The sequence below is a fragment of the Nansenia antarctica genome, assembly GCF_963989245.1.
Source record: "Nansenia antarctica genome assembly, chromosome: 8".
NCBI lineage: Eukaryota > Metazoa > Chordata > Actinopteri > Argentiniformes > Microstomatidae > Nansenia > Nansenia antarctica.
Window position 1 is genome coordinate 48,084,713 of NC_137678.1, and position 139,920 is coordinate 48,224,632.

General features: G+C 43.9%; 3 protein-coding genes and 2 pseudogenes across 5 annotated transcripts in view; 3 read left to right on the plus strand and 2 right to left on the minus strand.

Moving 5' to 3' along the window:
• Positions 1 to 2,948: 2,948 nt before the first annotated feature.
• On the minus strand, positions 2,949 to 11,822 carry LOC308164322 (tudor domain-containing protein 5-like; the record flags this gene model as incomplete). Its single annotated transcript, XM_080538442.1, has 10 exons — positions 2,949 to 3,131; positions 4,995 to 5,084; positions 5,471 to 5,575; positions 5,751 to 5,855; positions 5,989 to 6,189; positions 6,429 to 6,495; positions 7,006 to 7,215; positions 7,633 to 7,826; positions 11,052 to 11,473; positions 11,594 to 11,822. The coding sequence occupies 10 exons, from the start codon at positions 11,820 to 11,822 to the stop codon at positions 2,949 to 2,951; spliced, it is 1,806 nt and encodes a 601-aa protein (XP_080394568.1).
• Positions 11,823 to 38,808: 26,986 nt separating this feature from the next.
• On the plus strand, positions 38,809 to 78,592 carry LOC308164323 (putative ATP-dependent RNA helicase TDRD12; the record flags this gene model as incomplete). Its single annotated transcript, XM_080538443.1, has 24 exons — positions 38,809 to 38,898; positions 39,758 to 39,920; positions 40,313 to 40,500; positions 40,818 to 41,035; positions 49,826 to 49,920; positions 51,381 to 51,390; positions 51,723 to 51,797; positions 52,163 to 52,265; positions 61,618 to 61,803; positions 62,105 to 62,258; positions 62,741 to 62,868; positions 63,596 to 63,787; positions 65,785 to 65,913; positions 66,528 to 66,645; positions 66,746 to 66,885; positions 68,222 to 68,436; positions 68,621 to 68,705; positions 68,890 to 69,068; positions 69,248 to 69,478; positions 69,887 to 69,962; positions 70,076 to 70,248; positions 70,449 to 70,641; positions 70,822 to 70,988; positions 78,484 to 78,592. 24 exons carry the CDS (start codon positions 38,809 to 38,811, stop codon positions 78,590 to 78,592), a joined length of 3,417 nt encoding a protein of 1,138 aa, XP_080394569.1.
• A 633-nt stretch (positions 78,593 to 79,225) lies between these two features.
• LOC308164324 (F-box only protein 47-like) lies at positions 79,226 to 83,442 on the minus strand (the record flags this gene model as incomplete). The annotated part of the gene is made up of 10 exons (XM_080538444.1): positions 79,226 to 79,323; positions 79,502 to 79,661; positions 79,815 to 79,957; positions 81,554 to 81,694; positions 81,892 to 82,065; positions 82,218 to 82,326; positions 82,412 to 82,489; positions 82,655 to 82,731; positions 82,987 to 83,139; positions 83,343 to 83,442. The coding sequence occupies 10 exons, from the start codon at positions 83,440 to 83,442 to the stop codon at positions 79,226 to 79,228; spliced, it is 1,233 nt and encodes a 410-aa protein (XP_080394570.1).
• On the plus strand, positions 83,441 to 106,940 carry LOC308164325 (exportin-1-like; annotated as a pseudogene). Its single transcript has 25 exons — positions 83,441 to 83,472; positions 84,022 to 84,097; positions 84,281 to 84,360; positions 86,263 to 86,314; positions 86,592 to 86,636; positions 87,366 to 87,547; positions 87,940 to 87,988; positions 88,085 to 88,204; positions 88,615 to 88,743; positions 89,197 to 89,355; positions 89,577 to 89,774; positions 91,254 to 91,392; positions 91,616 to 91,705; positions 99,388 to 99,491; positions 100,578 to 100,734; positions 100,857 to 101,020; positions 101,284 to 101,418; positions 101,704 to 101,887; positions 102,871 to 102,977; positions 104,164 to 104,358; positions 104,718 to 104,886; positions 105,363 to 105,497; positions 105,970 to 106,129; positions 106,260 to 106,356; positions 106,794 to 106,940. The product of its transcript is annotated as an exportin-1-like (transcript).
• Positions 106,941 to 130,463: 23,523 nt separating this feature from the next.
• LOC308164326 (structural maintenance of chromosomes protein 1B-like) overlaps positions 130,464 to 139,920 on the plus strand; it is a 37,744-nt pseudogene continuing 28,287 nt past the window's right edge. Inside the window, exons 1-7 of the transcript in view lie at positions 130,464 to 130,596; positions 131,159 to 131,347; positions 134,770 to 134,882; positions 135,752 to 135,955; positions 137,407 to 137,645; positions 138,275 to 138,479; positions 139,200 to 139,340. The product of the transcript in view is annotated as a structural maintenance of chromosomes protein 1B-like (transcript). The remainder of the gene's footprint in view (positions 130,597 to 131,158; positions 131,348 to 134,769; positions 134,883 to 135,751; positions 135,956 to 137,406; positions 137,646 to 138,274; positions 138,480 to 139,199; positions 139,341 to 139,920) is intronic.

The window sequence follows — 139,920 nt, forward strand, 5'->3', positions numbered from 1 at the left end:
TAACTTATCTTATTTCCTTATTGGTATACCGTGGCCTGTTTGGGCCAATAATGTATTGATAAGAACTGTTTAGACCAATGTCTATGTGACTCTTAATGACTACAGACTGGAAGAGGAGGGATTTTTGTGAAAAACACTTCCTTGTTTTTTCAGAGCCACACCTGCCAGACCTGTGTTTACCGTACAGTACAAGGAAGTGATGGTACATGCCTTTGAGAGGGCTGCATTCAAGGACCTCTCTCACGTTACTTCTGTTTCTAGCCCACAGATAAACAGTGCAAGCCTGTTGAACTTTTGAATACATGAAAGTGAAATATGAAATATCACGGTATGATCAAATATACATTCACTTTATTAGGAACACTATACTAACTATACACTATACTGGGTAGGGCCTCCCTTTGCTTTCAAAACAGCCCCAATTATTTGTTCCATTGATTCCACAAGCTGTTGGATACATTCCTTTGAGACTGGTCCATGTTGACATTCATGCAATTCTTACAGTCTTTTTCAGGTGCATATTCAAGCTGTGAATCTCCTGTTCTACCACATCCCAAAGGTGTTCTATTGGATTGAGATCTGGTGACTGGGAAGGCCACTGAAGAACACTGAACTCATTGTCATGTTGAAACCAGTTTGAGACAACTTTTGCAGTGTGAAATGGTGCATTATCATGCTGGAGGTATCCATTAGAAGATGTTACATTGTGGCTATGAAGGGATGCACAAGGTCAGCAACAATACTTAAATAGGGTGTGGCATTCAAGCGATGAATGATGGGCCCAAAGTGTGCCATGAAAACATTCACCACACTATTACACCACCTCCACCAGCTTGGACTGTTGACAGGTATAATAGATGTGTTCCTAATAAAGTGTTCAGTGGGTGTATGTTATAGCAAATGTTATGAATTTAAAAGATGGCTTCATGCAGTATTTTCATTAGAAACAACTGATATTCCAAAGTATTTTGTCAAATTGAATTGTACCCAGATAAATTCCACATATTTCATGGATCTTTCTGCTTTAAGGCATAATATTATGATGATAATGTGATATGATAGTTCAATATATTCTTTTATTTGTTATATATTTTATTATGTCACAATGTGAGACTGAGCAGTGAATCTATTTCACAACGTAAAACAGGTACCTCACACAGGCGCTAAAGATAATAATCATACGAATGGGAAGAGAAAGTAAACAGAAATAATTTATGGAAATAAATAGATACTACATAATAGTGATCATAATGTCTACATATATAAACAGAGAAACATGTAGCCTCCTTTGCAAAAATGAATAAGAATAAAGGAAATAATACACAAATACTACTACTACAAAAAAACGTTAATAGTTCTAAGTAAGATGTTATCTCTAAATCAAAGCTGTTGTTGTGAATAACAAGTGGATGTAGTGGATCGTGTGTCACATGTGGAGTTAACACTTTGAACCAAACCACTGATCACGTTTTATGGCGATGCCAGCCCCTTAGTCTGAGGAGTAACTTCTCTATAAAAAGAAATGGAGGAGAGAAGAGAGCATCAGTTTTGTGACTCGACCTTGAAGGCGAGGCTATACAACATACATCTATAGATATTGAGTTTAAGTTGTTAGACTTATCATTAAGATTGAGTGTTTCATTTCTTACATTTAGCAAGAAAAGGGGAAACATCGGTGAGTTACTTATACTGTACTGTATGTGTTTGCAATAAGAGAACAGTGATCAACATGTTTGATTGATAACTGATATGGTATCATGACAAGGTGCATATGTGGCTGTACAATGAGTATACTGCACTCTCTACTGAGACTTGTTTCAAGGGCCACATTAGTTGCTGTTTTTTCACTCCAGCAATGTCCACATCCCCATTTTACACCCAAAATAATATCTTCATTTAATCCTAACTTTTCATATACACAGTGTGTGAGGCATTCATGAGAAACGTCTCCTTATTATGCTCTGTAAGTCACGCCCACAGCATCTGGAATGAATGGGAAATAAGGGGAACATGCTCACATTTGTCTCTAGCGATCCTTTATTACTCCAGAACAACTGGTTCCATATGGTTCCTTCCTCTCATTCTAGCCTCAGTCCCCCACCCTCCCATTCTGGGAATGCTGTAGCTGCAGGCTGTAGGGTGATCCTATAACCAAACATGGATCAGCCAGAAAAGCCAGTAGATCAGGGGTGTTCAAACTACGACCCACGGGCCAACTGTGGCCCCTTGCCTGTTTTCTGAGGCCTGAATTTAAAAAAATAAAATGGATATGGCCGTTAGAAAATAGTCTTGCGGAAAACAAAATAAAAAAACCTTGATCAAAAAGAAAATAGTCTGAAAATGAGAATGAGAAACCTGGTATTCAAGACCAAATGTGGCCCCTGAGCCAAACGGTTTGCCCACGCCTTCTGTAGGGTGATCCTATAAGCAAACACGTATCAGCCAGCAAAGCCGTACAGTAGATCATCTGGCTCAGTGGTTTAATATGTAGTATCAATTATTTCAAATTAGGAGCAGTTTGGAGATGCAATACATTTGATCATATGTATCTTCTCTAATAACATGCAGAGAATAAATCACATGAACACAATCTCTTTGTCGTGGTTAGACCTGCAGCATGACATTGATACAACATTACCACCCAAACAGTCTCTATGCGTAATAGAAATCATGAACATTACAAACTCTTACCTGATTTTTATTACATTTTTATTAACATTATAATAAATTTAACAGAACTGGTTCCATGTGGTTCCTTCCTCTCATTCTAGCCTCAGAGTCGTCTACCTCACCCAGCTCTGTCTCTAATCTTCACTAGATGGGCCAGGCAGTCAGATGTGAGGCTAGATGGGACAGGCAGTCAGAAGATGTGAGGCTGGTCTAGATGGGCCAGGCAGTCAGATGCAGTGGATGCAGATGCAGTGGAGCGCTGCGTGTGCGGGGGGGGTTCAGTCCATTTTGTGGGGGGACCAGTGGAGGAGGTGGGCCCCGGCCGCCAGGCGGGCAGATGGGCCCAGGCTGAAATGCCAGGGGTGACGGACATGGAGCACTTCCCCCGACCCGAAGAGAGGGAAGATGAAGCTGGATGAAGCTGGAGGCTGCCCAGAAGGCTGGGGCGGACACGCACACACCTGGACAGGACATAAAAACCCCTTAGAGAGGACAGATCTCTTCAGTGTTAACATCAGTGGTAACCATCTACCACTGGGTTTGCAGGGTTGAAATGTACATGCCCTTCATGAGGCTAACTTCAATGGGGTTTTCTAGCATCATTATGAATGAATGAATGGTCTTTATTGTCATTGCTATAGTACAGGTACCAAACAACGAAATTTGGGAGGGGTGGCTCCCCCGGTGCTAGGAAAGAAAAAAACAACAACTAAAAAGACAAGAAGGGAAAGGAGCACAGCAACAGTTGGCTATGCCAGCCTTTATTCAAGCAACAAAAACAGTACTCTGCAGTACTCAGTGACCAACTGGTTAAAACAATTTAGACAGCAGCATTCAGCATTGTAGAAAAAAAGAGTTACTGTCTGATTTCTAGTTTTAGTGCCTTCAGGTTTTTATTCTATTTATCTTCCCTTACAAATGGCAAATCAATTATAGGACCCTTTTTAAAAGTGTAGCCTAGTGACGCTGCTGGTGAGACCAGAAATCGAAGGGGTGTCAACAATATCTGTTTTTCTTTTTTTTCAACTCAAGTACCCAGTCCATATAATAAAAAACAGTTATAATCTGTGGATTGGATTAACTATTCTCGTTTTTCGGAGGCTACCAGTAAGTGATAATGACTTGTAAACATACTCTCGTTTTAGGACGTGTTCAAAAGCAAGGACTGTGTGTTCATCTAGTTATGTGTAGTTATGTGTTTTTAGCATGTCCATGTTCTCTCAGTATGTTGTGTGATGATATAAAAACGCAGTTAGACGTTTGTAGCGATGTACCACTGTTAGCCGCTAGCAGCGTTTGTTGTTGTGGTTTGATCAGTCACTTTTCTCCTGTCGCATTCCCATTCGGTGCACCAACATTCAAATACTCATGTCACCTTGAATTTTTTTCCGATTTCAATGTATGACGCATCATTTGAAAGCTTACCATCTGTAGTTTCAGACTATGTAAATAACCGAAAAATTACTTAAGCAAATGGTTTATGATTTCACCAGCTAGCATCATGACATTGTCAGACTCATTACAAACAGGTAGCTACTAGCCAACTCTCCTGCATGTGACCACTGACTACTACTGTTGTCATCACGTGAGTGACACGCCAGATCGGCCATGCAGATCGAAGCCTATTTTTTTTCTGGTGCGATCTGCAATCCAGCATTCAGGACCAATATCGCAGCGATATGCCATATCGATATCGGATCGGGACATCCCTAGTTTTCAGCTGTGCTAACGTAATTGCCCAAGGGTTTTCAAGGTTTTTCTAATCTATTAGCTTTTTAACGCGATTAGCAAACACAATGTACCATTAGAACACTGGAGTGACGGTTGCTGGAAATGGGCCTCTGTAGATATTCCATTACAAAACAGATGTTTGCAGCTAGAATAATCATTTTCCACATTAACAATGTATAGAGTGTATTTCTGATTAATTTAATGTTATCTTCATTGAAAAAAACAGTGCTTTAAAAAAAAAAAAAAAAAGGACATTTCTAAGTGACCCCAAACGTTTGAACGGTAGTGTACATGCATAGACTGGGACAACTAAATGAGCTTTCTCATAACGACTGTTTGGAACTGGCTGGATTTAGTCTTGTTCAAAGAAAACCGAGAGAAATAGTGAAACCAGTCCATACACAAACCCTCAAATAAAAGCTGAGAATCTCTACTGTAACTTCATGGTTATTGTTTTTGATTTCCAATCCAAACTTTTGGAGTGTAGAGTCAAGAGACTAAAAAACACTTGACTGTCCCATTACTTAGGCAGGGAACGGTGTGTTTCATTTTAGGATATCACCGACTAAACACAGTCAAGCCTGTGTCCTTACCTCAGTTGTGTCTCCATGGTAACCCAGGTCTTGGGCTGCCTTGGGCTGTACCACCTCTGGGGTGGGGGGGTCCGGGGTCCACCCCTGGTCCTATTAACAAAATTAAAACATTACACACAATAGAACAGTTAAGGCATTGGATATGACGTCTGATAAGCCATCAGATACGCTACTGAGAAACAAGAGTAAAGGTATAATGCTATAATGGTAACTATAAAAAAAACGTTGTTCTAATTCACGTGAGCCAGTGTTTCCACGGCAATGCCAAGTATAAAACAGGGCAAACAATACCGAAAAAGTACTGTTGGGATTACTTTTTGTGCATTAAACAATACAACACCCTTTTAGAAGGTCGGAGTAATATTATAAAACTATAATAATCAAATTGATTTACTTTTAATAGACATGCATTATCTATTGTACACATTCACACTCTTGTTCAATCTGAGGGCGTGATACAGGGTCAGTGGTCCTACTTGGGCCTTGACGTTGACCTGTGTCACCTCGATGTACTCCAGCTCTGGGAGGTCAAGTAGCTCCTCCACTTCATCTTTGATCCCGACAGCAGGGCGGGTTGCAGCCTAAAACACACGTATCGCTCACCACATGCACCCTCACAGAAATAGCACATCTAACAATGATATGTTATATGAAGAAAGCTTGTATCTATTGTACGTGTGTGTGTGTGTGTGTGTGTGTGTGTGTGTGTGTGTGTGGTGTGAGTATTGTTAGAATGGGGAAAGGGGAGCTCTTCACCTGGGGTGTGTCAGGGGTTTGGTCCATGTCCATGTCTACTTCCATTCCTTCATCAAACACACCTTCTCCCAGATAGAGGGTCACAGGGTTGAACTGGTCACACAGCTGAAAGGAGAGATAAGAATATATCAGAATAAATGGATGAATGCAATGGATCATTGTTGTTGAATGGATATATACAGTATGTGTATGCAAGTGTGTGTGTGTGTGTGTATATGTGTGTGTGTGCCTTACTGACCTCTGAGTTGACTGCAGGGGGACAGGAGATCCCGTGGCCCTGGCTCTGCAGGACACTGTGAATGTACACGTCCTCCTCTGTGTTTGTGTCACACAGGAAGACCTGCAGAAAGTCTGTGTGATAGCTGTCCAGGGCTCCCACCAGGGGGCGCTCACAGCACAGCTTCTGGAAGGAGCTGGTGGCGTTCAAACTCCAACTGCCCTGGAACACCAAAACACTGGCTTTTAATATTGTTAAGTAAGTAAAGTAAAGTAAAACTTTATTAATATGGCGCCTTTCGTACATGAATGCAACTCAAAGCGCTTTGAATGGGAGAGTGCTATCCTGAATGTAAATGTGGGTTATGGAAGTCAATGGGACTCTATGGGAACAGTACAGTGTTAAAAGCTTGGGGAGATTGGTGGTCAATAAGAGTGATATGAGATTGTGTGGAGCCTTACACCCATTGGCTTGATTCCAGTGAGCGATGAGGGGACTGCTTGTGCCGGGAGCTCAGAGTAACAAGACCTTGGGGTGAGAAACCAGAGAGATGGAGGGAGACGACAGCAACACAGACAAGGAGGTCTAAACACTTGTCATCAAAATGACCGTCACATTTACGCAACATTGACTTTACACTACAGTATGTGGCAAGAAGCAGTCTCCCACACTATGGTGTCGACCCAAACCATACGGACACAGTACGAAATCGTTACGGGCCAGACTGCTTTCTTGTCACATACAGCTTCTCAACATCAGCTTTATTTTAGAGAGCCAAGCTACAATGAAACACAGAGTGAACACCTACACACAGAGCTGCCAAGTCTCACGCTTTGGTCGTGAGACACACGCATTCAGGACTGAAGCCGTAAGCCTTGTCTGTGAAACCGGCCCATTGACTTTCATTGATGCATACTGTCTGAACTGGACCAGAAGAACCCTACTTGTCTACATTGCTGTCTGTCTGTCTGAACTGGACCAGAACAAGCCTACTTGTCTACATTGCTGTCTGTCTGAACTGGACCAGAAGAAGCCTACTTGAGGAACTTGAGACTGGTCCTGTCCACAGTGGTGAGGTCCCCATAGTCCACGTAGTAGACCTCCACCTGGGTCTGGCTGAGGATGCGGTGGACGACGACGCGGTAGAACCACATGTCTCCGGGATCCACGCAGCACACCTGGCCCTGACGCACGAAGCCTGAGGGAAGGGCGTAGCGCTCCGCCACCTCAGGACAGGTGTAGCAGCTCCTAGGAGGAAGACATGGTCCCACAAACTCTGACAGCATTGGGCTACTTTACACCTCTATCCAAAGTGACTTCAAACAAATACATTTAAGTAAGTGAATAATCTATCCATCAGTCATTGTAAGAAAAAATCATCTATGCTAAGATCTATGCTAGGCCATTGGCAGTCGCAATGCTAGAAGAAGGAAGAATTATTATAATTAATTTTTTTATTCTATTCATGGTTCTATTTGACCAGTGAAGATGCAGTACTCTGATCTAACCATAGGGTTACGTTCCAGCTACTATGTCATTCATGTGGTTACCTGAGATATTAGACCTGATAAGAGATCTGATCATCTGCAGCATGACTACAACCAAGGCAACCATTAATTTCCTGTTCATGTTTCCTTCCCGGTCTGAGTGGCACCGTCTCCTCACCTCATCTTCATCATCATGTCCACCAGGGCGCGGGCCTCCTGGGTCTCGTTGAAGCGGATGTAGAAGTTGCTGGGTGACTCCACATGCTCCACCAGCACAGATATCAGCTCCCGGGGGCCCCTGCGCGTGGGAGCCCTCAAGCGCTGACCCCGCATGGCGTCCAGAGGAACCACCTTCCCAGGACTGGACCGGACCTGGACACACACACACACACACACACTTGTGTTTTTACTTGTGTCACCACAAAGAGGCTTTGAGGACTGAATGAAGGTTCTCTAAGATTTACAATCTCTAAAGAAGATGTACAGGTGATCAGACATACAGGTGATCAGACAGACAGGTGATCAGACATACAGGTGATCACAGACATACAGGTGATCAGACAGACAGGTGATCAGACAGACAGGTGATCAGACATACAGGTGATCAGACATACAGGTGATCAGACAGACAGGTGATCAGAGAGACAGGTGATCAGACATACAGGTGATCACAGACAGACAGGTGATCAGACAGACAGGTGATCAGACATACAGGTGATCAGACAGACAGGTGATCACATCTATTCTTGTGAATGCATTTTGGTTTCAGCCTCAATTGTCTATGAATTTGTCCAGCTTTCATTGCAGAAGCTATGGATTACACCTTGAACAAAAGGGCAAGTAGGACATACCAGCTGCCCATGTCTTCTTAGACCTGAGTCAGACATACCAGCTGCCCATGTCTTCTTAGACCAGAAGAAGTCCATCTTAGAGTCAGATGGGTTTCTTCTCTCACCTGTTGGAAGGTCTTGGTGGTGAAGCGGAGGTCTGTCTCTGACTTCAAGTCTGTGTCATTGGAGGCAGAGTCCACCTCCTCCTCGCCCTCCTCCTCCTCCTCGCCGCCCTCCTCCTCCTCCTCCTCTCTCCGGCCCTCCCAGGGCAACGCCCCACAGCTGAGATGGCAGCCTTGGCTGGAGGGGTTCAGACCTTCACCCTGCTCAGCATCTGTGGGGCTGTCGGCCTCTACAGCCCCTGGCCAAAAACAGGGTGCTGCGTTTCTACAAGACCATGAGCTAGAAGATACAGTACTCAGTTCTGCTATAAGATACAGTACTCAGTTCTGCTATAAGATACAGTCCTCAGTTCAGCTATAAGATACAGTCCTCAGTTCAGCTATAAGATACAGTACTCAGTTCTGCTATAAGATACAGTACTCAGTTCTGCTATAAGATACAGAAGATACAGAACTCAGTTCTGCTATAAGATACAGTCCTCAGTTCAGCTATAAGATACAGTACTCAGTTCTGCTATAAGATACAGTACTCAGTTCTGCTATAAGATACAGTCCTCAGTTCAGCTATAAGATACAGTACTCAGTTCTGCTATAAGATACAGTACTCAGTTCTGCTATAAGATACAGTACTCAGTTCTGCCCCTATCTTCACATGACCCTTCCCCCCGATGGGACACATGGCTCTCAAGAATGTGAGAATGCAGTGGGATTAGCTGAACAGAATCGATAGGATGCATTTTACTTTTTAACTATTTAGCAGACGCTTTTATCCAAAGCGACTTACAATTACAGATTATAGAGACACAGTAAATTAGGGCTAAGTGCCTTACTCAAGGGCCTACTAGTGGTGGTGTTCCCAGGTCTTACTCAAGGGCCTACTAGTGGTGGTGTTCCCAGGTGGGATTTGAACTCATGACCTTCTGATCACCAATCCAACTCACCATCCACTAAAACACCACACCCTCATGGCCATGTATAGTTAACGGTAGAAAACAGGGACACTGAATGAGCAGTATGGACACAAGTGCTAAACAATTGCAATATTGATAATTAGTGTTGTTCCGATACCGATACTAGTATCGGCATGGCCACCGATACGCACAAAAATGCTGGTATCGGTATCGGCGAGTACTAACAAATAATAACACCCGATACCAAACTTGTGATGCGCGTTTTGCACAGGCTGCATTCGTAATTCGCTCTTAGAACGCTGGAGCGCACAGTGGTATCAACGTCATAAAGGGACCAAGCAATTTGATTGGACAAGAGGCATTCCTTGAGTGGTGATCAGATTTCCAGAGCGAATTTACGAACGCACCCACAGCGTCCCGCAACTCGGTGAATGAATTGTCTCCGGTGACGGTGTGAAGACACGAGAAACATTCCATTTTTAAAGTTGAGCAAAGTAAATAGGATTTTACAAGTCCCGTTAACAAGTATATCATCACCTGTGATCGGCAAGCATGGCCCCTAAGGATTATGTGGCAGAGAAAGGTACGTTTTGTTTTACCGGCGTTACTCATACAGACAGTGTGTGGTTGAGTTGCTGCTACTGTTCAATGAACAGAACATGCAAAGCGACAGGCACTGCTGGGGATGAAGAGCTATGTAATGTTATACGCGTAACTAATAACTAGCTATCGTTCTTGACTTTTGATTTCAACAATGGTGCCACGTTTGCCCACTTTTCACCAGGGTAACTAATTCTGTTGGCCAATGCATGGTAGCTAAAAAACCAACCCCGTTTCATGAAGCACACACCGGACTGTCAAAGTTATAAAAACCAGTGTCTAGAACTTTTAAGTCTACTTGCGTTTAGCTAGAAACTTTGCTAGGAGTCTCCGACTAGAATGTTTAAACCCTAGCAGCATTCTTTGCTTGTCAGGCTTCAAAACTACCCGGATGGAATAACTCGGAAGAAGTCCGGGCCAGTCTCCGTGTCAAACCTAGTCGAATATGGAAGTGATTTCACAAATTCATTGAACTGCACTTTGACAATCGTGTGCCTTCACATATATTAGTACCTGGCCACATTCTTCTTTTGATAAGCGACACCGCCTTCACTCCCCAGTCCCACAGGCCGGCCCTGCTGTTATGATTAGTTACAGAACCAAATGGTACCTTGATTGAGTTGGTTAATTGATTTTTGTTGATACTTTTCACGATACCAAACACCCGATGCCAGACTAAGTGTTAGCAATAATTTTACATCGAGGTGAGTATGCGGCTCAAAAAACATGTTTTTTTGTTTTGTTTTTTCAAACGCCGTGGTATCGGATCGGTACTCGGTATCGGCAAGTACTGCACGGTCAGGTATCGGGATCAAAAAATGGTATCGGAACAACACTATTGATAATGTATTCCTGCTTTCACATCAGGTGCTTGAAACGGATACATTGAGAGATGTTTTAAGAAATGTGAAGAAAAACCAATGTTGAACAGAAAACATACCATCTTATCTGTCTACACAGATATATCTGCACTATACTATACTACACTACACTATATATATACTATACTACACTATACTATATCCACTGCAGCATCAACCCACCTGTGTCTCCTACCGGCCTCCCTGGTGTGTCTGTTGAGGGGTTCTGCTGTGGTGGAGGTGGCTTTATCTGTCCCGTTCTCCCTGGTGTCACCCGTGGCGCCATCGACACCCCGACCTGCCCCGCCAGCGGCCCCTTGGCAGGCGCCACCTTTAGGGTCAGCAGGAAGCCCGTCCGGTTCTGCTTGATCGCCACCAGGTCAGCCGCCGCCGCCAGCATCTCCGTGACGGAGTAGAAGCCGTAGTCGGTGACGCGCAGCGGGCGGCCGAAGCGTCGGCCGAAGCCAGCCTCCAGCTCTGACAGGCCAACGGGCCCCTGGGTGAGCAGCTGGCCGAGCTGGGCCCGGAGCTGAGCAGGCAGGGCCGGGGGCGCGGGGGCCCGCCGGGGCGGCGCCATGGAGGACGGCTTTCTGTAGCGCGGGGAGAAGAAGCCGCCCCTGCAGGGTTTCTTCATCTTGAGGTTGCGCTGCCTGGCCACCAGCTCCCCCATGCCTCTGGTGCTGTCGTCCACAACCGCTGCAGAGGGACCACGGGATGGGAGGAAAAAGAGAAGCAAAGGGATTGGATGGAATGAAGTCATTGTTTTTCATTTCATCCATGTGCTCTGTGCAGGTCAAAGTATAAGACTGGGCTTACCTTTCAACACCAAGCTGCCGTCTCTCAAATACCTCATGTTCACCACGTCAGGCATCGCCATCACCATGTCCAGCACATTGCTGAAGCCCAGGGCCTTCAGAGGCAGAGGGTGGCCCATCATGTTGATGTAGTCCTGTTTCAGTTGGTCCAGGGACCGGCCTAGCTTGCTTGATATGAGCAGGGAGCGCACATCCTTCTTCAGCCTCGAGACCTTCTGGTCTTGGGTCATCCTGCCTGTCAACTGTCAGACCAAGGAGAGATGAGGAGAACAGATACTTTAGTACAAACCTAACAACATTTCAAAATGTTATAGTGACAATCAAATTAAACCCATGTTTCTTAGGCTGCTAGTTACTCACGACCTGTTCTTTTCTTTTTTAAGGTATTCTTTTTTAAGTCCAACCAAGTCAACTCGAATCTGCAAAGCAATTTAGAGAAGAAAGTTATCTATCCATTTTGTTGGCCAATAGTGTCTTCTATGGATGCAAAGCAACTTACTCACTACTTGAATAACAGTTCAGCCAAGTCGATTCACGAGAGAAAAGTCAAATAAAGACACGTATTGGCAGTGTTTTTTAAGTCGCTGTTCTCACACTTCAGCGAGTAACCTTATAACCGTAACCCTAACTAACCTAGGTTAACTAACCCTAACCAACCTAACCTAGGTTAACTAACCATAACCAACCTAACCTAGGTTAACTAACCCTAACCAACCTAACCTAGGTTAACTAACCCTAACCAACCTAACCTAGGTTAACTAACCCTAACCCAGCATTGACAATTTTGACATTGACTTCATAGCTAGCTAGCTAGTTAGCGACCATGGTACATCTGTCTTATCAACATTGTTGCACGACAGTTGCAGCTTGCAGAATATAATATAATAATATAATCTTTACCAGCCTCTATTCACACGGTTGTCCATGAGGGTTTGTGCACGTTCAAATAAGATTATTATTATTATTCATGAAACAGTACGTTCAAATAAGATTTTTGAAATGTTATGAAACAGTCCTCAGTCTTGAATCAGCAACGTGCAGGTGTTAATGAGACAGACAGCTGGCGTCATTATCACACTGACTTCAGTCATGAGTCATGACAGAATAACTATACTTATTATAACTATATATATATATTAACTACTATAACTTTGAGAATCACCTAAAAGGTTGCATCTGAAGGATATTAGATATTACTTACTAAAGGAAGGTCCTGAAGAAACTTTGTGGGCAAGCCTTATTTTGGTAGTTAGAGGGGAGATGGATAGATTCATAGATAGAGTGCTTAATGTTTAAAGAGCCTCAATAGTATCAAAAATATGTTTAGAAGTGGGGTCAGTCAGTACACATTTTAAAGTTGGATTGAGATTTCACCCTCAATGCATTGACCGATGAATGATCAGCACTAGCAGTAGCACCCTCTGGTGGTATTCAGCTGTAAATGTAGGAGTATGTTCTATTCAAGTGGTGTCAATGAAGCACACTGGTAATGTCCATGATTAAATCCAACTGGGAAATAAGAAAAGGAGGTCTTGAAGGGGTTACACAGCCCTGACAGCTGACACCCTCCAACTGAAGAGGGCTGCTAAAGACACACAGAGAGAAAGAGAGAGATTAAGAGATTAACTATATATAAACCCCTCAAAAAAAAAAAGTTCGGAAATGCTTTTTTGGTTGATTATTCCTCCCCTTTAATAATACCAATTGGTATTGTATTTTATATCGTTGGAAAGCCTGATTGGTCACCTTTACAATGAGGTACAACTTGTAAGGATCATACATTCATGGAATGAGTAACACAGCTAAACGTGTGGGTAGCGGCCCCAAAAAATGTGCCAACCGATCAACAACCATGACGTGCGCCGACACCCACCATCGTTTGTTCGGGAGGGGGGAAAGCTGAGGACTAGAATTTCAAGTCCTGATCTGGGCCCACTGAATGTGTGACCGATGACAGGACGCTGATGTGTACTTTAGGCACTTTTAATCTGTACAATGCACACAAAAATAATGCTGTAATGAAACGTCAATGTAGGTGTCTTCTCAGCACGAGTCAACCTAGCACAAAAAAGGACAACTGAAGCATTTCAGCTAACTGACGCGGAGAACAGTGATAAGCGCTAGCATACAGAAAAATGAACCACGAGGTTAGCTAAATTAAAGTCTCTAAAACGCTCATAACACCTATGTTTTCGATACAACATGACAGAATGTATGTGCACTCATTCTTAAATGCATGTACAACTTCTCATGTGCACTCAAATTAAAGTTATGACAAGTATATTACAAGTTTACATTGCACTGCTGTAGACACGTACCTCTCTCCGTCTCATAGAATGCAGAATGAGAGAGAAACGCGGAAATTAGGCAGAGGGTTGATTGGGAGTGGAGACAGGTGTGCTGGTTTGGCTGATAATCCAATTAGCGGGGACAAGCCTCACCTGCGGCGGAGAGCACGCTGTGCTCGAGCTGTGGGGGCGGGGGAGGGTGTGTGTGGAGGCCCAGCCGTAACACTCTGTCTCTCTGTCTCTCTCTCTCTCTTTCTGGTCCAGTGGTGGGCATGTTGCTGTATTCTGTGGTCCTGTTTTGGTCTTGTCTGACATGGTGGCGTCTAGGCTACTCTGATACAACTGTTGGCTCTATCATGTGGTTGCTGTGTCATTAGGAGCACTGCAGCTTGATTTGCATTGAGTGTGCCTCACAGGTGCACACACACACACACACACACACACACACACACACACACACACACACACACACACACACACACACAACGGATGTTATCAAAATGATGTAATGTCCTGCTAATTTGTACAGTATTGTACACAGCAAATATTCAAGTTTTGTCTATCTGTCAGTGTCAAATGTAGCTGTCTGTCTTGCTACTGACATAGACAAGCTACTGTGTTGCTAACATAGACAAGCTACTGTGTTATTAACATAGACAAGCTGCTGTTACTAACATAGACAAGCTACTGTGTTACTAACATAAACAAGCACCTGTGTTGACATAGACAAGCTACTGTGTTACTAACATAAACAAGCACCTGTGTTAACATAGACAAGCTACTGTGTTACTAATATAGACAAGCTACTGTGTTACTAAAATAAACAAGCACCTGTGTTAACATAGACAAGCTACTGTGTTATTAACATAAACAAGCACCTGTGTTAACATAGACAAGCTACTGTGTTACTAACATAAACAAGCACCTGTGTTAACATAGACAAGCTACTGTGTTATTAACATAAACAAGCACCTTTATTAACGTAGCCAAATTACTGTGTTTTTAACAAAAACAAGCACCTGTGTTAATATAGACTAGCTACTGTGTTATCAAGTTATTAACATAAACAGCACCTGTATTAACATAGACAAGCTACTGTGTTATTAACATAAACAAGCACCTGTGTTGACATAGACAAGCTACTGTGTTACTAACATAAACAAGCACCTGTGTTAACATGGACAAGCTACTGTGTTACTACAGTTTTTTACGGTCGCTAAGTCACCATGTTCAATACTGAAACCACAGTTTCACAACTCTTCATACAGTCAGCAGAGCAGACACCCATGTGAACAAAACTGTGACTCTTTCTCTGTGATTTGTGCATTGCTTTCATACAGAATGCATTCAATGACTACGTTCTGCAAATGCCATAACACTTCTCTCATTCAAACTCCCCCACTTGCAAAATACTATGTATTTGCAACACATTTTTTCATTGCTAACATACTGTGTTCAAAACTCTGAAGAACACATTCAAAACTGAATTATTTGGTGCAATTTTGCAGTAATCATATTCCTATCATATATGACAGAAAGCTCGCAATAAACAGTTTTTTTGCACAGTGTTTGAGTGTGCAGATGCTGTTATTTTGCACTCTATTGGCTTTATTTTCCTCCCTAGTTAGAATATGATAGCATCTTTTTGTGAATGCAGTGTGATTTTCCGACTTTCAAGGTGAACACTTGTCACATCCCTGAGACTTTGTTATTGCCGTTGTTTAGACAAGAACTCCTCGTTGGAGATCAAGTACCGTCCAAAGAAGAGCCGTGAGAAGGAAGCTGAGCCTGAGAGAGTAGAGAAACAGTGCAGCACCCCCGATTACAAGACCGAAAGGCGCCGTGGATCTAAGTTTTTTTTAATCATCTTAACATTCTAAAATCTTAACATTCTAAAATCTTAACATTCTAAAATCTAAAATCTTGACAGTTATGAGGTCTTGTGTATCTTCTGTGATCTCTCCCTCCAAAATTGTTTCTCTTTTGGACTACAACTGCATTGGCGTTGAGATATCTGTCTGTTTTTTTCCTTTGATTCAGGTCAAGCGCTCTATTCGCAATTTTCGCATGTGTGGGGAGTGTGAGCCATGCAGGAGGACCGTGGACTGTACCCAATGTGACTTTTGCAAGGATATGAAAAAATTCGGGGGTCCCAATAAGATAAGACAGAAGTGCAGATTTAGGCAGTGTGAGGTCCAAGCCAGGGTGAGTTTGCTCATGAAACTTGCTTCTTTGCTCTTAATTTCCCCCCCTTTCATATCTCACTTGACTGAAGAAATTCAGAGGTATTTTGACTATTCCATGTTCTCAAGTGTGTTGCAAGAACTTGTGTATACTTCCTGCAAAATACAACATTTTGTCCCCTTTTTCCTTTTGTTCAGAAAACGCTACGTGTGAAAGATGAGGAGAATTCCTTGCGTGAAAGGCGGGAGAATTCGCACCACAGGCGAAGGCGATATTCAGACGACTACGACAGCGAGGCGGAACTCTACCAGCAGTACAAGGCGGCCGGATATGATGACAACAACATGGTACAGTGTTTCCTCTATATGCGGGCCGCCACGAATGAATTTCCTCCGCCACTAATTGATTCAGACAGTCCACTTTGATTCAGGCTGCGCAGAAAGGCAGCGAGTTATTATGACCGGAGAACAGAAAAAAAGCAGATTGAAGCTAGATTTAGGCCGCTTCCAGACCAACATTTCGTTACGATTTAGGGCGTAGTTATTTACAATATGTTACAATGTTGCAATTAACCTCGTCGTTTGTGTTCGCACTGCAATCGAGACTGAATCGCTCTCAACAGGCGCGCTTTCAAAACAGTTTTGTGATTGGTCCGAATTTAGCGGGACATTTGGATTTCTCTTTTAGCCCGTCGCCGGTCCCTTTAATCCCGTATCCTAATCGAAAATGCAACATCATCAGCGACGACTGTGGGTTATTGCATTTACTGCTGTTATCTGGTTCATGCTCTTATACCAGTGCTCAGTATAGAGTATTTTAAATGAACATTCGTAATGTATGTCTCTGATGTTCATGGTCAATTAAATCAGCCTATTTTGTTGATATCAATAAATACAAGGCACTCATTAGTTGTTGTTTTTAAAAATCATTTTAGAATTTCCTTGCATGCATTCATATTGATATGTTCACGGTATCTTTGAATTCATGAAATGCCCCACATGTGTAATAATTACATGAACAGCCTCCTAACAGAAGTTTCCAACGGCGCTCTTATGTGTATGTATGTGTTTGACAGAGACACTTGTTGCCCTTTCAGTTGAGTCAGACTGATGAGTTTGGGACGCAAGAGGGGGGGGTGCAGGATGGCAGGCAAAAACCTCAGTATACATACGGTCGCAAGACAACCTCAAGGAAAAGCAGTAAAGCAGTGCCGATTGACTTGGAGTACACTGATGAGGAGGAGGAGGAGGAAGAGGATGAGCGTTCCATGGGAACAGTGAGTTGCCCAATATGACAGGGAATTGCAGAGCAGGGAAAGTGATATGCTCACAAGTTTGAGCTAGCATTATGGTCCCATCTCAATGATAGGTGATTTTGGATTCCCCTCTCCCTTTCTGATGTTTGTTATTGTTGTAGGGACGTTGAGCAGACCAGCAGTAGTAAACGGCGCTTTCACGAGAGGCACTTTGGAAATCACCAACCGAGAGTCCAGGTTAGATTCAAATTATTATTTCAAAAAAGATATGCTATAGATATGCTATTTTTTTTCCCTTTTTTAATCTATCAGTCTCAGTGGGATCCACTATTCCTACCTAAACCACTTGCCCCGCCCCCCTCTCCCCCTGCTCATTTTGCAGGCGACAAGAGAAAGTGTGGAACCATTCCAGAGGAATGGGCTTCCTGAGAGCGTCCCCAATATCAGAAACCATTCAACTTCTCCAGCAGTGAGTCACCCCTCTCTTCTTTCACAGTATGCCTCAAGATCCCTCAACCATGTCGTGTTTCATTGTAGAATAAAAAGCACAATGTAGGTCGGTGCTAGTAATTGTTTGACATGTTGCCTGTGTACTACTCTTGCTGTGTTTACCGTTTGAACGTTTGGAGTAATGGTGTATTTTCCTTTCTCTTTGCTCAACAGACAGACACTGTGTTTAGAAAGGCTGATGCCCAGGGCAGACTGAATGGAGGGGACGGAGGGAGACTAGTCGTGGACCAGGAAGTAGACGCGCACTCTAGAAAGCCGGACGTGGAGGATGAGGGCACACCTATGGTAAATGAATAGCTCGTACCCTGTTGCATAGCTGGGCCTTTGAACCATTATTATTCATAATATTAATTGCCTAAAACTGCCTAAAACCAGTGTTCAATTTGCCAATACTTTTGGAGCCCTGAAATATGGGGAGTATGTTTTTAAAAAAACAACAACTATACTTTCTAAATTGTGCACCCAATCTGAACCCCCCCCCCCCCCTCCATTAAATTAAAGTTGAGAATCCCTACATAAACCCCATATTAATTGTTAATTGTTTCAAATCCGTATTGAGCTAAAAGAAAACCCAAATGCTTCCTCTTTCCAATACTTATGGAGTGCACTGTATTGTAAACACAATATTGCACATTGCATAGCTCACTTCAATACATTACCAGATATAAGATATAAGTCTAGATATAAGATAATTTGTGCCTTTTTAAGCCGTCATTGTAAATCTTCAGACAATCACATTTGATAGACCTTTTGCACAATGCACGGCATAGGCCTACCTATCTCGGTCACGCCATAGCCATGCAGCCATTCAGAGAGGACGGCTTGGGTGGGGAACTTACATCGTCTCCTGTCCTTGATAGTAGCCTATTTTCCTATCCAGTCCTCAGTCTTGCTATGATGTAAAATCCTGACTCCTGTCTCAATGAAAATCCCTGTATATACTGTAATCTGTAGGGTGTGTTTTTATAACACTTCTTGCGCTCTTATTGAAGAGCTCTGCTGCTGTCGTGTAGTAGAAGCAAAAATGGGTATTGAAAGTTCACACTTCAGAATCAGAATTACTTTATTCACCAAGTAGGTTTTCACATAAAAGGAATTTGCTGTGGTAGATTGGTGCAAACAGGCAACATAATAATAATAATAATTTAAAAAACAAGTCGTGCAAAAAAACAAGTAGTGCAAAAAATTAAAAAGTAGTGCAAAAAATAAAAAAGTAGTGCAAAAAAACAAGTAGTGCAAAAACAATCAAGTAAGATATAAATATGAATCGGCACTTGTGTGCCGATAAGGAATGGGCTCTCGATTACACGACCGTAGTTCAAATGGACTTGAGACCAAACAACACATTTTTTACCTTGATGCGATACTGTTTAGATCACTCCGATCTTCAGTCTGGCTGACAGCACGGCGAGCGCCACCAGGACGGACCAGTACCAAGGCCTGCTGCAGCTGTTAGAGAACCTGAGGACTTCAGCTCTGCCCATCCTCTGGTTCGCCATCATGGTGGAGGGCCCGCGGCTACAGCTGCTCCAGTGCTCCAAGCTGTCTGCCATGATGGACACGATCCTGCACATCGACCCAGGCTTTTACTATCAGGTCACTGTGCAGGGACAGCCTCTGCTCCTCACTCACCCGCTATATGAACTCCACCCACCCCGACTGAACTGTGTGACCCACGTGGTGACCCTACTCCTGGATCTGGAGAGGTACAGGGTATGCCAGGGGGTCCCCATCGAGGAGTCACCACCACTCATCCAGGCTCCAGTAATCTGTGAGAGGGCGTCCACCTGTGACTTCCTGGTACAGAAACAGGTAGAGTGCTGTAACAAGTGCAAAGACTTGCTCGGCCATTTTGTTTTTTATGTTGTCCCTAAATGGTCCAGTGGAGTAATGTACTTGTGGTTTGTGTGTCCTCAGTCAACCTGTTCCTCATGTATTCTGTGGTCAAACGGCTGGGAGGCTATGAGAGGGTGAGTAGACAAGGCCTTCGGTTACCGTATTTTCCGCACTATAAGGCGCACCGGATTATAAGGCGCACCTTCAATGAATGGCCTATTTTAGAATTGTTTTCATATACAAGGCGCACCGGATTATAAGGCGCACCGGATTATAAGGCGCACTGTCGTTTTTTTTTTTTGACTGGGGTTGCGTTATGCATCCACTAGATGGAGCTGTGCTAAAGGGAATGTCAACACAACAGTCAAATAAAGTCAAACTTTATTAAGCGTTCTTAAATGTTGTTCAACGTTCAAACGTTGTTCAAACGTTAATGTGCATATTAACAATATTAACAATATTAACAATAACATATTAACAATATCTCCCAAACAATATAACAAGTTCACTCTTCTCCCAAACGTGGAGGGGAACGTTTCTTTGTCTTTGTAGACCTCAAGCTTCACATTCCAAAGGCATGGGTGTTCTACAATGACATGGAGACATAACAATATTAACAATAACATATTAACAATATTAACAATATCTCCCAGCCTTGTTCACTCTTCTCCCAAACGTGGAGGGGAACTTTTCTTTGTCTTTGTAGACCTCAAGCTTCACATTCCAAAGGCATGGGTGTTCTACAATGACATGGAGACAGAGGGATGAGATGTTCATTAATTCAATTCAGTCAAACATTCAAACTTTATTTCAGTAAACACGTAGTAAAAGAAACAGTCTGATACCACTAAATCAAACGTTAGTGCATAACTCAACATTGTTCAGTTATGTATAACACGTAAAGCTCACTTTTTCAGTTCATTCCTCTTCCACGAATCCCTTGAATTCTTCTTCTTCAGTGTCCGAATTGAACAGTTGGGCGAGTACGGGATCCAATATGCCCTGCTCCCTCTCGTCATTATCCGAGTCAGTGTCGCTGCTGTTGAATGAATGAATGAATGAATGAATGGTCTTTATTGTCATTGCTATAGTACAGGTACCAAACAACGAAATTTGGGAGGCGGGGCTCCCCTGGTGCTAGGAAAGAAAAAAAAACAAGAAGGGAAAGGAGCTGGTTTACATAAATAAAGGCTATGTACACTATCCACTATACTATACTATACCTGTTGCCTGGCAGTTCAGTGATTATTCCTGCCTTCGTGAAAGCTCGGACCACAGTTGAGACTGATATATCAGCCCAGGCATCCACGATCCATTGGCAGATAGTGGCATAAGTCGCCCGGCGCTGTCTCCCCGTCTTGGTGAACGTGTGTTCGCCTTTTTTGATTGATTGAAAACTTTATTAGAAGATTTGCAGAAGTAGGTACATGAAAATACATATTACATACAAGGTCAACTAACAGGATAAAAACCCAAGAAAGCCACTGGCTTATTTAAATTGGGGTCCTTGATTCTCAATTCATCGTTACCTTCTGTCATCCACTGCTCCCACGCAGCTCGCAGTCTAGCTTTGAACGCCCTGTTTACACCAATATCTAGCGGCTGGAGTTCTTTAGTTAATCCACCCGGAATGACGGCAAGCTCCGAATTAGTTTGCTTCACTTGTTTTTTTATAGCATCGGTGATATGGGCGCGCATGGAGTCGTAGATCAATAGAGACGGAGCTGTGTGGAAAAAGCCACCCGGTCTCTTGACGTAAATTTCTCTCAGCCACTCACTCATCTTTTCCTCATCCATCCATCCCTTCGGGTTAACTTTGATGACGACGCCGGCTGTAAAGTTTTCTTTTGGCAAGGTCTTCCTCTTGAAAATAACCATCGGTGGAAGTTTCTGGCCATTAGCCTGGCAGGCGAGAACTACAGTGAAGGATGACTTCTCATTCCCTGTGGTGCGTATAGACACCGTACTGGTTCCCGTTTTCTCCACAGTGCGGTTCACAGGAATATCAAAGGTGAGTGGAACCTGATGAGAGATGAGATGAGATGAGATAACGTTTATTGCCATTTATGCATACACATTAAGCATACACATATAGGAATTTGATTTGGCGTTACAGTAATAGCATTTCTAAATGCAATGCAAACAAAACAACACAGGTCCATATCAACCTCGTCCATGTTGGTGATGTGCTCTGGCAGGATCTTCTTTTCAGTGATCTTCTTTTCGCAGTATGCGCGGAAAGTGACCAGCTTTTCTTTATAATCGTTTGGCAGTTGCTGCGAGACGGTAGTTCTTGCGCGGATGGAGAGTTTACGTCTTTTCATAAATCGAAAGCACCAAGAAGGACCCCCTCGAAAATCCTCGATGTTCATGTCCCGTGCTAGCGCTGTTGCCTTCATTCGAACTGTGACTGTAGAGACGCTTCTACTTGCTGCTCTCTGTTCAATAACCCACTGTTCGAGTTGGTCCTCTAACTGTGGCCATCTCGCTTTGTTCCCTCGGAAACTTTGCTTAGTCTTCTTTACTTGGCGCAGGTCATCTTCTTGCTTCCTCCACTTCCGTACCATTGATTCATTAATGTTGAATTCCCTCGCTGCTGCTCTATTCCCATTTTCTACTGCGTGACTGACAGCCTTGAGCTTGAACTCTGCGTCGTAAGCGTGTCTCTTGACAGGAGCCATTTTGTGGTCTTCTTTATTGGTGTGGGACTGTGAGTAAGCACCGGTGTTTACTGATTACCGTAATGCTGCAAGCGGTGCGGCTTTGCAGTTTACCAGTCGTACTGAAACATTTTATTATTATTAAATTGTTTTTATTGGTCATGTAATTTTTACATTTTGATCCATATATAAGGCGCACCGGATTATAAGGCGCACTGTCGTTTTTTTGGGGGGGACTTTTAAGTGCGCCTTATAGTGCGGAAAATACGGAAAGTTGTGGAGCGAAAGTACATACACACTATCGCTCCACAATCCCTGCACATTTTTAAGGCCATTAAAATGTATATAATATGCTGTATTACAGTGACAATGTCATGTGCAGCTCCGACAACATTCTAATTTTTTAAATGTACACCCTCCAAACCTACATTAAAAACAGAAAATCCTTTTGTATGCCTTCATTTCCTATGTTGTCTTGATGACGTCCCAGAGTTACGAGCTGCAAGGACAAATGGGGTTGTTGTGTCTTGTCTGTCTATCATTGACTAATTTGACCTCATGGATATTGAAAGGAGAAAAAGTTATATCTGTGATTAGCAGGCAGTGCCTGATAAGCCTACCCTTGATTGGATTTATATGTTTAATTTACCAATTGCTATACTGTCGATCATAATGAAGGAGAAGGCCTACCACAGCCAAATTGCTTTCTTAAATTACACAGTCTAAGTGTGTTGTATTTCTCACCCATGAAACTACTTCTGTGACCCATTCTTTTTTGTTTTGTTCCCCCTCTATTCCCCCCCCCCCCCTTGTGGTGTGCAGTCCTGACACATGCAGTCATCTGAGACTATGATGAACACCAAGCAGTAGCACTGTATTTCCTTTTCACTGTACAGCTGTTTTTCGTGTACTTTTTTTTGTATGATAGCACTTAATTGTGTTGAGATCAAATAGTATTATGTGTCTGTCTACTTATTGACATGGCCTTACATGAAGCTTGGTTTCTTCAAACTTTATAATATTTTTTAAAACTCACTGCCATTGCTGTTGTATCTGAACATGAGACAATATTTTGTTATATAACTCTGACATGAAGCCTATGCAGATTGAACTTGTGGTATTTATTATAAATGTCAAGATGCATTCTGTAAGCAAAGACGACATATCTGCTACCTGTCTAAATTACTATAGTGATGTTGCAGGTGTTTAGAAAATTGATGAAGATCACCCACCTTATATTCCTTTTGTAATTCAATATGTTTTCTCAAGAATTGTGTATATTGTGAAGAAACATGTATTTGTAAATATAATATGATTTAGTAAATCTATTCTTCTAAACACAGAGTGATTTTGTGATGGAAATTGAATGGTAACCATTTTGCCTTTCAACTTTAAACGACTAGCCTAAGTTTTAAGATAATTTAAGCCAGTAGAGAGCCAGATCAGGAGACGGAAGTGGGGATGGATTGGTCACACCCTGCGCAAACCAGCAGCTACCATCACACGACAGGCCCTGACATGGAACCCACAGGGAAAGCGGAAAAGAGGAAGGCCCAGAAACAGCTGGAGGCGGGACTCTGAGGCGGAGTTGAAGAGGCAGGGTACCAGCTGGGGAGAGGTGGAAAAGAAAGCCCAGAGCCGTGATGGATGGAGAAGAGTCGTTGATGGCCTTTGCTCTGCAAGAGATTCAACGGCATAAGTCAAGTAAGTCATGTGTGTGTATGTGTGTGTGTGTGTGTGTGTGTGTGTGCGCGTGTGCGCGTGTGTGCGAGAAAGGGAGAGAATGTTTGTTAGAGAGAGGTGAGTGTACTTGACCAGGAGAGTATCCTTTCATCTGTGAGAGGACAAACTCGTCGCTCTTGAGGGTGAAGTTCTCTCCGGCCTGGACCTCACACCACCAACTCTCCTCATACTGACTTCCGGTTATGGCGTGGTACTAGGAGGTCACGGCTTTTGAGCTCTGCTGCTAGCATGTAATTAATCCTACAATACTAATCATAATATTATTTAAAGTCAAGCAACACATTTGTAAGAGTACTGGGAATCAAAATGTCACGAAAAAGTGCCAAAAAAGATAAAAAGGAACCACGACTTGACGACAAACATTCGGAGAGTGAAGGAACGAGCACTGTCATGGACCGGCCTCAGCCGCAGGGTCATCCAGGTGTGGTTCCAGAACTGTCGGGCTCGCCACAAGAAGCACGTCAGCCCCTCCCACCTGGCCCAGAGCGCCATGACATCACAGACCATGACATCACTGCAGCAGAGCCAGCTGACTCCGCCCCTCCTCCTGGACGACCTCCAGTACACCGCCTACGTGCCTCTGGACACGCCCACCATCGCCACCCTGCACACCTACATGGACGCCTCTGCTCTCCCATTCGATGTCCCAGCTGCCAATCAGCCTCATCTGATCTACACGTCCTGCCCCCTGGAGACCGGACCTTCCCATTGGCTCTGAGCCTGGAGGGAGGGGCCTATGAGGGAGGGGCCTATGAGGGAGGGGCCAATGCCTTGATCAACATGAAAATTGTTTGAAATCTGACACTCAAATGTTTATGTAAAATAACCAGGTCAATGTTTAAACATTTTGTTAATATATCTTGTATTATATTATCTATTATCTGAGTCGGTTATGTTGGTTTAATTTATTTGATGTGTTTGTGACGGAGCACTTTGTTATAAAGTAACTGAGGTGGTGGAGTCCTCAATTGGAGGTGGAAAGCTGATCTCTGACCAGTTTCTGTTGAATAACGCCATGTGACCTGCTGACGGCTGCCTGTGTGTTCTGTTACCACGGTTACATTACTGAAACACTACTAAACACTGTTACCACGGTTACTAAACACTGCTCTGTTACCAAGGTTACTAAACAAACAACGTTACTGAACACTGTTACCACGGTTACTAAACACTGCTCTGTTACCAACGTTACTAAACAAACAATGTTACTGAACACTGTTACCACGGTTACGTTACTGAACACTGTTACCACAGTTACGCTACTGAACACTGTTACCACGGTTACGCTACTGAACACTGTTACCACGGTTACGCTACTGAACACTGTTACCATGGTAAAAAATATATACTTTCTTTCTTCTTCTATCAGGACGACTGCCAATGGCCCCGGGCCTGAGCTAGATTCCTCTTCCTGCTACGACTGGTGGATTGATGATTTACTTGCTTAGTCAAATGTATCGATTGTAAGTCGCTTTGGAATAAGGCGTCTGCTAAATGCCAAACATGTCATGGCTGACATGGAGGATGACCCCGATGAGGGAGATGGCGAGGTATTGGACCCAGACAGGAGTAGCAATCAAGATATCATGAAAGCCATACTGTCCTTGAAAAGCGGTCTTTATAAGAAAATTTATGTTGTGCAAGCAACCATTGCGGATGTAAGGAAACAGGTAGAAGATTGCACAGGGCGCGTAGCACATGCGGAACAACGGATTTCCGATGCAGAAGACAGCGTCAACGGGCTAATATCCAAAGTCAGCGCATTGGAAAGCACCGTCAAAAGCCTTACCAACAAAGTGGACGACTTGGAATGCAGAAGCCGTCGAAACAACGTGAGAGTGGTGGGTTTACCGGAGAAGGCAGAGGGCCAGGATGCAGTCGCATTTTTGGAAAAATGGTTACCGGAGGCTCTGGGGTTGGACCCACGAGCTGCCTTGGTAATTGAACGGGCTCATAGAATCGGCGCTCCACCAAACAACGACTCGAACACGACACGTCCAAGGACATTTATTATGAGGTTCTTGAACTTTAAGGACAAGGAACGAGCATTGAAGGCAGCCAGAACCAAAGGAAAGGTCCTTTACAACAAGGAGCAAGTGCGTTTTTATCAGGACCTCTCCGTTCGGAGACCTTTGATACACATATTCTGCCTCCCCTGCAAAATTCATATATGTATCAGGAGTCCAAGCAGTCTTTCAGATACAACTCTGCATTGTTGATAAAGAATGCCAACCTGCAGGAACAGTATGAGACTTTCCGTACAAAGAGAAGAGATATGGGATACTCACAGGAGGAAATGGAGGAATCGTATGGCTTTTTGCTATTCGAGGATAAAGACAAGGCAAATCAACTTGGAGAGACGGGCATAGTCACTGGGCACAGCACATGCTCAACACTTGGAGATCCTTCAAAGGGTGTGTACGTATCCAAGTTCTCGGACTGCCTCGACCTCAACCGCTGGTACCATGGGAAAACTGGTCACATCGCCATCATCAGGCTGACCAAGGGCAGAGTCAAAGAGGTGACGGAGAACTACACCAATAACTTCACCTAAAGTTTTTGACATTCCGTTCTGTTTTGAGAGATGGAAACCTTTGTATTTTATGAATGACTCACTAACTCAAAAAATGTCATTAAACATTTTAAAAAGAACACCACACAGGCGTTAAGTACGATCAGCGGAAAATTGGCAAAGCCTTCCAAAAAGCAGTTTTGCCTTTATTGCCATACACCACATAGCAAAATTGCAAGACATTTATTAAGGATGCATCCAAACGAAGATGACGTTGCACATGCTTGTAGTTTTCCGAAAGGTTCCAAAATCAGATTCAGTTTGTTGGATCAACTCCGCAACAAAGGGAACTATCAACACAATTTTGCAGTTCTGCAAACTGGAAACGGGGAAATTGTGCCCAAGAGGCAAACTAATACAGCTCTGTCAGTGCGTGACTATCTGCCGTGCCAATATTGTTTCGCTTTTTACGTCAAAACTGATTTGTGGAAGCACGAGCGCAAATGTAAAGTCAAAGCGGAGCAACTTGACAGTGATGTGCAACCGCATTTATTACACGAAATGACGCCTCCTTCAAATCCAGAGAATGAAGTTGCAGTCCGAAGCTCGGCACAACAGAGGAACAAACCAAAAACCCCAAAAGTGCCCCCTACTAAGGGTGTCAAAAGAGAGAGGACACCACCTTTGGAAGAGGAATCCAGACCTAGGAAAGTAAATGTGAAGGATGAAGATACACATACAAGTGGTATGTCTGCATATGAACTTGAACGTTTGGAAAACGTTAAACAAAACCAGGATTTCCTGTCCTCCATTAAACTGCTACAGGCCAGTGAAGCTTTAAAAAAGAGAGTTCTTCAGAGCAAGTCAAAGAGCACAGTGACTGAAGTTCTGCCTCCTCGCAAGTCCATGCGCCTACAGTACAAAGATTCTGAGTCAGTCGCCGTCCCGCTGGAATCCGGCTCGGATGCACCCCTTCAACCGGCCGAGATACCGGAGGGACCCGTCAGTATGGAAGCAGTGAACATGGACGAGGGCAGTCAGCTACCTCCAGAGTTCCTCAGGCTGTGGGCCGAGAACTCCATAAAAGAAGAAAAGCCAGAGTTGAACCCGGACCTGAAAGAGTATCAGACCGCCCTGAGGAGCCTGCATCTGACCTTCAAAACTGAGTATGAAAATCCCATCACCCGTGCAAGGGAGAAGGATGCCACCCCTGGTGAGAAGGCACTGGGACTCAGGATGTCAGAGAACCTCATGGCCATCATAAGTCCATACTTCCTGAGGAGGACAAAGGCAGAAGTGCAGAGCAAAAAGCAACACTGTACAAAAGCCAGTGAAAAAGACTTGGAGTCAGAAGAGAAAGGGAATGTGTATCTTCTGGTGGTAGAGGAGGAAGAGAAGGTAGATGTGATGGTGAAAGAGGAGGAGGAGGAAGGAGGAGAGGATGAAGAGAAACGTCAGAAGTGTGTCTATGCACACTGTTGGAGGACATGGTACTGGAACCCTCTCTTCTCCTTCGTGGAGCCTCACCAGAGACTGTTCTGTGATTTTCTCTTTGTGTGCAATGGTCAATAGTCAGATTATCTGATATGTTCGTAACACATATGTCCAGCCTGGAGCGGCCTTCCCACCAGCAATGTGGAATGTGTTCGAAAGAAACATGGAGCAAAGGACCAATAACCATGTTGAATGTAAGTGTAACAATGACAGATCTGAACAAAACAAATATAATTTCATCTAATAACTAAATCTGAAGTATTAAGTTAATTATTTTATATTGTTAATATAATATTGTCTGCTAATTATGGGTTAATTCATTCTTATCCTATCACCTCTGGGCCTGTGCGTATATCGAGTATAGGTTTAACTATGAGCCGAAACAAAAATTAACGAAACATCAAACACAGCAGAGGACAGGAGGGCTCTTTAAACAGGAGGGCTCTTTAAACAGGTGGACGAGTTGCCAATTGGTCCGGTACAGGCGCGCGCTAATGATGATGGACGTAACATCAGTCCAATCATGGGCGGGCACCGTGATTGAGAAAGGATTAAGAAAGGATTTAAAATTGTGAAAGGAGGAGACACAGAGGGGAAAATGTTCAATGTCAAAATGTTCATGCCAAACTAATAACATTTAGGGCCTGATTTACTAAGATCCCAAATAACGAATACTAATTGAAGTTCACACACAGGGGAAGTTGTGAGATATACTTGTTATAGGCTATACTTCAAATAAGGCCCGCTATCTTCTACATTGGAAAGATCAACAAGATCAGCTTGCAGATGTAGAACCAGTTTGCAGTTTGCACATTAATAGGCCATTAATAGGCTAATAAGTTATAATTCTGCTAGCTTATCATCGTACTCTAAATGATGCTGTCCAAGTGCGCCATCCTTCACTTTGGTTATTCCTTCGTCACCTGAAGGATCAGCAAATGCTTTCAGAGGATAAGCTGGGGATGGCAGACAGAGGCCACGCTCCCCCAACAAGGAGACGGAAGTGGAGGGAGTTGGAGGCCCGTCTACTGAGGCTGAAAGAACAGTATATTCAGGGCCTCAGACATCTGGCTTCGTACTGGAGGGCTGTCAGCCGTAGTGTCGTTATGGGCTAGATCTTTTTGATTTTTGCATTTTTGCACATTTATTTGAATAGCACTTTGGCCTATGTTGTTGTTATTATTATTATTATTGGCCTAATTTAATTATTATTGTTATTGTTATTATTGTATTGTATTACAATACTGAGGTGGTACCTCCACCGGAGGCCCTGGCTCCCTCAGACAGCCCTGTAAATACTCGGGATGAAGCCACTCCTGTGAAACATCGTCATGGGGACACCAAGATGGAGGTGGGAGGAGCTACTGAGGAGCCTCCTGTGGACTGGTTTGAACCTGTAGAAGATGATGATGATGATGGCGATGATGATGAAGAAAATGACGCACAGAGCTTGGACTACTCTGTTGGGGAGAGACGCATTTAAAAAAAAATAATGACTGGAGACCGAGGAGGTAAAATATTAGTTCTTGATAATTTTAGGTACCACAAACACCGCACAAACAAACAGAATATTCGGTGGCGGTGTTGGAGAGAAGACTGCCGGACAGTACTGGTGACCAACATCTTTGATGTAGAGGTAGACAATCCCAACATCGAAGTTCGGGAGGTCTACGAACATGTACATGCCCCCGATACACAAAGGGTGAACAATGCACAATTTCGCCAAGTGGTTACTGGAGAGATGGTGAGGGAACCCACAGTACCCATCAAACGCATTTACAACGCTGAGCGCGTACGGGGCCGAGGTCGGGGGCGACCTCAAAGATTTCTGTCAGTTAGGTCTGTTATGGCCAGAGCCAGAGCTGCTGTAATCCCTCCCATCCCAGCTACCGTTGATGATGTAAGGATCGACGGTCCATGGGCTGAGACATGGGGCAGAGACCACTTCCTCCTGCACCAAGACAGTGAGTGGGGCATAGCAGTGTTTTCCACAGAGGACAACCTGAGACAGCTGCAACACTGCAGGACATTGTACATGGATGCTACATTCAAGTCGTGCCCACGCCCATACAACCAAGTCTTTACTATACTCGGGGACATTCATGGCTTCGTTGTCCCCCTTGTACATGTCCTCATGGAGCAACGTACAATTGGACACTGACGACAAGTGTTCCAGTGTGTCAAAACGTCAGTCAGGAGAATCACCCAGCACCGTTGGCGTCCGCGTAAAGTCATCTGTGACTTTGAGCAAGCGCTGAAAATCGGAGGATGCTACTTCCATTTCAACCAAGCCTTGTGGAAGAGGGTACAGGGACTTGGATTGGCTGGTCCATTCCAAAATGACCATCGACTGGCAGCAGTCATCCGCAAGGTGATGGCCTTAGGTCACCTGCCTCTGCCTCTGGTCCAGATCAATTTTTAATATTTTTTTTTAATTCATTCTTATCCTATCACCTCTGGGCCTGTGCGTATATCGAGTATAGGTTTAACTATGAGCCGAAACAAAAACAAAAAAAACATCAAACACAGCAGAGGACAGGAGGGCTCTTTAAACAGGAGGGCTCTTTAAACAGGTGGACGAGTTGCCAATTGGTCCGGTAATGATGATGATCGTAAGATTTGTTATTCCTTGAAAAGAGCCGCTGAGATAGCGTTCGGAGAGAGTCGTATGACTGAGGACAGTGAGACAGAGGGTCAAATCAAAAGGTTCCTTCAGCTTCTTGATACTAAGTGGAATCACTGTTTCTCTCGCCACGCCCTCCGCTCATATCGTAGGTCGGAAGCCATCGAGGTCGATGCGTCCTCACTGACCGAGGACTTGATCAAACTTCACAACGTTCTCAAGACCGCAGAGGACGAGGCAAAGAAAGACTTGCTCAAAACCCCTAACATGTCTGCATGGAGAAAGCTGAATGAATCTGTTCTTGCACAAATGGTTATTTTCAACAGAAGCAGATTGGGAGATTGTGGTAAGCTGCTAATGGAGAGCTACACAAGGAGAAAGATCAGGACAGGCCCAGTGACTGCAGATGTGTACAAGACCCTCACAAAGCTGGAGAAGGAGCTTGCTGACAAACTTATCAGGCTGGAGATAACGGGCAGTAGTGGCAGGAAAATGCCTCTCCTACTAACAGATAGGATGTTAATGTCTCTCCATGTCCTCAGTGAACACAGAGAGAAAGCTGGCGTGCTGAAGGACAACCCTTATGTCTTCGCACGGACGGAAAGCCCGTCCAATATCAGAGGTTCCGATTGCCTGCGAAAGTTTGCAAATGAGTGTGAAGCCAAAAACCCTGACAGTCTTATCTCATCAAGACTGAGGAAACAGGTGGCAGTCCATTGCCAACTGATGAACTTGAATGACCGTGAGTTAGACCAATTGCCAAAGTTCTTGGGGCACCACTACTGGGTTCGCAGTGAGCTCTACAGACTCTCGGAGAACCCAATGCAGCTGGTAGAGTTCTGTAAACTACTGCTTGAAAAGGAACATGAACAGGAGGAGTCTGAAGCAGTTACGAATGGTGAGTATCCGTTTATATTTAATGAAATTCTGTGATTCAGCAAGTGAATTGCCATGTATATGTTAATTAAAAGGACATTACACTGATTTTTATCTAATACATAAAAGAGGCAAGTGACAGGGGACAACTTAAGGCCTGCTGGAAAAATCTGAAGGCAAAAGCAAAGAAAGCCGCAGCAGAAGACAGGAGGGGGAAGTTTCTAACTGGAGGAGGACCAGCAAAGGAAGCAAAGGACCTGCTGTCCCAAAACAATCAACAAATGATCCCCCAACAAATTTCCCCTCTTGAAAACCCATACGACGACGACGGCAAAATTGATGAAAGTTTACCGTTAGTTACGGTACTAACACAAGCAATAATACAGCATTGCTATATTTTATAATTGAATCATTACAGTTGTTTCCTAATGGGAATGTCTAATCGGTTTGTCTATGTTTTTGGTTTGTAGAGACTGTCATTCTGCTGGAGCCAGAGGAGCAGCAGTGGGACTGCCTACCAAGTGCACTAGGCTTGTAAATCACAACACAATCATGGAACTAGAAAAAGAGAGATGTTTCATGGATATTGCAAATGCGAAGTTACAGAAGGAGGTCCTATTATTAAAAAGAGGTCCTGTTATTTAAATAAATAAAATAAATAAAGTCTAAAGTCGGAGACCTTTGATACACATATTCTGGCCGTATCTACATGCAAAACAACATCAAACCGCATCGTTGCAGGGATTTCATCAGGCTCACGAAGGACCAGCAGGATGAAGACACTACAAACAAGAAAAATATCACGAGACTGTTAAAGGAGAGTGATTCTCAGAAGAGCACAAGCAGCATGCTGAGTTCCACTTGCAGGTCAACCATACTTGAGGGTTCCTTGAATGACAGTGATGGACAGGGGGGGGCAGATAGTTTCATTTTTCGGAGAGAGAAATCATAACAAAGGAAACAGCCAATCCCATCAGAGAAGAGGAGTTCTACCACAGCCTTATCCAGCATGTTCATCCAACCCATCTAAGGTCAGTTCAAAAGGTGCGTGCCCTGTGGCTTATATACCTCCATAATCAAGAAGCAAGAGCAAAGCTTATGATGAGAGGAGTATCACTCAGAGGAAAGCATGTTGCCTTTAAAGAAAACAACCCCTTCAGCCTGAAGTCTCGCATGGCTGATCAGAACACTCTTCAAATCACAATAAAAGAGCTACCTGAATCTGTGGATTATCTGTGGATGGAAATTGAGAATGGTGGCGCGAGAGCAGGTGTTTTGGTACCTGTGCCAGTAAGTTCGGAGACCTTTGATACACATATTCTGCCTCCCCTGCAAAAATCATATATGTATGAGGAGTCCAAGCAGTCTTTCAGATACAACTCTGCATTGTTGATAAAGAATGCCAGCCTGCAGGAACAGTATGAGACTTTCCGTACAAAGAGAAGAGATATGGGATACTCACAGGAGGAAATGGAGGAATCGTATGGCTTTTTGCTATTCGAGGATAAAGACAAGGCAAATCAACTTGGAGAGACGGGCATAGTCACTGGGCACAGCACATGCTCAACACTTGGAGATCCTTCAAAGGGTGTGTACGTATCCAAGTTCTCGGACTGCCTCGACCTCAACCGCTGGTACCATGGGAAAACTGGTCACATCGCCATCATCAGGCTGACCAAGGGCAGAGTCAAAGAGGTGACGGAGAACTACACCAATAACTTCACCTAAAGTTTTTGACATTCCGTTCTGTTTTGAGAGATGGAAACCTTTGTACTTTATGAATGACTCACTAACTCAAAAAATGTCATTAAACATTTTAAAAGACCATGAGGTGATCATAAGCTGATCCTCTGAATGACTTTCTGCAAGTGGGATATGTATAAAAACAAAGTGCACTACTCCGCAAAGATGAGATATCCTGGGTGTAATTGTTATCTAAGATGGGAAAACAAATATGTTATACTACTTCGATTATCATTGTTCACATTGTACTAGGTTTGTATTGTGTTCTGCAACTCCTGTGTCGGGAAAATGGTTTTTCCCCCATAAGGAGTTGGGCTGCTGGAAGTTGTCAGGAAAGCCATCTGAAGAATATATTTTCTGACAGAGTTGTGATTTGTCAATACGAAAGGGTTTCATCATTTAGCTGTTTAGAATGGTGTAAGTTATTGTTTTTGCTTCTTGTTCTTTTTTTTGATTGAATCAATATTTTTGAAAGTTCTTTCGTTTTTTAACTGTTTCAAATAAATAAATGTGCCACATTTGTGTTTTTTTCTCAGTTTCAAAAACAAATGGTATTTTACACAAGTTCTGTGACAGAAATAACTGTTTACTGGTTTTTCCCCCATAAGGAGTTGGGCTGCTGGAAGTTGTCAGGAAAGCCATCTGAAGAATATATTTTCTGACAGAGTTGTGATTTTTCAATACGAAAGGGTTTCATCATGTAGCTGTTTAGAATGGTGTAAGTTGTTTTTTTTGCTTCTTGTTCTTTTTTTTGATTGAATCAATATTTTTGAAAGTTCTTTCGTTTTTTAACTGTTTCAAATAAATAAATGTGCCACAAAACAAAACAAAACAAACAAACAAAAAACTGTTGAAAAGCAGTTGAGTGAAACTGATTATGTGGTCAAAACTCCCGATCCCGAGGGAGAGGAACTCGCGTCTGTCGTCTCTCTCTTCCTCTCTCAGTGGCCTCGTGTCTCTGTCTCTGCCTCTGCCTCGTGTCTCTGCCTCCTCCTACTACCGGGGGAAGTGGAGAAGCGAGAAGAGGTTTTTGAATGACGACAGACGCCGTGTGTAAGCCTTATATAGGCGGACAATTGAGGAGAAAGGCAGTGTAAAGGTCTCTAGGCACAGAGGAACGGTGTACTCAATGAGTTTGTATTGTCCTGACAGATTCAGCCCCGCCACTGACGGGCTGAAGAGGTTCCTAAACAGTTATTCTATCTCTCTCTCTTCCTCTCTCAGTGTCCGCGTGTCTCTGCCTCCTCCTACTACCGGGGGAAGTGGAGAAGCGAGAAGAGGTTTTTGAATGACGACAGACGCCGTGTGTAAGCCTTATATAGGCGGACAATTGAGGAGAAAGGCAGTGTAAAGGTCTCTAGGCACAGAGGAACGGTGTACTCAATGAGTTTGTATTGTCCTGACAGATTCAGCCCCGCCACTGACGGGCTGAAGAGGTTCCTAAATAATAACAGTTATTCTATCTCTCTCTCTTCCTCTCTCAGTGTCCGCGTGTCTCTGCCTCCTCCTACTACCGGACGCTTTATATAGGCGGAGGTCCCGTCCCTCGTGACACAAGCGTCGCCTGGGCCAGCCAATGGGCTGGCGCAGTGTAATTCAGCTTCTGATGAGGTCACGCAGGGGGCGTTGCAAGGACAGATGGGGTTGTTGTGTCTTGTCTGTCTATCATTGACTAATTTGACCTCATCGATATTGAAAGGAGAAAAAGTTATATCTGTGATTAGCAGGCAGTGCCTGATAAGCCTACCCTTGATTGGATTTATATGTTTAATTTATTCTATAGAATGATAAGGTTCTATCTCCGTTTAGAATGATAAGGTTCTATCTCCGTTTAGAATGATAAGGTTCTATCTCCGTTTAGAATGATACGGTTCTATCTCCGTTTAGAATGATAACGTTCTATCTCCGTTTAGAATGATAAGGTTCTATCTCCGTTTAGAATGATAAGGTTCTATCTCTGTTTAGAATGATAAGGTTCTATCTCCGTTTAGAATGATACGGTTCTATCTCCGTTTAGAATGATAAGGTTATATCTCTGTTAAGAATGATAAGGTTCTATCTCCGTTTAGAATGATAAGGTTCTATCTCCGTTTAGAATGATAAGGTTCTATCTCCGTTTAGAATGATAAGGTTCTATCTCCGTTTAGGGTAGTTCAGAGATCTTGAGCGTCAAAGTTGTTACATTCCATTATGTTTTGTGAGATGGAACCTTTGTATTTTATTAATTACTAACTCAAAAATGTCAACATTTTAAAAAATAACACCACACAGGCATTAATAAACACCTAATGGATCAGATTATGTAAAAAACTCAATTTTGACAAAAATGGAGATAGAACCTTATAATTCGAACGTCACGATTTTCGAAATGTTGTTAGGTTTGTACTTACATCTGTTATCCTCTACTCTGCTCATCTCACGGGTCTGCCAGTTGACGGCAGGATGACCCAAGACCAGCTACTCTGGGGCCTGAAGAAGGATGTTAGCTCCCTGCTCAATTCCTCCAAGCTGGGCCTGTCCCCGGACCACCTGAGACGGGACTACCTCTGCATCGTGGGCCATCCGTGGTGTTGAAAGGTAAAGCCCAGTCTAGTAGTGGGGCGGCTGTGGCGCAGGAGGTAGAGCCGCCGTCTAATGATCGCAAGGTTGGCAGATCGGCGGTTCGAGCCCCTCGACACATGTCGAAGTGTCCTTGGGCAAGACACTGAACCCCAAAATTGCTCCCAGTGAGCGGGCCGGCGCCTTGCATGGCAGCTTGCCGCCATTGGTGTGTGAATGTGTGTGTGAATGAGAGGCCGTTGTAAAGCGCTTTGGAGCAGCAAAAAAGTCGCTATAAGTGCAGTCCATTTACCATTACCATTTTAGTACTATGACCTGCACAGAGTAAAATTACACACGTATGCACGAAAAAACGACTTTATTCCAACCCAACTCTTTGCCTCGCTTTTTCTTTCCCTCCCCCCCCTCCCTCCCTCCCCTCCCTCCCCCCCCTCCCTTCCTCCCCCCCCTCCCTTCCTCCCCTCCCTCCCTTCCTCCCCTCCCTCCCTCCCCTCCCATCCCTTGGTCCCTCTGCAGCGGTTATGGACGAAAGCACCCAACGCATAGGGGAGATGGTGGCCCGGCAGCGCGACCCTAAGACCAACAAACCACACAGGGGCGGTGGCGGTATGGGCTTCTTCTCCCCGCACTACAGGAAACAACAGTTCCCCGCCGGCCCCCTCCCTCGGCGGGGCCACGCCCCCCCGGCTCTGCCCGCTCAGCTGTGCTCACAGCTGCGGCAGCTGCTCGCCCAGGGGCCCGTGGGCCTGTCGGAGCTGGAGGCCGGCTTCGCCCGCCGCTTCGGCCACCCGCTGCGCGTCGCCAACCTCGGCTTCTACTCCGTCGCGGAGATGCTGGCGGCCGCGGCGGACCTGGTGGCGGTCAAGCAGAGCCGGACGGGCTCCCTGCTGACCCTGAAGGTGGCGCCACCTGTGATGGGGCTGACGGCGTCGCAGGGTGGGGCGCTGATGGCATCGCGTGGGGGGACGGCGGTGAGGACGGGGCAGATCAAGCCACCTCGACCACAGCAGGGGTCAACGGACACGTCTGCAAGGCCATTAGTGGACACAGGTGGGTTGATACTACAGTGTAGACAGATAACATGCTTGTATTTCGTGAGCTTAGAATTATAAGGTTCTATCTCGTTTCGGGTAGTTCAGAGCTATTGAGCGTCAAAGTTTTTACATTCCATTATGTTTTGTGAGATGGAACCTTTGTATTTTATTAATTACTAACTAAACAATGTCAACATTTTAAAAATAACACCACACAGGCATTAATAAACACCTAATGGATCAGATTATGTAAAAAACTCAAATTTGACCAAAAATTGAGATAGAACCTTATAATTCTAACGTCACGATTTAGATTTTCTTTACATGTATGCGTTTGAGGCACCTGATGTGAAGGCTTTTCTGAGCAGGACTACATTTAGCACTTGTGTCCATGGCATGCTATCATTCACTATCCCTGTTTTATACCTTTAACTATACATGGCTATAAGTTGGACTGGTGATCAGAAGGTCATGAGTTCAAATCTCACCTGGGAACACCACCACTAGTGTGCGGTACTTAGCCCTAACTTACTCCAGGGAGACCCCTGTCCCTGTAAACTCTAATTAAGTGGTAAATGCTAACTACTAAATGGTTCAGGCGGCATAGAGCAGATTACCATTCAGACAGGAGGTTATGCCAGAGAGCTTTTTTGGATCCACACCCTAGAAAGTTTACAACGCCTAGGCTTGAATGAGGATTGTGTGATTGTGAGTGTTGTGCTATGAATAAATTACTTTAGACACTATGTTCTATGCTATATGATGGCTACTGCCTGATGTCTGCATGTTTGTAGCATTTCTCTATTGTTTTTTCTTCTGTTAAGTAGATATTGTAAATATTTCATGTACTTTGGTGTTTCCTGTCTGAAACATGAACACATGTTTTTTGTAGTCCACTAAATCTAGGACTACAATTCCCTTGACGCCTAGCCACTAGGTGAAATAGTGTGACACAGATGTTGTGCATTGGCTAATTAAGTGATGTTGTTTGAAGCCTTTATACCACTGCATTCACTTGTCTGCTTTATCCCTGAAGAAGGTTTATGACTGAAAGCTTGTGCAATAAACTACGTTTTTTTGCACAGATTTGAGTGTGCGGACAGATGCTGTTTTTTTGCACTTTATTGATACTCTTCAATTCCAGCACCTCAGCTCAAGTCTGATCACGGATGAGCGGTGGTATTTTCATTATTTTAACAGCTAAATGGTTAAAATGTAAATGGGTGTAACATGTAAACAGTAGTGATCTGGTATTGGTTGTGACTAATGTAAGATTTTGCCTGACTTCAGCTCCTGTGGAAAAGCCCTCTGGTACTCCAGTACAGAATCACATGGCCTCTGGTCCTGAGGACCCCGTCCCTGACAGCTCAGGGGGACACCAGGATCAAGGATGTCTGCACATGGAACTCACACAACCTGAGCCACAGCTCATCCAACAAGGGCAGCTATTTGAAAAATGTGTCATAAAAGTGAGTCTGTTTCTCTTTTTACCTCATAAATATTCTGTATGTGATTCAATTCAATTCAATTCAACTTTATTTGCCATGTGCAGTGCACTAGGAACATGATTTAGTATTCTCCATGCTAAACAAGCTACAGTACATACAACAACAAGACGACAACACGACAATACTCAAGACAAAATATACAGTACCAATATGAGTGGATATTATGAATAAATATACTGTACAACTAAGTGCAAGAACATGTAAAGTGCAAGGTGAAACTGTAACATTACTTTAAATGCTTGTAGTAGTTCCCTCCTACTAGAAGTCATGTTTTTTTGTGAAGAACATTTAATGAGATATTTAATGATATTGGTCTCATTGCACTTCACATTATATGAATGGGAACTCACCCAATCACCACTAGTGAATGTGTTGCATTTGATTGGCCACGATGCAGCTGGAGGAGAAGCTCAGGCAGCGTATCCTGGAGAACGGCCATGCGGGAACCGTCAGTGAGGAGCTGAAGGCCAATCTTCGCCAGGTCAGTTTACATTTTCCCAAAGCGACTTACAATAAGTACATTTGTTTAAGTAAACGAGTCAGGAGCCAGACTATTGAGTTGCTCCTTTATGGGTTACACCTTAACTGCTCCTCCTGAGACATTCACTACCCCCCAGCACTGTGTCTCCTGAGACACCCGCTTTTCCCCTTTTACTGTGTCCCCCAAGACTTCTACTGCCCCCCTTGTACTGTCTCTCTGTTCTCCAGTGTCTATAGATATTTTTAAAAATCACTGAGACTGCCAATGGCCCCTGGCCTGAGCTAGATTACTCTTCCTGATACGCCTGGTGGATTGATGATTCACTTGCTTAGTCAAATGTATTGATTGTAAGTCGCTTTGGAATAAGGCGTCTGCTAAATGCCAAAAATGTAAATGTAATGTAAATGGGTGGATACCGAAATCATTGAAATCTCCTAATGTTCTAGTCACACGTGATGGTGACTGAAGATTCTAACATCAGTGTGATTCCTTCTTTATAGGTTGTTGCTCAGAACAGTGAAGGAATATCAATTCATGATCTTCATGCCGAATACAAGGTAATTATACTAGTTTCCTTTATTACACAAATGGTAAATGGTCCAAAGCGCTTTACAACGGCCTCTCATTCACCCATTCACACACACATTCACACACCAATGGCGGCAAGCTGCCATGCAAGGTGCCGGCCCGCTCACTGGGAGCAATTTTGGGGTTCAGTGTCTTGCCCAAGGACACTTCGACATGTGGCCAGCCGGGGCTCGAACCTCTGATCTGCCAACCTTGTGATCATTAGACGGTGACTCTACCTCCTGCTGGCCACATGTCATAAGTCCATTTACCATTTCCCCCTGGTCAACAGAGGATGTTTGGGGAGGAGCTCCCAGTGGCCAAGAGTGGCTTCCTGAGTGTGACGGAGATGGTGGGGGCGCTGAGTGACACGCTGCACCTGCGGCCTGTGGCCGGGGACGAGGGCCCCAGCTGGATGATCACCCACATCCAACACACCGGCCACATGCAACCAGGTCAGCTGGATGGTTTCACGTTTTATTGTTTTGTCACATTATACAAGTGTAAGAGAGTAAAAATCTTTGGCTTCGTTTCCTTGACATTGCAGCACAAAGACAAATAAGTCAAGATAAATAAAGTGCCAATAGATATAAGACATAAGTGAGAGAATTGGACAAGTGACAAGTACTAGTCTGCTAAATGGCTAAAATGTAAAAATGCATCCTATCTATTCTATTCAGCTAATACCATTGCATTCCCACATTATTGAGAGATCACTGAGAGATCACAGCCATTTGTCCCATTGGGGGAAGGGTCATTTGAAGATAGGGGGGGCAGAACTGAGTACTGTATCTTATAGCTCATGGCGTTCTATAAACGCAGCACCCTCCCTGATGTTTTTGTCCAGGGGCTGTAGAGCCCGACAGCCCCAGGGATGCTGAGCAGGGTGACGGTCTGAACCCCTCCAGCCAGGGGTACTACTTCAGCTCTGGGGAGTCGCCCTGGGAGGGGCGCAGAGAGGAGGAGGACGGGGAGGACCCTGCCGACTTGATGTCAGAGACAGACCTCCGCATCGCCACCACGACGTTCCAACAGGTGAGAGACGAGACCCGTCTTGTGACGTTAGAATGATATGGTTCTATCTACATTTTTGGTCAAAATTGCATTTTTACATAATCTGATCCATTAGGTGTTTATTAATGCCTGTGTGGTGTTATGTCTGTACATCTTCTTTGGTGATTGTTAAATGTTCAAGGACAACCCCATTCAATCCACAAGAAGTTTCTTTGTGGTGACAATAAAAACGTGTGCGTGTGTGTATACACGCACATTCGTGTGTGTGTGTGTGTATTCATGTATGTGTGTGTGTGTGTTTGTGGACACTCATGGCTGTGTGTTTCTACCCCCTCTAGATGGTGGCCATGTTCCCTGCCGTGCAGGTACGGTGTATGGCAGGTATGGTTCCTCTCGACGCCCTGCGGGGCCAGCGCCTGAGGGCCCCCACGCCCAGGGACCCTGGGGAGGTGATCGCTGTGCTGGTGGAGCATGTGGAGTCACCCAGCAACTTCTACATCCGCTTCCACGAGACCCAGGAGGCCCGTGCCCTGGAGAGCATGATGGTGGAGATGAGGTGAGGAGACGGTGCCGCTTAGACCGGGGAGGAAACATGATTGAATCAGAATCAGAAGACTTTATTGCCATGACATGTAAACATGTTAGGAATTTGGTTTGGGACAGTAGAGCGCAGTTTACGACAGGACAGGTGCAAGACAGGACAAGACAGTGCAAACCAACATCATTCATGGGTGCAAACTTGTCACCTTTCTGCTAAATTAGCAGTTTTTATCTCAAAATAGGTCATCCATGTGAATTGTGTAGATCTGCAAAAAAAATGTTTTGGGTGTGGTGGGGGGGGGGGGGTCTAAGTCTCATCCATGTCACATGATGCACAAGCTAGCTAATCTCCCTGTCTGCTAAACTCTGCTGCAGTTGAAATAACGTTTAGCTTCAGGGAGCTAGGTACAGTTCCAGACAGCATAGAGAACACAGTCACGGTAAACTGTTTTAGAAGTAATTCTGCAGGTGTTGAGGTCAGGGCTGCTGCTACTTACACACGCATCATTGTTAGACCACCGTTAGTGCTAGCGATATCTATTTAACACCATTAGTGCTAGCGCTATCCCCCCCCCTAAGGTTAGCCACAAAAAAAATGTGTCACCTTTTTGGGCCATCACCTGTTTGCACCCCTGTATTATGTATAAACCACTTTCTCACCGATCCAGTTCAGTGTCACTCTACATGGGTAGTCATACCATTGATTAAGTTTACTTCCATAATTAAATATGCAAACACAGTCATCATCCCTATAACTATTTGGCTGATTGTGACCCCAGTACGCTGTGTTGAGAGGTGTGCCATCCACCCATTTCCAGGTCCCCTCTGTGTCTCTCTGTCAGACCAATCCAGACGAATTTCTTATTCAAATCAATGATAAAGTCCTGTTCCTCTCTGCTGTTGATGACCACCAGGTCTGCTCCTCTGTCTCTGCAGTCCTGTCTGCTCTCATCCCAGGTTCTAGTCTCAGTGGAGAGGAAGTAGCAATTGCAGCGAAACTTCATCCATCCTTCTGCACAACCGGTTTTCAGTTTCCTCTGAAGGTCGTCTCTCTCTTTAGTCAGGTTGTTGTAACTGGTCTGTAACCAGTCTGTGTGATCATTCTCATATTTGTCTGAGAGACAGGAGAAGCTGTGGTTAGGTTGACAGCCTGGCGGTTTATAACTTGTTCTCACCATCAGGTTCTACTGAACTGATTCAGTTCATAAGAATCACGACCATGTGACATTCAGTTTGGTGGTTTCTCTTCATAGAGCTCTCTGTTAGGGCTTTCACACCGTGCCGGTTCGCGTTCGGGAACCTCCGAACATTGGTGCTGTCTGGCGAACGAGCCCGCGTTCATACCAGTGTAACCAGAACCATCAGGGGTCATACCAGTGTAACCAGAACCATCAGGGTTCATACCAGTGTAACCAGAACCATCCGCGTCATCAACGCTGGGTGATGAAGGGGCGGGATAAACGAAAATGTCACAACTAGATGGCAGCTACTTCACTGGACATGAGGATAATATCTTCCACTACAGTATCTGAAATAAACACAATTGTATATGAAACAAAACAAAAGACACTTTCTACACGCCTTCTCTTACTAACCAGCTGCTCCATTACTGGAATAGAAATGGCTTACGAAATTCGCGTTCGCATGTCCGCGAGCGTGTGCGTGTGTGTGTGTTTGCTGAGCATGTGAGAATAATGAAACTTTTGATATTGTTTTTAATCACTAATGATTAGATTTAGATTAGATTACATTTTGTCTACTTCCTTCTTGCTGGTCTTTGCAGCATAGAATATGACACACCCACTGACGACGTGACTGTTCTACGTTTTGGTTTGCGCTTGAGAACCACTATTTTCTGGTTCCCGCTGCGAACCAACTTTTCAGGCTCCTAACCAATTGAGTTTGGGTTTGCATGCGCCGGCCGGTTCCAGACTTGGTTCGCGAACGCGAACCGGCACGGTTCTTTGCCGGTGTGAACGCCCTATGTGTGTATTCAAGGATAATATCATAATCACAAGTCAGGAGACTCACAGTGGACGAGACGCAGGGAGACGTTCAGTGTGACTTGTAGAACACACATCAGCCCAGCAACCAGCATGTGGATTCTCCTACCTGCAAGAGACACACGCACACACCATTCTACATCACTGAATCTCATATCAATGAACAAACATAAAATGATGATTGTTAGTCACTCATATCTCTTTGAATCTGTGCTGATTCTATGTCTTTAGAGTCGTGAGATTTTAATGTGTAAATAATCAGATAAAATAAGAAAGTATAAGAAAGTCCACAAGATGGCAGCAGACATTTGCACAAGTGTCTGAAGCGTTAATGTGTGTGTGTGTGTGTGTGTGTGTGTGTGTGTGTGTGTGTGTGTGTGTGTGTGTGTGTGTGTGTGTGTGTGTGTGTGTGCGTGCATGTGTGTACGTTTATGCGTGTGCGCGGACATGCTGTGTGTGTGTGTGTGGACAGCGTGCTGTGTGTGTGTGTGTGTGTGTGTATCGGTGTGTGTGTGTATGGATGCGTGTGTGGACAGCATGCTGTGTGTGTGGGTGTGTGGGTGTGTGCGTGTGCGTGCGCGTGTGTGTGCGTGTGTGCGTGTGTATGTGTGTGTGTATGTGTGTGTTCACACCTAGACAAGTTCTCACTACAATTACCTTTTATACTGTTTTTAATATTCTTCCTCTTTTTACTCATTCCTTTCTTTTGAGGGCAAAAACCACCACAGGGTCACATTCAGTTAGCGACATGCTACATGCTGATACAGCTAGATGCAGTAAGAGACCATATATACAGTTTGGTAGAGAGGAAGTAACTCTATCAACGACATTGACACTGAACTTGAAAGGTGAATATTTAGGCCTTCCAAACATTTTTCCAAATATACCAACCATTTAAAAATGAGTCTCTACAGTATGTGCATTTTAAATCCATAAGTCTTACTCTGTTTCAGCTGTGTGTGTGTGTGTCTGTGTGTGTGTGTGTGTGTGTGTGTGTGTGTGTGTGCGCGCTTCATCAGAAAAGGGAGATTCAGAAATCACAAGCATGATTCATGATGACAGTTATTAGTTACTGACATGAGTGAGGACAGTTATTAGTTACTGACCTGAGTGAGGACAGTTATTAGTTACTGACCTGAGTGAGGACAGTTATTAGTTACTGACCTGAGTGAGGACAGTTATTAGTTACTGACCTGAGTGATGAGACTCTCTGACCACAATCCTCTCCTCCACCTCCCCTCTGTGGAACCTGACGTTTTCATCCTTGTCAGGGTTGGCATGGATAACCTCAGACATCTTTCCAATACTTTTTATTCTAACTTTACCTGCTCATCGACGGAGAGAGCGTGGAGATAGTCTCAACCCTCCGATTCCTGGGACACAACATGCGGGATGACCTGGCCTGGAAGGACAACACTAAAGGCACCATCAAGAGGGCACAACAGCGGCTATACACCCTGAGATGCCTCAGGAAACAACACAACAAGAAGGAGATACTGGTGGCCTTCTACCACGGCGCAGTGGAGAGCATCCTCACCTTCGGCATCTCCAACTGGTTCAACAGCTGCACAACAGCGGAGAGAAACGAGCTGCAGAGAGTCGTGAGAACAGCACAGAAGATCACCGGCGCCCCCCTCCCCTCTCTGGAGGAGCTGTACAAAACACGCTGTCTCAGGAGGGCCTCCAAGATCTCCAAGGACCCGACCCAACCTGGGCACGAACACTTTGTCAAGCTGCCCTCGAACAGGAGGTACAGGACCCCGGCCGCTAGGACAAACAGACTGAAGGACAGCTTCTACCACAGGGCCGTCAAGGCCCTGAACACAGAAAAGGCCTAAGTTCTGGGCCCAGGACAGTCCGGACGGATTGTATGGCAGCTAGTGCTGAGGCACAAACATGTACATTTTCAAGCCTGCAAACTGTGACACTTTAAAATAAATACTTTCTTGTGCAATATGACAACCCTAGTTGACTATCTGTGCAGTATAGTACAGTGGATTGTGTACATAGCCTTTATTGATGTAAACCAGCTCCTTACCTTCTTGTGATTTTATGCATCTATGCTTTTTCTAAAATGTGTTTCTTTTTCCTTTCCTAAACACCAGGGGAGCCTCCCCTCCTAAATTTCGTTGTTTGGTACCTGTACTGTAGCAATGACAAATAAAGTCTATCTATCTATCTATCTATCTATCTATCTAAAGCTCTGATAGTAATACCTCAACTCTACTGTATAGTCTCTTTGTCTGTGTTGCTGCGTTAGCATGTGTGCCTGACTGACAGCTGAATGTGAGACTGTTGTTGCTGCCCTCAGTAGAAAAGGAAGTGTACAACGATGATGAGGAAGTACACAGGTGTTTGTGTCTGCACTGAAACTCTGCCCCCCCCCCCCCCTTCTTCAGGGGAGTAATATTACTTTATTTTTCTTATTCAATTGGAAATTGGTTTTTTTAACAATTTTGTCTTTAACTATATTATATTTATATATGTTTTAAATACATTTTATTTCCATTCATCTATGACAGGTCTCTAATATGCAACATACTAGTTGTTGTCTTCTTTTTTTAGCTCTAGCTTTTTTCATGATGCGCGAGCTAACTAATCTTCCTGTCTGCTAAACTTTCAACAATGCTGCTGTTGAAATAACTTTTAGCTTCAGGGAACTAGGTACAGTTCCAGACAGCATAGAGAACACAGTCACAGTAAACTGTTTTAGAAGTAATTCTGCAGGTGTTGAGGTCAGGGCTGCCGCTACTTACACATGCATCATTGTTAGACCACCGTTAGTGCTAGCGATATCTATTTAACACCATTAGTGCTAGCGCTATTCAAGGCAAGGCAAGTTTATTTGTATAGCACATTTCATACAACAGGGGCAATTCAAAGTGCTTTACATGCATTATTTAAAAATACAGCAAGAGGAGCATAAGAAAATAAAAATTACAATGAATAAAAGCAAATATAAGAAGTAAATAGATAAGACAATAGTTAATGGAAAAAAGACATTGATAGAAGTGTTTGTGTTTAATCATAACTGATGCAAAACATGAAGGTTTTTAGCTTAGATTTAAATATTTTAAGGGTTTGGGCCTGTTTGATTTCTTCAGGGAGTTTGTTCCAGGAGCATGCAGCAGCGTGACTGAAAGCTGCTGCACCGTGTTTTGTTTTTACTCTTGGAATTATTAGCTGATTTGTCTCAGCTGACCTTAGGGACCTTGTGGGAATATAGGGTGGGAGGAGATCTGATATGTATTTTGGTCCAAGACCATTTTGTGATTTGTATGTAATTAGGAGGATTTTGAATTCAATTCTCTGAGAGACTGGTAGCCAGTGCAGGGATCTCAGGATTGGTGTAATGTGTTCAAATTTCTTTGTTTTTGTTAGGACCCTAGCAGCGGCGTTTTGGATGAGCTGCAATTTACGAACAGCTAATTTAGATAGGCCTGTTAGTAGACCATTACAATAATCAAGTCTACTCGAAACACATGCATGGATGAGTTTTTCAAGGTCTTGCTTGGACATGAAACCTCTCATTCTTGTTATGTTTTTCAGGTGATAGTAGGCTGATTTAGTTATTGAGTTTATGTGGCTGTTGAAGTTTAGATCGGAGTCTAGAATTACACCAAGATTTCTGACCTGTTTTTTACTGTGAAGAGAGAGAGAATCAAGTTTTGCACTGACTTTCGATCTTTTGTCAGGTGCACCGAATACAATTATCTCTGTTTTGTCCTTGTTTAGTTGGAGGAAGTTTTGTGTCATCCAGGCGTTTATTTGCTCAATGCAATTACAGAGATTGTCAATGGGACTATAGTCGTTCGGTGAGAGGGCTATGTAGATTTGAGTGTCATCCGCATAGTTGTGGTAGGCAATTTTGTTCTTTTTTATGATGTGTCCCAATGGAAGCATGTAGAGATTGAATAGAAGGGGGCCAAGGATTGACCCTTGGGGAACCCCACATGTCATTTTAATTTGGTCAGATACAAAGTTGCCAATGGAGACATAGTAGCTTCTGTCCTGTAGGTAGGATCTAAACCAGTTTAGGGCAGTGCCCGAAAGTCCTACCCAGGTTTTTAGTCTATCTATTAGAATGTCATGGTCTACAGTGTCAAAGGCAGCACTAAGATCTAGTAGTACCAAAACTGAGATTTTTCCGGAGTCTGTGTTTACGCGAATGTCATTAAGGACCTTAATAAGGGCCGTTTCAGTGCTATGTAGGGGGCGAAAGCCTGATTGAAAGTCATCAAAGAGATCATTTAGTGTCAAATAATTGCTAAGTTGTTCGTGGGCAACCATTTCAATAATTTTTCCTGTACAGGGAAGGTTTGATATGGGTCTGTAGTTGTTTAGTACAAATGGGTCTAGGCCGTTCTTTTTTAGTAGAGGCTTAATAACTGCAGTTTTCAGGGCTTCAGGGAAGATTCCTGATGAAAGGGAGGTGTTAATTATTTGTATTAGTTCGCCTGCCATGCAGCTAAATATGTTTTTTAAAAAGCTTGTTGGCAGGACATCAAGGGCACAGGTGGATGGTTTAAGACGTGACATGATTTTATCTAGGGTCTTGTAATCAATGGTGTTAAATTGTGACATGGTTGTTATGTCCGCCCTATTTGGGGTTGTTAATGGGGACTTGTTTTTCATGTCAATGGTTTCTATTTTATTGTTAAAAAAGGATGCAAGCTCATTGCATTTACTAGTTGAGTGAACTTCCTGAGCAATGGGTGTTGGGGGATTTGTTAGTCTGTCAACAGTTCTGAAAAGGATGCGGGCATTATTGATGTTATTGTTTATGATCTTAGAGAAAAATGATTGCCTGGCACTTCTTATTTCTAAGTTATAGTTCTGAAGATTCTCTTTATAGATATCATAGTGGACTTGAAGGTTTGTTTTTCTCCATCTGCGCTCTGCTTTACGACATTCTCTTTTTTGGGTCTTTACGGATGGGGCAGTTCTCCAGGGAGCTTTTTGCTTACCAGAGATGCATTTGGATCTAATGGGTGCAATATCATCAATGGTTTTTGTGATTTTTAAGTTGACATCGTGTAGAAGGTCATTTACTGAGGTTGGAATAGAAGTTTGGGGGGGGGGGGGGGGGGGCTAGGGAAAAGGCCTGTGTGAATAGTGCACTGGTCTTTTCATTGATATATCGTTTGGAAATAGTTTTAGACATAGTTTGAATAACAGGAAAGATAGATACGTCAAAGAATATGCAACAGTGGTCAGACAGGGCAATGTCAGTTACAACAACATTTGAAATATCTAGGCCTTTGGTGATGATAAGGTCCAGAGTGTGACCTCGATTATGAGTAGGGAGGTTCACATGTTGTTGAAGTTCAAAAACATCTAACAGAACAGAGAGTTCTTTGGCTTTGTTGTCCTCTGAGTTATCTACATGAATATTGAAATCACCAGCAAGAAGGTAGAGTTCCTGTCTCTAACTCCGAGAGAGACCACCAATAGCTTGGGTCTGGTGCGCTTGGTGCCCTGTTCCTTGTCCTCACACACGTCACCACCGATACACCATAATAGCAAAAAAGCAATACAAACTCATTAAAACAGAATGTTAAATACTAATTTAATTAAAACACAAAAAGGTGCCGTCGATTTTTGACAAGTTTCCCTTTAGCGCGGACGGTACTTTAATTTCTTTCTGCTGTTAAGGAGACCCCCCCCCTCTCCTAGGGCAACTATAACAGCTTGCAAATGCTTCCTGTAGCCAGCTAAGAGTCTTTCTGTTCTTCTCTACAAATGCTTCACCCTTTTCTCCAAACATACCTTCTTTGGTTGTGGCCAAAAAGTTCAATTTTGGTTTTGTCAGTTCAAAGCACATTGTTCCAATAGGCTTCAGGTTTCTCAAGGTTTTCTTTTGCATACTTCAGACGCTTCATTTTGTGTTGAGGTCGTAGGAAAGGCTTCTTTCTGGCAACTCTGCCATGTAGGTCTTTGTTGTTTAAGGTACGCTGTACTGTCGTCCTGTGAACAACTAGACCGGTGTCTCCTACTGTTTTTTGCAGATCTTTTGCAGTGATGTGTGGGCTCTTCTGAGCATTTCTCACCAGATCTCGGGCCATTCTATTTGACATTTTTCTTGGTCTTCCAAATCTTGCCGTGACTTCAATTGTTCCATTTATTTTCCATTTTCTCATGATGTTTCTGACAGTGGAAATGGGTAGTTTGAAACGTTGCGAGAGTTTTTTGTAGCCTTCTCCTTGATGGTGGAAGTGAACTGTCTCTTCATTCTGATATCCTTGGACAACTGTTAAGAGGAACCCATGGTTTTTAACTCCAGACACAACAGCCACCACAGTCAGGCTTTAGAAGGCATGGAGTTACTTCAGAATATATAGTTCAACCTGGAATTATATTCACCTGACTCATTGAAGCCCTAACGACTGAATCACCTTGGTCTGGGCCTTAGTAATCATCTTCTCAAAAGGTAACAAAGAATAATCCAAAAGGGTTCCCAAACCTTTGCACAGGGCCCTTTTCCTTTTTAAAAAATGAGAAATGAGAAAAACAAAACATTGAAATAAAAAGAAACCTTTCTTTAAAATGTGCGGAAAGGTGTCATGTTTAACTTTCAGGTTTGCTTTCAATCACTTGGAGATTAATTGTAACAGACATTAAAACCAGGGGTGCCCAAGTTTCTGCACCCTATGTGTAGGGTAGACATTTCTACACAGTATGTGTGTTTTTTGGGGGATGTGTGTGGCTTCCATTCTCTCTGATGTATCTGCACAGCAGTCAGCCATGTATCTGGGTCTTTTTGTGCAGATGATCTTGTGTGTTGTGCTTGTCTTTATTGATAGCTTTCTCCCTAACAGGAAGGGAGTGGAGACCCCTCAGTCCTGCCTGGACCAGCCCATTCAGGCGCGGTTGAGCTTGCTCTCTGACTTCCTTCAAGGTGGGGCACACTTCTAAATACGTTGCCTTAACTTAATCAGTTAAGCTTCATTTGCAGTCTTTTCCAAGTGCAATTGACTACTTATCTAACTACTTTTCAAGGATAAGAGAAGCAGTTTAGGTTAATCTGTCTGGTTAGATTGTCCACTCAAAATACAAATGCCTTGCACCTTGTTATGCCCAAATTACACTGGCTGCGTTAGCTGTGTGTGCGTGGCAGAATTTTGCAGAACTTTCTGTCTTCCCTACTGCCCATGTTTTTTGTTACGCCTCTAATGCGTAGCTGCTACAGCCAGGCCTATCTTTGTACATTCAGATTGACCAAATCTCTTCTTTTGTACATGTGGTACACAGAGAACCACCATCAGAAGACCTGAGAGCTCTATTGGGCTGATATGCTAGCAAAAGGTCTTTCAGATATTCTGGTGCTGTGCCAGTGAGAGCTTTATAAACAAGCAGAAGGATCTTGAAATCTATCCTGAACTTAACAGGAAGCCAGTGTAGTCTCTAAAATAGGAGTTATATGAGCTTGTCTCCTTGTTTTGGTTAAAACTCTCGCTGTGACTCATTGCAGCTGGCCAATCGCTTTCTTCGGAAGACCAGAAAGGAGACCGTTACAATAGTCCAAACTATTTCACTATGAATAGTTCTGGGTTCAGTCTCTACTGTTATCCATCCTTAATGAGCGATGCAAAAAGTGCAATGGTTATAAGCAAAACGCAGTCATGCACACACAGACAGGGAAACACAGAGAGAAGCAAAGAGAAAGTGTGTATGTGTGTGTGAGCAAGAGAGAGAACGTTAGAAAGAGTAGTGGACAAATTATTCAGAGCATGTCCATTTCCACAGGAATGTTATTGGTTTTAATATTTTGCGATCGTGCCAACGACATGTCATTTCATGCGACTTCGATCTCAACATAAGCAAGATGGAAATGTATACTGTCACAATGTTGCCGTGGCAAGAGAATAACCAAACTACCGAACACAGAGAGAGAGGGAGAAATCACTGGAAAAATACTGCCCTTCATGGTGCATGATGTTCTTTTAACTTATTAACATAATATGATTATAGTCTACCTGGGGTTTCTGCTTTGAAACAGATAGCGGAAGTATTGATTTAAAAAAAAGTTAGACATATTTAGATGTAGACATTGAAACTGTAGTCTATGTTGCTGGTTAAGATAATTTTCACGTCGGCCTCACACGTGAAAAATAGGCGAGACTCTGACTCTATAGCAAGCGAGTCGGAGGAGCCAGCATGAGGTGCACGTGAGAGCTCTAGCCCATTAGCATGGGCGCCTAAATGAAACTCACACGCCGCTGAGGTAAGGCGAGGTTGACGCTTCCAGTGTAATTTGGGCCGTAGTCTTTTACTTAATTTCCCCAGATGGCCAGCTCCCTCTCTCCGTCAGTCTTCCTCATAACTCTCCACATGTCTCTCCTTCTATCTATTTTTCAGGAGACTGCAGGTACAGTTCAGACCACGGAGCTATGGTCTCCTGGGAAAATCTCAGTAATGGTGTAAACCTAGAGATGGAGCTATCAAAGGTATCTGCTTTATCACTGCATAAATGACAGTTATTGATTTTCCAGGCACAATCTGACTGTCCCAATCCCTTATAACATCACATGATCCCACAGCAAGGCAAGCATATTAATGCATCTGAGAAATATCAACCACCACAGACCAAGTTTCAGAATTGTAATCCACACTCACGGACAGAACTGGACAGAACTAGAGCATCGCTACTACTAGTGGGGTCACCCTGTGTGCTCAATCATACCTGTTGTGTTTTCTCAGGTGGTTCTACTGCTGCTCCACCATGCTGTGTATAATGATCATTATACCCTTCACACACTGGGGCATAACATTGAGGTAGGGGACAGGGCCTCATTATTGTAGACCTAAGTAACCACAGCATTTAAAGCAGTTTTTAAATGACAGTTCCATACTGTAGCATGTCATTTATAAGTTATATTTGTAAATACATAAGTGGCTCATTCCTTATCCCTTAGCTTGAGCTTGTCACCATGCTTCGCTTTGTTGTGGACGACGAGAACGGCCTCTGTGAGCAGTGATCTGGAGAAGTATCTGAAGAAAAGGAAAAGGAAGTCACAACATTTTTCTGTGTTTCATATTCATATTTCAACAACACTGCCCCTGCAGTGGTCTGCACAGAGTTCTGAAATAACAGCAAGTATCTCTCTCTCTCTCTCAAATGTTTCAGCCTTTGCTAGTAGATGGGGGTCTAGTGCCTCCTCTTTCACGGATGATGAGTCGCCTGTCTTCAACCGCAAACAGAGGGTCCAGTTCATGCAGCTCCACACTGTGGCCTCCTCCTCAGTCAGGTATACTTTTCCATTTACTGTGATCATGTCATTTTGGGGTTGTTGAAATGGGTACAACGGCAACTCAGACTCTAGGTACATTGCCTGTTCCGAGGCATGGGTATTGCCAAATTACATTTGAATTTAGTGTTGATGAATTAAATCACCCATGTACTGTACACTGCAGACATTTTTGCAAATACTTTTATGCTCTTCAGCTCTCCCTTGCAGGATCTGATGAACACTCCTCAGTTCAGACTGAGGAAGCTGCAGAGGCAGCTGTCCCAGGAGAGAGACATGAGGGATGAGCTGGAGAGAGAATTGGCTAACAGTAGCACCACTATCACATAGAGAGGTATGCATTTCTCTGCTATTTAAGCAATCCATCAGGTTGATTTTATTTGTGCTATTGTATGAAAATTGCTTTTATATCTCCAGGTGCTACTACTTATACTGAGCTTCCTGCATTCTAATTGTCGCCCCCCCCTTAATAGAAGCCCAAATCTACCAGTTGCAGTATCGTTTAGAGAAGCTGAAAAGAAATCAGGCTGAACAGGAGCTGGAGCCCAGAGCGGAGCTACAGGAGCTCCAGAGCAAGAACCAAACGTAAGGATGGAGGAAGGGTGGAGGGAGGAGGAAAAAAGATGAATAACATTATGGAGGGTTGGGGAACTCTGTGTGACTGTGGTGTCTGTCTGTCTCTCGCAGCAATATGGGGTTCTCATTTTCAGGTGCTACAAGAATGTAATGTAATCTGTCTCTGGCTGTAGAATGTGCATGAAATCCTGAAGAATGTTGCTATATTGCAGGGCTTAAAGTTCTCCGGCGGCACGGGGGAATTTTGAGCAATAAAATAAAATAAAATCACATGCTATTTCTTTACATCGTAATTTAAAGAGTCATCTTCAGCAAAGAGACAGTTCCGCCTACCAATGGTATCACATTGCTCAAGCCAACCAACGACTTCTAGCCAATCGGAGGCAGAGTAGTGGGGCGGGCCTTAAGAAGTTTGAATGAGTGTAATGTTAAGGCCAATGCACACGGCGTGCAATTTTTGTTGCACCACAACATTCGATTGCAATGCACACGGCGTGCGATGCGATTTTGTTGCACCGCAAAATTCCATTTTCAACTCACACCATTGAAGTCTATGAGAAAATCATAAAGAATCTCATCCCAATGCACACGGCGTGCGATGCAATTTTGTTGCACCACAACATTCCATTCTCAATTGTTACTTTATTGTTACGTAGTCGGACCAGGCAGGCTGATTACAATAGGCTCTACCAATATTGCTTGCCTTGCTTCCACAATTTCTACAAGATACAACTGGACATATTGTGATAAAATATGTGGGTCCCCTGATTTAGGGGTATTGGTAAAATGTCAGGAGAGGGAGCGCACAAAACACACAGCCAGAAAGGTGTATTATAAAAGCCACTTTATTATTATGGGCGATGATCAGCCGGACATAGATTCGGAGGACGGCATAGTTCAATAAGTTAGAGCTGGTTTCCCTAATTACCATTACAAACAGTGTACAAAAAAGGCACGCTCTATTGGAGCCACAGCACGCTCATAAAGCCACACATAGAAGCACGCTCATATCGAGCCACAGCATAACCATACGGGCCGACACGAGGCCATAGGACACCACACAACTCCACTACAAGGGGCGATCAGCAAGACCGGGTGCTCACCACTACACGGCAGCGAATGTTCCTGCGTTCGCGCTACAATATTGTGCCTACATGCTCGATTGTTATTATTATGTAATATAGGCGTCTTGTATGTGAGATGTGCCGTGTAGCTATGTGGCATGACACGGAAATAAATCATGCATGCAGTAATTCGTAGATCTAGTAATGTGTATAGTGGCAGCTGTGGGCTAGGTGTAGTGGCTGGCTGATGGTGATGTTCATATATTGCCCTTGACTGTCAAACCGTTAAAATAGATGATTGCTACGCCCCGCGGTGGTGTAGCGGTCTACGCACTGGCCGCTAGTGCATGCTGCCCACCGGGGCCGGGGTTCGTATCCCGGCTCGCCAGATCCAGATATGGCCGAGGCACACGGGAAGCGGCATATTGGCCGGCCGCTTCCGAGGGGGGTATAGGAGTATTTCTGGACTAGGATCCGTCGCGCAACACCGCCCCCTGGGTGCCGGAATAACGGTACTGGGCTCGAGGAGCCAGTCAGCCTAGTCTGCCTGGCGCCCTCCTCTGGGACTGCCGGCCACGGGGTCGTGCGGCGGATCCCATGCAATAGGCAGGGGATAATTGGATGCTAAGTTGGGTTAAATTGGCTACCAAATTGGGTGAAAAAGGGATAAAATCTGAAAAACAAATAATAAAAAAAAAAAAATAGATGATTGCTCCATCCACAATTGAAGATGTCAGGTTGACTGGTTGACAAGTTATGAGCTTTTCGTCATCCATTTCATCCATTCAGGTTACCGGTAAATTACATACACGTACAGTAGAGTAAATATTAATTTTGGGTTGCCAGATGTCCGGTTTTCAGTGGACAGTGTCTATACAACGTGTGTACAATTTGGCTGGTCATTCAGTCGTGCTAGATTAGAAATCTGGCAACCCCGTGCTATCGTAGATCTTTGAGTAAACTAATATAATATATACAGTATACATTATACAAGTTTCACTTTTTGAATGGAATTACTGAAATAAATCAACTTTTTGATGATATTCTAATTATATGACCAGCACCTGTAGTATAGTATATATTATAAGTATAAATAACGTTACTTGCTAAAAGATTTACGATAGCCTTTTTGGCTGCACAGTACAAAATACAAATAACAACAATGATAATACTTTTTTAGTAATATTTTATTCACATGTAATACATGCCATCATGTTAAATAACTTAATACCCTCCCTAAAGCACGTATTTCATCAAAAACAAAAACAACATATTCATAAGAATGCAGGTATGCAAAGTTATAGATAAATTCACTGAAAAAGCTTAATGTCAAGCCCTGACAACACTATATTTGTACTTTGAAATTGCATGTATGTATTATGTATGTTGCACTAATGTTTTTCAAACTACTGTTACAATTAATTTGGTTCCGTTTGTATTGGAAACTGTTATTAAACAGTTTATAAGAGTACAGTAACGTAATAGACTAGTGTTTTGATGCTAGCTCCGAAATGTTAGCTAGCCAGCTAGCCACCTCTTTGTTTGTTAGCCAGGGCCAGGTAGAAACAAACAACTGTTACAATTAATTTGGTTCCGTTTGTATTGGAAGCTGTTATTAAACAGTTTATAACAGTACAGTACCCTAATAGACTATGTTACGTCTGTGTTTACGACAGTTTGGGCTTTACGACATGTGCCGTATTACGTTTTGTGTTAGACTCGTGTTTGATTAAATGGAGTACACGTTCCAACTTGAAGCTCTGAGTTCAGTCTCCATTATTGAACACAACATTGGCGACGAGCGATGGCTGATTGTTCTCTACCAACACCCCCTCCTTTCCTAGCAGTCCCGGCAGAACCACCGATTCCGTGGGGCCGCTGGATTTCCTCTTTCGAAACATATATCCTAGCCGCCGGTTTGGAGGATGTATCAGACAAGAGGAAATGCGCGCTGCTGCGGCACTGCCTGGGAACGGAGGGTCAGCGCGTGTTTGGAACTCTTGGCACTGCGGCGAGATACACAGACGCTGTGGAACTATTGAAGGAACACTTCGCCCCTCCACAAAGCGCTCTTCTCCGCCGCGTCATATTCGGACGAAGACACCAACGAACAGGTGAGACAGTGACACAGTATGTGGCTGATCTGCGGGGCTTGGCGAGCTTATGCAAGTTCGGGGCATTGCAGAACGAGATGATAAGAGACCAACTCATCTTGCACACGAACTGTGACAAGATTAGGGAAAGACTGTTACTGGAAAATGATGAACTTACATTATCAGCAGCTCTGAACATGGCGGTCCAGGTTGAAACAGCTTTAGCATGTGCAGTTAGTTTTTCAGCCTCTCCCAGCTCACCGGCAGAGGGCGCGCACAGCCTACAGGTGCCCCTCCTCCACGTGAGTGCAACCAGCGGCGGGGAGAGCATTTTACTGGCCTCTCGGTCACGCGACCAGCCACACCAGCCGTGTGGGAATTGCGGCTCTTCTGCACACAATTCAAGAGCTCAGACATGCCCAGCCCGTGGTAAAACCTGCTCCAACTGCGGGAGACTAAACCACTTTCACAAGGTCTGCAGGTCTGCCCCAGCTAGAGCTTCCCAGTCACCTACCACAGTCATCCATAATGTCAGCTCAGGAAGAGCGCCATTCAAAACATGCTCGTTGGTGGTTGGTGATGTCACTCTGCCGCTCCTCCTAGACACTGGAGCCACAGTGTCCCTTGTGAACTTGACGACTTATACACAGTTCTTCTCCCATGTGCCCCTGGGGTTGCCCTCCACCACCCTGCGTGGCTATGCCAACTCTAAGATTGACATTGTGGGCTCTTTTCAGCTGCCTGTGAAGTACGGGGAGAGGACACTGCCGGCTTTCAGGTTCAACGTTGCACGCCACGGGACCAACTTGTTAGGCCTCGACCTGTTCAACGCCCTCGGTTTCACCCTGCTAGACACAGCTGGCTCAGAGATTCACACCGTTTCCACCCCCTGGCAGCAACAGTGGCCTGCGCTGTTCAGCGGTGTAGGCTGCCTCGACACTTTTGCCCACCAGCCTCTGTTAGATCCTACAGTGATGCCTGTTATACAGCCCCTCCGCCGCTCCCCCCTGGCTCTCCGCGATGACATCTCCTCTCAACTACAGAGCATGCTCGATAGCGACATCATTGAGCAGGTGAACGCATCGCCTTGGATCTCCAACCTGGTGGTGGCGAAGAAGAAGTCTGGGGGGCTGCGCATCTGCGTGGATCTGAGAGCGGTAAACAAGGCCATCATCCCTGACAAATACCCCCTGCCAACGATAGAGGAGCTCACCGCCCAGTTCTACGGGTCCAGCGTGTTCTCTAAACTGGACCTCCGTCAGGGTTACCTCCAAGTGCCACTACACCCCGAGAGCCGCAACCTCACAGCGTTCATCACTCACAGAGGGGTTTTCCGCTACAAACGCATGGCTTTCGGTTTAAGCTCCGCCCCCAGCTGCTTCCAAAAGATCATGGCCTCCATTTTCGCTGGGATCCCAGGTGTGGCCATCTATCTTGATGACATCGTGGTTCACGGGGCCACCGTCGAGAGCCACGACGAGCGTCTCCACAGTGTGTTCAGTGCATTGGCCAAGCATCACCTGACACTCAATGGTGAGAAGTGTGTATTCGCCGCCCCAGCCATCGACTTTGTGGGGTTCCGCCTCTCAGCTGATGGCACGTACCCGCTGCACTCGAACACCGAGGCCATCCATCATGTCCCGGAGCCCACCACAGCCGCTCAGGTGGCCTCCTTTCTAGGCATGACGGCGTACTACCTCCGTTTCCTGCCACAGTACTCGGCCACAACCACACCGCTGCGGAAGCTGTTGAAGCATGACGAGCCCTGGCTCTGGACGTCTGCCTGCTCAGACGCCGTACGCCTCCTGAAGGCCCAACTCACCTCGCCACCGGTCCTGGCGCATTTCGACCTGGCCAGCCCCACTCTTGTCACGTGCGACGCCTCTGCCACAGCCATTGGTGCGGTGATGTCCCAGCTGCAAGGGGGGGTGGAGAGACCGATCGCCTTCGCCTCCCGTGCTCTCAGCCCCACGGAACAGAAGTACTCGGTGGGGGAGCGAGAGGCCCTAGCATGCCTCTGGGCATGTGAGCGCTGGCACATGTACCTCTATGGACGGCTATTCACACTGAGGACAGACCACCAGGCCCTCATCACCCTCCTGGCCACGTCTGGCACCGGTCACAAGCCACTCCGCCTCCACCGCTGGGCCGACCGCCTGCAACAGTACAACTATCGGCTACAGTTCACGCCAGGACGAGACAACGTGGTAGCCGACTTGCTATCACGCGCAATCCCCAGCCCACCCACAGCCCCAACCTTGACCCCCGGACTGGACCAGGCTGAGCATGACCTCGTCCAGCTCCTCCACACACCCCTTCAGGAGACGGTGTCGCTGAAGGAGCTCCGGGATGCCTCAGCCGATGACCCCACCCTCTCTACACTCTCAACCTACATCACGCAAGGGTGGCCGGTAAGAGTACCTGACGAGCTACTCACTTACTCCAGGATCAGGGAGGAGTTGTCGGTTTGGAATGACACCTGTGTCGCTCGCGGGTTCTGCACTGTGGTCCCAGGTGTCCTTCAGGCGCGTATCCTTGCTATGGCGCACGAGGGTCACCTGGGCATAGTCAGGCTCAAACAGCGCTGTCGTGAGGTTGTGTGGTGGCCAGGCATCGACAGGGAACTCGAAACCCTGGTCAAGGATTGCACTGCCTGTCTCCTTAGTGGTAAGACCAGGGCTCCAGCTCCACCCCCGCCCATGCAGCCGTTGGACTGGCCATCTCAACCCTGGGAGCACCTGCAACTGGATATCTGCGGCGAGCTGCATGGGGTACCACATCACCAGCGTTTTCTCGTTGTGACCTACGACCTCCACTCTAAGTGGCCAGAGGTGACACCTGTGGGCTCGGTCACAGCAAAGGTGCTGATCGACATTCTCGACGCTCTGTTTGCGCGTTGGGGCCTGCCCAAGAGGATCACGACTGACAACGGTCCTCAAATGGTTTCCCATGAACTGTCCTCCTATCTAGTGGGTAAAGGGATCCACCACATCCGCACAGCGTTCTACCACCCTGCTGCGAACGGGGGGGTGGAACGGCTGAACCAAACCCTGAAGAATGGCATCAGGGCCCACCTGGCACAAGGGTGCACGCTCACCACCAGCCTCCTCCAGACGCTGTTGCATTATCGGGCCACGCGACACGCCACTACAGGAGTCTCCCCAGCCTCCCTCATGCTGGGGCGGGAGCTCCAGCTGCCTCTCGATAGGCTCCGCCCTATACTAGCTCAGCCCCCGGTCCATCCAGTTCAAGCCACAGTCACCAAACACCAGCGCTTGATGAAGGATCGTTTCGACAGGGCCAGACGTGCTAGGCCACCTGTCATCGCTGTGTCGGACTGGGTCAGGATCCGACGACCTCATCGGGACAACAAACTCCAGTCGTTTTGGTCTGACCCTGTCCAGGTCAGCAAACAGCTTGGCCCGGCCTCGTTTAGGCTCGCCGACGGCACTCGCTGGCATGCTACCCGCCTGCGTAAGGTGCAGCCTCCCCCTGGCCCAGCGCTGAGTGTGGCCTCTTCCACAGTCTTGCCAGCCGCACGGTTGGATGAAGCAGCAACCCCGGCCTACCAGGCTCAGCCCCAAGGCGTGGAGCCGCCACCAGTGGCTGTGGCTGCACCAGAGCCACGTCTGGTTCGAGCACGCAACAGGCCCGAGCACTTGCGTGATTACATGACTGAGTATCACACCTAGGTTGTGTGAGGGGGGGGGAAATGTTACGTCTGTGTTTACGACAGTTTGGGCTTTACGACATGTGCCGTATTACGTTTTGTGTTAGACTCGTGTTTGATTAAATGGAGTACACGTTCCAACTTGAAGCTCTGAGTTCAGTCTCCATTATTGAACACAACAGACTAGTGTTTTGATGCTAGCTCCAGTGGTCTCTCTCCCCGTTATGAGTGACTCAATTAATTTAGATAGACCAGTTGAAGTTTTCCCAATTGTCCCATTGTGATGCAATAATCCGTCGCACCACAAACTTTTACAAAATTTGCAAAATTTGACAGTGCGACAAAACTTGCACGCCGTGTGCTTTGTCCCATTCATCCACGAATGGAATCGAATTTTCGCGGTGCGATTAAAATCGGGGCCGTATGCGTTGGGATGAGATTTTCTCATAGACTTCCATTCAAACTTCAAAATCGAATGTTGTGGTGCAACAAAAATTGCACGCTGTGTGTATTGGCCTTTAGCTTGTAGAGACGTTCGCTTTTAGCAGCCCGCTATCTCGCTAACTTTAGTAAGAGTCTATTAAAATGGAAGCCAAGTTTCTTAAACCTTGCTCATACAACAACCTTGCCGGGAGCGACGGCTTCAGGTAGCCTACCACTTCATCTTCAATGGCCGACCGTGTTTGCGAGCAAAAGATCCGAGTGTGCGCGTTTATAGCTGAACATGATCTGTCTTTCACAATGGCTCAGCCACTCGTCGATTTGTGCAAGAAGCTATCAGAAGACAAAAATGCACTGACAAAGCTGTCCGTTTCCAATCAGCACGCCAGCTATTTAAACACACATGGCCTTTGTCCCGGAATTGAAAAAACGGCTGTGTGAAAAGCTTAAAAAAGCAACGTTTTCAATTAATATCGACAAAGCTACTAATCTTAACATGGACAAAATCCTCAATGTCCTTGTTCGATTTTTTTAGGATCTGGCCAAAGTAACAACACAACACCTAGTCAGCAGGAAAGTAAACATCGCCAACTCGTCAGCCCTCATGCAGGAGCTCAAAGATATCCTGGAGTCCAATGGTCTTGACTGGTCACTAGTCATCAGTATTCTACTTGATGTAGATCTATTGATCTATTGTTATAGTGATAGTGGCTTGATAAGTGATGCAATCAGTTTGGCCTTAAGTGATTTAATCAGTTTGTTCTTTTAAAGACATCTAAATATATTATTTTATTTTGTATTGAGTATAAAACAGTATTAATGCATTTTAACATTGAGACATATATTTTGTATTGACTATAAAATAGTATTAATGCATTTAAACATTGAGAAAAGAAGCTGTCTTCTGTACCCGCTCTCCCAATATCTCAAACTGTGACCCCCCTCCCCAAGAAAAAGTTTCAGGCACAGGATTTTTTCCCACTTTAAGCCCTGCAACACACTACGGCTGTAACAATTTGATATTAATAAAAATATTGAATGAGGGTTTCTACATGTGATCTGGAAGATGTGAAATCACATTCATTGATTGTCAGTTGTCTAAGTCAGATGTTGTGGTGACGAATGTGTATAATATATGTGACACAGTCTGATCATTGGTCCGCATGTCGGCAACCAATCAAAGTGTTCGGACTTTTCTTTTGAAACACTACATTTCAACGTTGTTGAGAATCACAACACAAACTCGCTAGTCAAGCCAAAATACTGCAAGGCAATGGATTGCCGGTGAGTAATTTCCACTGCTATCTAGTTAACTATAACACTACTTTACATTGTTAGCAGGCTCACAAAACAAGCTGTGTTAGTTGACTAGCGACGTGTGTGTCATTGATTTTCAACAACGCGGAAATGTATTCACATTTTTCGAAAGAAAAGTCAGATCATTACATCGGATCCCGACATGAGGACCAAAGCATTAGAATGTGTCATATGTGTTCTCTCCAGATCCTAGTGAGACAGAAGTTCACTAGGCCGTCGGTGGCTGAAAGCTATTGCTGGCCAGCAGTCGCCTGGGGCTGTGACACGGTCCTCATCTCCCGCAGCGCAGACGAGCCCCTCACCTACCTCCCCCCGTTACTGGCTCACATGCAGCTGTCCTCAGGCTACAGCACCCTCTCCTCACACACCGGGGTGAGCCCAGCACACACACACGCATACACACACACACACACCAGACTGGAGGATGGAAGCTCAAGCCTGTCTCCATAGTGTCAATGTAGGAGTGTCTGTGTTATTAACAGACTAGCCTAAAACTAGCTAAAATATGTACAATAGAACAATATTGTTCCAACTCCAGTACTTTCCATGCTATCAGAAGGCTGATTTTTAGATGTGGTTTTCTGGACTACTACAAATCCATAGTAAAACGATCAAGTGGTGAGTGAAGATACCCATGTGTTGTTGTTGTTGTCGTCTGGTGTCCCCCCCCCAGCCCATAGCAGTGATCCTGTGCCCGGGGTGGGAGAAGGCCCAGACTGTGTTTGACCGGCTGGAGGAATGCCAGACTGCCCAGTCCCTTCACCCCATGATTGCACTGGTGGGACTAGGGAAGGACGAAGCCAAGACGATCAAGATCCAGAAGAACTGTAAGCCTACTGTCTCGGGGGCTCTATTAGACTTGCTCTAGTTGAAGTCATAGAAATTGTTTTGGGGGGGGGGGGTTGAATTACAACATTGGGGGGGGGCGGCGGTGGGGGTGACGGTAGCCTAGAGGTTAGAGAGGCCGGTAGCCTAGAGGTTAGAGAGGTAGCCTAGAGGTTAGAGAGGCCGGCTTGCAATAGGAAGGTCAGGAGGGCGCTTGCATGTGGCAAGGCAATTAACCCCTGTGCGTTTACTATGCAGGCTGGGAAGTGTGTGTGTGTGTGTGTGTGTGTGTGTGTGTGTGTGTGTGTGTGTGTGTGTGTGTGTGTGTGTGTGTGTGGCTACTTGAAAAGTAGATCTTGGTTCAAAAAAGATTGGGCACCCTGGGTCTAGAGCAAAAATACCTAATTCCAACAATTGACTGTATAGTATATTGTTGGATATTTGAATATGTCATTCCCTCATTCCCTAACCCTTCTGTCTCCAGGCCAGATGGTTGTGACCACTCCCTTCAGCCTGGTGCGTCTGATGGCCTTCCACTGCTTTATGTTCCTGCGGCTGTGTCACTTGGTGCTGGACGAGGTGGATCTGCTCTACTCACAGGCCCCAGACGAGGTCAGAGAGAGAGAGAGAGAGAGAGAGAGAGAGAGAGAGAGAGAGAGAGAGAGAGAGAGAGAGAGAGAGAGAGAGAGAGAGAGAGAGAGAGAGAGAGAGAGAGAGAGAGAGAGAGAGAGAGAGAGAGAGAGAGAGAGAGAGAGAGAGAGAGAGAGAGAGAGAGAGAGAGAGAGAGAGAGAGAGAGAGAGAGAGAGAGAGAGAGAGAGAGAGAGAGAGACATGATTTTATGATGTTTAGAATGGAGTTCACTAAGTTAAAGAGGAACAACCGCCTGATGCAGTGGAGGACTGTCTGTCAACTAGGGCAGGGCGATATGCCCAAAAAACGTTATCATTATATATGATATATTTTTCCTATTGATCAATAACTACAATTAACATAATCATTCATTCAATTATGTTCTATGTACCTTTTGAAGGGCATTTTATGCTTATGACTGAAGCCTAAAATAACCAGCAGGTTCAAAATGTCTGAAGGCAATACCAGATAACCAAAAAGCAGTGCTTGATTACAGTTGCAGTAATAACACTTATCTATATCTTTTTATTCATTGTCTTATTATATAGTTAAATGTGTATCTATTTATTTTCCTCCTTGTTCTGTATTTTTTAATGCTATATGAAAAGTTATTTGAATTGCCCCTGTTGAAATGTGCTGTACAAGTAAACTAGCCTTGCCAACACCATCTCCCTATGAGTGTTCTCTGACTGCATTGTTCCTTCTCAGATGGCCACCATTCTGCAGCACTTCCAGAAGGTGACCGACAGAAGCGAGCGGGCTTCCTGCCCCAGGCAGATCATCACCGTGGGCAAACGCTGGAGCAGCCAGATGGTGGGGCTCCTGGCAGACCACATGATCAACCCCTGCATCATCATCACAGTGACCGAGGAGGCAGCACTTTACGGCAACGTGCACCAGGTCAGCTTAACCTTTGAGGTTGCATATAGCAGGGTATCCGCGGTGTCTTGAAAAGTATTAAAAGTTGATAAATCAATTTGGGGAAAATCAAGACCCTTAATAAGTATTAAGTCTTATCACGATTTTATGAGGTCTTGAATCTTGTAGATATTTTTCTGAATTAGACTCTGTCCAAAGAGTTGAGTCCTAAAAACTTTTAGTAAAAGTTTGGGAATTTATTAGTTCTATTAAAAAACAAAGATGAACCGGAAATGGTGTTGTATGATAGTGGTCTAGTGTCTATTACAACTAAAACTGTTAAGTTAAAGGTGTCACTGATGTAAACGGTTACAGCTCCAAGTGGCGGTGAGGTCTGGATATTGACACGGTCTTTAAAAAGTCTTAGAAAGGTATTGAAATTAACCTCAAGATTCCTGTATATACCCTGTATAGGCAACCACTCAAGCCCTATCGTAAGTAACTGCTCCGTTTCCTTTCACCTCTGAGGCGGAGCAGTTACTTACGATAGGGCTTGAGTCAACCGACTAGAATTCAGGCGAGAACAGACGGGTGCAGTCTGAGGTTTGGCAGTTAAGTGCAATTCTGACTGCATAGCTTGAGACTCTTTTACTCTGCACATTTAAGAGATTCTAATCTTATTTAGAAATCATCAAAACTAAGAAATGTTATAATAAAGTAAAACAAATAACAGATTCCTCTAACCAGTATGCCATGCAGTTGTTTTTGTTTTATCTCCCCCCAAAAATACAAGTAAATACTAGTATTTTAAACATGTGATTAATCACAGCCTATTATTGTGATTAACTTGATTAAAATGTTTAACGTTGTTCCCGCCCGGTCTCGAACCAGGGACCTCCGGAGTCGGGAAGAGTTACTCTGAAACTCTTATGTCTTCGACCACTAGTTCGTTTTGTGGCGCTGTTCCGACTTTTAGTACTTCAGCAAGCGGAGACGTAGTCTCCGAAGACTAGAAGAAGTCTGCTTCTTGCTTTCAGACAGTTTTTTTCTTCAAACCCATCACTGTTATTTTCATTCTCGAATTGCTATCACAGAATACAGTATACTTTTATAGCTCCTACATAAACTAAGAAGGACACAGGTTAAAGTATACCTTTTGCTCTTGAGATCACTTTGGCCTTGTGAGAGGAATGGTAGAGCGCTCGCTTAGCATGCGCGAGGTAGCAGGATCGATGCTACGCATCTTAGTAGAATTTGGTAATATGAAGTATGATTAATTTGCGTTACATTTTTCTAAAGTTTACGGATTAATCGGGAGTGTTAACACGTTAACATTGACAGCCCTACTTTAAACACTTGATGACATGTCTGTACACGATCAATTCACAAAAGTAAATTATTTTCTTGAGCAAGAGATCCTAATAAAATGTTCTACCACCTTTTTGTGGCCGATTGTTATGATTACATCAAGTTTTCTCTGAAAAATGGTGGACATCGCAAGTCTGTAAACACAAAAGAGTGCGTTTGTGAAATTCAATGGATGCAAAATGCTCATAGAGTTGCCCGTATACATTTTTTATTATTTAAATGTTTTGTCAAAGGTATAACCACTTGAAATGCTAATGTTGCCTATGCGCAACATCGGGTGTTAAGGACTATAAATCACACATTTATGCTTAGGCCTTCGTGTAAAATAATGTTTTTGTGGCTCAAAGGCTGAATTAAAACACATGTGGGTATTAACTGCCTATATCTGTACAAAAAAGACAGACATGTTATCCCTTGGGAAGTCCTAATCACAGTTTCATTTCATGCAAGGCAAACTGGGTCCTGGTATCAAAGGGTTATGGGGGTAGAGGGTCTCCACAAGACAGTTGGGTACAACTATCAAACCCCATGTGTCCTAGTGTTGTCATAAACATACTTTATTTGGCATAATCAATTGGTGTACAGATCCCCCAAAAAATCTGCTATTCCTGGTTAAATCTTACAGTCTTCAATCACTTGAGATTATGTTTCCCTCATCTTTCTCCCCACAGATGATCCTGTTGTGTCTGGAATGCACAAAGATCTCAGTGCTGCTTGGTTCGTTAGACTTCAACCCTGAGGTGGTCCAGAAGACCCTCATTATCGCTAACTCTGCAGAGGAGGTCGAGCATGTCTTTAAGGTACAACACTCTCCTGTGTGAAGAGGTTTTTTTCATTTTTGCAACCTTATATTGGGAGACTGTCTATTGCAGGGGTAGTGGAAGAACCAAAAGACCATTGTTGTTATTGATGTATCACCAGTTGCCTAGTTATGGCTTTGTTATGCCTACCATTGAAAAGGCATTTTTTTCAGCCATTTGACCAGTGATTGTTATGCCATTTCGTATGTCTGCTCACTGTGCCGATGTCTACACGTCTCCTGAATATTGTAACAATTAGTTTGTGCCATTTTAGTTTAGCATTTACCTTTGTAAACGTGTATCTTGTCATGCAAAATATAAATCACTATCTTGGAGAAAAAGTACTGTAGAAGTATAATAAATACATAAATAATAATTGGTCATTAATTAATACATGTTTTTTTTATTTTTATATAATCTGTATTTTATTGGATTTTTCATATTGTCACATTTGGTCAACACATTTCTCGACTCATACAACTGTAGTATAAAATAATAACAATATCACAGAATAACTCTATTGGACAATTTCTCCTACATAACACTGTCACCAAACATTAATACAGTTTTTAACTACATCTATTTGATCTTCCCTCCTTGTATCTGTCATTCAGGGTGTGACCAGCACATCTGCATTCTCCCTGAAAGCTCATGAGGGTTTAACATACCAGTTTGACTTTGTGATTGAGCAGTGGAGGAAGGACATTGGACTTGGCACTCATGTCATTCTGGGTAAATTAAATCAATTAATTATTTGACATTTAAATCTTGTCAATTTCATATTATTGATAACATTCAACAAATGTCTCCCTGTATTTCCCCTGTATTCCAGTCACCACCAATGAGTGTCTGAAGGCCCTGGGCATCAGGGATGCTACGTGTGTCGTGCATTACGGCTTCCCAAGCTCCCTTAAACTGTTTGGCAGCCGTCTGTTCTGCATGTCTGACAACTTCCAGAACCTCTCTGACAAGGTAGGACAGACCAGCTACCCTCCACTCCTTTCACAAGCATACTGAGTTCACAGGTCATTTTTTTATTTTATTTTATACACAAGACAAACAAACAAACGAACTAACAAACAACAAACTGCCAGGCATACATGTCTAGTATGATTTGGTTCAAAGCAATTCCCAAAATGCAACATCGTCAGGTATTACAAGGGTACAAGTAAAGAGTAAAATGTAAAAGTAAAAATAAAAAAGTGTACAGGCTTGCATCACTACAGGATATAATCAAACATTTGAATACACTTTGAGAGTCAATAATTGGACCCCATATGTTCAAATATCTATTGGGAACTTTAGAGTTGTAGAAGCGTATTCTCTCCATCTGCATGATACTGATTAATCCGTAGAGCCATTTCTGGAAGCAGGGAGGTGGAGGTGATTTCCAATCCAATAGAATAATTTTCTTAGCAGCAACAATACCATTCATTCATTCCGACCGTTCCTCAGCCGTATAGTTGGAAGCAGTCTCTGAACATCCAAAGAGTGCCAGTTCAGGATCAGGGGGAATGTCCCTTCCATAGACCCTGGAAAACCACCAGATTTTTTGCAAATGAGGACCGAGACAGAAAAGATGCGCTAGAGACCCATCTGCATTTTTGCATCTGTCACACAGTGGAGAAACCGATGGATAAATTCGGTGTAATGTCTTTGAATAGTGGAGTCTATGGATGACTTTGAATTGGATCAATTTGTACCTGACATTAATTGATCAAGATTGGATTCTAGCTAAACTGTTTGTCGTCAGTCACCTCGATATTAAGGACCAGGCTTCGCTCAGATGGTCAGTGGATACAGATGGGCCTCACCTGGGAAACCCCATTGCCAGTAAGACAAAGCCCTAGCGTTGGCTGCCCAGAAATAGTTACGAAATACAGGAAGGCCTAATCCTCCCTCAGTTTTGGACTTTTGCAGATGTGCTTTCGATATGCGATGAGCTTTATATCCCCAAACAAATGGAAAGATAATGGAGTCCAACTTCTTAAAAAATGCTGAAGTGAGGAAGATTGGGAGATTCTGAAATAAATATAAAAAATCTAGGGGGCGATACCATCTTGATCGTGTTGATACGGCCCATCATAGATAAGGGCAGAACGGAGAGGAGCTCTCGAAAGCACGTCTACTCCATCCACTACTCACTAGCGCCCCCCCAGTTCACAGGTCTTTTAATTTGCGTATTATACCTGTTGCTTTGCAAACGTCTGAGAAATGTGCCCCATTTCCCAGCACCATGATTGTATTGGGTATGCTTTCTCAACCTCAAGATTGCTGTCTGGACTCACCAAAGGCTTTTCTTCAACAGGACAAGAAGGGTGCATCCCACCCCCTGAAGTCAGTCCTCCTGCTGTCTGAGAGGAACGCCCGTCACGTCATCGGGGTCATGCGCTACCTGAAGCGCACCGAGGCATCGCTGCCCCCCGAGCTGCTCCACTTCGCCCAGGGGGTCCTGCAGACCCAGGAGGAGCAGAAGACTGACAGGCCCTTCTGCAGCTACCTCAAGAGCTTCGGCTTCTGCAAGTCAGTGTTTAGAATATGGACGGATTGACCTAAAATGTACTTGATTTGACATTAATAATCTGCTAAGATGCAACTGTAATTAGCTGAACCCTGGATTTGGCTATTTTGCTCGTAGGTATGCGTCTGAAGAAAGGTGAAGTGGAACTGAATTCTGTAATGCTTAATTACTTTCTTTCTGTTGCAGGGACAGTAGTGTTTGTCCTTATCGACACAGCATCAGCCCTAAACAGGACCGCCCACTTCATCATCAAGACTCAGGAACTATAGTGGTGAATCATAGTTTATGATTCACCACATTTTTGACTATGGTCCAAATGTCATTCAGAGTATATTATTTGGGTGGTAGTGGGTGCTTGTCTATCTTCCACAATGAGATGAACCTCTAACTGTAACATGCTTATCTGTGTATGTACACTCGCAATATTTCCCTTTTTTACCTATTTGTCATCCAAGGTTTTGCCCTTGCACATCAAGACCGCTTCCCTCTATGGCCGCATTGTGAGCAACAAAGACGACTGTTATGAGAGCCTGGCTGCAGAGATGGTCTCTCACTACGCCAAGGAGAAGCTGTATGCCAAGGAGGTGCTAGAGGGAGGCCTCTATGGAGTACAAGAAGAAGAAGCCTATCATAGGTCAGAACCCCACCCCCCCCCACCAAACCCAACATGAATACAAATGAACAAATTTCAGCTATGAAACGATGTTCTCAATGTCAACAATCGGGTGACTCAGAGAGAAGTCCTGTTTGAGTGTGTTTCTGTGCTTAGACAACAAAGAGGCGGCTCCTCTGAGAGACGTTCGTCTCTGTCAGAGTGCGGGTGACCTCGGTGCCAGAGGCGGCCGGGTGTCTGTTCTCCAGCGTGACGGTGGCGTTCCTGGACGAGGGGCGCGAGCAGGAGACGAAGGCCCACCAGCTGCTGCAGCTGCCTGCTCAGTTCCACAGCCTGCCTCCCCAGGCCGTGGAGATGGTTGTGTGCCGGGCCAAGCCCGTCGACGCTGAGGTGGACTGGAACCCCAAGGTCAGTACAGTCACAGGACTCGAGTATCACGATTCGCAAATCTATGTACAAAAGAGACGGAGATGAGCAGACCAGCTAGCTAGCTTGCTAGTTCTTTGACACTATTCACACCATGGAACTATAATCAGACACTTTCTAGTCACAATAATAACGACCAATTTGAACCAACGTTCTCTGTCAGAACACTCAGCAATTATATTTGCTAACCTTTCAACTTGCTTACTTTCATCTGCAGACATCTCACCCTGCAAAAACTCTCTCGCATTGCGCCTGCACAGTCGCGCAAACATTGTTATATTCTTCAGCGTTGGCCTTGTGGGCGACCAGGTGCCCGCGGGCACCGTGTTGGCTACCCCTGCTGTAGAAGAACATCATACAATGACATTCCAAGGGTGTAACTTACCCACTCTGGGCTCACCATCTCTCCTCAGTCAGAAGATCAAAGGCCTGCATCACCAAGCCAAGGTCGTTCTGTGTCTGGGAAACACCGTCTTTGTTGATCCCATGGTAGGCTTTACATTACACTTAGCACTATAGCAACTTGATAACCCAGAGTTATCTCTACTTCATTTCAAAGTCAACTGAACTCCTAGCCTAACCCTTGTGTGGCATGTCTGTAGGTGAGAACCACCCGTCTGCCAGGCCTGAAGATATCCATAAACGAGTACAACGTCCACGCCGAGATCCTGAACACGGGGATGGGCACCAGCAACCTGCACCACCTAGACCTGCTGAAGGAGCTCTGCCGGGGGTCTGTGCCCGCCGGCGCTGGGGAGGTCACTCACAGCCTGGGGTGAGCGATGAGGCTTCCAGCACCACACACACCAGACATCCTAATGACCTCCTAACACGTCAGGGGACCCGTGGCATTTCGTTTCTATATGATAGAGAGATTTGTCGTTCTCAATCTCAACCTAGTTCCCCAATAGTTGCTGAGAGCACTTAACTGGCTCCCCATTAATAGTGTGGGTGTGTGTGTGTGTGTCATGTTAGGCCGGAGGGCTCTGAGGTGACTCTGGAGGACAGGATGCAGGCTGCCGAGGAGACCCTGGCCCACCGGATGAGAGCAGCCATAAAGAGCATGCACTGTCACCAGGAGACAAACCCACCCACCCAGGCCCTGACACACCCAGCCCAGGCCCTAACAGACCCACTCACCCAGGTCCTGACAGACTCACCCACCCAGGTCCTGACAGACTCACCCCAGGTCCTGACAGATCCACCCACCCAGGCCCTGACAGACCCATCCCAGGTCCTGACAGACCCACTCACCCAGGTCCTGACAGACACACCCCAGGTCCTGACAGATCCACCCACCCAGGCCCTGACAGACCCATCCCAGGTCCTGACAGATCCACCCACCCAGGTCCTGACAGACCCACCCCAGGTCCTGACAGAACCAGCCCAGGCCCTGACAGAGGTCCTGGCTTCCCCGGAGCCATGCGAGGCCCCAGTACCTGTCGCAACACAACCAAAGATGCAACAGTGGAACAGCCTCATAGCCAACCTGAAAAACGCCACTGAAACACTGAGGTTTGTTTCTTCTTCTTGCCCAGAGAGAAGGGGCGTCAAAAACTGACACTAAGGGCTCGATTTCACTGGCTGCGTCAACCTCAGCGGCTCGTGTGAGTTTCATTTCGGCTGCCATGTTAATGGGTTGGAGCAGCCATACAGCCCATGTTAATGGGTTGGAGCAGCCATACAGCCCATGTTAATGGGTTGGAGCAGCCATACAGCCCATGTTAATGGGTTGGAGCAGCCATACAGCCCTGTTAATGTGATTAAATAATCATGTGATAATGTGATTAAAACCACCTCTGTGTGGCCTTGGATGGTCCAGTGGTCTCGCACCACGGCCTACAGTGCACATCTGCCCATATTGGCATTCGAATCCAGCCAATAAAGAGCTGATATGCCCTCTCCTCCTTACTCTCCTCGTTACTGTCTCTCTCCACTGTCTCTATCCAGTAGAAATGAAGTTAAATGTAAGAGTGGGACTGCGCCACTTTTTTATTTTTTGGGGGACTGCGCCATTTTTTTATTTTTATGAATTATGAGCCGAATAATAATTTAGTTCTGTTTCCTGTCTGCTGTGCGTTATTTTAACAGTCTTGTAAGATTAGGTGTTCCGGTCCTACGGTGATGTTCATGCCCATGTCATGTGCCTTACTACTGGTTTAGGTGTATGAAAAGTCATGCCGTGTATACAATCATACCAATTCAATAAAGCTCTCATTCTCAGAGCGAATTACGTGTGAAATTAGCATGCTAGCGGGTGTTTTCATATAAAATGTTATATATTATATAGCTGACTAGTGAGCCTGCATCAACCTTAATGCTATTCAAGTGCAAGAAGATTACAATTGTCTTCGCAGTTTAAGATACACACATTAATCAGCTGCGGTAGTAAACAAAGCGCAGTAGAAAGACGTCACAGGCGGTCAGATTTTGGCCCTAGTCTGGAACGCACGTCGAACGTTCGAACGATTAGCAAACGATTAGCAAGAGCGTTCGAACGATTAGGCCGTTGATGGCCCTGCCAGGATTTGGCAGCTGCCAGGTTTTGGCATGACAGCTCCACCACTAATCCAACAGGAACAGTAGCCGTAGGGGGGCTAGCAAGGCTAGTAGTAGCCCTAATATTCAAGCAGTAACGTGCAATATTTCAACTTCTTTTCAAATGATTGGTCACTAGAATCCCTTCCAACAAAATGAAAAACACACTATTGTTTCTCAATTTTAATGTCTTCATTTAATATAAAATATAGAAGATTAATAATAATAATAATTATTATTATTATGATATATATATATATATTATTTTGTTATATCTGGTCGCCAGTTGGGGGGGGCGCTGTCATGCCAAATCGTGTACAAATCTTACCGGGCCATCAACGGCCCATCAAAATCTAATCGTTCGAACGTTCGACGTGCGTTCCAGACTAATGGGCCATAATCACACGTGAGTGGGCGTCACCATAGTGACGGGCCTGAGGAGAAGAAACATGCAACGAACAATAAGTCAAATGTTTAAGAGAAAGGAGAGAGATAAAGAAGCAGATAATGTGGCTAAAGTTAGAAGGAGAGAGCAAATTGAGGGCCAGAGGGGGGAGGCAGAACCTCTGCAAAATGAAAACCCACCCTCAGATGCAAACACAGGTGATGATGCTAACTTACCAGAGAATGGACATGAAGTTAGCTTACTAGCAAACTAGACAGTGGCTTACTCAGAACACAGTCTGTGTGCATACAGTACAACATTTTGTATGTATCCTACACATTGTAGGATACATTTTGAGATATTTTATTTTACTAATAATCTGTTCATTAATGTATCTGCCCACTGTTCTGACAATTCAAAGACGGAGACTGTTTGACTGTCTTTTGATGAATTTAGTTGTAAATGTTATTCTAATTTAAAACAGTTGAAGGCCAGAGGGAGGAAGAGGAGACTCAACAAGAAGCAGCAGGTCCCTCTCCCTACTCAGAAGAAAGAACAGGCGATGCTGCTAGCCCTCCTACTGCTTACCCTAATGTATGGAAAGAAGAACAGTATAAACAGTGCAAGGAGAAAAATGAATGGCTGCATGCTGAAAATGGAAGGCTAGGCTGTAGCCCATGCCATGATGTAAAAGATCTGGGTGTCATGGCATCCCGTGGGGTCAACATAGCTACTCAGTGGGCTGAGGGAAAGATAGCCCCAAGTGGTAATTCAAGGGAAGTACAGCTTTCATCACTGCGGAAAAAGATCCATGAGCACAGGAACTCCACAGCGCATACTGAAGCTGTCAAGATTCTTCAGACAGCAAATAAAGACATACTTCTGAACGTAAACGCCAGTAGTCAGGAGTCTGCATTTGAGTCTACTGCCAAAGTATTCATGACAGCATACTATGTGGCCAAGAATAACAAGCCTTTCACAGACTTTGAGAGTCTGATTGACCTGCAGCAAGTAAATGATGTTAGCTTAGGGCGTGTTTTGCACAGCAAAACAGTCTGTGTTGATATAATTGAGCATGTGTCATCACAGATGAAAAAGGAACTTCTGAAAAAGATAATAGAGGCCAACTGTAAAATCATAGTATTGGCTGATGAGTCGACCAGTGTCGGGCACAAATCAACACTCATTGTGTTTCTGAAGGCTAGTGTTGATGGAGACATGGAGCCCATTGCCTTTCCATTAGACCTGGTTGAGCTGGATAGTATGTCTGCTGCTCATATCAAGGAACAGATTATGGGTTGCTTGCTTAAGAACGGCTTCACTGTTGAGTTGCTGAGGGAAGTCCTCATTGGATTTTGCAGTGATGGGGCCAGTGTCATGCTGGGAGTGAAGTCAGGTGTTGGGAAGTTGCTCCAGGATGACTTCCCAGGCATCCTACTATGGCACTGCCTCAATCACAGACTGGAGCTTGCTGTGGACCAGGCCCTGGATGTGACGGGGGGAACAAAGGACTTCCAGGCATTCCTTGACAGCCTATATGTGACACAGCCCAATGAAAAGGGCTACCTGTAGGCGAAAACATTTTTCAGTTTTTTACATGTGCTTAAACTACAGATTGTAAGCTTTCAAATGATGCATCATACATTGAAATCGGAAACAAATTGAAGACGACATGAGTATTTGAAAGTTGCTACACCGGAAATCACTAAGCACAGAAAATCCCCATCAAAGATAATGAATCCCCATCAAACAACAAGAAACGAAGTCATTGTGTTATAGATTACACTTATTTAATGAACGTAAAACTGTTCGGAAAAATAACGAGTGGGTACTTCACATCTTCGAGTTGAATGTTAGCTAAAAAAACGAGAAAAAAAAAAAAAAAAACTTTAAAGACGAATTTGACGTCTTTCTCATTTCCGAGAGGTGTCCAGAAACACCAGGAGCAGTCACATATTCATTATATAGCCAGTCACCAAAAAACATGCGGGAGCTGAGTGAATGTGCTCACAACCTAGACATTGCCCTCAGGAGGATCAGAAAAGTGTTCAGTGTTCGCTGGGTAGCTTCTTCATGCAGGGCAGTCTCTGCAGTTTGGCAGTCTTATCCAGCCTTGGCACAACATTTCCGTGAAGCATCAGAGGATAACACAAGGGACAGCAGAGACAGGGCCAAATTCAAAGGTCTGCTTTCTAAGTTGTGCTCCATCAACTTCCTGAAAAGTCTTGCAGTGATGGCAGATGTTCTGACTGAACTTAAGAACTTGTCAGAGATTCTTCAGGACAGACAGACCACGCTCCCAAAGGCCCATGACAACATGACAATCTATATCAAACGCATAGAAAGCCTCAATCGCTACCCAGGACAACATGCAGTTGAAGCCAGCCAAGCAGAGGAAGTGATGGAATTCAAGGGAGAGGAGTTAAGAGTTGGCAGGTCTCCCATCATTAACTCTGCTCAGTTCATCCAAGCAGTGGTAGACAATAAAGACTCTTCACAACCACAGCAAACAGAGCACAGGCCAGTGTTGCAGCCAACCGAAAAGAGGCGTACAATAACCTTATCAAACAAATGGCAGTCCTCAACCCTGACAACTGGGACCACGACAATGCTCGATTTGGAGATAATGAGGTGAGGGCTTTGTGTGATGTCCTACATCTGAATGGACAAGAGGCCGACCTTGGGTTCACTGAATACAAAGCAAGTGGAGGAAGAACCATTCCTAAGAGGATGAAGAAGTTGCTCATGGCAGTTGACACACTGTCTGCAAGCAATGCTGACTGTGAACGGGGGTTCAGCACAATGAACAACATCATAACTGAGTATAGGAGCAAACTGACAACAAGAAATGCAGCAAATCTCCTCTTCATCAGCTCTGTGGGACCTCCATGCAGACAGTGGGATCCACTGCCTTATGTGAAGACTTGGCTAGGCAAAGGAAGAAGAGCAGCCCACTCAACAAGTTGCATGACTCGCCAATACACAGAAGACAAGGATAACTACTTCAGCCCTCTGTGGAAAATGTGGAAAAGTGTTTAAGTGTTCCCACTTTCCCAGGGACCTAGATCCTGGATGGAAATTAATGAACCTCAGTTATTGGGAAGAAACACTTGAGTTACCCAGTTTGTGTTTAAAAAAAATCTGTTCAAAAAGGAGACTTGAAGAGACACATGATAGTTCACACAGGAGAGAAACAATTTAATTGTTCAGTGTGTGGTAAATGTTTTGCTCAAAAAGGAGAGTTGCAATCACAAATGATAGTCCACATAGGAGAGTCTACGTTATAGAGTCTGAGTTATGAGTCTGTTATAATGTTTAAATAAATAATTTAAACATTATATTATTATTATTGTCAAGTGTTTCTAATTTCAACACCAACACCACGATGTGTGTGTTCAGGGATGCATGAAGCTGGTGGCGGGAGGAGAACAATATGAAGCGATGAAGGTTGGGGTAGTAGCCTATAGTTCCTGTAAGAAACTCAAACCACTTTCACCCCTGAGCCTATGGGTAAACCAATGCACTCATTCACATCCTTTTACTCCAGCATCATCATGTACATCTGGGAGAAGTTGAGGATGTGAGGAGGGCACTGTTTCTAATTCACCTTGAGCGTGTTACAGAAGCAGGTCGTGATATGCAGTCGTCGACAAGGCAAGGAGTGAAACAATGAAAGGCATTCTATTCGCCGACTATTAGTGCCCCATACTTACGATTTATCCCTGTAATGTATGTAGGCTCCTTCAATGGATCAATGACAATCGCAGTCTCTGCAAGCTAACCGGAGTCACACAGCTGGGACCATTAGCGGCCAATCCTAGGATGAAGCTTCACTGGAAAAAAGCAGCGGCGCCAGCCAGACGAAAGCTCAGATAAAAGGCGAAGCTGCATCTACAGCTGGCATTTTCAAAAACTTGAAATTGCCCAGTTCAGTTGTGACAAGCGGAGCTGGTACAGACCATTGTCTGAGCCGACGGAGGGGAGGTGTACTGCATCCTAAAGTTGCAGCTGTGCAATTCTCTGATCATCATAACATCATGGTCCTAAAATGCTGTCTGTGTATCATAACATTATTGGATAACATCATAACAACAACATCTAATGATCTGAGGATAGTCATTATGTGCACTCTAAAGTGAAAACAAGTCTTTCCGCTGGATAAATGACAGTTAAGTGCCCAGAGATTGCAACATACTGTATAGTAACTGTATCTTTATAGAGTTAATTGAAGCATACATCTAGAAATAATATTATTTGAAATTGGCATGCAGTCATTATGCTGCCGCAGTAGGATAATGTCTCTTTAGTCCATATGATTGCCCCTTTTTTACATGATTGCCCCAGTTATGGAAGTGTACATCAGAACAAGAAATCCTTCCTAACACTTCCCTGCACACTCACCCTCATAGTTCCCCTGGCCTAGATGGTTTCTGCCATGCTCAAAATAAATTGTGTAGTAATCGAGACTGTGCGTCCAATTACGTTTACATCTCCCAAGACAGCTTTGACCATCACAGTTGTTGCGCTTTAATGCTCTTTAAATATACAACATGCGCCTGGATATGAGACTCTAGGTGGGCATTAATTGGGTACCTACACGATAGAAGAGTATGCCAGGGCGGTGGGCACAGTCCCACAGGTAGGTGTGCCAGGTGTTAGCCATTTAGACAGATAAGGTCATTGTAAATATGAGAAGGGAAACGATCCACAAGAGGCGCAAGTACAAGTATCTACATGGTCCATACTGTAGGTACAGTAGAGGCGCACTTTTTCGGAAGTTAAACTGCGTCTGTAATGGTTGCTCAAGTCACAATTCATTCAAGTTCACGCGTCCTTCAATGCAGCTACTGTATGTTACCTGACTACAGTATATTAAACCAAACGACACCCACTCCCCTTTAACTTCATCGCAATGTGCATGGAGCCACACTGTAGACACGTATGGATCTTGAAATAATGACCTGTCAGAAGAATTCATACATTAGGCAGCAACCTTTGAGCTCTTGTATATTTGTTTTGTTATATCATATTATACGAGGCATATATAGAGAGAGATAGAGGAAATGGTTTACTCATTGTTTGTTATAGTCTCCCAACAGACCTGTAACATTTAACAATGCTAAACACCTATTTGACTGTATTGGACTATTACACCCTTATAACAATGAAAACATGTTTTCTATTATGGAAATATCAACAGCCAGCCAATGTGTCTTTCTCATCTGAAAATAGTGAGCATTTGTATGCAATACAACTGAATGTAAAGTGTATTTATTTGAAATGTCTCCGGGTGACATGGAGACAAACTTAATCATGTGCTTGAAAATCAATTTTCTCACTGAGAAGTGTGTTGAGCAATCTTGTGATTGAAAATGTACAAATCAGACGGAGAGTCAGAATCTACGACCGGTCCTGTTGACGCATGCCAGAGGGAAATCAATACAGTGAAACAGGAAACAAATGTAGCAACACATGCAAACTGCCCTTGGGCTCGGCTGTATTCTATTATTGCCTTTTTGGGCTATTTTGACTTTTAATTGCTGATAGTATAAAATACTCGATTGTGTTGCTGTAGAGGACGCATGTAGACGCACCATCTGCATGATATACCACTGTAGCTTCTTCTTCTTATTATTATCAATGTCATCACCAAAACATTTCACAAATGACAATTCAATATAGGTTCTAAAGCAAAGACTAGCGTGAAAAAAGACAAATACAATTAAAACCACATCCCTATACAATGCATTTGCAGCCATGACGAAGCAACCGTTTACCTTTAGCTTTAGAGAACACTAAACACTATGGGGACCAATGGTTACACACACACAGTTTATGCCTATCAAATATTAAAGAAACTTTAATTATTTGTTTAGGAGTGTTAGGGAACCCTGTGTCATTGTGCTTTGTAAAACACAAAGCACAGTATAAATGCATCTTTTAGCCCAGTCCAATAGCATGGTGTGTTCTATGAGCATTTAGTTAAGCGAGAAGCAAGAGGTCATTAACGAGGCATATTCTCACAAAGGATAGCTGCAGGGTATCCAACAGACTACACAATAAACAAATTGGCCCTTTTTCTCTCAGTTCACATCTCCGCCACTGGAAGAAGGGTGACTGGAGGGACGTCAGGCTGAGTGTGGTGCCGCTGGCCATGGTGCTGATCCTGGCACACGGCACATCCGCTTCACTGTAGCTCCCGGGGGGAAACACTGGCAGTCATAGCGGAGGCAGTTGATCAGCTTCATAGCGACTTTAGTGAAAATTATCAGAATTGATTGATGAAAAGCTGAATAATGTCGCTTACTATTTCTCTTTTACACATTGTGTGTCGAGCACATCTGTCTTTCATATTATTCCACGACAGGCAGCCCCCTTTTTGGGTCAGTTTCTTGTGTTATGTATATAGTATTATTATTATTATTATTTGCATGATTATGATTATTATGATTATTATGATGATGATTATTATTATTATTATGCTGCTGCCACATTCCCAGAGAAGCCCTTACAGCCTAATTTACCCAGGCTATCCATCTGTCTTCAGGAGATATTCATTGTTAACATTTGTGATCGGCTAATTGATGATAATGCAAATGTGTTTTTATATTTCATACAGAAACAACAGTATAATCAATACATAACCATAATACAATACAAGTTGAACACCTCTATCCAGAAGAGTAGTTTACACAGACGTATACTGTAAATATATAGATATATAGATAGATATAGATAAATATATAAAAGACATAACAAAAAAATGTATATATTCTCAAAGATTACAATCAAAGACAGAACATCCGGTTTGTTGTGAAAGAAAGTAATACTACAGAATGTTGTAGAGAATCACAGTGTGGAAGTGAGCACTGGCGTTGAGGAGGCTGCAGAGGCTCTGGAAGATCTCAAAGTCTTCTTGATCGTTATCTGTGACAAGATCATTGACAGTTAGAAATCCGCATATGTCTACTTATTTTCACTGTTTTTCTATTAATGTGTTCCCAAATAATATGCCCTTAACTTTAAGATTATTTTAGTGCTACAAAGCTTGAAGGAATCTGGACCCTGATCTGATACGATAGTCTTAGTGCCTATAACAACTCACCAGCCACCATAATCTCGTACATCTCCATGGCAACCTCTGAGAACATGTTTTCCACGGCCTGGATGAAGGACCACTTGTCAGCAGAGGAGGAGAACACCTCACACACCTGCTGCACCATCTTGACGGACCAGTTCATGGACTCCCCGTCCTTCTCACACACCTGAGAGGGGGAACCAGAAATGTCAGTAGCTCAGGCCGGTTCAGGCAGTACCTTCCGATAAGTGGGCACAACATGGGGGAAATGTGTCTCTTAGGTTAAAAGATACCGGAACCCTAGAGCAGATAATAAAGTTATTTAGCAGCAGTGACTGACCAGTACGAGGTACACAATGAGTCGTGAGATCTCAAACAGGCGTCCATTGAGGGCCTTGCTGGTCAGCACGCTGCAGCACACGCTGTTCCCACACAGGAACAACAGACGAGCCACATTCTCCATGTGCCATGCCTGGGGGAGGACTGGAGGCCAACAGAACCAGCACAAAACAAAACAACTGTCATTCATACACACAGCATTCACACTTTACATTAACATTTTTGACATTTAGCAGACGCCTTTATCCAAAGCGACTTACAAGCGAAGTACATTTATCGCATGCCCGGTACACACATAAAGATAATCTGGGCGATTTTGGCCCAATTTCCCCCCTTCCGACCAAGGACAGCAAACCCCTGATTATCGGATGGCTCTAAAGATTATCCTACAAGATTATTCTGTGGTGTGAGGTGTGTTAAGAGTCAATTTCTCCCGACAATCTGCTCGGAAAATGGTCGGGGCCGATGATCGTAAATATTAAACGTGTTCAATATTTACGATCAAAAGTCTTATTGTCTGTGGTCAAAACTGACAACTCCCAAGTCCGATTGTGACGTGGAATGGAATGTAGCCACTCAAGAAGCCAGCTGACTGACGCGTCTTCTTCTTTTCGTTCTTCTGCACTTTATTTTCCCTGTAGCACATGGCTGCCTCTACAGGTCAGTCAGGGTACTACTACCCTGTTCACGCGAGACTCCAGACTGTCGGAGGACAGATCTTTATGCATGTGGTTGTATATTGGAGCACACCACACACAATACGATCAAGACTGTTCAATCCATGATTTTTTTATCTTCATGTGTGGGGTCCTTCTCAGATAATCAGAAAATCCTTATATGTGTACCAGGCTTAAGGTAAGTGAATCATCTATACATCAGTCATCATCGCACCATTTGCTTAGTGAAATCTATAATCCTATGGTAATGGTACATACTGTACGTGTGGACTGACCAGACATACAGTATATGTGTGGTGGCCTGGGAAAACCCTTCACATGGTGGCATTTTGACATTTTCATTTTTTAATATTTCCATAAATTAGAAGTATAGTAGCTATTCATAACTGGTTGAATGACTGAGATAGCCCTTTATTTTAAAAAGTTATGAGCATTTTAATGTAGCATGTCAAAAAAAGTGAAAGGGGAGAAATCCTCCCCTTTCTCCTCCGGGTCGGGGGAGGAGCCTATGCAGATCGGCCGGTCTCGTTTGTCTGCTTGTGATGCGGTGGTAGTCTGCTCGCCTCGTCGGTATGCGAGGGACAGATCCAATTGTGTGTCTTCTAGTTAAGATTTTATTACTTTATGCTTATTGTGAGCATCAGTAAACTGGCAATAACACAGGTGGAAGTATCGTCTCTCCTTTCGCTCATGTGTGCGTGCGTTGCTTAACTGAGAATGAGACACGTTCAACGTGATGTTGTTTCGCTAGCAAACTACCCGCCACAAAAACATCAAAATAAGTACTTTCTCTTTTGTTTTCTTAAAATGTTTATTCACCATAATGTAGTATGGAGTTCAAAGTACTAGAATACCACATAATATCAAAATCGCCAAAATCGCGATTTCCATCTATATTTGCTCTTTGCCACGAACGAACGCCAGCGACATCCGACGGGTTTTCCCAGGCCACCACACATATACAGTATACAGACAAAATAGTGTAAAAGGTTTGTCTACCATTCCTGGGTGTGTAAAATATAATCATTAAAAGTTGCCAAGTCCTCTGGGCTACTGCAGTTACCTATGAGCTCCTCCAGGATGGCCATTATGGTGTCGGTGGTCCAATCTTTGGCTTCCAGGTCGCTGTTTAGCAGGATGAGAGCCTTGGCCAGGTCCCGCTGGGCCACCCCAGCACGCAGCTGCTCCTGCCAGCCTAGCGAACCTGGAAAGAACATTCCCTTACACTACACATACACTTTGCCTTGCAACTCTGGCCAACCAAAAAACAAGCATTTCATTTGTTATTATTAACATTAGAATTTCACCATGTAATTACTAACAAGTGATTTATATACTGTACAAAAGTGCAACCAGTTTTTTTAAGGTAGAAACCGAGAAGGCCCATGTTGTCCCTCTCACCGTCTGGTAGCAGTGGTCCGTAGAGGATGAACAGCAGCCGGGCTTGGCTGACAATGGGCCAGGGTTTCAGGATGCGGGTCAGCCAGAACAGAGTGTGCTTGCGGTTCTTCCAGGGGTCCAACAGAACCTGTCTGCAGAACAGACGGATCTGTTGCTCCAACAGCTGACATGAACCTGAGGGAGAAAAAAGACATACGGATCACTCACGTCTCTCACACTCTTTCAATTAGCCTTTCTGTTTCTCTCTCTCTCTCTCTCTCTCTCTCTCTCTCTCTCTCTCTCTCTCTCTCTCTCTCTCTCTCTCTCTTATAGGGACAGACACTCACCTGGCTTTCCTGTGACCACTGACATGATTTTCTGCGGTAGATTTGTGAAGTCGCACAGGAAGTTGAAAACTCTGTGACACTCCAGCTCATTCCAGCCGGCTATCAATGTCTGTCAGTCAAACATTAACCATCTCAATACAGGATTCAGCCTTTGATATTAAATTGTCTGATGTTCTTTGTAACTAGGCTCTCACCTGTAGAAACGCTCCATAGCTGGAGAAGCCTTGGCATTGCACTGATTGAATGCACTCTTCCATCATGAAGCAAGGAACCTGAGTGGGAGGTAACAACTGTGTTAGTCTAAGTAAGGTTAACTAGAAAATAACAATCTATTCAATGTTGTCAACTGTTTGGTTTGTTTAGAAATGTGAGAATGTTTGTAGAGCACACACAGCTAAACATTGCCTCATCTGTCCTCCCTCACCTCTCTGTCTTACCTGTGAAAACTTGCTATATATGAACGTTAGCCTATCCTTTGTTGGCAGCAAGAGGGTACATCTCTTGAACAATAAACCTAAAACAATGAGCAAAAACAACAAGAATGTAACATAGTGACTATATTTGCCAACCAGGACCACTTGCTTTCCTCATCGGACCCCCTATGAAAGGAGATAGAAATAATACTTTGGTCTATCTACCTGATAAAGAATTACAGCAGAAATAATGTGGCTCTGAATATTTGTTTATTATAAACATGTGTGTTCTTGGCCAACCAACTAAGTAAAATAAAGGTAAATTAATCAAATAAAGCTGTTGAGGAGCCTCTCACCCAGCGATGTGTAGTGTTCTAGTGAGGACACCTCGGTGGAGTGATGACACCCCTGTACGATGGTCCTCTTCCTCCAGGTCTGAGTGGAGACATAGCCCATGATGTAGCGACTGATGGCCTTGGACACCATGCTCAACACACTGATCTGCAACACTTTACCACAACAAACAATGAGGCAGGGAGAAACATCTCATTAATTCAGATGCACGTCATTGGAGCTATACATATGTAAGACCATTTAGTACCCTGCCCCTGGTAACGGCTTCAATCAGAATAGTTCAGCCTCATAGATATGTCTCATCTAAATAATCATAATTCACCCATCCTGAAAAATGTCCAAAGCAAACAGAACCCACCAGAGAGTCTGTCCAGGATCATGTCAAAGACCTCGGGGGCCAGCCGCTCAAAGAAACAGTCGCTGGCCCGAACCTGACGACACTGGCTGCGGGTCGTCATGGTTCTGACAGGATACGGCCGGCGTCTGCGGTGATACTTGTGGGTCACCGTGAATTTCCTTGTCACTTTCGCCATAATAACTGGAATACTGTCAAGCCTTTATTGTCCCGCAAATAATCTAGAAGCGAAAGGAAATAGTTAGTTAGTTAAACTTGGTGGTTAGCCACAAACTGAAAAGTTGCTGGCTAGGATAGCTGCATGAACTTACCTAGCTGAGGAGAATGGCACTTGTCAATAAACCTTTGAAATTGTTGCCTTACTGAGCTTTAAATGCTCCTTCACAAGCTGTTATGTGTTCTGGTAAATATTGACACCACTGACATGAGACAATATAATATATATACTATAATATTATCTAAACTAAAGTCACAAACAGTTTTACCTCAGCCGGCGAGCCGCTATTGAGCTTGTGTGCTGCACAGTTCCTGCTCCCTCGCGAGGACACTCGCTGAACAACAAGGGGTGCGTTCGTAAATACGCTCTGGAAATCTGATCAGCACTCATGGAATGCCTGTTGTCCAATCAAATTACTTGGTCCGTTTATGACGTTGAACCCAGTGTGCGTTCCGGCGCTCTCAGAGCAAATGCACGAACGCACCCAAGGAGCGCTACCGCGAAATACGATCAGCTCGCGCTGCATCATCTGGCGCAAAAAGTAAACATTACTACTACTACTACTACTACTAATAATAATAATAATAATAATAATATTCGACTCTTTATTTGCTGTTGTTCACAACTGAAGTCATTTCGTCAACTTCTGACAATAGTTTAATGTAAATTAATGCTGTAGCCTTAGTTAAGGCGAGAGAGTGTGACTGTATGTTATGCATTACAGTACTATGCTCTGCAGATTCTGGAAACGGTTATCAAAACGCGATGGAAGATTCTGCCCCGAAATCAGTGCGAAGGTAAGCTGTGCTCACCCACCTGGCTTCTACCTGCTCAAGACTGAAAACAATCATCCCTTCTCTCTCTCTCACCCGTCGTTCCTGTCATAATCTCTACTATTTCTGTCATATTTTTTTTTTTAAAAAGACTGAAAACAAGAGTGAAAATATCCCTTTAGATGTGTGAGTTGACCATGATGACATTGAGCGATGTGTACTTGCTCATAGTTGGAAAAACTATGGGCAGATTCATTCAGACCTCCTTTGGAATATTGCTGTTGACACTGTGAAAAGCCTTAATTGTGCCAGAGACACACTCCTTTTACTGCCCATCGTGCGGTTGCCAAGTTGAGTGGTGTCCCCTGCTAAGCATGCCGGGTGGTTTTCTGCTTGGCTGGGTTGTATTCACCACTGCAGAAAGGTTGTATTCTGCACCCTGGCACTTCTTTACACGAGGAAAAGACCTAAACTGCTGTTTTGGGATTGCAAAGACGTTAAGTCTAGTGTAGCATCCTAAGGTAAACTTGCAAACACTTGGTTTGCAGTATCTATCTGCTCTGTTTGTTTAGAGGTCTTTTAGATCTTGGTAAGGGCTGGGCATCTTGGTAGATTATCTATTTGTTTCCTCAATTGTTGACATAGAAGAGCCACTTAATCATAGAAGCTCTGTCTGTCCTCACGCAGCCAAAGCTCCATCCACTGTGACTAGCGTCTATAGTCCTATGTAGAGTATGTCAACTGACAGCAGTACAGAACGGACAATTAGCCAATTGTTTTGAAAATCTTAAAAAAGTAAGTTTGTTATAACTCTATACCTTCCAGGTTTTTTTGTTGTATTAATTACTGTCGATATGATAAACCGACATGTTCAACGAAAGTGTATAATTCCATGTTTTCTCCCTGACTACTTAGGCTGACATTCCTTTTTTCGGTAAACTGATTTGTTGTTTGCTGCTATTTCTCCTTACCCAGTAATGCTCTCACTGCGATGGAGATCAGGGAAATAGATCTGTGATCTGGACATAGACAAAAGACAGATGGAAAAGAATCACACAAAAGGTTTGAAAGAGCTGTACCTCTGGCTTTTGATAAGACTCCTGAAATGGAATTGGAATTGGATGTTTTTCTTTTATGTGACAACAAAAATAGAACTAATCAAGTTAGTCATGTTCATGTTCCCCCCTACAATGTATTTTCTCATTGACCTGTGACTTCCCACTTTACTGTAGATGCCTGACGTTTGTTCAAGTGGCAAACCCAATGCAGTGCATGTCATTTTCCCCTCTTACCTTAGAGTTGTACCTCACTGCTGATTTCTGAGCACTCTGATTTCAGTTAATTTACGAACGGTCAGTTAAAAGTCTATACAAAATGTAAACATGGCAGACACCAATGATAACATTATCATCATTTTTTGGGCGGCCAACAAATTTGCTGCATATATATATATATATATATATATAATATATTGTATAGATTATTGTCTGTTGTTATAATCTGTCTAAGTCAAAATGTAGCCAGCATATGTAGCCATCAATGTATTGTCCATCAATTAGAAATGATTGGGCCTCTTTAATGCACCTTTTACTGTATTCTACTTTGTATGTAATCAGTAGTTCCACAGACAGTAAAGCAACTGGCATAGACAGCTCTTTGCAGCTTCAACCACTCCAAAGCCACACAGCGTTAACACAGGGTTAAGACTATCTGCAGCATGCATGACTGCAAACTGGATTAGAGAGAGGAAAACACTCTGCTAACTGCCTCTTCACCATGCTAGATGATCTGTTCAGGGTTCACCTATGTGCACTGGACCAGAAGGTGGTGTTATTTGTAGATGGACACAATAGTTGTTTTCCAGGCAGCCCTCTATGAAGGGATGGTCCAGGCAGCCCTCTATGAAGGCACGTCTTGTTCTTTCTGCTGGCAGGGATGTGGTTGGTCTTATTATCAAGACTTCGTCAGATGCAACAAATGTTGAGGTGAGTAATGCCAAATGTATCTGTTATGATTTTGGGAGATCAAGGAAAGTTACAATCATATGTCTCTATGTTTTGAATTAATGTCTTAAAGTACGAAGGATACAGCCAGCATACATCAGGCTCATTAGAGACCTAGTTAAATTAGGTTTGCATCTACATTCACAATGACTGTAAGCAAGCAGAGACATACTGTTAATGACATCTGTAACATTGTCATTTTTACAGCATTACTTAAGGTTTATGCCTATGTTAGATGATAGTCTGATTTGTGTTTCAGAAAGAAAAAGTGTACATCGGAAAGCTGAACATGATCCTTGTTCAGGTAAGAATTTTGAGGTGTGGGAGGGGGCAATTAGATCTCAAGAATATAGGAAATGAATTCAATTTTCACAGTCAATTAAACTTCTGGGATATCGATCTGTCCAGTTAGGAAGCGTAAACGATTGTTAATCAATCTCACCTGCTTTGGTGCAAATGAAAGCGACAACAGGTAGACAGGAGAGGCAACAGCAAGACAACCCCCAAAAAGGACATTATTTTGCAGGTGGTGGCCACAGACCATTTCTCTCTCCTTCTCCTTCCTGACTGATTTTTCTCTAGTTTTGCATTTTAGTGCCCTTGGCACTACTGGTAGCACGAGGCGCTACCTGCAGCCCATTCAGGTTGCACAGGTAGTCCAGCTCCTCCAGGATGGCACATCCATACATGCTGTCGCAAGAAGGTTTGCTGTGTTTCCCAGCAAAACCCTGTTTGGCCTCATAAGCACCAGGGGGGTAGAAGAAGCTAAAAAGTCTGAGGTTTAAGCACTGAATAGGTACTGAGTAAGCGCCATCGAAAATGCATTTTCCCACTGTGGAAAGCCAGCCACTGACTGTGTCCCTAAATGTTTTTGCTGACGTTGTTTTGGTCTCTGGACAGATCATCTATGGTTGGTCTATGGTCTGACTTTACACGTGTGTATGTGTGCCTGTACATCCTGTACATGTGTGTATCCCCTAAGCTTGACATCGGGCTGTGTGTTCTGACCCCTCCTCCCCTCCACCACGCTCAGATCCTGAAGCAGGAGTGGCCGAAGCACTGGCCCACCTTCATCAGCGACATCGTGGGCGCCAGCCGCACCAGCGAGAGCCTGTGCCAGAACAACATGATCATCCTCAAACTGCTCAGCGAGGAGGTCTTCGACTTCTCCAGCGGCCAGATGACCCAGGTCAAGGCCAAGCACCTCAAAGACAGGTGTGCTGCTACTACTGCCCCGTACACACCCTTAAGGCGAATATATATGGACCTCACATAGATGTCACCTCACATATCTGGGCACCTGTACACTAGTAACCTGATTGGTTACGAGGCAACCCATTGAGAGAGAAAAAACAGTGTATGATCTAACCTGATTTGAAGAGAGACTGACATTTAGTGGTGTGCAGAAGTCTATGGTAGAACGTTCAGATGTGAACAGGGCAAATGGTTAGAACAGTCCGGCTGAAGTGTGAATAACCCATTGCATTGTAATCTGTCCAACGATGTGTTTGATGATTTCCTCGCCGATCACGCTTTCCCATGAGCCCACTATCATAAAGAGTTCCCATGGTCCTTTTGTCAACTTTATGGTTTCCTCTTTCTTTTAGCATGTGCAACGAATTCTCCCACATTTTCCAGCTCTGCCAGTTTGTTATGGTAGGTGAAGCCCCTTCCCAGTGTTTTGCAACAACAGATCATTTACACTGATCTCCCCTTGTCTTTGGTCGGCCGTTAACTATGTTTTGTTACCAGGAAAACTCTCAGAATGCCCCGCTGGTCCATTCCACTCTGGAGACCCTCCTGCGATTTCTCAACTGGATTCCTCTGGGATATATATTTGAAACCAAACTCATCAGCACACTTGTGTACAAGGTACCCCCATAGGCCTCATACACACACTCACATACAGACACCAGTTAATGGTCACTGCCTAGTTCCAAACTGGTCCCCTGCCAACTGTCTCTATCTGATAATAATAATAATAATAATAATAATAATAATAATAATAATAATAATAACTTTTTATTTGTATAGCGCTTTTCCTGCAAACGTTGCAGCTCAAAGTGCTCCATTATTGCATTTAATAATTCATATATCAATATAATAATATATGATATGATATGTAATACCAAATATTGGTAACCACTGCAGCAAGAATTGCAGGTAGCCTCTCAAACGGCAAGGTTGAGCTATAACCATAGTGTTTACCTGTCCAACATTAACATGGCTAAATAAAGTTAAATAAATAAAATAAATACCCGTTTCACTTTGCTCTCCTGTAGTTCCTGAACGTGCCAATGTTCCGCAACATGACACTGAAGGGCCTGACGGAGATCGCCGGCGTGAGCGTCAGCCAGTACGAGGAGCAGTTCGTCACTCTCTTCACCCTCACTATGTGTCAGCTCAAACAGGTGGGCACACACACACACACACACACACACAGTGATTTCCCTCAAATAGTTAACACTAGAACAGCCATGGATGGGGTCATTTGACCAAGTGAGTAAAAAGACAAATGTATACCTTTGCACTCGATCAAATTTCAGGACCCTCCTTTCATGACTTTTCCTAGATATGTGCGTTCTACCACCCAGTATCCTTACATTTTCGAAATCACATCAGGATAAACTAGTATAGTATATTTAGCAGTTTTGCTGTGTAGGAGGCAGGCTAATTTACAAGAGGCACAGCTTCCCATTCTAAAGACTACGGTCATGACCCCCGAGGCAGCCTTAAGAGTAGGTGAAACAGGCACGGCTGTCCTAGTGTTAAAGACCCACACACAGTCAAACACACACTTGTTTGTGGGCTAGTTAAACACAAATGTCTTGGGTGTTGAGATCCTCCGTGTCTCTCTCCCCTAGATGCTTCCCATGAACACCAACATGCGGCTGGCCTACTCCAATGGGAAAGACGACGAGCAGAACTTCATCCAGAACCTCAGCCTGTTTCTCTGCACCTTCCTCAAAGAGCACGGCCAGCTCATTGAGAAGAGACTGAACCTCCGAGAGACTCTTATGGAGGTGAGAGGAAATCTCGCGACATTTATCGAAATAAGCCTGGATTGTCCTTTAGCGACATGATGGAATTGTTTAAGATTGTTTATACCTACTTATGTGATACATAACCAATACCTGTGTTTACACTTTACATTTCTTCGTTATCTGAACGTGGTCAAACTCTCATCCGAGTCCATTGACTTCTTTGCGTTTAACTGCAAATGTCCATGTTTTCCATCCCCCAGGCCCTGCACTACATGCTGCTGGTGTCGGAGGTGGAGGAGACGGAGATCTTCAAGATCTGCCTGGAGTACTGGAACCACCTGGCAGCCGAGCTCTACAGAGAGAGCCCCTTCTCCACCTCCACCTCCCCGCTGCTCTCAGGCAGCCAGCACTTTGACGTCCTGCCCCGCAGACAGCTCTACCTTCCCGTGCTCTCCAAGGTGAGGAAAGATCCATGTAGCCTATACATGCACCGTAGTGTCAGTGTGTGTGAAATTACTTGCTCAAAATATACAACTCCGCCTGTCCAAACTGCCAGAGGCATTTATCTATTAATTCATTTAGCAATTTTGTTGACAGGAAAAGTGCACATTAATCAACATTTCACACATCAACGCGTCAATAAAAATGTAGTCCCTAGGCAGAATACAAAAACCACAAAGCATAACATCAGACAACGACATAGACAGATTATACATGATTATACATGCATCAGATGATATGGATGCTTGGATTCTTCTTTATTTGATGAATGAGTATTAATTATTCAGATACACCACCATTTCTGGAACAAATTCTGTGTCTCAATAAGTTGTGGGGACGGCTCACATGTTTAACTGTGTTCAATACATAAAAAGAAAAAAGAAAAAAACGTAACTGAATAAGCAATGGAATATGAAAGGCAGTTGGAATTTCACTTTGAAAACTTCATGGATATGATGTCACCATGACCAAGTGCAATCTGTACTAAATGGAAGCCTACGGAACACTGGTAGGGCTTTCACACCGGCAAAGAACCGTGCCGGTTCGCGTTCGCGTTCCTTGGTGCTGTCTGGCGAACGAGCCCGCGTTCATACCAGTGTAACCTGAACCATCCGCGTTATCAACGCTGGGTGATGAAGGGGCGGGATAAACAAACATTTCACAACTAGATGGCAGTTACTTCACTGGAAATGAAGATAATATCTTCCACTACAGTATCTGAAATAAACACTATTTTCTATGAAACAAAACAAAAGACACTTTCTACACGCGTTCTTTTACTAATCAGCTGCTCCGTTACTGGAATAGAAATGGCTTACGAAATTCGCGTTCGCGCATGTCCGCGCGGGTGTGCGTGTGTGTGTTTGCTGAGCATGTGAGGAAGATAGAGAGAATAATGACACTTTTGATATTGTTTTGGATCACTAATGATTAGATTTAGATTAGATTACATTTGGTCTACTTCCTCCTTGCTGGTCTCTGCAGCCTAGAATATGACACACCCTCTGACGACGTCACGGTTCGCGTTTTTGGTTCACTTGAGAACCACTATTTTTTGGTGCCCGCTGCGAACCAACTTTTCAGGTTCCGAACCAATTGAGCTTCGGTCTGAACGCGCCGGCCGGTTCCAGACTTGGTTTGCGAACGCGAACCGGCACGGTTCTTTGCCGGTGTGAAAGCCCTAACAGTAAGGCTCCCATTTCATACAGATTGCAGTGTGGGGGAACGCATGGTGACATCATATCCATGGAGTTACTTTTAGTACAGTTAAAAATGTGTGAACACACACACACACGTAGCCAACGGCGCACGCTGTGTGCGTGTGGCCGGTCAAGTGATCAGGGTTTGTGTGTGCGTTGGCATGTAGTCAGCGTATGTGTGAGTTGCCACATGCCGTGTGTGTGTGTGTGTTGACAATTTGTAATCCCCCGTAACAGGTGCGTACGCTGATGGTGAGTCGGATGGCCAAGCCAGAGGAGGTCCTCGTAGTAGAGAACGACCAGGGGGAAGTGGTCAGAGAGTTCATGAAGGACACAGATTCCATCAACCTCTACAAGAACATGAGAGAGACTCTCGGTGTGTGTGTGTGTGTGTGTGTGTGTGTGTGTGTGTGTGTGTGGCGTATGTGTGGTGTGCGTGTGTGCGTGCACATTCATCTCCACAAATCCATTACTGTATTCTGACTGAATCTCTTCATCATTGCCTCCTTCCGTCTTTGGGAGTATCTCCTAAGCAGCCCACCATGGTGGAGGGTGTCCAGTATTCTATTGACCTCTAACCCTAACCCTCAATGTTCCAGTGTACCTGACCCATCTGGACTATGCAGACACAGAACGAATCATGACAGAGAAGCTGCATAACCAGGTCAACGGGACGGGGTCATCCCTATGTTCCCCGGGTCCTATGTTCCCCGGGTCCTATGTTCCCCTGTTTCTTAGCAAAAAAAAAAAAAAGGGTTCTATGTTCCCCTCTTCCGAAAACTTCCGAAAAAGGGTTCTATGTTCCCCGCTTCCGAAAAAGGGTTCTATGTTCCCCGCTTCCGTATATTCCCCGCCTGCCGTTGTGTCAAGCGACCCCAGGTGTCGTTATGTAGTACTGCATGTTTTTTTTTTTTTTTTTTTTTTTTTTTTTTTTACAACATACACAAATACATAATTATACTGTTAGGTTTTTTTTTTTTTTTTTTAAACAACATACACAAATACATAATCATACTGTGGATTACTATGTGTACAACATTATTATATGAACAAAATGATTATATGTACAAAACCTTTTGTAGGTAGGACACTATTGGACCTCGGCCCAAATCTAGTACTGAACCTGACCCCCCATGCTAAACCATTTGGAAGTACAGTATACTAGGACTCCAATTCAGACACACTGGGGGGCTGTCACAAATCTACTAACTCTAATCAGCCTGGGGCCTCATTCATAACGGGTGCTTAGATCAAATGTTGATCTTACCCGTGTCGTACGTAGAAAACCACGTCAACGTAGTGATTTATAAAATGTCAACGTGAGTCAATTTGATCGTGGAAACGATCGTAGCTCGACGTCGAGTATTCAACTTGCTTACGTACATTACCTACTGGTTATGCGGAGTTATTACAGGCATGTGAGCTGCACTGGAAAAACGTTGCCTATTGTAATTCATGCAAGTGGCTCGTAATAAAATTAACGATGTTGTTATCAGCCGAGAAAATGAGTTTAATTCAAGATTGAAAGGGAACTAATGTTTATGATTGTATTTCAGTCTTTCTTTATATCCCTACGGAGCTGTCTATCTCTCTTCAACATGCCTATGCCTTGCCCGGCCACGCGCTAAATGATACTGGATTTCGAGTTGAGTCGGGATGAGGGGGAATGGCATCCCCCCTGAAATAAAAACAGTCCAAATCATCCCCCTTCTAAAACTGCCATCCCCCCTTTCCATCCCTTATGTCATTTTATCAATGAACGTGGTATTACTGCCCTCTCCCCTTCCAGACGCACGCCTATATAATATAGTATTAACGCCCTGTGATAGCGGCTCAAATAGCGGCTGAATGAAGCCAAGTGCTATAATATAATATAATACAGACAGTATATAATATTGTCAGTATTGTCTGTCTGTATTATATTATATTATAGCACTTGGCTTCATTCAGCCGCTATAATTGAGCCTCTATCACAGGGCGTTAATACAAACCTCATTCACCTGCGTTCAATTCCAAGTATGTTTGGTATTTATAGAAGGAAGCACGTACGCAACTTTAAACCATCTCAGCCCGTTTTATAAATAATGCTCACGTCCGTTTAGAAAAATGTGCTTACGTGAAAGTCAAAGATGACGTTCAAGTATTTCTTTATGAATGAGGCCCCTGGTCTCACACGGCAGACGTCAGAATTCGACGTTGATGGACAAACATTAATCTGCTCTATTCATACATTAATCTGCTCTATTCAGACATTAATCTGCTCTATTCAGACATTAATCTGCTCTATTTGTGGTGTTATGTTAGTTAGAACATAAGGATAATAAATATATGGTGTGACGCTTATGCTGTAGACCAATGGGAATGAGTTGGGGATAGAGGGGAGAGCATGCACAGTGGGAAAGCGGGCAGAGTGGAATGAATGGTGGAACTGGATGGTTAATAAAGTACGTGATATATAGTTAACAGTTGTCTCACGCGTTTACATTACGAAACACGACACTATTCAGACATTAATCTGCTCTATTCAGACATTAATCTGCTCTATTCAGACATTAATCTGCTCTATTCATACATTAATCTGCTCTATTCAGACATTAATCTGCTCTATTCACACATTAATCTGCTCTATTCACACATTAATCTGCTCTATTCATACATTAATCTGCTCTATTCAGACATTAATCTGCTCTATTCAGACATTAATCTGCTCTATTCATACATTAATCTGCTCTATTCAGACATTAATCTGCTCTATTCACACATTAATGTCTTCACAAATGACCCAACTCTGATAGTCTTTATATCAAATCTGAGAATGAAATTCAGTATGCTAATTATAAAAGGGGTATGCTATTGATAATATGAATGAATGAATCAATGAATGGTCTTTATTGTCATTGATATAGTACTGGTTTACATAAATAAAGGCTATGTACACTATCCACTATACTATACTGTACAAATAAAACACTGTGCTGTACTCTATGCTATGCTATACCTATTCTAACATTTCCTATTCTCGGCAACCTTATGTACCCTAGGGTTGTCATATTGCACATAGTGTTATTGCACATTCATTTAAAGTGTCGCAGTTTGCAGGCTTGAAATGTACATATCATTGTAGCATGATATGCTAAATGTAGCATATCATTTAGATTGTTTAATGTATTGTTTTAGATAATTCATTATTTTAAAATATTATTTTCTTTAGATAAACAACTAAAATAAAAAATCTAAATTAGATGCTATTGATACTGCATAGACACACATTGATATAATATACTTGTATGTGTCAGGGGACAATGTTGCACTCTGATATTTAGTGTGTCTCTGTTGCGCCCTTCTTCTCCGAGTCACCAGAGGGCGTAACACCCCCTATCAATTGTTTTAAGGTCAATTGTAATTGAGCTTGAGTTACAAGACTTCCTCACATACCGGTATGTTGGGAACACATGCGTAGTGACAATGGCTCAAATAATTACTGGAGACCGAGGGGGGAAAATATTAGTTCTGGATAACTTTAGGTACCAGAAACACCGCACAAATTTACAGAATATTCGGTGGCGGTGTTGGAGAGAAGACTGCCGGACAGTTCTGGTTACAAACATCTTTGATGTAGAGGGGGTCAATCCCAACATAGAAGTTCGGGAGGTCCGCGAACATGTGCATGCCCCCGATACACAAATGGTGAACAATGCGCAATTTCGCCAAGTGATTACTGGAGAGGTGGTGAGAGAACCCACAGTACCAATCAAGCGCATTTACGATGCTGAGTGCGTAGGTCTACAGCGGGGCCGTCCCATCCAGCGTGGAGGTCGCGGGCAACCTCCTCAAAGATTCTCCTCAGTTAGGTCTGTTATGGCCAGAGCCAGAGCTGCAGTAATCCCTCCCGTCCCAGCTACCGTTGATGATGTAAGGATCGACGGTCAATGGGCTGAGACATGGAGCAGAGACCATTTCCTCCTGCACCAAGACAGTGAGTGGGGCATAGCAGTGTTTTCCACAGAGGACAACCTGAGACAGCTGCGACACTGCAGGACATTATACATGGATGCTACATTCAAGTCGTGCCCACGCCCATACAACCAAGTATTTACTATACTCGGGGACATTCATGGCTTCGTTGTCCCCCTTGTACATGTCCTCATGGAGCAACGTACAATTGGACACTACCGACAAGTGTTCCAGTGTGTCAAAACGTCACTCAGGAGAATCACCCACCACCTTTGGCGTCCGCGTAAAGTCATCTGTGACTTTGAGCAAGCGCTGAAAACTGCTCTTGAAACGGAGTTGCCACAAGCCAGAATCGGAGGATGCTACTTCCATTTCAACCAAGCCTTGTGGAAGAGGGTACAGGCACTTGGATTGGCTGGTCCATTCCGTCATGACCATCCACTGGCAGCAGTCATCCGCAAGGTTTGTTGTGTTCTGTCTGCACTGCTGTCTGTCCTGTGTTGTTTTGTTTGCATTGCATTTAGAAATGCTCTTACTGTAACGCCAAATCAAATTCCTATATGTGTATGCTTAATGTGTATGCATAAATGGCAATAAACGTTATCTCATCTCTCATCTCATCTCATCTCATCTCATCTCAAGGTGATGGCCTTAGGACACCTGCCTCTGCCTCTGGTCCAGATCAATTTTGATCTTCTCCTCAACCACAGAAACACCAGGCGTGCCCTGATGAACCACCCTGAGTTACAAGACTTCCTTGCGTATGTTCGTAACACATATGTCCATCCTGGAGCGGCCTTCCCACCAGCGATGTGGAATGTGTTCGAGAGAAACATGGAGCAAAGGACCAATAATCATGTTGAATGTAAGTGTAACAATGACAGATCTGAACAAAAAAAATATAATTTCATCTAATAACTAAATCTGAAGTATTAAGTTAATTATTTTATATTGTTAATATAATATTGTCTGCTAATTATGGGTTAATTCATTCTTATCCTATCACCTCTGGGCCTGTGCGTATATCGAGGTTTAACTATGAGCCGAAACAAAAATTAACGAAACATCAAACACAGCAGAGGACAGGAGGGCTCTTTAAACAGGTGGACGAGTTGCCACGTACAGGCGCGCTAATGATGATGGACATAACATCAGTCCAATCATGGGCGGGCACCGTGATTGAGAAAGGATTAAGAAAGGATTTAAAATTGTGAAAGGAGGAGACACAGAGGGGAAAATGTTCAATGTCAAAATGTTCATGCCAAACTAATAACATTTAGGGCCTGATTTACTAAGATCCCAAATAACGAATACTAATTGAAGTTCACACACAGGGGAAGTTGAGATATACTTCAAATAAGGCCCGCTATCTTCTACATTGGAAAGATCAACAATCCTCACTGCACACCGTTAGTAGATCAGCCTGCAGATGTAGAACCAGTTTGCACATTAATAGGCCATTAATAGGCTAATAAGTTATAATTCTGTATTTTTGTTCTAGCTTATCATCGTACTCTGAACGATGCTGTCCAAGTGCGCCATCCTTCACTTTGGAAATTCCTTCGGCACCTGAAGGATCAGCAAACGCTTGCAGAGGGTAAACTGGGGATGGCAGACAGAGGCCACGCTCCCCCAACAAGGAGACGGAAGTGGAGGGAGTTGGAGGCCCGTCTACTGAGGCTGAAAGGACAGTACATGCAGGGCCACAGAGATCTGGCTTCGTACTGGAGGGCTGTCAGCCGTAGCGTCCGTATGGGCTAGATTTCCACATTTATTTTGATAGCACTTTGGCCTATGTTGTTGTTATTATTATTGTTATTGGCCTAATTGTGTTATTGTTATTATTATTATTGTTATTATTAGTTAGAATAAGCTGTACGCCATTGTTTACGCCATCATGTATGCCATTGTTTACATGTTATTTAGCTCTTTCATTTGTTTTTGCCAAGTTATTGCTGTACCATAGTTTTGTTATTGAAAGATGTCTGTACCTTTCCAGTTTATATGGACCTGTTTACTTAGTAAGCCATATAGTTATTATTACAATATATGTGATGCCAGAGTTAGGACTGATAATTGCACTAGAGCTCATGTGTCAGGATTACCAGGTTTCAGCAGTGAAACAGTAGGCCTCTCCTTATTAGTGCCTGACTACTAAAACACTAGAGTGAAAGAGACTACATCTCTGTATGCCAGGATCCCCCGAGGATTTGATGTGTGCAAGAGGATGTGTCACACTCTATGTGCTACGGATACTGGCTAGTTACTTAGGGATTATATTATGGGATATGTGACACTGTAACCTAGAGACACACTGCGCTGTTACGTGACGTCCTGCCAATGGGATGTACAGTATTGTCTCAGGTTGGCATTTTGATGCTTGGTCTTGGAAACAAACACCATGTTTGCACAAACATTGTTTTTTTTTTGTTGTTGTTGGTTGCAATAAAAGCCTATATTTTGGATTGATATCTCTACTGTATTTATTTGATTCCGTTTGACCAAAATATAGAAAAAAAATTTCTTTAATCCATGCATACAATTGCAAATGTTGGGCCGCTACCCACACGTTTAGCTGTGTTGCTCATTCCACAAATGCATGATCCTTACAAGTCATACCTCGTTGTAAAAGTGACTAATCAGCGGGTCATTCCACTAAAGGTGGATCAGTATAGCGGCGCTCAGGGAACTCGAGATTGGAAATCAAGCCTCAGGTGATTCCTCGAACGAGGATCAGCCTTGTGTCATCAGTGTTCACAGAAGACAGGCTTACAAATCTTCGATATGGGCGCGTGCACGCAGACATAAAAAGCCCTGAAGTGTCGATCTGTCGAAATGAAGATACTCCACTCTGCAGGGGTACTACATTTGCGCAGCATTCCGAATTATTGATTTTTATGAAGACGGAAAAATAAGATGTAAAATAGTGCAATACTGCCGCAATTAACAAGGCGAGGGAAATGGTTTGGCAAGAAATTGCTGACCGATTAAATGCGTAGGTCATACTAGCCCCAGTTATTGTTATATGTTCATATTTTAATAAATGAATATTACTACTGTGGTGATATCCGCAGCAGGCTACAAACCGTCATATCGCCACAATGGCCTAGTGGTATTGACTGCTGCCATAGGATTTAATCGTCATTTTATATCAGTGGTTCGAATCCCTCTTCAGGCGCACTTTTTACTGCATTTCGTTGTCTGAATCTAATCTAAAATCTCATCTAAAAAAGTATTGTAGGCTATAAAATTATGGTGCAGGCTAATTTACAAGAACTGACACGATTACAATGGTGTTTGAAACATTTGCATGAAATCTTCGGTTAAATGTAAAAAAAAAAAAAAATGAATGACTTAGTCAAGTCTCGAACTCGCAACCTTTGGAACTCCAGTCCGCAGCTTTAACCACTACGCTAGCATGACAGCAATGCAAGTTGTTTCTTTTTACACTCTTTTCTTTATTGATATATCGATTTATCTATCACACTTTCAAAATATCAAGTTATCTATCACACAATCAAACTATCGATCGATCACACTTTCAAAATATCAAATTATCTATCTATCACACAGTCAAACTATCTAATCTATCTATCTCGTGTGAAGTGGGAACTAATATTTCCTAGGGAGGAACTATCGTTCGGGATGTAGTTTCCGCCTGTGAGCCTTTTTTGACGCGCGTCTCACTATAGCCTGTGTTTTCGATTTCGAAGACGTCACTCACTGTGCTACGAAAACTGGCTAGTTACTTAGGGATTATATTATGGGATATGTGACACTGTAACCTAGAGACACACTGCGCTGTTACGTGACGTCCTGCCAATGGGATGTACAGTATTGTCCCATAGGTTGGCATTTTGATGCTTGGTCTTGGAAACAAACACCATGTTTGCACAAACATAGTTTTTTTGTTGTTGTTGTTGGTTGCAATAAAAGCCTATATTTTGGATTGATATCTCTACTGTATTTATTTGATTTCGTTTGACAAAAATATAGAAAAAATATTTAATAATGTGTATATATATATATATATATCACTGGTGTTCTTTTAGGAATATAAGATTTTCAATTCCATCTCGAAAATGATCTATCTAGGGAGTTATATAAAATGCTGAGACAATACTATGACATTCATTGTGTTCTTCATTATTTCCAAGTCATCTTAAGACCCCCCCCCAAAAAAAAAAAAAAAAAAAAAAAAAATCAAACTCTCATGCAGTACCACATAACGACACATGAGGTCGCTTGACACAACGGCGGGCGGGGAACATAGGACCCTTTTTCGGAAGCGGGGAACATAGAACCCTTTTTCGGAAGCGGGGAACATAGAACCCTTTTTCGGAAGTGCGGAACAGGGGAACATAGGACCCGGGGAACATAGGACCCGGGGAACATAGGCATGCTCCCAACGGGACAGAGTGGTCATGGAAGAACCTCAACACGTTGTGCTGGGCTATAGGATCTATTAGTGGAGCCATGCATGAGGAGGATGAGAAGAGGTTCCTCCTCACTGTTATCAAGGTAGGGACGATGGGGAGGGGTTTATAGGGCACTGTGGAGATTAAATAGGCTTTAATGTGGCTCAATTTCAGACCTGGATTAATATGGCAAATCGGCTACTTAGTATTTGATGTGTGCTTGATTAAGTTTGCACTTTATTGTACTATGCATTTAACAAAATAACACTGCATTTAATAATAACTTAAATTTACATATGTTTTTCAATGTAAAAGATAAAGATATATCTTTATGTGTACAACTAGGGATTGGAATAGATAAGGTGCTATTGATACCCTATTATCAATTCTGCTTATCCGTTCAATTCTTGATCGATTCCTGATACATTTTCTGGGTAGAAAAAAAAAAGTAGGACAACTGTTAGGGAAATATTTAAGTATCTAAATAGAAAATAGAGAAAGGTAGCCTGGTTTCTTCAAATTGTATAGAAACGGTATTTAATTGTCTTATGCAAAAGGAGAATAGTTTACAAGCATGACATCAGTCAAATCATTCTCAGAAAAAGTCCAGACAGAGAAGAAACATGGATTTTTATACACAGGTAATCAGTCCCGCCCTCAGGTAGGGTTCAAGCCAATCACAGTTATTTCCTGTCCACATCTGTGATGAGGAGGGGCTAGCTGTGGTGCAAATTATGTCACAAAAGTAAAAGTAAATGTCTTCTCAATAAATAAAATGTCTTATCAGGCACTACAACAACACAGGTTTTCAGAGTTAACGCAGCTGTTTTATTATCTCGCGTCTCTGAACACAGTGTATAATATTTGAACATTAATTAAAAAAAAGAGTTTGACGTCATCATGACGCACACGTTTTTGTAATGAGCAACTGTGAGCGCACGCGCAAAACATGCCGGCATCGATAAGAGGAATCAATAACCTCTGAGGCATACGATTCCAATGCATCAAACAATTTGGAACCGGTTCTCAACGGAACCGGTTATCGGTTCCCATCCCTATGTTTAACACATTTTTTAGAAAGCAATTTTGAAAAAGAAAGCAATCCAAATAACAATTAGACCCGATACTGCTTGATTCGTGGGAAATTGGACCGCTTTGTTAACCACTCGTCTGTGTGTGTGTCTCACAGGATCTACTGGGGCTGTATGAACAGAAGAGATGGCAGGACAACAAGGCCATCATAGCCTCCAACATCATGTACATCTTTGGCCAGTATCCTCGATTTCTCAGAGCCCACTGGAAGTTCCTCAAAACCGTGGTCAACAAGCTGTTTGAGTTCATGTACTGTGAGGAAACCACTGCATCTGGTCGTTGGTGTTAGTGAGGAAGAGGGTATCGGGTTTTTAGATTGTGTGTTAGTGCTGTCTCAGTCTCTTTTTCTGTTTCTTATTTATTCTCCCTCCTCAAGTGACCCATGACTGTGTACAAGACATGGCGTGCGACACGTTCATCAAGATCGCTCAGAAGTGCAGGCGACACTTTGTCCAGGTGCAGGTGGGCGAGGTGATGCCCTTCATCGACGAGATCCTCAACAACATCAACACCATCATCTGTGACCTCCAACCACAACAGGTCAGCTTCAGCCTAGACACAGATGGACTCATGTAGGGTTCATCAGCTGTCCTGGGTAGCTTTTAGGTTAGCAGGCTTTTGACCAACACACCTGTTCCAAATAACGAATATAAAATGATAGAAATAAAACGAGATAAAGACTTGCTAGTGAACAAAAAAGTATTTCAGTGTCTGTTCATGATTCCTAGATGAGTTGTTGTGCTAACCGTTGTCCTCTCTATGTTCATGTTGTGTGTGTGGTGTGTGGTCGTCGGTGTCTCCAGGTTCTCACGTTCTATGAGGCGGTAGGCTACATGATCGGGGCTCAGACGGACCAGGCGGTCCAGGAGCACCTGATAGAGAAGTACATGCTGCTACCCAACCAGGTGTGGGACAGCATCATCCAACAGGCCACCAAGGTGAGACACAGACCAGCTATGTTCTATACTGGATATAGAGCCCGACAGATTTTTTATTTTTTTTTCAAAGTTCATATTCTTTTTTAAACGACACGATACTAATGTTTTAACTTAGAAGAGTTCAGAAATCAGTATTTGGTGGAATAACCCTGCATTTTCAATCACAGCTTTCATGCGTCTTGGCATGCTCTACACCAGTCTTTCACATTGCTGTTGGGTGACTTTACGCCACTCCTTTTCAATTTGAAAATAAATGTACTAATGTACCCATTCCCACCATGATAGAATGTGGACATCCTGAAGGACCCAGAAACGGTGAAACAGCTGGGCAGCATCCTGAAGACCAAAGTGAGAGCCTGCAAGGCCGTGGGCCACCCCTTCGTCATTCAGCTGGACCGCATCTACCTGGACATGCTCAACGTCTACAAGTGTCTGAGCGAAAACATCTCAGCTGCCATTCAGAGGATGGGGAAAAAACTGGCGGCCATGCTGGCCAATCCCTCCCACCCGATGTACTGCGAGCTGGCGGGGATGAGGAGCAAGTTCAGCCACAGATTTGTTCTCCCCCGTCAAAGTACAAAAAGATTTGGACAGTCCTTTGTTCCAGCTGCACTCCGACTCTACAACCAGGCCCTGCAGGGTGGGGGAGACCTGGAGCTGGAACTTTGGAACTTGGAACTTTTTACTTATTGAGCCTCCACTGTTTTATGTATTTTATTGAATGTTTTCTGTCTGCCCTAACTGAGCTGTTTGACAACAAAATTTCCCCATTGGGGACAATAAAGGTTTTCAATCAATCAATTCAGACCAACGGTGTGTGTGTGTGTGTGTGTGTGTGTGTGTGTGTGTGTGTGTGTGTGTGTGTGTGTGTGTGTGTGTGTGTGCGTATATAGTATACAGCACTGTCAAACTGAAGTGTGTGTGTGTGTGTGTGTGTGTGCACGTGCGTGCGTGCATATACAGTATACAGCACTGTCAAACTGAAGTGTGTGTGTGTGTGTGTTTTATGGTGGTCACATTTTCCCCAAAAATATGTTCCAACACCTGGAACCTGTTAGCTTTTTATTGTATTTTCTCTTTTATTTTCCTCATCAAAATTAATGAACACTTTTTCATATGCGTCTTAAGAATTCACAATATTTTGGCTGTATTTGGCAATATTTGGCCTCCACTCTGCAGAGAGTAACACGATGTGACAGCCCTAGTTGTTATGTCTAAACCCTTTTAGACGTATAATTCCCAAATAGGAATGGGGGCAGAGAAAACGTTTGGTAACAACATAGAGCTTTAGAGAAACAAACGCCGGTGTACAGACATGGCACCACGTACTCCTCTGACAGGGGAACACTTCATTACCTATAAGGCCTTTCTCATCTAACTACAGTGGCTCACCTAGCTCAAAAAGAACACGTTCAATATATAACATTAGTGTGTGTGTGTCTCTTGTCGTAGGAGAGATGGTGACCAAACAGCCCTTGATAAGGAGTATGAGGACGGTGAAACGAGAGACGCTGAAACTGATATCGGGCTGGGTTAGCCGATCAAACGATCCACAGATGGTGAGAAGCTGCACACCGATATTTCTACTCCAAACATCCATGAAAAACACAGATGTTTCAATGAAAATCGACCTTATTTTTAGATCAAACAGGAAACCATGCCTGAACTGTTACACACATGCCATGCTATGCTGTGATTTTCGGCAGTGATGCAAGACACCGTTGTCTTCAGCACTATTGTCTTATAAACCCTCCTGACCTATTAGTCGCACAAATCATCTGTTTGATTTCCTGCTATTCAAATGGAATTTTTAATGAATGATATTTCCATTAGGATAGCTTTCCTGACCCAAAGTCCTGGACTGAATCAGTCTTTCAATGGGATATCTCCATTGTGGTTGCTTTTTTTTGGGGGGGGGGGGGGGGCTGTGGCTCAACTGGTAGAGCTGGCAACTAATGATCGCAAAGTCGGCAGCTCGCAGCGTGTCCCTGAGCAAGGCACTAAACCCCTAATTGCCGGGGTCACCTATAATGGACTGGAAAAAAGAAAAAAAAAAAAGTGTAGTGCTGAGGCACAAATATGTACATTTCTAGCCTGCAAACTGCGACACTTCAAATGAATGTGCAATAACACTATGTGCAATATGACAACCCTAGTCGTCTATCTGTACAGTATAGTATAGTGGATAGTGTACATAGCCTTTATTTATGTAAACCAGCTCCTTCCCTTCTTGTGTTCTTATAGTTTTTTTTTTTTTTTTCTTTCCTAGCATCGGGGGAGCCACCCCTCCTAAATTTCGTTGTTTGGTACCTGTACTATAGCAATGACAATAAAGACCATTCATTCATTCATTCATAATGGCTGTGAGCCCTTGCCTAGATGCCCCCTCTAGAGAACAAATGCAATCTGGGAAACCGGCTCATTGATTTTTGAAGGTTAGGCTTATAACTAATTTATGAGCTCAGTGCAGCGTTTACCCTATTATAATCCCAAATATAAAGTGGTATTACTCCATTGTCAACCAAGTATATACACTCATTAGAGTCTAAATGATCTTCAGCTGGACTGAAATCCAGTGTACACAGTGTGGGTCCATAAGACTGTAAACCCTGGTGTAATAGTCTCAGAGACATTAGTGTTGGAGACTTAAACCCACAAAGCCTGTCCTAAAACAACCTGTTAGGAATGCTCTTCAGTGTAGTCGTGTTGATCTGTTCCAATCCAATGTTTTCCGGGGCATTCTAGGTGGGAGAGAAGTTTGTCCCGCCACTGTTGGATGCGGTTCTGATCGACTACCAGCGAAACGTCCCTGCCGCCAGAGAACCTGAGGTCCTCAGCACCATGGCGACCATCGTCAATAAACTAGGCGGCCACATCACAGGGGAGATCCCCCAGATCTTTGATGCTGTTTTCGAATGCACCCTCAACATGATCAATAAAGTGAGTATGATCACGTTAACATGGGATAAGTTTTAACATGTTGCCATGGGGTGCGTTCAGTTAGGCAAAATGTTCACAACGTTGCATATAGAAATGGAATACAGAGCATGAATCCCTATTCCACATTACACACCCCGTTTGAGAATCTAGCTGACGGCTTTGAATGGTGATCGAGGCCGCCTGTTTTGGGTGGGATGTTTAAAAGTTCAAAAATAAAGTTACCGAGTGAGGAATGCACGTAGGTGGTGATTGAGGGTAGGAAAATGTTTTACAAACTCAACGCCGAAGTCTGTTGCTTATGTACCTGGGTCTCATCTGTACAGTATGTCCCTTTGCCTTGTCTTTCATGGTTTTTCCAGGACTTTGAGGAGTACCCTGAGCACAGGACGCACTTCATCTACCTGCTGCAGGCCGTCAACTCCCACTGCTTTCCAGCATTCCTGGCGATCCCACCTGCCCAGTTTAAACTGGTGTTGGATTCCATCATCTGGGCCTTTAAACACACCATGCGGAATGTGGCTGACACGGGTGAGGATAAGTTAAACCAACATTGTGTCATACGTGTCACATTCTAATGCTTTGGTCCGCATATCGGGATCTGATCGAAATAAAACTTGAATACATTTCCGCGTGGTTGTTGAAAATCAATGACACATCGCTAGTCAACTAACACAGCTTGTTTTGTGAGCCTGCTAACAATGTAAAACTAGTTAACTAGGTAGCAGTGGGAATTACTCTCCGAATCCATTGCGTTGTTGCAGTATTTTGGCTTGACTAGCGAGTTTGTGTCGAGAATCTCGACAAGTTGAAACGTAGTTCCGTGTTTCAAAAGAAAAGTCGGAACATTTTGATTGGTTGCTGATATGCGGACCAAAAGACTAGAACGTGTCACGATATGTACTGTACGTGTGGTTGGGGAGTCCAGATCAGCCAGTACGGTCCCTCTTTAGTAAGTGTGTGTGTTGCGTGTGTAGTAAGTGTGTGTGTTGCGTGTCTCCTCCCAGGTCTGCAGGTCCTGTACACGCTGCTGCAGAACGTGGGCCAGGAGGAGGCGGCGGCCCAGAGCTTCTACCAGACCTACTTCTGTGACATCCTGCAGCACATCTTCTCTGTAGTCACAGACACGTCACACACTGCTGGTGAGCGTGTGCATACATACAGTCACTGCCACAGAGAGTGGAGGTGATGGATGTATGCAACATTGGTCAATGTTTTAGGGAATATATCTCACAGAATATAGTAATGCGAGAATATACACAAGGCCTGCTTCCACATATTAATAGAGGATGTACTGGTGGTATGAGAGATACCTCAACTGCTGCCTAGTATGATCAAATGAGTCTATTTAATTTTTTGCCTATTGAACATCAACGTCATGTTGCGTGTTTTTGCCAACTCCCCAAGTCCACTGACCCTCCCATGTCCTGCACCACCTATATCAGTCTTACATTAGTGTTACATTACCAAAGCATCACAACATTTTAGCCTCCGGGCTGGACAGAGTAATGAAAACACAGTGTTCATGTAACTCAAGCCAGTGTCATTGGGTTTCTGCCGTCTGCCATGTCTCTTTTTCACGACTCCGTACGGTTCTGTGCTCGTGTCTTCCAGGCCTGACCATGCACGCGTCCATTCTGGCCTACATGTTCAACCTGGTGGAGGAGGGTAAGATCAACACCACCCTCAACCCCTCCAGCCCTGTCAACAACCAGGTGTTCATCCAGGAGTACGTGGCCAACCTGCTCAAAACAGCCTTCTCCCACTTACAGGAGTGAGTTTTAACATTCTCTTTTTTCCTAACTTAGGTTTCGAGTGTCTTCTGTGTATTTGCTGTGTTGTTGATGATGTTTATGCCAGCCAATAGTATGTTGTCTCATAATGTTATGTGTCCCTTCCTTCAGTGCCCAGGTGAAGGTGTTTGTAACCGGGCTGTTCAGCCTAAACCAGGATATTCCTGCCTTCAAGGAGCACCTTAGAGACTTCCTGGTCCAGATTAAGGTGAGAGTCCCTTTTTAAGACCACCTTTGATGACGTCACAATTCAACATTCAAATTCAGAAGTGGATTATAGAGCCTGGAAGTAACTAATAGTTACCTCAAAATTAAAGTAGGCATCCCAGTGTGACATAAATCAAGTGTTTTAGACATGTTTTAATGAATGGATCCCCTTTCTAAACAAAATAAGTCTCAAAAGACTAAGTGAAGGTAACTCAATGTTTTCCCCCCCCAATCAAGCAGCGCCATAAGCCTACATTAAAGGGAAGGGATAGATGGATAGAAGTTGTTTTCCTTAGTGAGCTAAGATGGTTGGATGCTGAGGTATGGTTTCTATAAATAACTGTTCGAGTGCAGGGCCAGGGGTCTCTCTGTCTCTCTCTCATGCACAGTACACTGATACGCGTCCCCCTCCCACACACACACACCCCCTCTCTGTAGGAGTTTGCAGGTGAGGACACCACAGACCTGTTCCTGGAGGAGCGGGAGTCGTCACTGCGCCAGGCGCAGGAGGAGAAACACAAGCTGCAGATGTCCGTGCCGGGTATCCTCAACCCCCACGAGATCCCAGAGGAGATGTGCGACTGAGCAGCGAACCAAACTGTACAGGCGTTGAAACAAAGAAAAGTAACCAACACAGAATCTGAACCGATAGAGGCAGGTGTGCGGCAGGACAGGCGGAGGACAGAGTGGAGGCTTGTCGACCAAAACAATGCCAATATTTAAATGACACCGTGTCACCCTGTGGCCCTTTTTACAGTGTGTTTTTTATATGGAGATTGTTTGTGTGATATCTTTTCTGAACTGTTCCTCTAATCCAAATGTATGTTTGTTTGGTCCATCCCCATCCCAGAGCTGGCTGCTTTTTTGTTTTCCTACCTATTTTTTTGTTATTATTATTATTCCTTTGTGTGTGTGTGTGTGTGTGTGTGTGTGTGTGTGTGTGTGTGTGTGTGTGTGTGTGTGTGTGAGAGAATTGTTTAGTTTTTTCTTTTCTTTTTAAATCTGAGGAATGTTTGCGCAAAAGGGCAAGTCATTGGCTAAGAGGCTTCTAGGACTTCTGTGTCAGGCAGACAGGAGAGTGATGTGGTGTTTTAGGCCAAGCCCAGAAACCACTATGGCTCCTACTCCTGGTACAATCTGTGTACATCTGCCAGGTCTTAATAGGAATAAGCAAGATGGCAAAAAAATAATAATCCACCAAGTCTTTGATGGCACGATGGAGCTGCTACCATATTGCTTATACCTATCCAGACCCTTCAGATCTGTTTGTGTATAGGGTGAGTGAGCTAGGGATTGTTTTAGACGGGGCCCTGGTGTGTAACCCTGCATCTGGGGCCCTGCATTTTATACTAATGTACTTGCCAGCACAGCTAATTAGACAAAAATCTCTATTGACAAATCCCCCTTCTCTAAGTTACATTTGTCGTGAACATGTTTTAATTAAAGTTGAGACTTTTAGCTGTCTCTAGGTTCAATTTCTCATAAGTAAAAAAAAAAAAAAAGAAGGCATCTCCATTCAAGGCATCCCTTACAGTTGTTCACGGTCACCCTGGTTGTTTGTATAGTGCTAAAACGCTCCCGTTCCTTTTCAGTCATAATTCATGAATGTGCTGAAATGAGCTTGTGCTGAAATGACCATTAAAACTCTCCCGACACAGGGTGCTGTGCTCTGGGGGTAACTGGAGCCCTACTCCCCCTTGACCCAGTTTTAGGGAACCATTCCAGGCATCCGCTGTGAGGGTGCAGCATGAGTGCACTGCTTCAACAGGGAGCCAGGTTTTCCCCAGTGTGCAGAGTCCACGCTGAGCTTACCAATATTCCTGAATATGTTCGCAGGAGGATGTTATAGTTAGCAGATACCTACACAAGCAGGTAATCACTGTCGCACTTAAGGGAAAAAAAGTGTACACACACACACACACACACACACGATCAAGGCCCCCCCAGAGGACCAAACCGCAGACCATGTTATCCTGGATTGCCCGGTGTACCACCCACCCAACGGAATGCACGGTCTGTCGGTATTAGATGACGAGACCATGACGTGGCTTCTGGAGGGGTGTCCAGAAATATAGCCCGGGTGAGCCCCTCAACCAGGTCTCGGGGTGGTAAAAGGGTAGCCCCTCGGCCCAGAGCCTGGTGAAGTGGAGAGGAAACAACAACCCATACGCTGAAGAAGAAAGGCCCCCCCCCATCATCCCCTAAAACAAATGTTGTTTTACATTACATTGAGACTGATCTTGGATGATATACCTTGTCTATTGTGGTTGGATGAATACATTGCTTTATCCCTGTACAAGGCCTCAAGCCAAATAGACAGATATGAATATCATAACAAATGTGTTTAGCAAAGTTATCATGAGTCCAACTTAGGTTAGTGTCTTTGGTGTGGGGGTTAGTGAGGCAAAGATGATCTAATGGGCCTACTGAACACCTCGCACTGTACCTTCTCAGAAGCTATCCTGCCATCTACTGGAAAGTAGTATAATTGAATAAAGCTGGTCTTCAACAAATGAACTGACAGTGAACACAGTCACAAGAGAAAGATGCAATTCCATACATTTGTTTCATTTGTCACTTTATTTTCGACTGCACAGTTCATCCTAGCCTACTGTCTGATGGTCATAGTATAAACATACATAAAACGCCGTCTATAAGGTCCCTCGATGAGCTTCGGACGAAAGGTGCGCTTTAGCTGAAGGGGGGATAGAGGGGGGGGTGAAGGGGGACAAAAGGACATTTTGGAACGTAGTTTACATTTGAAGTCTTTCTGCGTCTGAATTTTTGTGAAATTGAAGACTTGTATGCTTTCATAATCACAGCTATATGTGCATTTCCTCCATAGCTCATTGAGAGGCTTTATAGACAGTGCTTGAAGTATACTGTGACCACCAGTTAGAGAGAGACTAATCCATGTTATCTTGGTCCCAGTGGTTCATGGTGCTAACAGACATAGCATCAGACATTTTATTGCTCCTAATTTCTCATCCTAGGAGGAGTTTCTATGGTATACAGGTTGATCTAGCTATTCCAGTGGTCTCCAATCCTGGTCCTGGACAACCTATAGGGTTGGAAGGTTTTAACTCTAGTCCAGCACTAAAACACATTACTCAACTCTAAGACCTTGATTGACTTAATGAGATCTAATGCTGGGATACAGCAGACCAAGACAAGGGCTAGTGGCCACCAATCTATTGCCATGACGATATAGTAAAGCGAAAGCGAATGGGATAGAAGGTGATCAATACAAATACACCAGGGTCAGGTTGAACTGGGCTGAGCAGGGCTTGACTGGACTCAGTGGGCCACAAAGCCCCATCAAGAAAACAGGCCTCCTGGGCTTAAGTTGACCAAACTAGGACCTTAGTAGTTGCAGGGGCGATAGCTTAGAACAAGCAAGGAGACAGCGAAGGGCAGTAGCTGTTGCAAAGTTCCCCATTTGGGGTTAATCGTTCTCAAAGAGTTCATGATGCATGAGGATCTGTCCCGATTGATCCTCATCTTCTTTTTCCTCCTCTTTCTATCGCTCCACAATCATCTTCCATATTTCTCTCACACGTTTCCTCTTTCTATCGCTCCACAATCATCTTCCATATTTCTCTCACACGTTTCCTCTTTCTGTCATCTATGTGGGCCGAGGTTGACTGCGTGTCTTTGCTCTAAGAGAAGACAGGAAATAGGAACAGAAAATATCAGATTAAATGAAGGAGACTGAGGAAAAAGACAGACAGATTCACAGTAAAAGAGTGGGGAAATATGAAAGAAAAGAAACATACTGTAATGTTTTGAGTGTTACTTAAGACTGAATGTATACATGTATGTAACATGCATGTAAATGGAGCAGATACAGCCTTGACAGTATTCACACCACTTGCACAATTTTCACATTGTGTTGGCTATAGGCCTGGAATTCAAATAAAAAGTGTTCTACCCACTGATCTACCCAGTGTACTGGACACATTTTTACCCCTTGGTTGTGGAAGTCCTACAATTAGCCTAGCTCAAATGCAAGTCTATCTCTCCATGAACGAATAATAGTTAACAACATTTTGCAAACGAATACCTTTGTGTCATAGGGGTGCGACAGCAAATAAGGTTAATACTTATGCTATAAGTTGACTTTCTTTTTCTTATCTTAAATGAATTTGGCACCATATGAAAATGGGACAGGGGGTGAATACTTTTGCAAGGTAGTATTTGGTTCAATAATATTCTTAACCAATATTGGCCCTCTACAGGCATATGTATCGGTACATTTTCAAACCTAAAACTAAACAAATAGCATCGGAGTGGAATGGGAACAAGAGACAGTTCAAAAATGCGCTTCAATAAAAGACCCTGTTTAAATGTTAAAGCAGCATTTACAGCATTTATAATTCATAGTGGCATCAGACTCAAAAACCCAATATTGGTTGGGCTCCAACAAAGTCGTACCTGAGGGTCTTCTCAGAGCTTCCCTGTCGGCCACTGGCCTGGGACGGGCTTTTGAACTGAGCCTCCAGTCTGGAGTAGATTCCCCCCGCATGCTGTAACAACCACAACCACACATGATATGACCCTAACCACAAACATGACCACAGTTCATACAAGCACAGCTCACAAAGCCACAAATTATACATCACTAACACAGATTACACTAACACAAGTGTCTCAAACCAAACCAACGTCAGTCTTACCAACCTCATGGGGGGAAATTTCCTAAGTATTGACATTTCTGCATGGAGCAATTTAGACTATTAAAAAATAGACAGTCTACAGAAAACAGTTCATTCCTTTGCCATGTAGATTACAGTTCCGCTTTTGACAGCAAAGGTAAAACAAAATCCACATAGACATCTAGTATAGAGACATAGACATCTAGTATAGAGAGGGTGCGATGATGTCATCAAGAGTGGACACTCACGCCACACACCTCTTTTATGTCCTTGGACTTGCTTTGCTCCTGATCCCCAAATCTCATTTTAGTGAGATGACCAATAATATCCACCATACGTCGCTGGTCTGGGACAGAGAGGGGGAGAGAAGAGAAGAGAACATGGGAGGTGAAAGAGAGAGAAGAAGAAATAGGGAGAAGAAAATAGTTAAATTAAATCAATAAAAACGAAATAGTGAACATAAAGTAAAGTTAAGAACAACTGCAGTATCGCACACAAGCACACACGCCACACCGACATTACCTTCTTCTCTTTGGGCATCTTGGTTGTAGCGCATAGAGCGAGAGCTGTCCCATTTGCTCTTCTGGGCACTCACTCTGGAAATGCACAGTTCCAATTACCTCAGTAATTCAAATATGACACATTCTAACACATTTTTAAAAAATTGCACACAAAGTGAATTGAACTGAAAACGAACTGAAATGAATCCTCATGCATAATGACAGCAACTTTCTATTCATGAATAACATTTCAAAATGTATTGAGTAAATTGTAATGTTGACCAACCAATGTATAAAGGCAGCTGCATCATAACCAAGATGGACAGACACCAAATAAGATTGGTGTTATGAGAGATGCAGACTCAAGATCTTTGTGCACACTATACAATAGAGTATACAGTATAGCTGAACTCACGTGAATGGTGTGTTGTCTCGTGAAGGTGTCTGTAAGAATGAAATAGGCATTTAAAAAACCCCAGCAGTTATTATATCCAAGGGAAGCACAATCATCTCATAAGTACACTACAGAATGATGCTCACTTTCTCTGCTGCTTCTCTTTGCGCTGAACATTGGGAGAGGACACCTGCTTCTTCAGAGGTTTGCTCCACTTCTTTGCCTTCTTAGCAGCTGGAATAAGGCAAACATAAGAAAAGTCTGAACAATTTGATTGGTTGACAATCAAAAGACTAGAACGTGTCACATATCTCCCCTAACCCTGCCACCTCCATCCCCCCCTGGACATTGCTGTGTTAATTGTTCCCTGTTCGTTAATTCTGTGTTCTATGTGCTCATGTTATCTGTTGCTTGTTGTTTCTGTGTTTTCCCATATTGTCAGTGTCTTTGAGCCCCGGAAAAGCGCTATATAAACACAATTAATTATTATTATTATTATTATTATTAATATTATTATTATTACATATGTGGATAGGTAAAAGCAAAATGGTGTTGGCTCCACCTAGCCTTCAAGTTGGGATAAAGTGCACTGACACCATTTTGTTTTCTTGACACCATTCCTTCAGATCTGCACACTGAAGGGGTACATTAATTGCTAGAAGCTACTGGTCTGGATGAGTCCATAACCTTGCTTCTTGGAAACTTCCTCCTCATCCCCGACCTCATCCTCTGTGACCTCTGACCCCGTGGTGTACTCCTCCTCCTCAGACAGAAGGGACTGCTGCCTCTGCCAAGGGCAAAGTGTAAGTTAGGGGTTCTGATGGTTGGTTAGGGGATAGGGGGGTTAGGGTCATTTAAATATTCTTATTCAATTATGTTTTATCAAAGTTACACCAACACTGCATACATTATTCTAAAAACCATTTGCAGTGTGCTTGAACACTTCATTTGAAGTGAACAGTCATAATGCACAGAATTGTATTGTATTTATTCTTCCTGTAAAGCATCTGTATGAAATGTGCTATATAAATAATGTTTGATTTGAAAAAAATAAAATAAAACTTTGACCCTACCAGTTGTAGGCTCCAGTTCTTCAACAGGGAAAACTGCAAATAAGAGACAAAGTGAGAGAGCCCCTTTCTGTCATTGTCTTTTTTAAACTATGTTTGCTTATATAGTGTTGTTTATTACATTGTTGTTGTTTTTTATTATTATTATTATTATATATTATATTGTTGTCTGTGTCTTTAAGTCAATTTCCTATATAGTGCGAATATAGTTATAAAAATAATTCTGATTCTGAGAGAGAGTGAGTGAGTGAGTGAGTGAGTGAGTGAGTGAGTGAGAGACTGAGTGAGTGAGTGAGTGAGTGAGAGACTGAGTGAGTGAGTGAGTGAGAGAGAGAGAGAGAGAGGGATACTCACAGTGCTGCCCTCTCCCAGTAGCCCAGGCTCCAGGTGGATGTCACAGTCCAGCACCCGCTCCCCACTGAGAGGAGACTCGACAGGCCTTTCATCATTCATACACACACCAAACACACACACACACACACACACACACACACACACACACACACACACACACACATCAACAAACACTATACTCCACATATACACGAGACAACTCTTACAACATACATAAACACACACACTCACCCCTCTGATGGTGGCGTATTGGAAACACAAACTGCGTCTCTGTGCAGTAGGAGGTCGTTGAGCAGTCTGGTCTGGGCCGAGTTCACCTGGTGGTCCCCGCAGTTTCCATTGTCTGACGTACTCACTATGTGGTCCCTCATCTTACAGCCCTACAGACACACACACAGACACAGACACACACACACAGACACACACACACACACACACACACACATACACATACACACATACACACAATCTTTTAAAATATGTAATGGCTAAGGCAGGGGTCTTCAACCTTTTTCAACCCAAGGACCCCTTGGATGAGAGACAAACAGAACAGGGACCCCCACATGTAATATATATACTGTATATATATAAGCCTATAATAACTTTTATATTTACTTCATTCACCTTTTATTTCACCATATTAACCTATTTATATACTGGGTTATTAGCCTATATGTGTTTATGATTGATAAAACGTTCATGCATAATTATGATTGGTTATTATTATTATTATTATTGTTGTTGTTGTTCTTGATGAGGCTTATATTTTCTATTATTATTATTTTTCAACAATGAAACTTTTAGCTTCAGGAAGCAAGGTATGCCTACCTCCTGGGTGGAGGTTGTCAGGCAGAGCATCATGTCATCCTCAGGCTGCAGTCTGGAACTGTATTTGCTCTTCAGGTAGGTGAGGGAGGAGAATCCTCTTTCACAAAGATAAGTTGTTGCAAAAGGCAAGAGGCTAACCATGGCCTTTGCTGTCAGTTGGGGGAAGTATTTCTGGCAATGGATCCAGAACTGGGTGAGAGGCTGTGACTCGTACACATTCTTGTGTGTACTGTCTGTGGTTAGGTCGATCAGCTGATCTTCCTCAGCGGCTGTCAGGTTTAGGCGTCGGATGCATTGTCTTTGAATGATAACCGTATCCATGTCTTGTGCTTTCTCCAAGACTCAGTCTCAGAAAAGTACTTCTCAAATTGACTTTCGAGTGCCTCCAAGTGATCAACAATTGTGCATTTCACATCAGGCGAGGGCGCATTGAAATGCGCAGCCAGCTCCGGGCGGTTTTGGCCAACCAGAATCTCGAGGATAGCTGTGCGTAATTCAAAGACGCGCGCCAATACTGATCCACGGGAAAGCCATCTGACCTCGGAATGGTAAAGGGGCGCGTTGTGTTCCTCTCCTATAGCGGCGCATAGAGAAGCAAAGAGGCGGGTTTGTTATTATCAAACTAGTAACTAAATTAGTAACGTTATTCTAGTTATTAATTAACGTTAATTTCGCAATGAAGACCGAACTGCAGCGTTTTAGCCAACACCTAGCTTGCTAGACAGGTGTGTTTTTTTTTCTCCAGCTGACGTTATGTTAGACTCTAGAATCATGGGCATCATTTATTTTGTAAATTGTTTTTGTCAAAAGTAGCTTATTATTGCCTATTAATGCTTGTACCTTACTCAATATCATTTTTGTTATATTTTTTAATTCTCACTGATTATTTTGGTGAAAGTTGTCAATTATTATGACAGAAATTGGCGGACCCCCTGCAGTACCTCTGCGGACCCCCTAGGGGTCGCGGACCCCCGGTTGAAGACCACTGCTCTAGAATCATGGGCATCATTTATTTTGTAAATTGTTTTTGTCAAAAGTAGTTTATTATTGCCTATTAATGCTTGTACCTTACTCAATATCATTTTTGTTATATTTTTTAATTCTCACTGATTATTTTGGTGAAAGTTGTCAATTATTATGACAGAAATTGGCGGACCCCCTGCAGTACCTCTGCGGACCCCCTATGGGTCGCGGACCCCCGGTTGAAGACCACTGGGCTAAGGTATGCAGTGTGTAACAAATGCATTGTGTGGAATGTGTGTGCTATCTATTCACAACAACTGTGTGTGCGTGTGCGCGCGCGTGTGTGTGTGTGTGTGTGTGTGTGTGTGTGCAAAATACTAATTTCCATTACCTCTGTGTAAATGGACAAATATAATTATCCTTCTTTCATCTTTCTTGTATGTGTGTGTGTGTGTGTGTGTGTGTGTGTGTGTCGCCCTGTAAGCGGTTTGTAAGTTTACTTGATCAGATTCAGAGGGTGTCTGTGAGTGGAGAGTGTGACCTATGTATGTGTATATATACTGTATATATATATATATATATAAGGACAAAAGTATTGGGACACCCGAATATGGAGTTGATCCCACCTTTGCTGCTATAACAGCTTCCACTCTTCTGGGAAGACTTTCTACTAGATTTTAGAATGATTATGGTTGCAGGGATTTTCTCCCATTCAGCCACAAGAGCATTAATGAGGTCGGGCAACTGATGTTGGGTGAGAAGGACTGGCTCGCAGTCGGCGTTCCAATTCATCCTAAAGGTGTTGGATGGGGTTGAGGTCAGAGCTCTGTGTGCAGGCCAGTCATGTTCTTCCAGACCATGTCATTATGGATACCCTTTGTGTATGGGGAAATTGTCATGCTGAAACTGGAAAGGGCCTTTCCCAAAGCCACAAAGTTGGGAGCATACAATTCTCTAGAGTCTCATTGTATGTTGTAGCATTAAGAGACTACCGGTTGCATGATTGGATGTTAATTCAGGACATGTTTATGTGTTTGTCTCAGTGTTCAAGTCGAACAATGTGGAGATGGACTGGGTGATGAAACACACTGGTCCCAACTGCCCAGAGACGGAGGGGGACGGCCTGGTGCGGCTGCGCGGCCTGCCCTTCGGCTGCAGCAAGGAGGAGATCGTCCAGTTCTTCTCAGGTGAGGGTGAGAGCTCACCCTCCTCTCCTTCAATCCAGTCATGTGCACCCACGGTCACTCTCTTTTGACATTAGTCTAGCAGGTCTGGCTATTTTATATTGGGCACTTACAGCTTTTCCTTCCTGTGATTTTTTCCCCCCCATACACTCAGGTTGCCATGGTTTGAGATATCGGAGGTACTTCACTGGATGATGCTACCAGAAGAATGATGCCGTACCTCCTCTCAAATGATCTGGCAGTCCAGTTCAACCTTCATGGACGTCACAGCAAGAGGAAGTTCAGAGAAATGCGCCTTTATGATGTCATATATGGTAAGTTTGAGTGTTGAATTGCTCAGTCTAACTTTTACATTTTGAATTTGGCAACACATTTGATGTATACCAATAGAAGGTATGCCACAGCAAAGACGGTATATACAGCAATGGAAACGGGGCACAACAAATCTTCAAAACATTTAAACTGATGTCACTCAAGAAAGTTCCATAATCAGGGGTGCACATAACTTTTTGGGGCCAGTGCTCAGAGGAGCACCTAGGGATGCTGCTTGGTGCTCCCCGAGCTCGCGAGTCACGACCCCGTCCCACAGGATGGATGAAAAAGGGATACATGGATAACTTATATTAGCAAAACGACATTTATTCATAAATAAAGATGAACGAACAAATGATTGTGTGCAAAACGAAATAAACAAATGCAAAATCAAATGACTGCTCTTTAAGCATGAAAGTCTGTCAGACTCCTTTAAACACAATGAAATCAACTGACATCTCTTTAAGCACTGCTCTGTTCTGTAAACACTGAAATCAACTTTTCAACAAAAAATTACAGCCTAAGCATTTACTTATGCTACAAGCTTAATCATCATCACTGCTCTCTTGACTGCTGTAAGTTATCACTGTCCTCAATTTCAACCATGGTAGAGGATGTTGTAGGCTATCACTTTAAATAGCTCATTATTTTGATTGTGCAACAAAGTCTTTTTTTTCTTCTTTCTTCTAATAGAATTCCCAACCATATTCCCTGGGTCAGGGGTCTAGGTGCGATAATGAAGCTGTAAAACAAACGTCTGAACCAGGGGTAGGCAACCTTTTTGATATGAAGTGCCATTTTAAAATGTTCTTGTTAGTCAGTGTGCCAACCACAATATCAACATTAATTATGACTCGACATCAAACCAAACCAAACAGACCAACTGATCTGCAATTTTATTCCACAACATGAACAACAATTTTCAGCAAAGAGCTATGTATGCAAAGCCATGTATGCTAAATAAACAGGCCTAACAGTCAACTAACTGAAACTTGAACAAAATGACCAACATAACATCTAAGACAACTAAACTTTGTGATGCGTAGCACAACTTTAAGCAAATTGGAGCGCTCAATTTCTACCAAAGTTGCAATGCTAACTGCGCTCCCTATGGTTATCATTTTTATTAAGTAGGCCTAACTGGATGGTGATTATACAAGGGTCTTACTTGTATGAATTATAATTTATATTTATATAATTATTTGGTTGTTACTTACATTTTATTCTTTTATTCCAACCACAACAAACTTTTTTGGGGGGTTGCAAAGAGCTATGTATGCAAAGCCATGTAAACAGTCCTAACAATCAATGTGATCCCTGGCCCTGTTTTCCTTTGCTCAACTCCATTATCTGGGGGTGGTACTTGGTCACTTTAAGTAACGTGGCATGTCATTCACATCTACGCTCTCATCAAGTGCGAGGCTAAACACCGTCGCATCTTTCAAACCAGCGGTCTGCTGCGCTTTCACGTTTTCTGCCATTTCTCCTATTCTTCGTTCCACACTTCTGGCTGACACTGGGATGTCTTTTATTCTTGATTTTATTGTGTCTTTGTTTGATAAGCCTTCAAACAAAACATCTGAGCTACAGAGGAAAGCCTCCTTAATACTGTATATTCTCCATCAGTGAATGGCTTTCCACGTTTCGCAATGCAATGAGCAATGCGAAAGCTTGCTTCAGTTGCGTGATTTTTAGCAGTGGCAAATGCTTTAAAGGTGCTGGCCTGCTTCCCATACCTTGACACAGCACGTCTTATTGATTCGGCCTTGTCTGTTTCATCCTTGAACGACTTCTGATGTTTGGTCTCATAATGCCGTTTAACGCTTGAAGTTCGGCAAACAACATTTTCGTGACATAGGACACATACAGCACGGTCTTTCTGGGACACAAAACCCCACTCTTATTATATATTATTATTATATTGTTATGTGTGCTTAACAGTAACACTTGTATCGAATCGAATTCAGAATTTTACTTTGAAAATTGGCGCCAGAATACGGCTCTCGTGGAGTGGAAGAGAGACTAGGGCTGCATTCGTAAATTCGCCCTGAGAGCGCCGGAGCGTCCCCGAGACTGCCTCTAGTCCAATCAAATTACTTGGTCCCATTATGACGTTGAACCCAGTGTGCGCGAATTTACGAACGCGGCCAACATAAAATAAAATAAAAACATTCTCCCATTCTCGCACTTATTGCTTGCGTGCCACTGTTTAAGCTGTCGCGTGCCACTGCTGGCACGCGTGCCATAGGTTGCCGACCCCTGGTCTGAACGTTTGAAAGCTTCAGAGAAAAGAAACGTGAAGTCCCTTGGTGTTGTTTTTCCTTTTAGCGACGAGTCGTTCGGGACTGAATTTTCACGTGTCGGCGTGATAACCGTGCGATACGCGATACGCGGTACGCGGAATGAAAGTACGAGTTACGATACTTTCCGAATGTTTTCGTGAGGGGAGTTGCCGTGGTCGTCGTGATGGATTACTCGTCGGGCCTTCGGCTGAGGGGACGGCAAATAGTTACTTACTTGGTGGGGCTTGCTTCTTGGACCCAGCTGTTGGTGCGCAAAAGCGCTGATCTGCCGCTGATCTGCCGCGCAGCATGCATTTTAGCGACGCATGCGCACTGGCGCACCAGTTATGTGCACCCCTGTCCATAATGCTATAATTTCTAACAGTTGGCCTCTTGTCATTTCTATTAGGGGGACTAAAGAAAAATGCCCTCACTCAAGAAACCAACTACAAGGATGCAGAAAAGGCTCTCTCCAAGTGGTTCACTGGAGCTCGCGATAGAGGTGGAAAAAGAGTTAGACCTCGGACACAGCTTCTACAACTGGATGATGCACCAACCCAGTAGGCAAAGTCTCTGTCTCTCTTTCTCTACAATGCTGCCCTGTGGTTGGTTCTGTCACTGGGGATTAAAACCGAAAGGCTGAAGAGACACGCACAGAGGGCCCAAGATTTTTTTTTTATTGCACTGCTTGGACACACCACACCACACCACACCACCCCATCCTCGCGGGGCGGAAGAGCAGCCACAGCTGGTGGCTCATCGCACTGCCAGCAGGTACGAAGCGGTTCAATAACTCCTTTGTCCCATCAGCCATTAAACTGTACAACTGCTCGGTGGGCAGCAGGTTGCAGGCTTGGGGCAGGGTGGCGGGTGGTGACTCCACCACTACCCCCACCATCACCACCAACCAACCACCTCCCCCCCCCCCCCCCCCCCCCCCCCCTACCCTGCCACACCCCCACCGAACTGGAACTGTACCGAACTGAACTGAGTCACTGAGTGAACGGCCGTGACCTGAACATACGAACACTTCAGGAACACTACTGTAACTGCAACTCAACTGTACTGTACTGAACAGAACTGAACTGAACTGAACCTAACGAACCGAACTGAGTCACTGAGTGAACGGCCGTGACCTGAACATACGAACACTTCAGGAACACTACTGCTTGGACTCAGAATCCCTTGGCCTGTTTCATGGACAATGAAAGATTTTGATGCACACTATTTTTATTTTTTGGACCATTGTTATTCTTATATTTTGTTCTGTTATTAGTCTCTGTGGAGGATTGTGGGAATATTTTTTTGCCCTTTAACTTAAGTGTACGATTTTTTATGTATATACTGTATGTACACCTGCACATTTGATGTGTGTGCCTTCTCTTCCTGCACATTTACACTGCTGCACATTTACACTGCTGCTATCTTTTTTTGTGTGTTGTCACTGCTGTTGTATCCTACTGACTCACCTGCCAGTGAGGACGCAGACACTTTACCACTGTGCCACCAGAGCGCCCATTTTTATTCTTATATTTTGTTCTGTTATTAGTCTCTGTGGAGCATTGTGGGAATATTTTTTTATTTTAAGTGTACAATTTGTATGTATATACTGTATGTACACCTGTACATTTGATGTGTGCCTTTTCCTGCACCTTTACACTGCTGCATTGTTATTTTCATTGTATTTTTATTATCTTGTTGTAATATTGTTTTTAATAAATTTGTCAAAATATATATTGTCTATTTTCATCCTGGTAAAACTTAAGACGTGTAAAATGTTATACCCAATTTTTATTTTAGGTGTGTTTACAAGAATTAACACGGTTCATGTCAAATACTGCTTAATCTATTTTATTTATATTTACATCTTATTAGGACCCACATTGGAAATCAAAGGAACCATTGCACAACCAAACCCAGTTAGGACCCACCTCGGTCCCATATAGACTTGCCTAGTTGGGGCCCACCTAGGGCCCAGGTAGAACCCACCTAAAGCCCACATGGGCATCCCAGTTAGGACCCACCTCGGTCCCATATAGACTTGCCTAGTTGGGGCCCACCTAGGGCCCAGGTAGAACCCACCTAAAGCCCACATGGGCATCCCAGTTAGGACCCACCTCGGTCCCATATAGACTTGCCTAGTTGGGGCCCACCTAGGGCCCAGGTAGAACCCACCTAAAGCCCACATGGGCATCCCAGTTGGGACCCAAGTGGATCCCGCTAACATTGCCGACATGAGGCCCATATGGGTTGCCCACCTTGCAACCATATGGGACGCACGTGGGCGTGCTGGCTGGGCAGATAGGACAGAGTTTTCTCTCAGTGAAAATGTCACAATCAAAAACTTTTCCCATTCCATCATAACGCTGGAGAGAACAAGTATCTCTTAAATACTGTCTTCAAAAGTCTCTCCACTAACTCAGCCAGCATGGTGTTTCTGTTCAGAACAGGCCTTAGGAGGAGAGTCTCCCTACGCTGGGGCGGCTGTGGACACCCGTCTGGTCATCCTGACACCCGTCTGGTCATCCTGACCCCAGCAGCTATTGATCCAGTCCACACAGTAGCTGTGTCCACACAGTAGCTGTGTCCATACACTAGCTGTGTCCATACAGTAGCTGTGTCCATACACTAGCTGTGTCCATACAGTAGCTGTGTCCATACAGTAGCTGGGTCATTTTTTTTATACGGTGCCTTTTCCGTCCCCAGTACTAAATCATGTTGTATTTTGTCTAAATTTGGACAAATACTAATTCCATTAGGTTTTTCATGTATAGTCAATTGTTATTTATTATGAATACAATGATATGGGCTTCTAAGTTGTTGTTTTCTACATTTTAAAAGCTTTGGTTAAAGATGTAAATTTGATTTTGCATGGGATTTGGGATGTCCCCAGTGTTGTTCATTCAACTTCAATCCCAAAAATAACTATTAAAAACATATACATGTCCAAATATGTTATTATTATTTCATTTTCCTGATCAATATCTATTGAAATCAAATATATTTTTTATCAATTTTTTTTTATTATTTTGTACAAAAAATTCAGGTTTTGCTTACAATATTGCTTGTCCCTGAGATCACTGTCCACCCTGTTATGCTGTGTTAATGTCCCTTTTAAAAGAAAACCATATTTCTAAATCACATGACTCTCATGAGGTGACATCACATCAATGGAGGGGATTTCAAATGTGGTAAGCTGTGTGATTTTCTACCTCTTTTACCATCTGATTTTTATGTTTTTATCCAGTGAGTTTAATGTTGTTGACCATAACGTGTCCACCCTGTTATGCCTAAATATTGAGGAGATCAATCAAATTGAATAATTTCAAAAACAGTATTTAGTGCAAATTAGATTCCTCATCAAGTATTCATGGTCATTCTAGGCATTATGCTAACACAGGCAGGCTAAAGGCTAACTTTAACTCAAAATGTCCACCCTGTTAGTGTCCACCCTGTTATCCTTATTCAACTAACAGGGTGGACACCAACCTAACAGGGTGGACATGTATATAGTAGTGCTGTTAATCGATTACACTTTTTAATCAAGTTAATCACAATAATATTCTGAAATGAACTAGATTAATCACAAGTTTAAAATACTAGTATTTACTTGTATTTTGGGGGGAGATAAAACAAAATTTAAGATAAAAGGAATAAGAAATGCATTCTGGTTTTATGTTTACATATATATATATATATACTGTTGTTTTTAAGACTTTTGTGAGCTTTCAGGGTTAGGGTTAATATCAGTCAGGATTATAGTTTGTTTCCTCTATTTTAGGCAACGCCTTCAAGGTGTAAAGGATACAAGAAAGGGAAGGAGACAGCTCCAACAGGAGCTAGCCTGTTTAAAGGCCCAACTGGAGAAAGAAATAAGAAATAAGGAAAAGTATAAGAAAAGATACTCAAGATGTAAGACCAGCTCCTCATCCCCACATGCATTAGTCAATCGGATGCTAAGGAACCAGACGGTCACTCCATATGTCCGAAGGACACTTTCTTTTCACTCTGCCTTAGTTGCAGACATTGCTCAGGCGTACAAAGCCTCAAGAAAGGAAAGGGTGAAGCAAACAATAGCCAAAATAACATGTGGTAGGCTTTTTAAAAAAATACAGACTCCAGTCTTTTGCTTGTACTGCATTTGGATTCTCCAAGAAGAGGGGGAAGTTGTGTCTTTCTCTGAGAGGTGGTCAGGTCCGCATCCCTGATGCAAAGCTGACCACCTTTCAGAGAAAGAACAGTTCAAGGAGAGCAGAAAGCAAATCCAGTATAAATACCTTCTTTCTTCGTGATGATGTGAGTCGAATGACAACTGGACGGAAGCAGACCATCACCATGAGGAAGAAGAAGATGCAGAAGCGACTGCTTACTGACACGTTGAAAAATCTTCATAGGAGATTTGCATCTGAAAACGTAGACAGCGTGTCATACTGTCTGTTTTGTGCATGTCAGCCATTTTGGGTTGTGGCTCCTACTGATGCTGATAGGGCCACGTGCCAGTGCAAAACACATGAAAATCTCCAGTTCATGGCTGACACACTCTATAGCCATGGAATTGTGGGCTCCAAGAACCTTGAGGAGATGGCTGACCACACTGTTTGTGCCACAGGAAACAAAGCCTGTGCATATGGTGACTGCGAAGAGTGCCGCCTCACCGCTCACCCGACCTTGAAAGCAGCCACGGAGGAAATTATAGAAGTTGTACAATGGTCTGTTGAAAGGATAGGTGAGGAAGAGAGGAAGACCATTACTATTAAGAAGAAGATGCAGAGCACAGAGGCAGAAATGGTTAGCAATTTTCAAGACCGTCTCTTCAAATTCCGTAAGCACCTATTTAACATTAGGTGGCAATATGTTGCTTACAGAAAGTTACGAGAAAGCCTCCAAGAGAACGAGTGCCTAATACACATTGACTTTAGTGAGAATTACTCCTGCAAATATCACAATGAGATACAGTCTGTACATTTTGGGGGATCCCACCAACAAGCAACACTGCACACTGGTGTACTGTACACCACTGAACAGACACCAGTGTCATTCTGTTCGATCTCGCCCTCACGGAGGCATGACCCACCAGCGATCTGGGCGCACCTGGAGCCTCTCCTGGAGATGGTGAAGACCAAGTTCCCTAAGGTGGAAAGGCTTCACTTCTTCAGTGATGGCCCAGCAACACAGTACAAACAGAAGGGCAACTTCTACCTCCTGTCCACTTTGCCATTCAGGCATGGTTTTAAAGACCTGTCTTGGAACTTCTTTGAGGCCAGCCATGGCAAAGGAGCTCCAGATGGCATCGGAGGGACACTGAAGCGGTCAGCTGACAGGATTGTGCGCTTGGGAGATGATGTTCCAGATGCCTTCACTCTATTCCAGAAACTGAGGGGACTGGAATCGACAGTGGAGCTCTTCTTTGTCAGTGAAGATGAAGTTGAAGCAATGACAAAGGTAAAGATGCATGCACACACACAGCCTGCTTTGTTGTCAGTTCTCAGTCTTTAGTGGCTCTCTATAGATTGATTGTTGTTGTGATTGGTAGAATATTTTGAATATTATGTCTCATACTACTGTATATAATTTCTTCTCGCCTCAAGTCCCTGCTCTGACTCCTGTTAAGGGCACAATGAGGATGCACCAGGTAATCAGCCTCTTACCTGGGCAAATCAAGTATAGGGACATCAGTTGTTTCTGTCAGAGGAAGGATGGTCGACTGGATTGCGCCTGCTTCGAGCTTAAAGTTACTACTCTGGATGGAGTTCCAGTGACACCCCCAACGCAGAAGAGAGAGACCTCATGGCGACCAGAGGCAGTTGACAGCAAGTACATTGGAGAGTGGTGTGTTGTCAAGTATGACAATGACGTGTACCCCGGTATTATCATGGATGTGGAGGAGAATAGCATTCGAGTGAAGTGCATGCATCGCAATGGGGTGAACAAATATTTCTGTCCAAAACCACGTGAAGATGTCAGCTGGTATGCAGATGACCAACTTCTGTGTCTCATACCCGAGCCACAGGCACTCAACAAGCGTTCTTTCCAACTGGAGAAATCCACATGGAAATATCTAGAAGACAACTAGAAATGTGTTAGGGGTCTGGAGCTGGGGCTGGACTTTGGTCTGCTCCTTTTACACTAGTGGGAGCCCCATGTCAGAGCTTGTAATGAGGAGTCTATCACATACATGCATGCACGCGCAAACACACTCATACACACACACACACACACACACACACACACACACACACACACACACAAACAAAGTTATTTTCCTTTTTGTGTTCTTCCAGTTCTTCCTTGGTCCATTATAAACCAATTTTATTCATGTTAGAATTAATACAATTCATTAAATCACATTGGGGTTTTGGAATTTGTTTGTTTTGTCCACCCTGTTATGCTACTGTGTCCACCCTGTTAGACCTCTGTCCACCCTGTTATGTTGGTATTTTTATCTCGTTTAATTAAATGACCAAATAGCAAGTGTATATTTATAGTTACATAAAGATATGGAATGGGTTGATTACACATGTTAAAAACTTTGAGTAATTCTTATCATAATTCACTTTAATTAAGAAAGAAAGTAGAAGAATATGTCCCTTTCTCATAATGTGCACTTGTTTTTCTCAATATATGCTGTTAAAAATAATTTCATTGTAAAAAAAAAAAATGTGATTAGAGTGAGGGACATACAATTCCTATAAAAAATGTATTTTAATAGCAATCATGCACTGAAAACACAATGAAACAATTATGTCTATGTCCATAACAGGGTGGACATATTCCATGTGACACATGTTGTTAATATATCTAAATATAATACAATTTAGGTGCCTGAGCTCGACCACTATGTTTTTCAGCAAGTTAGATATGTCCTTTATATAATAGAACATTAAAATATAGGTAAATCAATCATTTATTTTTCACAAGTTATGAAGTCCAAAAGGCACCGTATAAAAAAAATGACCAAGCTGGTCCATACACTAGCTGTGTCCACACACTAGCTGTGTCCATACACTAGCTGTGTCCATACACTAGCTGTGTCCATACAGTATCTGTCCATACACTAGCTGTGTCCATACAGTAGCTGTGTCCATACACTAGCTGTGTACATACAGTAGCTGTGTCCATACAGTAGAGTGTCCATACAGTATCTGTGTCCACACAGTAGCTGTGTCCATACACTAGCTGTGTCCATACACTAGCTGTGTCCATACAGTAGCTGTGTCCATACAGTAGCTGTGTCCATACACTAGCTGTGTCCACACAGTAGCTGTGTCCATACAGTAGCTGGTCCATACACTAGCTGTGTCCATACAGTAGCTGTGTCCATACAGTAGCTGGTCCATACACTAGCTGTGTCCACACACTAGCTGTGTCCATACACTAGCTGTGTCCATACACTAGCTGTGTCCATACAGTAGCTGTGTCCACACAGTAGCTGTGTCCATACACTAGCTGTGTCCATACAGTAGCTGTGTCCACACAGTAGCTGTGTCCATACACTAGCTGTGTCCATACAGTATCTGTGTCCATACAGTAGCTGGTCCATACACTAGCTGTGTCCACACAGTAGCTGTGTCCATACAGTAGCTGGTCCATACACTAGCTGTGTCCATACAGTATCTGTCCATACACTAGCTGTGTCCATACAGTAGCTGTGTCCATACAGTAGCTGTGTCCATACAGTATCTGTGTCCATACACTAGCTGTGTCCAGACCCTAGCTGTGTCCACACAGTAGCTGTGTCCTAGCTGTGTCCACACAGTAGCTGTGTCCATACAGTAGCTGTGTCCATACAGTAGCTGTGTCCACACAGTAGCTGTGTCCATACAGTAGCTGTGTCCATACACTAGCTGTGTACATACAGTAGCTGTGTCCATACAGTAGCTGTGTCCATACACTAGCTGTGTCCACACAGTAGCTGGTCCATACACTAGCTGTGTCCACACACTAGCTGTGTCCATACACTACCTGTGTCCATACAGTAGCTGTGTCAATACACTAGCTGTGTCCATACAGTAGCTGTGTCCATACAGTAGCTGTGTCCATACACTAGCTGTGTCCATACAGTAGCTGTGTCCATACACTAGCTGTGTCCATACAGTAGCTGTGTCCATACAGTAGCTGTGTCCATACAGTAGCTGTGTCCATACACTAGCTGTGTCCACACAGTAGCTGTGTCCATACAGTAGCTGGTCCATACACTAGCTGTGTCCACACACTAGCTGTGTCCATACACTAGCTGTGTCCATACAGTAGCTGTGTCCATACACTAGCTGTGTCCATACAGTAGCTGGTCCATACACTAGCTGTGTCCATACAGTAGCTGGTCCATACACTAGCTGTGTCCATACAGTAGTTGTGTCCATACACTAGCTGTGTCCATACAGTAGCTGTGTCCATACAGTAGCTGTGACCATACAGGAGCTGTGTCCAGACAGTAGCTGTGTCCATACACTAGCTGTGTCCACAGGTAAGGGTCACCGGATCCTTCAATCGATCCAGACAAATCGGGCATCTGAATTGGTCCTCCTCTACAAACATTTTAGCTGCTCCCATTTTGCCAACAGTCTATACACAAAGTAGCAATTATATCAATTTTGAGTTTTGAACAAGATTAAATGTAGAGCTGAGATCGACGCAAATGTGCCTCAACATTGAATGTGTGGTCGTTCTGGTTGAACTGGTACAACAGTCACTGGCTGCAGTGCAGTGTTCTTCGTCAATATAGTGTGGAACAGTCACAGACTTGGGACCTAACACACAGTGCCCCTAGCATGGCACAATGCAGCAGTCCCTCAGCCGCTTCTCCGGGGTTAAAAGAGTAAGCACTATTTTACCCTCTACCTGTTGAATAGAATACTGCAAGTAATACGTCTTTTGAATTACTTATATTCAGTACTCAAGTTGTAAAAGAAAATCAGGGGGGATGGTGGATTTTATCATATGGGGACAATTTTAGCATCCCCATTCCCCACAGCGTCAGTGAATTCAGTGTCAGTGACTTGGTAAAAATGTCATTGCATGTGTGCGTGCCCCCCCCCCCCCTCGCCCACAGTATTTTACTCAATATGCGCAAAACTAAATGTTGAAATAGCAGTAATACCACGTTCATTGATAAAATGACATAAGGGATGGAAAGGGGGGATGACAGTTTTCGAAGGGGGATGATTTTTACTGTTTTTATTTCAGGGGGGATGCCATCCCCTCAACTTGAGTGCTTGCTTATATTGTTTTGTGTGTGTGTGTGTGTGTGTGTGTGTGTGTGTGAGTCTGTGTGTGTGTGTGTGTGTGTGTGAGTGTGTTTGTGATTATATTGATTCAATATTATTATTCAAACTGCACTACACCAGCGCATATGTAAGTTAAAGACAACACACCTGTGATGATGTCATTTCACTAAAGCGCAGGCGCTTCTGACGCTTCATCAACAGTCATCTGTCTAGACCTCGAGACCTGCACTGGAATATAGTCCAGCAGCAACCACAGGAGCCAATATCGATATTATAGACTTGTTGAGCTGTTTTTTATGTTGGAATATTTGACGTCTACTTGATACAACATTCTGCAAACAGACATAGCCCTGCCCTGAGTTAGAACAAACTGTAAAGAAAGTTAATACACTAAAAAGAAAAATTAAACAAAGTTGCTGACTAAATCTGAATTTCCGGGAAGAATTTCCAGTGATCATACTTTCTAGTGAAGAAGTAGACTTCATCTGTTTCTAGGCAACCAGCCATATACTGTAGCATAGAAGATAAGATAGGTAACCTGGGTCTCTACCTGTTTCTCTGCTGCAGCTGAGACTGTACCATGGCCTTTATGAGCATCTACTGTACATAGATAACAGATACATTGATTATTAGTCCGGCAGTATATCTCCAGCAGTTTGTCATGAGGACAGCATATCCCAGCCTGAAGTTGTTCAGTGGCACCAATAACCTTGTTTTTTCCCGGGGTTTAGGTCATGGTGAAGTTTAAGGCAGTGGTGTAGTCTAGTTTTGTCTAGTGGGTATATTGTGATTTTTCCCTCCCAGCCTCATATCGTTCATTTTGGAACGCCATAAAAATAAATCTGCGCTCCCTGTCTAACGTTATATATCTAGCATTACATAACATAACATAACATTACAAGGTTATAATGTTGATCTGTGCATGATAGTGCTGCATTTTGACATATTTCATGTCGCATTTCCACCCGTTGATGGTGTGTGACGCTATAGTCAGTCCCAATGGTCCAAAAGTCAAGTGCTTCGTAACACAGACAGGGTGAATTTTATGAATGAAAGTGTGAATGTTCTGTCACAAAACGCTGTCACGTATCCTCGCACATTTTTAAGTGGGTATACGGAAATCCCTGGCCTTTCCTAGTGGGTATACGGTGTAGTCCTGCGTATCACCTAGACTACACCACTGGTTTAAGGTGACTCTCACAATAAGTTGTGTATCATAGCCCACACCCTGTATTTTTTTATTTTTGTGTAAGGTACTACTTAGTACCTACTAACCCTTCACCCATAACGGCTATCGACTAGTGTTACTGTGCATGATATTTGTATTGTAATCATGGGAGATAAATGTTCAAAGAAGAAACGAAAGCAAACGCTGTTGGGGGGACTGGATGTGAAGACGTTAGGACCACGGCAAATCAAATGAAGAACTACAAATCCCAGATGACAGGGAGATGACGTATGACTCCTCTGATGAATCAACCCCTATTTCATTAATTTTCTCCATATAACGACGTCGATCATTGATCGGCAACGACACTATATAATAGTTTGCCTAACTGGCCATCGGATTTGTGCTCCTAATATCTAAAAAGCACTACGGTTTTCTTTTTATCGGATTAAAGGAGCAAAGACCAGAAATTCCCATTGACCGCCAGTCAAACTTCTACTCTTCTATCACCCAAAAAGGGGCGTGGACATTACGGGAGGGGAAAGTACCCGGATGCGTTGCTCTGCAGTACCGATCTGACCACGTGATACCTGTTGATTAGAACGGTGTTCAGGGTTGCCAGATGGGGCGGATTACCGCCGAATGGGCTACTTTTGATAACACTGAGCTGGATAAATGGCATTTAGGTTGGGCTGGATAAATCGCATTTATTATTATTATTATTATTATTATTATTATTATTATTATTATTATTATTATTATTATTATAGGTTTGGGCTGGATAAATTGCACTTAGGCGGTATCAAAATGTCAGTGCCTGAAAGTTACAAAATGTATGAAGTTAAAACATACCCTAGTAGCTACATACAATTCAGGAATTCAGGTTTTTTTAAATTTTATTTTACAAACATCATTGGCAACAGACATACAGTTTAGGGGCAGGAGATGGACAGCTGCCCAATAGTCAATAGCGGTTTTCTGACCATAGGTTTTGATTTAGCGGTTTTTAGACTGTGGTTAGGCTGGAAATTGTCGATCCCACCTGGCAACCGTGGACGTCGCTTTGGACGTGCACGCGGACGTGCACGTGGACGTGCTTTCCCGCCTAAACACGCAAAGCTCCGAGAAACCTTTTCTTTCTTTCTTCTGTTCTTGTACATTTCAAACGCACGAAATGGCTTATCTGAAGCAGTTAGAAGTGGCTTATCTGAAGCAGTTAGAGGTCGAAAACTTTAAGTCTTGGAGAGGGAAGCAAGTCATCGGTCCTTTCAAGAGGTTTAACTCCATTATCGGGCCCAATGGTTCTGGTAAGTTTAACTTAGGAAGAGTTTAGGCTAGCTAGCTAGCTCATAGCTAGCACTGCACTGGGGGTCTAGCTGTGTGTGTGTGTGTGTGTGTGTGTGTGTGTGTGTGTGTGTGTGTGTGTGTGTGTTTGTGTGTGTGAGAGAAAGAGTGAGGAGGGTGTGTGTGTGTGTGTGTGTGTGAGAGAGAAAGAGTGAGGAGGGTGTGTGTGTGTGCGTGTGTGTGTTTGTGTGTGTGAGAGAAAGAGTGAGGAGGTTGTGTGTGTGTGTGTGTGTGTGTGTGTGTGTTTGTGTTTGTGTGTGTGAGAGAAAGAGTGAGGAGGTTGTGTGTGTGTGTGTGTGTGTTTGTGTTTGTGTGTGTGAGAGAAAGAGTGAGAAGGTTGTGTGTTATATGGGCTGCGTGCGTTCGTAAATTCTCTCTGAGAGCGCCGGAGCGCACAACTGGGCTCAACGTCATAAAGGGACCAAGTCATTTGATTGGATAAGAGGCATTCCATGAGTGCTGATCAGATTCCAGAGCGAATTTACGAACGCAGCCATGAAATGCTGCCCCGTCATCTCTCCTCAGGTAAGTCTAACGTCATGGACGCCCTGAGCTTCGCCATGGGGGAGCGCGCGGCCGCGCTGCGCGTGAAGCACACGCGGGACCTGATCCACGGCGCAAACACCGGCCGGCCCGTCTCCGACACCGCCAGCGTCACGATGCGCTACTGCCACGACGACGGGGAGGAGCGAGCCTTCACCAGGAGCATCATAGGTGAGTGTGTGTGTGTGTGTGTGTGTGTGTGTGTGTGTGTGTGTGTGTGTGTGTGTGTGTGTGTGTGTGTGTGTGTGTGTGTGTGTGTGTGTGTGTGTGTGTGTGTGTGTGTGTGTGTGTGTGTGTGTGTGTGTGTGTGTGTGTGTGTGTGTGTGTGTGTGTGTGTGTGTGTGTGTGTGTGTGTGTGTGTGTGTGTGTGTGTGTGTGTGTGTGTGTGTGTGTGTGTGTGTGTGTGTGTGTGTGTGTGTGTGTGTGTGTGTGTGTGTGTGTGTGTGTGTGTGTGTGTGTGTGTGTGTGTGTGTGTGTGTGTGTGTGTGTGTGTGTGTGTGTGTGTGTGTGTGTGTGTGTGTGTGTGTGTGTGTGTCCTTGAAATCCTTGAAAGTTTGTGAATTTGAGAAAAAGAAATCAAGGTCTTCAAAGTTTTTGAAAATAGACATGGGTCTTTGAAAGTGCTTGAATCCCCCCCCCCCCCTCTCTATCTCTCTCTCTCTCTCTCTCCCCCCAAAAAAGTACGTAATTATAGTAGATATGGCTTAACTTAACACAGTAACTTTACACATATTTCACAATATATTATTGTTTAGCTGTGCTGTAGTAGAGAAGGCAAGAGACCATCTAGTGTTCACACATTCAAGCCTCTCTTTTTAATTGTTGTCTGTGAGCGGATAGTTCCTATTATATCAATTCTCATTTAGATCTGTCTCAAACTATGCCGTGTTGGGTCCTTGAATTTGAGGGAATTGAGTCTTGAAAGTCCTTGAAAGGTGCTTGAATGTGATGTTTCAGGAGGTGTGGGAACCCTGTAATAATTCGTTGGTATAGTAAAATGGTGGTATGCGTTATGGTATCATGTCTATATACTACGTTTAACCCTATACCCTATACGTATACGTGATACATTTTTGGGACGAGTTTTTCGGACCTCAAAATGGGTGAACACTGAACAGTTGAACGCAGTACAGCGAAAACATCCACCGGATGGCAGAATAGGTCTATCTAATTGCGTACAACATGGTTTCCAGGATAAAGAGCGCTTTAGTGCAAGTGAAAATGGTAAACAAGCCCAGAACGTTTTCTATCCCCATTCTTTGCTATTTTAGCAACGATTAAGGTAAGAATATCACATTTCTTACTAATATCCAGCATCTTGCTGAACCAGTCAAAGACCCAGGAAATCATCGTGGACTTCAGGAGGAAAAAATCGTTTCCCTCTTGTTTTTAGTATTTTTTTCCTAGCACCAGGGGAGCCCCCCCTCCCAAATGTCGTTGTATGGTACCTGTACTATATTAATGACAATAAAGACCATTCATTCATTCATCTACTTGTATTTACTAGTTCGGTAGTTACTAAACTACTAAACTAGTTACTACTTGACATTTATGACTATGTCATACTTGTTTGAAGCAACTCATAATTACTTTATATTTCATGATGTATTTTGTAGTAAAAAATCATGTCAGAAAGTGTATCAAATGTGGTACTGCAGCTATTTAGGCCCTGGTTCCTATGTAAACCCATTCATGAAAATCCAGATTTTAATTTTTAATTTTTTATGTTTCTAAAATGTTCAATATAGTTCAAATTGAAAGAATTCAAAAAAAGTTGCAATTTTCCTGCAATGATTTCATGGTTCAGGCGTTAGTAGTACTAATCACATTCAGCTCTACAGTGTCATCTTTTACTCCGGTTACAAACGACGCATGCATCACTTTGCTTCTCTTCCTCGCTTTTGGTGAGAACGCTGCCCGAGGCTGTCCATAGGAAAACAACAGCGCACGCGTGTTGATCTGGATAAGAACGGGACAACGGGCAATTCTACATTTTTCTGACCAATCAACTACCACGTCTGTTGCTTCGATTGCGCATGTTACTTAGTTTACATGAAGGGCTGTGAGAACGCAAATCAGAGAAATAATTTATGCAACAATGTTGCAATCTCATCCACTTGCTCTGGGTCTCGATTCTGACTTTCATGTGAGAAGATGACCGTACTCCCTTCTCTGTCATACCAGCTGCCAAAGCATCCTTCCTTTTGTGTCATAGCTATGATAGTTACGCTCTGGGACAAGTGTCTGAATATCAACATTAACGTCTAGGTTATGACACCTGTCAGTCGGAATACCGTTAGCTAGGTAACAATATAGCATTTGTGACAGGTCAGTGTTTCCTCCAGGAATTTTTACAATGGTGGCGGGTGGCCGTGACCGCGCGCGTAGCGCGCGCGATTTTTTCGCGTGCACGCGCATGAAACGCGCACGCGCGCTCAAAACAGCGTTTTTTTTTTTTTTTTTTTCTTTTTTTTTCTAATCACAGCCAAAACTAGAGGATGGCCAAAAAAAATAAATAATGAATATACAGAATATAAACTTGTGACTGACAGTCACATACACACACAAAGATCATCAGCTATAATATAATACGAAGTAGGCCTACATGAGCACAAAAGCGGCTAACGTTACTGATTAACTGTTTACTGTAGTGCAGAGAGATGGTAGTCGTAGGCGGCGTATCAAATGACAAAGCTAAACGTTTAATGAAGGACATGAACGATTGTCAACAACACACTCAAGCATGCCTGGATATTTGTAAGAACTCTCGCGAGATTTATCAGACTAAACCTGGATTTTCCCTTTAGCGATGTTGATGGAATACCCCCCGGATGTCACTACGGTGGCCTGTACACAATAACAATAATACCACAGTTCACATTTAGACCAATCAGGAGCCCTTGTGTCACGTCGTCAACTGAATGTCATTAATCTGATTTTGGATCAGCGGTTAGAGAGAGATGGGCGTGGATTTAGGTGCACTTTTAGTCAACATCCATTATAGCGCTGATCTAGGATCAGATATATTTTAATCAGCTAAAATGTTTTTTTTTTTTTTTTTTTTTTTGGAGAACTTTTTTTTTTTTTTTTTTTGAGAAATCTGCATGGTGGCGGAGGAAATTCCATCGTGGCGGCCCGCCACGATGAAATGCATGTAGAGGAAACACTGCAGGTTCTAATGCTTTGGTCCTCATGTCGGGATCCGATGTAATGATCCGCCTTTTTCGAAAAAAGGGGATACATTTCCGCATTGTTGAAAATCAACGACACATCGCTAGTCAACTAACACAGCTTGTTTTGTGAGCCTGCTAACAATGTAAAGTAGTGTTGTAGTTAACTAAGTAACAATGTAGAGTAGTGTTCTAGTTAACTAGGTAGCAGTGGGGATTACTAACCAAATCCATTGCATTGTTGCAGTATTTTGGCTTGACTAGCGAGTTTGTGTTGTGATTCTCAACAACGTTGAAACATAGTTCCGTGTTTCAAAAGAAAAGTCTGAGCGTTTTGATTGGTTGCCCATATGCGGACCAAAGCTTTAGAACGTGTCACATACGGTGTGATCGGCTACATGACATTTTTTTCCTGTTTCCCAGGGAGCTCGTCTGAGTACCGTATCAACGACAGACACGTCTCCCTGGCCAAGTACACAGAGGAGCTGGAGAAGATCGGCATCGTGACCAAGGCCAGCAACTGCCTGGTGTTCCAGGTGAGAGACATAGTGACCAGGTGTTCCAGGTGAGAGGCATAGTGACCAGGTGTTCCAGGTGAGAGACATAGTGACCAGGTGTTCCAGGTGAGAGACATAGTGACCAGGTGTTCCAGGTGAGAGACATAGTGACCAGCTGTTCCAGGTGAGAGACATAGTGACCAGGTGTTCCAGGTGAGAGACATAGTGACCAGGTGTTCCAGGTGAGAGACATAGTGACCAGGTGTTCCAGGTGAGAGACATAGTGACCAGGTGTTCCAGGTGAGAGACATAGTGACCAGGTGTTCCAGGTGAGAGGCATATTGACCAAAGCTAGGATCAGGTGTTCCAGGTGAGAGACACAGTGACCAGGTGACAGGTGTTCCAGGTGAGAGACATAGTGACCAGGTGTTCCAGGTGAGAGACATAGTGACCAGGTGTTCCAGGTGAGAGACATAGTGACCAGGTGTTCCAGGTGAGAGACATAGTGACCAGGTGTTCCAGGTGAGAGGCATAGTGACCAAAGCTAGGATCAGGTGTTCCAGGTGAGAGGCATAGTGACAGAGGTGGAGTTGGTCTGGAACGCAGTTGCTTCTTGTTCAAACGTTTGTTCATGGCGAGCGGAGTTGAGAACATGGCAACAATTTGAGGAAGCCCCTGATTGCTACACATCTGCGTTGTGGGGTCATTCATTCTGGTATTTGGCATTGAATAATATTGAATGAAAACAATGAACAGAAGTGAGCAAACTTATGGGAATTTCGCAACCCTAATTGTAAATCGCTTTGGATTAAAAGAGTCTGCTAAATGGCAAATTCAAAAATTCTAATTAATAAAGAAAAAATAAATACTGATAAGGTTAACGATGCCTCTTTCTCCTGGGGACACAGGGGGCGGTGGAGTCCATCACCATGAAGAACCCCAAGGAGCGGACCAAGATGTTCGAGAGGATCAGCCAATCGCAGGACCTGGCGGAGGACTACAACAGGATGAAGCAGGCGCTGCAGGAAGCCAAGGAGGAGACGCAGTTCCAGTTCAAGAAGAAGAAGACCATCATCAACGAGAGGAAGCAGGTGTCTCAGGAGAAGGTGGAGGTGAGAGAGGAGGCAGGTGTCTCAGGAGAAGGTGGAGGTGAGAGAGGAGTGGAGGCAGGTGTCTCAGGAGAAGGTGAGAGGAGAGAGAGGAGGCAGGTGTCTCAGGAGAAGGTGGAGGTGAGAGAGGAGAGGAGGCAGGTGTCTCAGGAGAAGGTGGAGGTGAGAGAGGAGAGGAGGCAGGTGTCTCAGGAGAAGGTGGAGGTGAGAGAGGCAGGTGTCTCAGGAGAAGGTGGAGGTGAGAGAGGAGAGGAGGCAGGTGTTTTAGGAGAAGGTGAGAGGAGAGGAGGCAGGTGTCTCAGGAGAAGGTGGAGGTGAGAGAGGAGGCAGGTGTCTCAGGAGAAGGTGAGAGGTGAGAGAGGAGGCAGGTGTCTCAGGAGAAGGTGAGAGGAGAGGAGGCAGGTGTCTCAGGAGAAGGTGAGAGGTGAGAGAGGAGGCAGGTGTCTCAGGAGAAGGTGGAGGTGAGAGAGGAGAGGAGGCAGGTGTCTCAGGAGAAGGTGAGAGGAGAGGAGGCAGGTGTCTCAGGAGAAGGTGAGAGGTGAGAGAGGAGGCAGGTGTCTCAGGAGAAGGTGAGAGGTGAGAGAGGAGGCAGGTGTCTCAGGAGAAGGTGAGAGGTGAGAGAGGAGGCAGGTGTCTCAGGAGAAGGTGGAGGTGAGAGAGGAGGCAGGTGTCTCAGGAGAAGGTGGAGGTGAGAGAGGAGGCAGGTGTCTCAGGAGAAGGTGGAGGTGAGAGAGGAGGCAGGTGTCTCAGGAGAAGGTGAGAGGAGAGAGAGGACAGTATGCTACACCATGAGCATCAACTATCTGCTATATCAGCTTTTAGGACTGTTGTCGGCATTGGTAACTTTGGCTAATGTTTCCAATTGAGCGATGAATTGAGTAGAGATAATCCATACTCATGAAGCATATTTACAACTTTTATTAAAAAGAAAAAAAGGGGGGGAAATACTGACTTAGGCCACATGGCTCCACCCTAGTAATAAACCATTATCCCACTCCTGCTTAGATGAAAATGCTGATTTCTATCCTATCGCACTTTTATGCAAGTCGTAAACTTGAATTGTAAACTTATGCACTTTTTATGTGTCTCTTGAACTGTTCTTAAACTTGAACTGTTGAACTTGCACTTGTGAGCCGTGGCCTGGGTGCTGAGCTCCAGTGGTGAGTGTGTTGTTGTGTGATCGTGTGTTTGTGTTTGTGTGTGTGTGTGTGTGTGTGTTGTTGTGTGATCGTGTGTTTGTGTTTGTGTGTGTGTGTGTGTGTGTGTGTGTGTGTGAGTGTGTTGTTGTGTGATCGTGCATTGTATTTGTGGCCACGAACTGTGGAAACTGAATTGCCCTTTGGGGATAAATAAAGTATTCTGTATCTGTAACCCTAACCCTAACATCGTGACTGACTGACCCTCCTCCCCTCCTCTCTCCCCTCCTCTCTCCCCACCTCCCTCCCCCCCCCCAGGCCCAGAAGTACCAGGCGCTGGTGGACGAGCAGAGCCAGAGCCGGGTGCAGATGAGCCTGTTCCAGTTGTACCACAGCGAGCAGGCGAGCCGGGCGCTAGGGGAGGCCCTGGGGCAGCGGGGGGGGGCCGCGGCCGGGGGGAGGGCAGACCTGGAGGCCTGGGAGGGGGCGGTGAAGGCCCAGAAGAAAGACCACGGACGCCTCGCCAGGGAGCTGCAGACCATCGAGAAGGAGTTCCGGTGTGTGTGTGTGTGCGTGTGCGTGCGATTGTGTATGAGAGAGAGAGAGATAGTTAGTATGTTAGTTAGTTAGTCAGTCAGTCAGTTAGTTAGTTAGTACATTAGTTAGTTCTGTCTGTTAATTTGCGTTTATTTGAATGGAAAAGAATGTTAAGGTCCTAATGTTAAAAACCGACATCGACCCCTCGGAAATGATTATTCGAATAATCGATTATTCTGTCCCATCCCTAGTAACTAGCTTGTTTGTTTGTTTGTTTGTTAGCTAGTCAGTCAGTCAGTCGGCTAGTTAGTTAGTTAGTTAATTAGCTAGCTAGTTACTTAGTTTGTTAGTTTGTTAGTTAGTCAGTCAGTCAGTTAGTCAGTTAGTTAGCTAGCTAGCCCAGACTCCTCTTCTAACGCCCAGCGATCCTGCATGATTGTCCCTCCCCAGCGCCCAGGAGCAGAGCCTGTCCCTGCAGTAGTTAGTTAGTTAGTTAGTTAGTTAGCTAGTTAGTTAGTTAGTTAGTTAGTTAGTTATGTATGCCCCCCCCCCCCCCCCCCAGGGCCCAGGAGCAGAGCCTGTCCCTGCAGTAGTTAGCTAGTTAGTTAGTTAGTTAGCTAGTTAGTTATGTATGGTCGTCGTCCCCCAGGGCCCAGGACCAGAGCCTGTCCCTGCAGCAGGCCCAGTACATCAAGGCCCGGGTGAACACGGCCCACCACCTGAGGAAGGCTGGGGAGGCGCAGGAGGGGCGGCAGAGGAACGCCAGGCAGCAAGGCAGCCAGCAGCTCCACCTGGAGGAGCTCCGCCAGGAGAGGGAGGAGCTGGAGACGGCCTGGAGGAGCTGCGAGAGGGAGGCCCGGGAGGAGGGGGCGGGGGGGGCAGGCCTGCAGCTGGAGGAGGAGCAGGTGAGGGGGTGGGGCAGGTGTGTGTGTGTGTGTGTGTGTGTGTGTGTGTGTGTATGAGAGGCAGGCCCGGGCGGGGGAGGCAGGTCTGCAGCTGGAGGAGGAGCAGGTGAGGGGGGGGGGGCAGGTGTGTGTGTGAGGAGGCCGCCCAGCACATCTTCAATGGTTGTCATGCATATAAAGGGCTCTACATATGTAGGCATGATCGAATCGTGGATCTGATTTCAGAGGGTGTCGTTTCCATATTCAGGCCTGCCGCAACGCTGTACAAACACTCCACTGTAAAGCCTAGCATGTTCAGTCTGTAAAGCCTATTATGTTCAGTCTGTGTAGTGACGATTCAGAAGTGTTCTCTAATATTTCATCAAACACCCCCGATGCTGTAATCACAGAGAGGTGCTCATTCTAGAAGTTGGCTGCACCTTTGACCATAGCCTAGAGGAAGACTTTTCAACCAAGATCTTGAAATACCAACAATATATGTTTTCATAATGTCACAACGCACTGATAGTATTCATGTCCTTTAGGTAGTGTACATTTATGTGGACATAAATAAAGCATTTCAAATGTGTGGTGTAGGTGGAGAGTTACAAGGAGCTGAAGGAGCTGGCCAGGAGGCAGGGTGCTGAGTGTGTGTGTGTGTGTGTGTGTGTGTGTGTGTGTGTGTGTTAGGTGGAGAGTTATAAGGAGCTGAAGGAGTTGGCCAGGAGACAGGGGGCCGTACTGACCCAGCAGGCTGAGAAGCTGCAGTGGGAGGTCCAGGCCGACCACGAGAAGATCCTGTTTGACCTGCGCAGGAAGAAGGAGGTGGAGGTACTGGACTCAACCGTGTGTGTGTGTGTGTGTCAGTGGTGTAGTCTACGTGATACGCAGGACTACGCCTATATACCCACTAGGAAAGGCCAAGGATTTCCGTATACCCACTTAAAAATGTGTGAGGATACGTAACAGCGTTTTGTGACAGAACTTCACTCACACTTTCATTCATAAGATACACCCCCGTCTGTGTTACGAAGCACTTGACTTTTGGACCGTTGGGACTGACTATAGCGTCATATACCTTCAACGGGGGGGAAATGCGACATGAAATATGTCAAAATGCAGCACTATCATGCACAGATCAGCCTTATAACATGTAATGTTAGATATACAGTATATAACGTTAGACAGGGAGCGCAGATTTAATTTTATGGCGTTCCGAAATGAACGATATTTTATGAGGCTGGGAAGGAAAAATCACAGTATACCCACTAGAAAACACTAGACTACACCACTGGTGTGTGTGTGTGTGTGTGTGTGTGTGTGTGTGTGTGTGTGTGTGTGTGTGTGTGTGTGTGTGTGCGTGTGTGTGTGTGTGTGTGTGGAGAGAGAGAGAGAGGGGGAATGAGACAGA